Here is a 127934-nt window from a genome sequence, read left to right as displayed (position 1 = left end):
TCTCTTCTATTTATTTTTATTATCATAACATTGTACTTAAGGACAATAAGCGTGAACGTTTGAAAATGAACTGTCCAGCCACAATAAGTAATAATATTTACCAATAGTAAATACCTAATAATTATTATTATTATAATACTTAAATTAATTTTATGATCAACCACTTGTATGAAAGTTTGAATACAGTCTTTTCTCAAAATATAAAATGTACATATTTATCAAAATTTTAAACTGAAAATTAAAAAAAAAGATATGAAATTATTTTACCGAGTTTTATTCAATTATGACCCAAATATTATTTACCCAATTATTATTTACCCAATACACGACATGACAAATATTATTTACCCAATATCCCCTTATCTGTAAATCAATACAAGCGTTGTTACAGAAGTACTAACTGATGTCAAATAAAATAGCATGTAGAGTTAAGATCTAACACATAATGTCATAGACCCACAATAGTGTCCAGCATAGTATTCACAAAGTACGACCGGTGCCGTAGGACAAAACGTAGGACCGGTGTCGTAGGAGAAAAAGGAGGCCATTTTACTGGTTTAATGCTTATGGTAGGTACCTACATAGAGTTGACTGAATTTAATATGTTTGACAAAAAAAAATCGGTGTGTGTACTTACGTACGCGCGTTAGAAGTTTTTGGGATAACAAAATAAAATAATCGCACACCGCGTTAGCCAAAACCAAATATTCAAACAATTAGAAAATAGTTTTCACATAAACTAAATATGTAATACCAAACAAAAGTAACGTACCTATCACACTTAAAAATATTAAGCTTAGTTTTGACAGCTAATCACATATAAAAAGGAGTAAGTACATTTATTCACAACGCGAAAGAATATTTTTCACCAAGCAAAATAATCCATACTCCGTATTCTATGGTCACTATGGTCGGTTATGATCACATCATCGCGCGAGACGTCATGTTTCAGATCTGTCAAATAATAAAGTATGATATAAGATAAAATTGACGTTTTAAGCCCCATTGGGTCTATTCTATACTTATCGAACACTAAAGTGATAAATGGTATCAAACTTAGGGTTGGTTTGTATCAAAATATTAGCACTTATTGTAACAATTACACGAAGTTGGTTTTTATTGTTGCAATAAGTGCGATATTTTAACAGCAGCAAGATAGGTGCTGTTAAAATATAGAACTTATTGCAACAATAAAAACCAACTTCGTGTAATTGTTACAATAAGTGCTAATATTTTGATACAAACCTACCCTAAGTTTGATAATATTTATCACTTTATCACTTTAGCGGTCGATAAGTATAGAATAGACCCACATATCAATAAAAACTAGAATAAAGGAGGGCCGCTTATTGGAGTGCCGCTGGTTTATTTCTAGACACTTTAGCTCATATCACTAAATAAATTATTTAATTATTTCTCGTTGTTTTTATTTTATTTTGGCCAACAATAATAAATTCGTTTCCTAGGCAACGGAACAATTCTAAACTATAATATTATACTGTATAATCGTCACGATTGCATTATCATACTGTGGCGTAAAGGCAGTGCGTTCGGCTGATAACCGAACAATCGTGGTTCGAATCTAATCAAGTGCGATTTTTTTCGTGTGAAAAAATAAATGATGTGTACATGTCACACGCCAAAAATATACTCTGATCTGATTTTCCAAACGCGCCTAAAGAAGTGTAACTTCAAAAATACATTTGCAAAAAAGAGTGAAAAGTTCAACAGGTTTCAATGAAAATTATATGATAAATTACTACAACATGGATTTGTAATATATTTTTATACTCTCTGTCTGAAGAATAAGTCTTAAAGAAGTGTGGTTGGTTTTTACTTAATTGTATTTGAAACAAAGCCGTAGCAAAGATTCCTTGCTATGCAATCATTTAGAGCAGTGGTCGGCAAACCGCGGCTCGTGAGCCACATGTGGCTCTTTGGCCTCTTTAGTGTGGCTCTGCCACAAATGACTACGTCCGAGCTAAAACAGTAAAATATAGAACAGTCAAAATGTCTTCGAATATAACCAACCAGTAAGTCGAAGATCTTAAATTGGTTTCAGCTTTATCAATAGCAGTTGACGAGTCTTGAGACATAAATGATACAGCAAAAATTTGTACAATAAAATTTATTTCATCTACGGGTCCTAAAGAAGAACTTTAGGATTATTGTCACTCAAAGAGCAAACACGCGGAGAGGATATTGCAAATGCTGTAATTGAGTGCATGGAAAAACACCATATTTCACTCGATAAAATCATGTTAATTTCAACAAACAGCGTGAAAAGTATGACCGGCGTAAGAAAGGGGTTTGTTACTATTTTGAAAAAAAGAAATAATCACGAGAGACTTGCTTACCATTGCATTATTCGTCAAAGGCGCTTTGTGCGCAGACATATCCAGAATAAATTTGCAAAATTATGGAATTTGTGTTAAAACTTTATTAAAGTTTATTAAGTTAATAAGCAGTGTACCTACATGTATAGTTTAAGTTTAAGAAATTTGGCTCTCAAAAGAAATCACAATAGTTGTACTGTTGATATTTAGCTCTGTTGACTAATGAGTTTGCCGACCACTGATTTAAAGCAATGGTGGCCAAACCGTGGCGCATTTGATGATTAAAAGTGGTGCATTGCATCTTTGCGCCTACTTATTCTTTTGAAGTAGGCGCCATAACTGAATCCATATTCATATTTTCAACACCTGCGTGCTCTCAGTTGAAGTCATACAGCCTTCTTACTCATAAACAAACTTACAAAATGCTTGACATAATTAATTTCTGGCGCTTATTACCATCTGAACATTTCCCAGAGCTAAGAAAATTTGCAAAAAGTTATATATGTCGCTTTGGATCGACATACAGATGTGAACAAGCATTTCCATCCATGAAATTGATTAAAAGCAAAACAAGGTCGTGAATAACTGATTAACTTGAATAACTGACTGATGGCTGTGATGATTCAACTCATCACATCCAACAACTGTGGTCCAGAGTTATCTTCACCAATCGAGACTCTCCAGCAGCTGTAGCAGCGCGGTCCACGACAGCGATCACCCTCTCGTCTAAGAGATCATTTCTGACTATTGTAGATTGGTGCTCCAATAAACATGTGTTTTTTGAACTGGCATAAATTAATTTAATTAATTGCGTGATTCAGTTATTCCTTCTCCTCCCCTAAGCGAAGCAGATCCTACCGCATATCCCTATTTTACAACCCCAACCGTGAACGTAGGGTAGAAAAGGTGATTGAGTTGTATGGGGCATATGAACTTATCTGTGAAAAACTAAATAAAGAGAAATAAGTGGTAGGAATTAGGCATAGAAATTTTGATTTTAGCAACCTTTCCACGCATTCAAAGCCTACATCAAATACACCGATGACATCTATAATATAAAAAATAATATTTCTTTGTTTGTTCGTGTTTTATGCGCTGCCATACCGTTCATCCGATTGCGATAAAACTTTGACAACTTATTGCTTGCACTTGCGCGAAGAGTATAGGCTATACCTTATATATAAAAATGAATGTCTGTCTGTCTATCTGTTTGTCTGTCTGTCTGTCTGTCCCGTACGCGTTCCTATACCATTCATCCGATTGCGATGAAATTTTGATATGTGGTTGTATGCATACCCGCGAAGGTTTCTGAATTAGAAAAATCATCTTCTTCTTCATTCTATTTTCTTTTATTCGTATGGTTCCTATACCATTCAACCGATTGCGACAAAACTTTCGTCAGTTGTTGTACGCATACCCGCAAAGGTTTCTGTATTAGAAAAACTATATTATTCTTCTTCTCCTTCATTATATCTTCTTTTATTCGTATGGTTCCTGTACCATTCATCCGATTGCGATGAAACCTTCGTCAGTTGTTGTGGCAACAACCGCGAAGGTTTCTGAAATAGTACAACCAACTTCTTCTTCTTCTTCATCTTCTTCATTCTATCTTTTTTATTCGTATGGTCCCTATACCATTCATCCGATTGTGATGAAACCTTCGTCAGTTGTTGTGGTAACACCCGCAAAGGTTTCTGAATTAGTACAACTATATTTAGTACAAATATAGTTCTATTCTACATTCTTCTATTCGTATGCTTCTTATTCCATTCATCCGATTGCAATAAAATTTTCGTCAGTAATTGTGCCAACACCCGCGAAGGTTTCTGAATTAGTACAACCATCTTCTTCTTCTTCTTTTATTCTATCTTCTTCTATTCGTATGCGTTCCTATACCATTCATCCGATTGTAATGAAATTTTGATCAAGTGTTGTGCTCACTCCCGCAAAGGTTTCTGAATTGAAACAACTATTTTCTTCTGTTCTATCTTCTTCTATTCGTATGCGTTCTAATACCATTCATCTGATTGCGATGAAATTTTGACCAGTTGTTGTGCGCACGGCCGCGAAGGTTTCTGAATTTGTACAACCATATTCTTCTTCTTCTATTCGTATGCGTTCCTATACCATTCATCCGATTGCAATGAAATTTTGATCAAGTGTTGTGCTCACGCCCGCAAAGGTTTCTGAATTGATACAACCATTTTCTTCTTCTTATTCTTCTATTCTATCTTCTTCTATTCGTATGCGTTCCTATACCATTCTTCCGATTGCGATGAAATTTTGACCAGATGTTGTGCACACGCCCGTGAAGGTTTCTGAATTAGTACAACCATCTTCTTCTTCTTCTATTCGTATGCGTTCCTATACCATTCATCCGATTGCGATGAAACTTTTGTCAGTTGTTATGCGCACACCCGCGAAGGTTTCTAAATTAGTATTATACAAAATACAAAGTTTGTTGTTTGTTTGTTCCATCCAATTTTGATTTCTGTTTTACTACATATTAATAACATTAAAACGTGTTCATATTTTGGATACGATTTTAATTTAGTGTTCTTTTGTTTGACCTTTACTCCTAAAATTATTTTCATATTGCCATATTGCATTACACATATATTTTAAGATAAATATCTTATATAATAAATCTAAGATAAATATAACCACGAAGCGACCCTGTGCGAAGCCGGGTACTTCAGCTAGTATATAATAAATATACAATCCAATTGCCCAATTCTAATTTGTTAAACGATCAATTATATTTTGTGTCTTCTCCGTTATTATATGTACCCTATTTAATGTTTGGGATTGTTATATTGTTGTAACTTAACTTTTTATATTGTGCATTATTTATTATTTTAATTGTTATTTAATTGACTCATAATATATTGGTTGTGTTTGTATTCGATTTTACTTCAAGTGATAATATTGGTTATTCTACTTTAGATATTTTTTATTGTAAATTTTGACTAATCATAAATATTTGTTGATATTAATGTTATTGTAAGTGTTGATTGTTTCATATTTTGTGTTTTGTTAATATTTTAGAATAATTTGTTTAGTGCCCCGCATGAAATATTAATGTCCAACCTCATTAATTTTAAATTAATTTGTTATTGGGAAGGTATTATTGGGCGGATAATTTATGTACTTACCTATTGTTATATTATTTCTGTCGCTCGTGATTTTGTTTCATAAATACTGTTTTTAAAATGTCCCTCTGAGTCGGACAAAACCGGTCCAAATTTAATTATTAAAGTGGAATAAGTACTACAACAAAAAAATTTGCATTTTATTAAATCAAACAACAATAAAAATTGAACAACTCAAAAATGCTCAAGTGAAAATCTACTTAAATGCGACTTAGTCCAGTCAAATTAGACCGAAAAATACGTTATGGTTGCAAAAGGTCGGGTAGAAGATTTTTTTTTCTATTTGTATATTTGGTAATGAGTGACAAGAAAACGAGTTTTGCCAATTCGGATGACTTCGGCACAACTTTTGGCGGGCAAAAAACCGCAAAATTTTGGGTGTTTTTTTGGTTTTTCGGTTATATCTCAAAAACGGTTGGTCGTAGCAAAAATATTGTTATATACAAAATTAAAGCTTATTAAATTTCCTAAATTTATTTACGTTTTTTTTCTATCTCTGACCGTTTATGAGATACTTGCTGTTGAAAACAGTATATCGTCGCTCGAGGATTATATTGTCCAAAGCGACAATATGTGAAATGTTCAGGAGACGAAAAACAATGTTTATTACCTTATATTTCAATATTATTATATTATTTTTACATTTAATAAATAGGTCGGGTAGGTAATGGTGGGTTTATTACATTCATGGAATTTGGGCCACAGGTAATGGACTGACTAGTTAGATAAAGACCATTAATTTCGCTGGGTTTTTTCAGTTAATATGCTATTGATATTAAATATTTTGTTATTGTTATTTGAAATTATCCTATCTAGGTCCATAAAACATGGACTGGTGACAAACCATTTAAACTTAAACCAAATGCTTCTTCATATTATCACAAGTCTACTACTGTCAAGTCGACTCAAGCGCAATATTGAAAGTGTGAGGAAGAATAGCCAATATTTTCTGGTAAAAAATGAAAATTTATTTTATAAAATTGATTTCACCTAAGATTCTTTCGCTTTCCAGTAAAATTACCACACGTGCCACGTGTGCCATAGATTTGCCACCGCTGGTATAGGCGAAAGGAAAGTCTTTAATAACTAAAATAAGATATTTTTATGTTCAGTAAATAATCGTAAGTAAAATACTGATAAAATTAAATTAAACTAAAAGTCCCCATTACCCATACCCTACCACCAACAGGCATTCTTTGCCAGTGTCAAAATTTTCATCAATATTGCAGTGAGTAGGTAATATCTTTTTGAATATGGTGTGAATGTGTCCGCCCTGTTGATTTTCCAGGTAACTCAAAAGCATAATAAAATAGCTTAACAAAGTCATAGATAAAATTAAATTATTATGATGCTTGTTGTACTTGCACTTAAAATGCATTGGATTTCACTTATAGAAACCGTGATAAACATAATCATATAAGTACATAATAATAAGGCTACATTTTGTGCACGCGTTCAATGCATAAATTGAACATACAAAGTTAATATTTACTGTAAACTAATGGCTTTATGTCAACGTATTAAAACATAGATGATCGAGCGAGATTTCTTTGAGTACAAGTTTACATTATAGGCAGCGTTGTCAACTTAGCGTTTTTCTTACCAGATCTAACATTTATGAATATGTATCTAGCTTGCAAAATTCGCATCTGGCGTATGGCGTCAATTCTAGTGTTTTTAGACATAGCTTAAAACTTCTCATAAAATCTAGCATATTATAGAAGTTTTGCTTGAAAATCAACATGCTGATCTTTTATCATTATCTTATAAATTTAATAAAGTAAATACTACAGACAAAATGATGACTAAACTTCACTTAACCGTGTCGAAACGCCGCGCAGTTAACACATACATAGTGTTGTCTCACTAAGTTTTTGTTTTGTTTTATTATTTCTTTGAAACAAAATGGCTGAAATAACTGAATTAACCAATATTATAGTCAAACAAAGTGCCCTTATAAAGTGGAGAGAATTGAGGAATTCCTCAAAATAAATTCATTTAAATTAAATAATGCAACTCCCAGTGACTCGAATACAGTGTGTACTTCGCCAGTAATTAAGTCCGTCGTAATTAGTGACAATACGGTAAAACCAATTACCACGGCAAGTTCAAAATCGACGATTGAAACGCGCGCGCAAACGAAGCGCCGAGCATCGACCAAACAACAAATCGATGCAAATTCAAAAAATGCCGCGTTAGAACGATCGCGTCCTGGAAAGGAAAATTATCTTGCACTCGGGGTTATCCCAGCAGTCGCCCCAGAAGAGGATTCCTCATCGTCACCCGAGGCCTCACAACCGAAACCACCAGCTGAAGGTTTACCTACGCCTGTGGGTCTATTCTATACTTATCGAACACTAAATTGATAAATAGTATCAAACTTAGGGTAGGTTTGTATCAAAATATTAGCACTTATTGTAACAATTACACGAAGCTGGTTTTTATTGTTGCAATAAGTGCGATATTTTAACAGCAGCAAGATAGGTGCTGTTAAAATATCGCACTTATTGCAACAATAAAAACCAGCTTCGTGTAATTGTTACAATAAGTGCTAATATTTTGATACAAACCTAGCCTAAGTTTGATAATATTTATCACTTTAGCGGTCGATAAGCATAGAATAGACCCACTGGGATTGTTGATTGATGGGCCACCGTTGCACGGAAGCGGCGTGTCACGGTTCGGGGAAACCTCGCTGGACGAGCGAAAACTGTTGTGAAGCAGTATCACATCTGCCCGCTTCACAGAGATACAACAACGGCTGATGTTTTAACCTATTTAAATAAGTTGTGTACCGCTGATTTCACAGTCGTGAAAATTAAATCAAGGGGGGACTACGCATCCTTCAAGGTAGGTATCCCTTCTGATGTCACGGACACTGTTTTGAGGGCGGATAACTGGCCACGCCACTCATTCATAAAAGAATGGGTGTCGAGAGTGGAAACTCCACGGTTGCCGGTTAGCTGACTTTGGAACAGTCACCGTTCAGATAAACTGTTATTTTGTTATTTTACTATCAGAATGTTCGCGGCTTGAAGACAAAATCTGTGGAATTTTTGAACGGCGTATTAGCTGACGACTATGACGTCATAGCGTTAACTGAAACGTGTTATAATGACAGTGTTTTCAGTCGTGAATATTTTGGTGGTGATTATGCTGTCTTTAGAAGGGATCGAGACTCCGGAACAGGCCTCAGGCAGGGAGGAGGCTGCCTCCTGGGAGTTAGAAATATGGAAGGGTTGCAGGCCGAACGTTTTCGTGTTTTGGAGACGTCTAACGAGGACCTTTGGGTTAAACTAACCTGTAACGGAGAAACTGTCTACGTGTATTTTCCTCCAGCAAGTGAAGTGGAGGCGTATAAACTTTTTGTTGAAAAAATGTTATCTAGTATCGTCTTGGGGATAAGGGGGTTATTGTGATGGGAGATTTTAACCTAAACTCAGCGCGCAGCGGTGAAAGGGTCAAGAGTGAACTGGAATTTCTGTGTGCTGTTTTTGGATTTTCACATTACAATGATATTCTTAACTCTAAAGGTGGACTTCTGGATAGGATTTTCAGTAACGCTATTTTATCAATTTCGCGATGTACATTACCTTTGATACGAGAGGATGTGTATCACCCTACATTGGTTTTTTTACACGTATTTCATGCGATTCGCCCGCTGCGAACAGAAATTCCCTCACACGAAGCTAATTGGTGTGGGGGATGGAAGTTTGATGGTGGAAATTTCAAGCTGCTTTACTCTTTAATGAGTGAAGTAGATTGGAGTGAGTTGCGTGAGATTTTTGATGTGAATGAGGCGGTACAATACTTTTATAATGTTGTATATAATGTGTTTAATAAATGTTTTTCAAGGAAGTCACTATGTCGAGGTGGAAGACGATATCCGAAGTGGTTTTCTCGGGAGATTATTAGAGACATTAGAGTCAAACAATACTATCATACAGCCTGGAAGGCTAAGCATGGTCAGCATGACTATGAAATGTTTGGCCTTTATCGTATGAGAGTGAGACAAGCTGTTCGGCTGGCCTATCGAACATGTATGGAATCGGTAAAGGATTGCATTCGCGAAAATCCTAAATCGTTTTGGGATTATATAAAATCATTAAGAAAGGATGGTGGATTTGCCAATTTGATGACTTCGATTCGAAGGGCGAAGAGGTGACTGGACATAGAATGGCAGAAGCATTTGCTGGTCATTTCAGGTCCATCTACGCAAGTAGTACTCCGAATCTGGATGTCGCCTCAACGTCAAGAAAACGATCGTGCGGTGCCCAATCCGTTGACATCTTCCCAATTGATGAAGGTGACGTGTTGCGATTTATTAAAAAACTTAAGAATACTCGCTCTTTGGGACCGGATAACGTCCCTACATTTTTTTTAAAGGGGTGTGTTGATTTTGTCAAAGGCCCACTTGCATATATATATAATCTTACAATGGAGACAGGTATCTTTCCGGAAGTATGGAAGATGTCGAAGGTGACTCCAATTTATAAGAGTGGTATAGAGTCGTCAGTAGAAAACTACAGGCCGGTAGCTGTTCTCTCTGCACCAGCAAAAGTTCTGGAGATGATCATGCACAGCATGATTTCTCCAAAAATTGAGTCATTTATAATGAATGAACAGCATGGATTTAGAGCAGGCCGATCAACGGAAACCAACCTGATGGTATTCACTGATTATGTGTCGTCAGTACTAGATAGAGGCAGCCAGGTTGACTGTTCTTACAATGATTTCTCGAAGGCATTTGACAAAGTCGATCACGATATTCTAATGGAAAAACTCCAACTTATTGGATTGTCGGATCGATTTTTGAAGCTATTCGGGAGCTATTTTAGGAACCGTCAACAATACGTTTCGTACGGCCTTTATCAGTCACAGACCTTTTACACATTTTCTGGTGTCTCCCAGGGCTCAAACTTAGGGCCATTGCTGTTCACGATTTTCATAAATGACATAGCATTGGTAATTAAAAATGCTATGTTTTTGTTGTTTGCTGACGACTTGAAACTCTTCATGGAAGTTGTCACTTTGGACGATTGTCGTCAACTCCAACTTGATATAGATAATATATTAGATTGGGGCAGGCGTAACAAACTGGACTTCAATATTGATAAATGCAATGTTTTATCGTTTACTAAAGCCTCACGAGTATTGTTTTTCCAGTACTCGATGCATGGCAGAGTTCTCTCGCGAATATCATCTGTAAGAGATCTTGGAAATACGTTTGACGGTAAACTGACGTTTAGTGGTCATATAGATACCATTTGTAAAAAGGCGCTAAAGATGTTGGGCTTTGTCTTGCGTACTTCCCGGGTCTTTTCGGATGTTACGGTACTAAAAATTCTCTATAACTCCTTAGTTAGAAGCAGACTTGAGAGTGGGTCTGTCGTTTGGGCCCCGCATCAGTTGAAGTACGGCCTTATGGTGGAGAGTCCAAAACAAATTTTTGAGACTCCTTTACTTTCGGCTGTATGGATATTATCCATGGCTCTCTCCGACTGATTTTCTCTTAGGGATGCTTACATACTGTAGCTTAAAATTTAGAAGGGATCTTTATTTAGCTACATATTTTTTCAGACTTATACGCGGCGTAAATGTGAACTCTGCCATTCTTGGTGGTGTTGGCTTGTGTGTCTCTGATAATTACCTTAGGAATCGGTTGTTTGTTCTCCCACGGTGCAGAACTAACCTGCCATTAGTAATGCCAATTGGGAGGGCAATAACCATGTTTAATGAAATCGCTTCGGATATTGATATATTCCACTTACGTGAGGGTGAATTAGGTGGACGTTGTTTTCTAAATTCTTAAAATAGGGTCTGCTTAACTCATCTTCCCTCATCACGTTTTAATAATATTTCTTTGTTTCTAAATGTCATGTTGTGAACGTCTTAAACTTATAATTTGTAATGTCCACAATATGTAAAATAAATAAATTGAAATTGAAAAAAAAATCTGATTAATTTGACTTATTTCATTAGTTATAATTTTTTTCTTCTAAAAACAATGTTAATAATAAAATAATGAGATATTTTTTAGAAATGCTAGTTTCAAGACAGTTTTTGAATTTTGAGAAAATCTAGCATTTTATTCTGCCATCTAGCCAATTTTATTACCCTATCTGGCATACTTTTGTTAATGACAACACAAACACGCCCTCCAAACCAATCCCGCTCCGCACCACACTCGGTATTAATCAAGTGTATCACGAGTCACTACATTTGATGTGAAGCATCTGTACAGTTGTTTATGCTTAGTAATGTCCCAGAAGCAGTTACCCGAAACTGAGGTCGCCATGCTCTCAAGTGAGCTTTGACTACTAATTTACTAATTTTACTCTAATGCAAAGTGCCGGGGAGAGAAAAGGCACAAGGAATTAACAAAAAAGAAAGGAATTTAACAAATATAACAAAAAACGAAATCGAAGAAGAATCGAAGAATCGAAAAACGAAGCTAATCATACGGACAGCAAAAATTATGTGAAGAGATTTTCATGGCGTTGGCAACAGTAGTTATGATTTGATAATCAAGTCGCTGTATGAATCCATGCTCTACTCTCGACTTACTGAAAAGAGGTCTCTTCCCAGGTAGAGACTCGTCAATGAGCAACTGTTACTCCATCTATATAGTAATATTTTTTATGAGTTTTCTCCCAAAAGGACGGGAATTTTATTTTGAAATGAATAAAATTAAACTTGGTCTGTTTAGGTGAAACACTTCTTTAGACCGTAATATTGCATCAAAATATTACAATGATAACTGTAGGTAACTAGGTAATTTAGGGTTCCAGAAATAATACACAAAAATTTTGTAATAAATTTTATTATTGAAAAAAAAAAATTTTTTACCTCTGTTACTCCCAGTAATCGTTATTGGGAAGTATCATGATTCATAAAAATGTTTGAAAAGTCTTAATGTAAATAAATAAATACAGTCCTTATTAAATAGAAAATAGTTTCACCTGATTAACATTGTTAATAACTAAAATGAACAAAAATTTAAAAATTCAGAGATCCTTTAAACCGAGTAAAAAAATCTTCCTAACTAAACCATAATAATTATAAAACATGACAAAATAAATTGCTGTAAAAAAATATACAACAATAGTTTGCAAAATAACATATTGTGTGAAAAAAGTAATATGTATTATGTATGAATGATGATTGTAAAAAGTCTTATATTAGAGGAATGTATAAAATTTATAAAAAGATTATTGCCAACCTTTTAAAGGCCTCGAATGGAAGAAAATTAAATTTTACATCAAATAAATATATCACTAAGTAAATAATTTTTATATCGCGACAATTCAAGAGAGAGTATTTATACATAATAGGATAACCTCATACCAACAAAGAATTGAAACGTAAATGTAAGTTAATATGTTTGTGGATTTTTAGTTATTATAAGTAGATGCGGAAACATCTCCTCCATGACCGGTCCAATTTGTGTGAACGTATTTGCCTTCCTTGCCGAGCACTTCATATGTATGGGCACCAAAGTAATCCCTCTGAGCCTGTAAAAACATAAATAATTAATTACATAATAGTCCATAAATCGTTGGCTGGAATTGGATTATTCAGTTACCTGACAGTGAGTTACTGGTGGAAAAGATAAAAAATAGTACTAAACATGACTAATGTTTAACACTAAAAAATGTAACCAAATGCAACATTTGCTAAGTTAAAGAAAAACCCAGTGCAAACTATTAATTATTCAAAAATCTCACCAGAACACCTGAGAGAACTCATTAAACTAAATTTAAATGATAAGAATAACCAAAAAATTGTTCAAAAAAACTTTTTTTTAAATTGAATGCTGTATTTCAAAAACGTTCCAAGTCGCATTTTCACCAAAAATGAGTTAACCTTTCTTACACGGCAACTGACTTTAGTCAGTCTATACGCGCGAGTCATCCGCGCGTCAGCTGACTAAAGTCATTTCGATTTTCGTTTGCCTAGTACTGCTAGCAAATATCTTTTTATTGGCATTATATTAATACTATATCATAATATAGACTTACCAAATTAATACACGATGTGTATTAATAGCACAACAAACTTTTGACTAATTCATAGTTAAATAATGTTTCTATATTTATTTAAAAAACATCAATTTTGAAGCCAATCATAAAAACCTTCAGGCACATTTTAGGACTAGAAATAGTTAATCAGAAAAAGTGTGAAATATTGTACGAAAAATAAAACAACCTAAAAGTCATTCAAATTATTAAAAACCATGTTTAAAGTTGGTGGAATAATCATGGTAGGTACTATTTGCAAACATGTTCATTCCAATATTCTATAAAAATTAACCTTGAATCTCATTAGGTAAAGAAAAATACATTTTAAAAGAATGTTTAGATAGCAACCTCAAACCTAGCTTATATACAAAATATCAAATTAAAATAATGCGAAACTTTAAAATGTGGGTTATTTCACAATCATTTAGATTCAAAGAAGGCTCGTTTCACGTTCGTTAACCAATAGTAGCTCGACTTTTGGGTCATGCCGCTAAAACATTTTAACGGTATGTAATTTGGTTGCAATAAAATTAATGACTTATTTAATAAAATAACATTTTATTGAAATTATAGTCATGAAATGGACAAAATATACTTAATTAACCAGAATCAAGAGGAATATATAAAAGTAAAATAGAGGTAACCAACTTTAAAACCTGAAATAACCTGAATTGTAAAGTTTATCTTTGAAATCAATTTTTTTCTCTCGTTTTATGTACATATTAATTAATCATGTAAAACATCGTAAAATATAAATGATCAGACAAATGTATTAAATTACAGAATCCGCATTTTATGCTACATGTACCTATTGCATTATACACTCCTACTTAAATCATATTCGAAATATTGTTTTATATCACCAAAACTATAAATATGGCAAGAAATAATCGACAATGTCCTGTCGCTCAATAGATTTATGTGGTTAGTTACTAACGTAAGTTTTTATTTAGTGGCATAAGAACCAGTATGAGTAATGTCAACATATCATTGCTCCGTTTCTAACTTGTTGTAAGAGAACAAACAATTTTTTTTTAAATACCACCAGTCTTTATAAATATGCGTAGTTTTGATCTGTTCAGTACGCATTGCAATATTTTATCAAAGATTTCGATACCTGTCATTATTCCTTGCCGTATATACTATCACCTATATTTGGTTTGATTAACCAGAAATTAATAAAACTTGCTTACAATAAGTTAGAACTGTGATGATAAGTCTTCTAGAATTGTTATACAAATATTCCCCACCACATACTATCAAATAATATGTGTATATTATTTTGGATTCAGATAGGTTACTGCGATGTTATCACTTTCTTCCTTCTCCCCATTGCCATACAGTTATTGTAGTGAATTATAGTAGTGAAAATTCATTATATCAATTTACCTGCAGTAGGTTAGCTGGCAGAACGTCCGAACGGTAGCCATCATAAAACGCCAATGCGGAACTAAAGGCAGGAACTGGTACTCCGAGAAGAACTGCTTGAGAGACAACCTCCCTCCACGACTGCTGACTGCCAATGATGGCCTTTGAGAAGAAATCGTCCAAGAGCAAGTTGGAGAGGTTTGGATTACGGGAGTACGCCTCTTTGATATTGCCCAAGAATACACTGCGGATAATGCAGCCTCCACGCCACATCAGAGCGATACCACCGTAGTTCAACTGCCAATCAAAAGACTTGGCCGCTTCTCGTAAGAGCATAAAGCCTTGGGCATAAGATACAATTTTGCTGGCATATAATGCCTGTCGGATCTTTTCCAGGAAGACTTTTTGCGGGTAATGCTTAATGATTGACTTGTCTACGTTCTTTGAAAGTGTTTTGCTCGCCACGACTCTCTCATCTATAAAAGTAATTGGATAATCAATTAATTAATCTATTCAGTATTATATGGGCAAGAATGTATGAAATGACATGGTGTTAAATAACTATTTTTCATCTGCGAAATCCAAACTAAACAGAAATTTTCATCATTATTTGGCAATTGCATCTATAACTATTAAATTAAATAAAACACATTATGTAGTACTTGTTCCACATATCGTCGTTGAAACTAGAAAATGTGTAACTCCGTTTTAATCAAAAATTGACTTTGAATACCATCTAGTGGCCGTTGTTAATATCCACCCGTTTTGCAAATGATATAATTCCAAAAAAATTGTAACATTTATGATATACATGATTTAACTCCATAATCATATATTTGTATAAGAAACCATAATGTTTTTTTGTCTCTCCTGTAAAGTAGCGTTTTTGGAGTTACACAATTTTCTAGTTTCAACGACGATATGTAATTTAATAATATTCACAACCAATTTTGTCTGTTTCAATGGGACATTGTTAACTGATACAAAAAATACAATATTATGAGGATGTTCTAATATTATATATTTTGTATCAATTGACAATGTCCGCCTGATTGAACCGAACGAAACCAATTCTAATTATTATTAAATTATGTGGAATAAGTACTGCATGCTATGTTTCATTTTATTTAATACAATGTCTTTCCACCAAGAATTCAGAGGTAAAACCATTGATATACTACTAGATGAGCAGTTCCCATACAAGTGTCATTTTAAAAATGTACCACAAACGAATATCGTCTTATAATATTTCCTTGTAGGTATAATGCGTTAAGACCGTTAACATGGATTCCCGAATTTCACCCGTATTGCCCTGGCTGTAAAACTAAATTTGCGTTCTTCGAATAGTGAACCTAAGGGTGGCTGCAACGCAAAACAGACAGAGCAAGTCGTCATGCGCTGACTATTAGTTAGAGTAAGATGCAAGCTAGACCGGGCTTACTCAGTAAGTTTTAACAAAGGCCGACTCGCTGAAAATCGGGCGTCATTTTAAGAAGCATATGATTCATCCAGTAGTATATCAATGGGTAAAACCATTAAAGTTATCTATAACTCATCGAAACATTAGACAACGACTTTTGCGTCCTGCCGCTAAACTGGGTATACTGTCACTGTGACATCTCATATAATCAACAATGTTTAGTCAACTATGTGTGTTTTATGAATCTCATTTAATTTACATAGATATAGTTGACAGTCGTGATGTGTTCCATCACACACCTACTCGAGTCTCATCAGATATTGGTGCATTATAAACATGAACACTCTTATTTGGTCTAACCTTTCAAGGCACTAAGACAACGAGCGAATACAGCCTCTCCGATGAGCGTGACAGGAGTTCCATACTCGAGGGCCGAAATAGCTGTCCATTTTCCTGTGCCTTTTTGACCGGCAGAATCACGGATTTTTTCCAAAAGATATTTTCCTGTAATTCAAAGTAATTAATCTATTAGCTTTAAATCAACGATATTGCATTTTTTTAAATATCTCTCGCCCAATACAATTATACAATTACATACTTAATTAAATACTTGAAGTAAGTAAAAATTTAAATAACACCTAGATGTCAAAAGCTGAGTGGCTTTGGGCAAGGTGATGCAGTGGCACGTGTACTTTTCAATACATATTGCACTGACATGACCTCAGTTTCCTAGAAACAACAGCTAGGGAACTGACATCATAAGTTTAACAGATGGCCCGCTTTTTTTTCGCCACACACCAAAGAAGAGAACCAAGAGTCATTACAATTTTTAAATATATATTAGTGCATCAGTTCTCAAACCATCAAGTCAACAACGCGTGTGTCCAAAATATGCCAGTAGAAGTTTCATTAGAAAATAAAATTCTTTGGGACTGTCCCAAAAATCTTAGCAGAAAAGCTTTCTCGAATGGGAAAAACACGGACGACCAATTTTTAGCTGAAAAAATGTAGTAGAAGTTTCTGTCTCCCTTCTTCTTCCGTGACTTTTGATAGTGCAATTTTTTCAGGAGAGACAAAAAAACATTTTTTTATCTTTCTTAATTATTTTTTGGGATTTCAACCCAAACCCATCCTAAGCTTGCCGGCAACAACGAGTTTATTTGAGGCTTTCTAGCGATTAGTAATGCAGAAATTAGGTATATAATTTGATTTATTATGGCGTATTGAAAATCTCTGCTATGAAAAATCTATCAACTTAATAGAGATAGGACAATTTCAATATTAAATTTATATTTTTCCGAAAATGTCATAGTTATATTTATCGTTGTTCTGTTTTGTCACTGTTCTGTTTTGTCATGTTCTGTTTTGTCGTGTTCTGTTTTGTCGTGTTCTGTTTTGTCTTTTTCTGTTTTGTCATGTTCTGTTTTGTCGTGTTCTGTTTTGTCATGTTCTGTTTTGTCGTGTTCTGTTTTGTCATGTTCTGTTTTGTCGTGTTCTGTTTTGTCTTTTTCTGTTTTGTCATGTTCTGTTTTGTCGTAACAAAATATAAACAAAATATATGTCTGTCTCTGTCATACCATACGAAATTGCATCTAAATAAGAGAGTACAAGTTTAATATAGATGAAGACAGTTTGTACAGGTATGATATGAATATATAACATTCCCAGTTTTGGGCAGACCAACGGATGAGTTGGTGTGCCAAGGCAATAATAAGTATATTTTGATTATTCTAGTCACAAATTTAATAACTGTCCATACGTAGACAACAAAGTATGTTTAGGATAATTGATTGAAATCCATAATTTTCATACCATCATTATCCTTGAAGCGAAGAATATCTTTTGTGATATCGATCAGGAATGAATCTAGTTCGCCCTTATTCCATTCTTCAAACACATCAGCAATTTCGTCCTGGTTCATTCCTGAAAATAAAATACAACATGAAAATCAATATCATTTAAAAAGGAATACGGGACACAAACAAAAACTCCTTTACTGTCTATGGTGTTCTGTAAAAAAAGAAATAAAACACAAGCTTCTGATTAGATTGTATAAAAATCTTGGGAATTAATCGCCTTTTCCGTTAGTCAATCGCACTTTAAGTGCAATACTTTTCTCAACAATTCTTTTTCTTTCAGTTTTGGATGCCCAAAGTCTTCAAATTCAACTTGGCACTGTCCCTTCATCTTGTACTAGGTCGATCAGGTCTTTATTTGCCTCCTAGCTTCCGAATGTCAGATTCTGGTACATTCTGTGTACATAGACCAGATGCCAATTGTTTCCATTTTATTTACTGTGGTGTATTTCTCTCGGGTTTGTGCGACTTTCCATGGACGAGAAGTTAACCGGGAGCTGAAAGACGTCACCTAAAGCCGCTATTGCCATTTCCGACATCTTATATGTGTGTAAATTTGAAGTGACCCGATGAGTGATATTTTTTTAACCGAGACACACTCTCGAAAAATATTTATTTAAATTAGTTAGAACAAAAGTTTAGGCTATACACCGACAGATGTCAGGAGGAAGATGATTTTTGAATAAATTAAATCAATATTTGAATTTTTGCGCCTGGGCGAAAGCAGTACTAGGCAAACGAAAATCGAAATGACTTTAGTCATCCGCCACGCGGATGATCCGAGCGTATAGGCTGACTAAAGTTAGTTGCCGCGTAAGAAGGGTTAACAGCCTACCTCCATCCTTCGTCACTGATAGGTACAGTGAAAGGTAATATAGAGGTTATGATCGAGATTTCTTGTCTCGAGGGCAAGAAAAACTAATTCAGTGGCAGAAAATTAGGGTTGAAGGAGTTGAAAAAAAGAGAGATATATCTCGAGAAATCAATAAACCAGATGTCGAGAAATGATCAGCTCTACACAGGATCGTTTTTCAAGTCTATTAAATATTTTCCACTATTAATGTCCGGTGTGTACCATCGTATCTTGTGAAAGGATTACCGACACACTTATATATTACCACGTTTTTATTAGCTCGTATTCTTGTTTGTCCGGTACAGACTTTTTCTTGTGCAGTACAAATTTTTTCTTGTTTGTCCAAGATTTTTACTTCCCGACTAGCTAGACATTTCAAACTTTTAGAATATATCAGAACACGACGACAATGCATTCTTTTAATACTTTTGGCCATTTTTAAGCAGTATTGAATTCATTTTCAGTTAATTCTGTTTTGTATGTTTCGGAAAAAATTCGTTAAAAGTAATATTTACTACTCACTATTATTGGTTGCTAAGTGGGTCCTAGCAACTAAATTATTAATATATATGTGCGTTACTATGGAAATCAATATGAAATGTCAAATTGACATTTCTGTATTCTATAATATTTATTCAGTATTTCTATCAAGTACAATAAAAAGTTTTTATTAACACATAGAATTGTCAAGTTTATATGATTCAACAGAAAATTTTAAAACGTGGTATATAAAAAGTTCTTTTTATCTTGTAATTATTTGATAATCAAGTGATGGATAATACTTAGAAAATGATGCAAATTATGTTTTCTACTGTCTTCTGCACTGACAAGATTTTAAATTTATATGAGAAAGCAATGAACCTGTGATTCACAAACTTTTTTCATGGCACACCAAAAACCTCTCGCAGCACACAGTTTGGCAGACACTGCTCTAGAGTCGTAAAGAGAGCATTATTTGTAAAACACCACAATCTTCATTTCGATGACATATTTCATTTGGTACTTCTAAATTGTGTAACAAAAATTGAATTGAGTACATACCTAAACCACTTTTCATGATATGGTACGCCTCACAAATCAGTTGCATGTCACCGTATTCGATTCCATTGTGAACCATCTTCACAAAATGACCAGCGCCATCTTGACCCACCCAATCACAGCACGGCTCTGATCCAGATTTTGCGCAGATACCCTGAAGCAAAATGAAACACAAATTACTTTAACAATATATTAATGGATATTATAATATCGGGTGCTAAGTCAAATGAGTCTTAGGGACATTGTGGCGGAAATGATTTGTTTATCCGGATAGATTATTTAGAATGTCATCTAGTGTCACAAACGCGTCAACAAGAGTTATTCCGTGACAAAGTACTCTTCTGCAACATCTTCTTGGCTACGTGAAGGAAGCGCTATTGTCGGCTAAATGAAAGGAGCTTGTTAGTTTATAATGGAAGTGCAGTTAAAAATGGGAGGAGCATGTTAGTTCACAGTTTTAACAGGTAGCCAAAAAGATGTTGTCGTTCAATGACAACTACTTTTTGACAAAGTAGTTCGTGGGAAATATAACGAAACCAATAAAATAAATTTTCAAACTAGTCCCATGTAATGTTGCAAATTGTCACCGATGGCCTGCCCTTTTGGCTTAATGTCGATATGTACTCTAATTATTTTAATGTTTAAAAATATGATTATTTGGTAAAATTAACACAAGTGTCTTTCATAATTTATCTAGAGCTGTGTCATTACAAATAACACACTTACAGTGTAACAATCCCATGAAAAGATCGTTTCTAAAAAGAATATGTCCGTGTTAGTCCGAATATGTTAATTACATAGTTTACTAGCTGGTTGCAGTCGACAGTCACATCACGGTACCCAAAAAAATATATCTATTTGTGAGATGGGTGAAGTTGTTCACCATGCAGGTTTTTAAATCTTGAATAAACTAGACACAACACAGTAGGACGAATGTGAAGTCATATTCGATTTAGTTTCCGTATCTGATTTATATAATAAGGGAAGAGTAGTATGCTTCTTGAAAATTAGTGATTGACTTATGAAAATATGCCACCAAAGTGTAATGAACCTATCATTCTGACCATGCATCAGCGCAATGGACTTAGATTTCTATTATTAAAATTTTTAAATAACCTGCGGCGTTCTAGGACTGAGACGGACACTTTGAAAACCTCTGGCCTATTAGTATATGATGAACTTTTCAAAAAAAGTGAGACCTTTTCAAAAAAAATTTAGTTTACTTTGTGATCGATATTTCACGATCAAAAATGTATAACGTAAAAATTAATTAAACATTCATGACGTGAATACAAAGTGATTTGAAAATATTACATAATTAAGTGAGAGCTCTTCTTCGAATTAACAATAATTTGACTGGTCTCTTCCTCTAATATCTGAGTCACATGATATTAAGACATACATAGCTTTTTACATAACTTCTACATAATATCGTAACGGTGGTAATTAAGATCCTACAGCTGTACATTAATTTAAATCTGTATAAAATCGGTAGTAATCTGGACATCCAAGGTTATCCACAGTTTTCAAACTGCTTCTCCAACTTGAAAACAAAGGTCACCTCTTTTATTAATTTTATACACATGTATGAAATGTAATGTATGTTATGCATATAAATTATTATAAACAATACAATTAAAATGTTTTATACTTTCATGGATATTAGTAAAAATCTTCAAATAATGAAATTATATAATAATATAAAAGTATTCACATAATATCATTGATTCAAATATAAAACGTAAGATAGAATTAATATGGAAAGCAGGGTAATTGTAAGTACTTGAAATCTCAGGAATGGTAAATTTTTAAGTGTCAGTACCTGCATATTTCACTCCGATTGATCTTTAACAATTGACAAACTATTATTTAAGTTATAATGGTTTTGCAGTGATAAACTTATGTTTCACTCTTCTATTTTATCTCTCTCTATGGGTAAAACTCTCTAACCCACAAGTGACATTACGAAGATAATGAAAAGTTTTACAATTACCTGCATGACTTTGGCAGGCTCTAAATCAGAAAACTACCACCACATAACTAATTAAGAAGGATTAAATAAATTAGAAAAATTACTCGTATGAAACATAACCCTAAAAGTCAACTATCTCCGAAACTGAATACACTTGTATACTACATAATAATATATTTCTATATCTTTAAAATAAAACAAATGTCAAATTGTCTTTAACTATTACACAATTGTATTTTTTTCTATTTAATAATAATGACATGGGATAACAGGTAATAGTATGTACCTATATAATATTTTCACGTTAAATCTATATTTAATTGTATGTTAGTTTTTGTCAAAAAGTGCATTATTTTCTATTGAAAAACATATTGGCGATCGTCACTTTCTGTCCAATCTCGAATGCGTCCGCGACCACAAAATTGTTGAGAACCCTTGCTTTCGATGATGAAAAAAATATTTAAGTGAGGAAGGAGGCTTGCGCGTTCGAGGATTCTTAGGGCTATGCACCACATTAAAATCCCATGAAAACTACATCAAATGCAACATGAAAAAACCAACTGAATTTCAAAGTAGTCACCACGATGATATAGATTGTATTCCACTTATGTCACAAAATATGCAATAACTAAAAATGGTGTGTTCATACTTCCATTACTCATTCAAAAGAAACTTGATAGAAAAAAATATATATTACCTGGAAGATTGGTTTGATGTGCTGCCAGGCTTCTTTATGTCCTCCTGGCATCAAGGATGGTCCATATCTGGCTCCATCTTCTCCGCCACTTACCTATGTGGAAAAAATTACAATTGTTGAATACGGATGCACCAAATTTATTTATTGGAGATTTATAACTAATGTTGTCACCATGAGAGAATTGGGTTAGTGTGACGTGTTAGCAATATAGTGAGACTAGATTCGAGTCCAAAAGTCGACACAAAGATAGTGATGTCTAGCAATCCAATAGGAACGTAGAAGAGGGAGGCCAAAGATTCGGTGGTTGGATGGAGCTGCCAGTGACTGCCGTATTCTGGGGGTACCAAATTGGAAAGCGGCCACACTGGATAGGGACATGTGGAGGGAGCTGTTGGAGGAGGCCAGGACCCACACCGGGTTGTCGCGCCCCTGATGATGATGAGATTCGAGTCCACTAGCAAATAATTTTTCATACGTTTTCTTCACTTTTTTTTTTCTTTCACATTTGTAGTTGAATTCAGAAAATGATTGTTGGTGATATTCTTCCCGCCCATAATAGATGTTAATAAATCAATCCTCATAAATAAATCTATTGGATACTACTGCATGTGTAGGTCCCTTTGTGTTGTTTGGAATTTTATTTGTATTGTAATTGGTATTTTATTCCAGTGATTTAAAGAAATAATGGATTTCTTTTTTATCCGAGTGATATTATAATGCGAAATAAAACAAATTATTTTTGTGCAAGAAGGCATAAGTATAATGCCAACATTAGTCATAATTTAAAGAGCCTTCAAGCTATATGAGTTCATTTGAAAGTGACCTACTTTGGTGAATATTTATTACACACAATCAATGGCTTTTTAAAGTTTGACCTATGAAGGTCATTAATAGAGGCAAACTTATATATTATTATTATTATTTACCTAAGTTATTTAAAACAAATTTATCTTGAGAAATAATTGGTTAGATATGCAGAAATTAACCATCCCACACATCATTTAATAACAAGTTAAAAGAAGTGTTTGTTTTTATTGCAAACAAAATTAACTCTATGTGTGTCATGAATAATTCAGTAATTCTTACTACAAAGTAAATTACCTACTTGTATATGCCAATCGTTTTTTTAAACAAACATACATCCTAATTTAAAACTCATATTTGTACCAGAATAAAATGGATAAATATCAAATTCATTATGTGAATGTTTTGCCTTATGGGTTGTTTCCTTTCTGCATTACTGTCCAAAGCAGATAAAAAATTTAAATTACCCCAGCACCGACAAAAAGTAGCCCTTTGGATGATAATTCCTTGCATCTTCTCTGTGTGTCGGTATATTCTGAATTTCCTCCGTCAATGATTATGTCTCCCTTTGACAGAAGAGGAACTAATTGCTTTATGAAGTCATCTACGGCAGGTCCAGCTATAACAAAAATTCTCTAGTTATTTTTCATCTAGAGTACACTTTCATACTAGCATATTAAAACAGTTATTTAGTATGTCAGTATATTTGATTCAATTCATTACTTAGTCGTCAAAATTGATAACATCATATAAATGAAACATAATGCGAATTAATATTATAATCACGGTAATCAGTTAAGTGATTATTTTTGTCACAATCAAAACTAAGATTGAAAGATTATAGACATTTATTCTTCATTTTACAACATTCATAAACACAACACGGAAGTTCGTTTATGAAGCTATAGGTTGCGGGTTCGATTCCGTGGCAGGGCATAAAATCACATACTATTTTTTGTGCAAAGACCCGATGAAAAGTTTGTAGGTCTGTAGGTAATTACTTGGTTGTGAACATAGAATGGATTAATAAAATAGAAACAAAATAATCAGTCGCCAAGATTAAAACTTCAAAGCCAGTTTTGGTTTATGACAAATTAATGACATTCAGGCCATTGAGCACAAGAAATACAAAATCCGTTGAGTGTTATCAAATTACCAATATTCAATGCATGTTTTGTTTATGTGACAAACTTTAATGCGTATTATGACACAGACGTCAATATATATTGAAAATAGCATATTTATCCCATATTTCTCTCCAGTCGAGAATTGTACCTTCTTACAGCCACACACAGAAAGTAAACCATTTCCCTTATTTTTGTGTTGCCTGAATGTGACGTAATTATGAAATGATTTGGTTACTTTTGCTCAGTATCATTTATATGTTCGCTTCTTTCCTACATGGCACTACATCCCAGGACGGTATTTGGCCTTCCCCACGAGTAACCTCCAATGACACTTTAGCCAATCTTCTCCAGTTTCCATTGTTTATATTGATGCGCCTAATTCATTTAATTATAAAGGGATTTTTTAAGTAGGTACTTTAAATGTTAGCATTTCTTCTATTATGAATAGTATCTTCTAGAAAGGGAAGTGATAATCAATAATTGAGAATTCACTTTAATGGACTTGACTTATTATTTTATTAACGAGCTTGTTATAAGTATGATAAAACTTTATTTAAAGAATGTGTACAATGAACTCTATAAAGTATAAGCACTAAAGAATTATAAATATAAATTCATTTATCTCACTTAACAATATTATTTCATCTTCATAGTTCATTGGCTGTTTATATGATTTATCGAGCACTTGTTTGCGAAATAACGAATGACTTGTTACATTGTATTTTCTCTCACTATGTTGATATATTTTTTCTATATTAGTATCTCAGTCTATTAAATGATAATAAATTAAATTGTTCATTATTGTTGTTGGGTCAGTTATCAAAACGATTAATACATATTTTTAGAAATACATAAAATGCTTTAAAAAAACTGCAACATTAAATTTAAACCAATAAAGAAAATAATATAAGGAATTCAGTTCTAGAAAACATTTTGAGTTTATTTCATTGTAATAAACCTTTATTGAATTCATATTTAATTAGTGTTAAGCTATTTATTATAAGTAACACCATAAATTCATAGCGAAAATATACCTTTTACTAAAAGCATGACCCTTCGAGGAGTTTTCAGTTTGCTGACCATATCTTCGAGGGATGTTGCTCCAATTATATTTGTTCCTTTAGCTTCATTATTCAAAAAATGTGTAACCTATAACAGAAATTCAGGGTAACATTAATACATATACAAATAATTGATACTGGGGCCATTGTTGAAAATGTGTCTATGAAAACATTTTGACATTCTGATGAAAAAATTACAGTTCAGTAGTAATATTTGCACCATATTAAAACCGTATATTAATACACCATGTATTATTACATCCTTTTTAAGACTATCCTAATATTATGATCTTTTACATCTAAACATTTAAGTTGACGTTTACATTTCTTGACTTGTTTATTTTTCACAGTTACTGTATGCATGTGGACGAACCGGGCATTTTTAGTTAAGTAATCACGATTGATATAAACTATATTGTACCACTATCGACCATTACAAATAATTATCAAGGGAGTTGCTGTGCTGCCAAGATATATAATATATATTTAAAATTGTGTCATATAATGTATCACACAAACATTTGAGAGCTTGTTTTACAGTTTTTAGATTTTCATGTTTTTTCATTGGGCTGATGGACAACTTACATTGGTTTATCTATAGCAGCATTCCCCAATTGAACGTAGTTATGCAGAATGTAGGCAGTCCACAATAATGTCGAGCTGAGATAATGGCGCTATAGCAATAACATGATAAATAGTATTTTATTTCAAGAATAATTTTTTTGCGGCTTGGCTATTTTCAGCAGAACGTAGAGAAAACCTTCTCGCATCTGATCTGTATCATATTTAATTTTTTTATTTTTTGTGGACTGGCTACTTTCTGCATAACTATGACCAATTAAGGTTCTGTGACATAAAATATAGGGTACTGCGAGAATCGATAGTTTTTGTAAGATATACTTTTGACAAATGGTTTAAAAAAAAATATATCACAATTAAAACTATGAAAGACGAACAGATCCAGATTATTTAATTTGACTAATAGTCAACGAGTACAGCAATAAGATATGGGCAACATAAGGAAGTCACAATGGTTGTCACAAGATAAAAATCTCATTAGAATGTTTGAATTGCAGCAAGAGTTGTTGGTCTGTATCATAAATTTTGATTATGAAACATTTCTTGGTCATTAAAAATTACAAATATCTTACTGACATATTAATGAATTAAACATAAACATAGGATTTAAGCTGTGAAGTAAAATAATTTGAACTTCTAACAAAGAAAAGAAAATATTCGTGAAGAATCTGAAGATAAACTTGAACAAATTCATTGCAAGAAATAAAATTCGACCACAGCAACATTTTCTATATATTTATGGGTTCCATTACGTTGTACAAAATATAAAAGGATTGGTAAATAAAATTAATTGAGAAATTCTGACCTATGGTATTAAATCACCATTTTTTTATTGTTGTTATATTCAGTCAGTTGCTGTTGCCGTTTTTTTTTTTTTTTGTTTCTACAGCGTGTGTGTATTGACTTAAGTGAGTTTTAATTGACCAATTCTAGTCAAGGAATATAGAGATATATCATATTTGAAGGGTGATTTAATAATCAAATTGACCATCAATATTACCTTTTCTACGGTTCTATTGAAGGCGCAAACTTTGAATCCCTTGGAATCCATATTCAAAATAAGGTTTTGACCCATAACGGCCAAACCAATAAGTGCGATGTCAGCTTTCCTAAAAAAAAAATACAATTTAAAAATAATAAATTAATTAATCGCAATACAGAAGAAAATATTTGAGAGATGGGAAATAAGCAAATATTTTTTTTTATATTGGCTCTACAATTCAATGTGGATCTTGGCGATCTTACGAGCAATGAATTTTAGTCACTTTTCTCAGGATTTACTCAACATATTAGGTCCATGCCCTAGTTACAATTAATACACATTGAAAAAAAACATGTGTATTTATTTGCCAGACACAATAATAGTAGTTATTGCAAACTTCGCTTTTTGACATTAGTGAAACCCTGATTCTACGTTTTTGATTGCCGTATTGAAATGAATAGGCTAGTTAAAAATATAAACTCTGGATTAAATAGAGGCCAGACTCATAAAGATTCCGTGAAAACATTAAAATACGCAGTTATATATCAAGTTCTGTCATAATATCCTTAAGGAATACGTGTATATACTCGCTGCGCCGAAAAGGCGCCTGCAGATTGTCATATCTATCACCATAGATCAAGCAATTATTATTAACACTCGAACATTCCAGGTTTACGATTAGAAAAAAAGCGACGCGACTGAAAGTTCTGTATGTATCATAAACAATTCTACGAAAGCGAAATGAAAAATATTCAACAAAAACGGTCAATCGGGATAATATTTTTGACGGGACCATAATGTTGATAGATCGAGGAAAACAATAAATCGGGAAACGGTTAATGAAGGATTATTTAACATTGTTCTTATGGGTGTTTGGCGGGACTTTCAAAAATAAACGATCCATGCAGGAAAACTATTTATGCGAGAACGGTAAATCGAGGTTCCACTGTACAGTTACTTCAAATTATTCATAATCATTATACGCTTACCAACAACTATGTTGGTTATGTCCTGTAACCACATCAATGTTAATCTTATCTTTGATAACACAAGAAAAAACTATTAATAAATATGATAATTATAATGACTTATGGTTAGATTCGATGTTTCTAAAATAACATTGAATAAATTTCCATTATAATCTTGTCACTGCCATCAAACTAGGCAGACCAACTATTTTTGGAATCAAATAAATTACTTTAAAATTAATATGAAATACACATTAGAATGATGAAAATTAGTATAATTTACTAATTAGTGTGGTTTCCCACGTCTTTCATGTACATTTTCACGCAAATATAATAAATATTGTTTTGAAAATATACATGAATAGACGGATATACATTACGTTGATAGTTGATTCACACGAGACACTGATGTCTGGACACCGGTATCTCTGGACACTGCATATACATATAAATGAACGCGACACACGTCTGAATGCACCCCCTTTAAGTGTAAATGCAGCCACTCGAGCCTCTCAGTGTCTGGACACCGGTGTCTCGTGTGAAACGGATCTTACGGTATGTGGCTTGGCAAATTAACTTGCGTGTGGTACTTTCCAGATTAAGAGTAAATAAATAATAATATCAGCGTTGTATGTGTAGAATAGATTCATGCACCAAGTGAGATTAGGTATTAATGACAACTTTACTTTCATTAGAAAAATATAGATGTCATTATCTACAAAGATTACAGCGCAGTTCAATTAGGAGACTGCATTGAATAAGTCATATGCATAATGACAATAAACCAGCAACGAGAATAATGTCGAGCATTCATTGACTAGATACCTTTGATTATTGTATGCTTGGGGTAGCGAATTGGAAAGTAGTCACATTTCAAGAGTTGTTGGCAGGACCTACCCTGTGTCATCACGGTTATATCACCACCGATAATCAATTTTATTAATTAGGGTGTATTAGAAATGAATAATGTCAACTTAATAGACATTCGAACACAAATTTATTATTTCTCGATATTTTTGAGAGTTTTAGATTATGAATTATCATACTAGGGCATTGGACGTTATAAATTTGAATATAATGTAATAATATTATAAAATACCTAACACAAAGGGATTCATATTTTTGGTGGTTAAATATGCTGGACCACAAAGGTACAAATTTTTCCAATACTATAATGGCATAATAACCAAGATCAAAATCAAGCGAAAATTGGGTCATAAGACTCATAATATGTTAGTACCTATATCTAAGTAGGTATTAAAATGTGTTATATTTTAGGATACAATATATTACAGTAATAATATATTTACTGGTGAACATTCATCAGTTTAAAGTGAATTTAAATTTCTTAATCTAAAATAATTTAAGTACAATAAACTTCGTCCTCAAAATAAAATTATCTTCAATGTCAAAAGAGTCAAGTGGTTATTTACAATATAAATATAATTTGTATAAAGATAAGTTTACGTATTTACAGACTGAAACAATTTGATTTATTCAATATGATCTACTACCATATTTTTAATTTCATTATAAATTAATAGAATTGGTTATGTTCTGATGATTACGTATAAAATGACATTGCAAGAGCGTTTCTTGAAAGCTAAACAAATAAATGAAATGTTATAAATTTTCTCAACGTGTTATGCTTAAAACTATTCAAACTTTGCCCTAATTAAACAGTGCATGGATTTTGCAATAAAAACTGTTATATTTGTTCATTATTTGTTTTTAAAAAGTTAACAACATCGACAAATGGATGCCGAAAAGTTTGCTGTCAGTGCGCAACTTTGACAGCTGAAATAGTTTCACATTTAAATGAAATGTAGTAAAATTTCTTGATGTAAACATAATGAAAGTACTTACTCAGACATTTCGGTGTTATTTTATTGTTTTTAAGTATACAAATATGTGACAGTGGAGCAATATCAATCGTCGGACGTTAGCACAGTGAAGATCGGACCACTAATAAACGTCACCGGCAGCGCGTTTCAGTTTCTACATTCAAGCCAGTGTTGCCATCTTTTAAAAGTGGAATTATAGTACAAAGCCTCAAAAATTATAGTACTATAGTACGAATATAGTACGTGTTGTCATATTCTGTTGAAAATGTATAGGTTTTTTGTTTCTCAGAGACCCCTTTTTATTTAGGTACCTACTTCTTGCCACCATAATTGCTTACCGAAGAATTCAAGAAATTTTATTTTAAGCCTAAGTCAAGAGATTTTTTTAGGTTTTTCGAGCAATTTTTTTCCAAGTTCTCGAAATCTTCTTATATTGTGAAATTATAGTACTATTTACATATTTTTTCCGATATTCAAAATTATAGTAGTTTGGGCGTACTATAACTGTTTTATAATATAGTACCTACATAGTACGTGGACCAAAATTATAGTACAAATACTATAATTATAGTACGGTTGGCAACAATGATTCGAGCCAGTGTTGTCAACTTTTTCTATCTAGATTATAGTACAAAATGGTAAAAATTATAGTATTTTCTGAAAAAACTATAGTGCATGACCATTTTTCGTCTCGAATCCTACAAAATTATAGTATTTTTGACATGTTTGTGTAAAATTGTAATGTGTAAGAACTTTACATTTTTCACGGATTCAAAATCATAGTATTGTACTATAATTATAGTGCAGTTGGCAGCACTGGTTCGAGCGCTGCGATACAATAGGGCTGAGTGAGAAACTCAATTCGTTTGACTTCGACGTGTTTCACTGACCAAGTGACCATTCACTTGTCATGGTTTTTCTGCAAGGTCATTGTGAATCCAATGACTTTCAAAATGTACTTCATAAAATAGGTAGGTAGGTAGGTACACAAATAAATTATTAATTATTGATGAGTAATTAAAACCCAATATTAATTTTGTTTGGATAGATTTTTCTTCTTCTATTCATGCCGTTTCTGAAGGTTGGTGAGTAAATTTTGCAGTACTAACACCTCCCTATCCAGGACCATGCCAAGCGGGGGTGTAAGTTGGGCATGAGAAACACCCGGGTGGCGGATTTTTTTTAGTAGGTACCTACCTACCTATTACAGTTCAATTATAAAAGGTACAAGTCGTTTAACAGGAAGCCAGGCGGGAACCGCGCTAATTTTCATGGCCGATTTTGGCTAAATTCATGAATTCAAGAATGATAATCTAACCGAACCTAACCTTAGAAATAATCCAGTATCTACGATATATTATTTTTACGGCTATTTTAAAAATTTGTTTGCCGCTGGCTTCCACTAAACAGACAAGGACCAAATCCAATTAGATCTTATTTTGAAACATATTATGAACTATCAAATATTACCAGGTGGTGGTACCACCTGTCAACATTCTTATACGTCTTCGTCAGGGGTCAAGGGTCTTCCTGTCTCTTTCTCTCTGGCGTTACAGACTCATTAATTATTTGCCTATGAGTTGCTGCATCAGTTTGGCGGAGCTTTGTAGACTTGTTGCCAACTGTCGTTGACAAAATATTACCCTTCAGTGATAAGCAGATCATGCGTTGCATAGGGGCGGCACATTATAAAGTGCGGCGAATTTATTTATTTAGGAAAGAGTATTATGGCATTACATCGATTGGCCAATGCGCCATAATACATAATAAATACAAATTATAAAAATGGCTTAATTACAAATAACAATGAAGGAACTAATATTACAACTTTTGAAAGATGTTTCGGTTTGCATATGATGAGCTCGCTTTATTAGAAAGTATTGACTCCTTAGTTTAAAAAAATTATCGAAACACAAAAAATCCTGATAACATTGTTATTGTCGTATTGTAATGGTTGGCACCAAATACCTCCACGTCCCTAAAACCACCACTCTTTGAGAGGAAATGCTTTAATTCTCAATAAATGGCGTGTGTTATTATTTTGTGTGTTTAAGACCCAAGACACAGTGTGTGAGTGTGATAATGCAGGCGGCGTTGCCGTGTGTGTTGGCCGAAATAGATAATCAAATAGGTAAATATGTAGGTACCAACCTAACGAATTTTTATAAAATTTTAAACCACTATAAATGAAATGGAGCGGCACTTTTCTCTGCTTAAGGGTGGCACTGCTGAAATCTCTTGGATAACACACTACCTAATAATTTCTCGTTACTCAAATTTATTATCAGTATTATCACTATTACCGCACTGTAAACAAAACTATTATGATAGTATCGCCTGTTTTTTTACGACACGATCAAAATAAACATTCCTCCAATTTCTCAAATTTAAAATTTGCGTTTATACGTGTATGTTTAATATGTACTCTAATTGTCTCGCTCTTTATATATGTTAATAGATTTTCTCTCATGCATTACAAAATATAAGTGTAAGAAAATTACATGCATAGCTTATTCATCATAGGTATCGTCGAAGACGGTAAATCGAAGAATTAAAGCAACCATAGTCTTCAAAAATTCATAATAATATATCTATCACAGGTGCAGGTATCTATAAAAAATACCGAATAGCATTTTCTCAGTCTCAAAGAAAATAATGGGTTAGGTTAGATTGGGTTAGGTTAGATTAGGTTAGGTTAGGTTAGGCTACATAATAAGTGTATAACGTGTCTGCGAAAATGTAATTCTTTGTAGTACATAGGGCACTAAATAAATTAAACTAAATTTGATCCCACTTTTATTAAGCACATTTTTGAATATTTCTATAAAAAATCGTAACACCAATTTATTAATTGAGTTAGCATTTACTTGGTAGAATTCCATTTTACAAGAAATAAAAATATAATTAGATAATATTAAATTCTACAGGTTTTTAAAAGGTTTTGTCGAATTAATAATATTACAATAAATTAATAAGTAAGTATGCAGAATCATAATATTGTTGGAACAAATAATAAAATGTATTCTGTTTCTATCTATACGTATAGTATTTAAGCAAAGGCAAACAGCCTATCTGAATAGTCTTGATAATGGTGTTACAACCGAAATAGCTATCGACAAAACCTTTTAAAAACCTGTAGAATTTAATATTAATTATATTTTCATTTCTCGTAACACCAATGTCGATACAAAAAATCTAATTTCACGCACCAATAAAAAAACGCAATATCCCATAATCACTTTGGAATTGGACTGACTAATCGCTCTTTTCGCATAGGTACCTACCTAAATTCTCGATTTTTTTTAAAAAATAACAACATTTTTTTCTATTTTCGTGTGATTAAAAATTGTGTTGTTTTACATTTACATAATACTGAAGTACTGGAGCGCGCTCCGTCCTGGAACAATGCTCTTCCGGCGCGCTATGTTCCACTGCTGACTACATCAGATCACTGACCAAATGCCACGAAAATCATTACCCACATTTTGGGGTTGATAGGCACGGTCGGTCCCAGCAAGTGCGAGACCCGAATGGAATATGTGCCCGAGGCCGTTAGATATGGGCCTCGATTGTTAGTTCCTACATAGATTTATTAGAATCACGTCGTACTCGATTTTTCCTGAGAATTCTATAATGGCATAAGGGCCTCGCGTTTTAAAAGTGTAGTCAAATAATATTATCGATGACTATTAAAAAGCAACTTTAATGTGTAACATTCTTTATATTTAATACACATATTTTGAAAACACCTCAGATAATAATATTATTATACCTACACGATTTTTTTTTAAATATGACGCCGACGGGACTTGAACCTGTAACCACACATTGGTGCGAATCCAATGGTTACAGGTTCAAGTCCCGTCAGACGTCGTTTAAAAATACTAATTCTAGTACATATGTATGAGGTGGTTTCAAATTATATTGTATCGTTTATTTTACTTGCTGCGCCCAAGTCACAAAGGGTGTGAGGCTCCCCAGAGCGCGAGGCCCGATTAGGCCCAGTCGGTCCAATCACGGAATCGTCGGACCTGTTGATAGGTACTGTTATAGAATATACATTTTCAATTTGATTTTTTTGCTAAAAATTCAATCGGTGAAAGTGTTGCCAGAGAAGCAAAATTTACATGAAAATCGCCGCTCATAATCATTGAAATTTATTCTCAACAGCGTACGCAAGCAAAATCTCATAAATCTGAAGCAAACACAGAATAGCAATGATTGGCAGTATACCCATGAAATAATCTAGATAAAATAACGAATACAATGTATTTTGTAATTTTAAATTTATCTAGTGAGTGTAAATTGCCTAGATTTACTCTAGTAAGGGTTACCGATAACACATAAGAAAATAAACGATAATTATTTATCATCATGAGAATATCATATTAGGTACCTACCTACGCCATAGATTAAAAAATAACAGGTATAAAGTACGCACACCCTATGCGTGCGGTAAAGCTACTTTAGTAGACAGGTAATAAAACTACCGCATCCGCATTAGAGTTACGTTACATAGATTCCTAAACTTTTCATGCGATGAAACACTTCGCAAATCCTGAAATTTTAACGGAATTTCTTGTCTATTTTGTAGGATAGGTAAATACAATACAATAAATTTAAAAGAACAATAATTATTTATTTAGTACTTAATTATTTTTAAAACATAACAAATAAATAATTACAAGATAAAAAGAACTTTTTATATACCTACTTACAACGTTTTTAAATTTTCTGTTGAATCATATAAACTTGAGTAACTTAAACGATCAAAAAAAAATTGGATTTGATAGAAATAATACTGAAATGTCATTTTGACACTCGTGTTGATTTCCATAGTAACGCACGTATATATTAATAATTTAGTTGCTAGGACCCTAGCAACCATAATAGTGGATTGGATTACGGATTTCTTCCGAAATAACTTTTCATACAAAACAGAATTAACTGAAAATGAATTTAATTCTACTTAAATATGGCTAAAAGTATTACAAAATGCATTGGCATCGTGTTCTGATATATTCTAAAAGTTTCAAATGTCTAGCTAGTCGGGAAGTTAGTTAAAAATCGATTGCAAGATTTGTACTGGATAAACAACCACCGGACAAACAAGAATACGAGCTAAGAAAAACGTGATACAAATTAGTTTATACCTACATTGAATTAATTTAGACACGTATTAATAAGTAGATCTGATATATATTATATGTAAAATAATTGCAGAATTGAAGTAGGCAAATAATAAATGTAACATTTTGTTTTATTAAGAGCGTTGTAACAGGGTTCATTATTATTTATGCAAAATCAATTATCTTCTAGGTAACATTTTTATTTGTAAATGGTAATAATTTGTTATGGTTCATATATTATTATATTTTACCGTCAACTTCGTCCGCATGAAATAATGAGATATGTGAAAAAATAGACTAGGTAATTCGATTCCGCGGAACGTGAATAGGTGTTCTGTAAATTTATCAGAACAGTATCTTAGTATGTCAAAACAATTTATTATTGTTTTACTTCCGTTCAGGGCTTTTTTTATAAAACAAAGGTACCGGAACTCACTTCTTGCCAAACTTCTTACGTACAAAAGAAAATTATATTCAATTATCATTTGAAACAACTTTTCCTATGCCACGAAGCGCATAAAAATTAAAAAAACAAACTAATACAAATAAACGACTAAAATAAAATTGTAAAAACATCATAATATATTTGAATAAAATAAAAAAATAATCTGGTTAATCGGGATCCAGGACGGTGACTTATTTCCTTGAACAATTCTGGTTAAACGTGGACGATTGGTAACCATAAACACAGAGGACTAGACTGAGAAGTGAAAAATAACTACCTAATTCTACAGATTGGTTTATTAGTCATTACTGTTGATAGCTATTTCGGTTGTCACAAAATTATAATATCGTTAATAATAGTATCACGTAGCAACTGAAATAGCTATCAACGATAAAATCAATCTATATAATATCCTTTCTGTAAAATAGTATTCTAGAAAATACTAATTCAAGTGATGTATTTTATAGGCTTTTCAATCTGAATCTTAGCAGCGATGTTAGATTAGGTAAGGTAAGATAATAATATAAAACAATACGTCATATTACATTATATACCTATATATTATTTAAAAGGTAGGTTTGTATTTTGAATAGTAAATATCCAGACATGGGCGAAGTCCACTTTATGAATCCATCAGATAGTCAAGATTCAATGGAAAAAATGTTACTATGCAATATACCTTCTATTATATTGTCGAATTCCTCAGATATTGAAATGGAAGTGAATATTACAGAGTTCGACAATATGGAAAATAATATTATGTACTTACATATGAAAATAGAATATTGTCAAAAAAGATAAATATTTTCATGTATTATGCAATTAATATTAACAAAAATAGATGATTCCTGTAAAGTACTATTCAGATACTATTAGGTAAATTTTACATGTTGTTTTTCAATGTGTGTTTGAACCCACGGCATGCTTAATAGGTTTAGCAAATGGCTCACACCCATTTCTCGTACGAAAATGTTACGAAACTTGTGAGGCGACCAAGACACAGTATTGCAGAGCTAATGAATATAATTGTTTCTCTGATTTTCTGAACTGATTACTTGTAATTTTTATTCTAAATGTTATTTATTGTGAACGTTCTGAATTAATAATTTGTTATGTACTCAACGTGTCTTTTTCAAATAAATAAATAATAATAAGCGCTGCATACTCAATGGTGTAGCACTATAGACCAATGGTGCACAACTATTTGAAAAAAAGGCCAATTTATCCATCTATTTCTATTTTTTCACGAGCCGCAGTGGGTAAAAGTGTTGAAAAATAATTATATATACTAAATGAGTCATACATTTTATTATGTTAAATATAATATATACATAATATATTATCAGCTACTCCAATCAATCAATCTACATTCCATTGCGTAATAATTATTATATATTTGCACGATATAACTAGTATATGGGAAATTATAATTTTGTTGTATTCAATGAAAAATTTGGTGATGAATTATTAGTACTTGTTATTTTGCGCCGCATGCGGCCCACGGACCACGGTTTGCGCATCGCTGCTGTAGACTGTTTGTTAAGTATAAGTTTTATTCAGTACATCTGGCAAGGGTTTGGTGGGAAGAGATTATATATAAATCAAACCTCATTGACCCAAATTTTTTAACTTAATTTTATAATGAAAATTGTATACTTCCCTACTTATATATTTTTAGTATGTATTTGGGTTTTAGTTTGTACATAGGTATTGCTTATTACCACGTTTTTTTACCACGATTTTATTAGCTCGTATTCTTGTTTGTCCAAGATTTGTATTGGACGGTTGAAATTTTTTAACTAACTTCCCGACTAGCTAGACATTTGAAACTTTTAGAATATATCAAAATACGACGACAATGCATTATTTTAATATTTTTAGCCATCTTTAAGCAGAATTGAATTCATTTTTAGTTAATTCTGTTTTGTATGGAAAGTTATTTCGGAAAAAAATCGTGAAAAGTAAAACACTATTATTGGTTGCTAAGGGGATCCTAGCAACTGAATTATTGATATTTTATACGTGCGTTCCTATGGAAATCAATATGAAATGTCAAAATGACATTTCAGTACCTATTCTATATTTATTCAGTATTTCTATCAAGTACAAAAAAAGTATATATTAATACTTAAATAAAAAGTTCTTTTTATCTTGTAATTATTTTATTAATAGTTACGGAATGAAGCAATAAAATAATTTTAAATCAGCGGCGCTAAAATAAGCGGCGCTTTTTCTGAGTGTGTAACAAGATAATTAAAATAGTCATATTAAATAATATTAATTATTACGAAATGAAGCAATATAATAATTTTAAACCAGCGGTGCTCCAATAAGCGGCTCTTTTTCTGAGTGTGTAATTTAACAAGATAATTGAAGTAGTCATATTAAAACATATTAATAATTACGGAATGAAGCAATAAAATAAGGTTAAACCAGCGGCGCTCCAATAAGCGGCCCTTTTTCTGAGTGTGTAATTTAACAAGATAATTGAAGTAGTAATATTAATAATGACGGAATGAAGCAATAAAATAATTTTAAACCAGCGGCGCTCAAACAAGAGGCCCTTTACTGACTGTGAAATTTAACAAGATAAGTAATTAAAATAGTAATATTAAATAATATTAATAATTACGGAATGAAGCAATAAAATAAATTTAAAACAGCGGAGCTCCAATAAGCGGCCCTTATTCTTAAGGTGTAATTTAAAAAGATAATTAAAATAGTAATAGTAAATAATATTAATAGATACGGAATTCAGCAACAAGATAATTTTAAACCAGCGGCACTCCATTCCAACTTCCTACCAATAAGAAAAACAAATAATTTGGATAGTTCGATGAACCAAAGAAACACTTTTATTTATTTTGTGAACCTGATTCTACATCACCACACCAGAGCTAGTCGAAGAATCTAGGTTATTATAAGTTTTGTTTTTGTTTTGTTACGCCAAAGAAGTATAACTTCTAACGCGCGTACATAAGTACACACATCGATTTTTTTCTTTTAGACGGCATTGTAAACAATCTATTTTTAAATTTCCTACAACTCTTTTTTTACACTTATTTGGAGTGGGCTACGTAGAAAACAAATAAAATGAGTTTAAAAAAAGCTCGAATTGCCATAAATAACACTAATAGTATGATGATAATAATAAAATTAAGAAATATGAAAATATTACTCGAAATGTGCCTTTTCTATATTATGATTTTCTACGAAGCATTGAAATAAATACGATTATACCTCAGTTTTAGGGACCATAGCCACGCCACATAGATATAGCCAAAAATATACAGTTATTCTAAGTCTGTTGTCTATTATTTATGACGTTTAATAATACTTACTAAAGGTGACACCACTGTTTACAAAACAATGAAAATGATTATTAGTAAACAATGTTTACCTAAGTATCTAATCTTCGCCAATAGATCAGCACGTTTCTATGTGCGTTTTGTGTAAGTCATAGGTTATTGCTTATTAGTAATCATATGAAGACCACAAGCAAAACTATCATTCTATGTCACATCTGTATCATTTTGAGTAAATCGATTTTTAAGGTTTCTAATTCTGAATAATTGTTAACTACAATTATTCTTTCACTATATTTTTTAAGAGATTTTTATGTGTTATTATATCGCATAATACAGCGATACTCAACCTGCGGCCCTTTAAGCTTTTATGTGCGGCCCGAAACACATTTTATTATCAGGAATTTCGTATATCTTGAGATTCGTTTCGACTTTGATGCACAGATAGTGACACCCGAAGAGGATTGTCATTATGGTCCACATCAGACCTGGTATAAGAGTGTTGCTATTGCACACGATTAATTTAAAAAACACGCATAATTTTTAAAATCTCAAAAATGTTTTGTAAAAAAGGGGGGATTTCATGATTTTTTTCGTCACACCAGTAGTGATGCGGCCCGCGTTACTTTACAAATATATGTATTTGGCCCGAAGAAAAAAAAGGTTGAGTATCATTGGCATAATAGGACATTCACTTAAAAATATTATATTATATTTCATGTTTCTGAAAAAAAATCTTTTTCCAGTCAAGTCATTTTTTTGTGGGAAAAAACATTCCATGTGCTGTTGTGGTCAGAACACTAAAAGTAAATTTATTATTATAAATCCTAGACTTCTCCATTTGCACATCAAAATAATGGACAATCATGTCTAGATGTACTTTATTCCAAAAGTGTAATTATGTACCTATGTATATAATATATGAAAATCTATTTATTATGTAAAGTAAAAAAGTTGACATCGGTCAAAAAATGCTATATTTCAATATTGTTTATTAGGTATTCAACTATATTTTATTGAGACATAATATTATTATTATGATTCATTAATCTTCATCAATTATTAGGTAACATAAAAATAATATGATTTATAATAAACAATACCTTTTTTATAATCTAAGACAATACCATTTATTTACAATTACAAGGTTCTCCACTTAGATTATAGAAAAGGTTCTCGAATAGTGTGTGACATGGCTCGATTTTTTTTTATTGCATCCATCATCCTCCATTTTTTATAGCGTTTTATTGATGTCTTGAAAGCATCAGAGTCGTTACTTTTCATATTGTATTGGATATTGTTAATAATTTATTGTTTAAGTCAGCGCTCGAAATGGAAAAGTTTACGAACCGGAGCGCTCGACAGTTTTCTGAAGATATTTAAATAGTTATCAAATAGTATGTGTATTTCATAAAAATATTAAATGTTTTGGATTTTCTATTATTTATGACCTATCTAGCTCAGACGGTCAAATTATTTTTTCCACGAGACGGAGCGATAATTTTACCGATTTCACGAACAGGAACAGCGCTCCGGTGCGCTCCGGTCCATTTCGAGCCCTGGTTTAATTACTTAAATGATGCTTATACATCTTTAGACTGGTATAACATAACCTCGAATATCAATAGTTCCGAAAACAACCGCCAAGGGGCAACAGTATTTTTTCCCCTAGTAAAATGTAACATGGTTTTTTTTTACCCAGTATTCATGCAGATGGAATTATCTTTCCATGACCACCTACCTGTATTAGAAACACGTTTTTATATGACAAAGGTGTATTATTCCGAAAATGTTTATACATAGAAAAATACGTTAGGAAATTCTCCACAAAATGGCATTGACAGTTCATTTTATTAAAAAAATGGACTTGGAATCATATTTGCTTGTAGTCTTCATATCTTTTTATTATAATTTGGATACATTCATAAATCGAAATAGAAAATTATCAGTTCTAAAACTACGAGCTTATTAAAAATACAAATACCGGTAGTCCCAGAAGAACCCGACCTGATGTATAGATAGCAGTTGTTGTTTGAAAATAATGACCATGATAGAAAGTACCAACCTTATAAAGCAAGACGTAATAAAATAGGTTCAAACCAGCGGCGCTCCAATAAGTGGCTCTTTTTCCGAGTCTGTGATTTAACAAGATAATTGAAATAGTAATATTAAATAATATCAATTATTACGAAATGAAGCAATAAAATAATTTTAAACCAGCGACGCTCCAATAAGCGGCCCTTATTCTGAGATGTAATTTAACAAGATAATTAAAATACTTAGTAATAGTAAATAATATTAATACATACGGAATGAAGCAACAAGATAATTTTAAACCAGCGGCACTCCATTTCAACTTCCTACCAATAAGAAAAACAAAGAATTTGGATAGTTCGATGTCCAAATAAACACTTTTATTTATTTTGTGAACCTGATTCTAAATTACCACACCAGAGCTAGTCGAAGAATCTAGGTTATCACAAGTTTTGTTTTTGTTTTGTTACGCAAGTATAACTTCTAACGCGCGTACATAAGTACACACACCAATTTTTTTATAGAAAAATGGGCTTTTGTCTCTCCTGTACTAATTTATGCAATCTTAATACTTATCTTGGATTACGCAAATTTTACAGGACAGAGAAGAAACCATTTTTTTGTGGAAAAAATGGAATCTAGGATATCAATAATGCTAAATTATAACAACCGCAAGAGAGGTGCTATTAAAATATAGCATTTATTGCAACAATTACAAACATTTTATTGTATTGTGATAATAGTTTGATACAAACCTACCCTAAGTTTGATAATATTTATCACTTTATCACTTTAGCGGTCGATAAGTATAGAATAGACCCAGTGATCCATTATTGACAAGTGAGACAGCTAGCTAAAGAAACTATGTAATACATGCCTATATACTGTTTAAAATTAGTCACCTCCGATAATTAAATTTGAAGATGATGGCAGTGACATCCCTAGCCAAAATGCCGCCCCTAGGCAGCGCCAAAATGCCACCCCATTTTTTATACAGTATTTTTTATCATCCTTCCATGTCTCCAATATGTAAGAAATGTGTTGTATGGATACATTACCAACAAAATATATACCACTAAATCTAATTTAAATGCCATCTCTACTTCAATAGACAATATTGGGAGTCCACGATTTTCAGATACATTTAAATATACACCTGACAACTTTCAAAACTCGTGAGTGACTGGCAAAAATATTTGGATAAATTAATTAGGTAAATATGTAGGTACCTACCGATAATTCATATATAATTCTCAAATCTGCACGTGTCATTGCTGGTCATCAAGGATGTGACGTCCAAGGACAACGGAAGTAAACGAGACATCGCAAACCCGACAAAGAAACACTCCGGTTAAACACTATGTTAATTAATACATTTTGTTTCCAACCAGTGAGCTGATTTTTTTATTTGAGAGATATTTCCGCGATTACTAAGTTTAGGTACCTATTTCTATATTTACCTAATGATTCTTCTCGATTTGCCGTCCTTCGAGTAACTGCCGCCCCCAAGCGACGTTCAATCTGCCTACCCCCACGGGACGTCACTGGATGATGGTCTTATGCTTTTGATTGTCAGGATTTGAATATCAACTGAATACTTACCAAAGTTCAGGATTAAAATACCCCAAGTGAAGTATAATAAAAGTCTTAAAAAGGAATAGTAATAGCCAATTAAAAAATATTTTTCGTAAGAAGGTACGCGTTAAATAATCATTATTGTATGAAGTTTTCGCCAGTGGTATAGGGCAGTGCTCCGCAACCTTTTCTCACCCACGGCACACCAAAGGTCTTCTCAGAATTCCACTGCATACCACACGTAAAACACCAAAAAATGGACCTTATCATCCTGAAGGTGGACCCCAAGCCAGGATATTTGGCGGGCCCCCTACCTGTCGCTAAGGTTAAAGGCAGCGTGATACTTTAAAATAGCGTTTTTCAAATGGTGTTCGAGGTAACATTAATGGTATTGATTGTATGTTTAGCGATTTTTTGTATTTATTAATACATCCACTTGAATTATGGATAGTTGTCGGGTGAAGAATAATTTTATTATTTGTCGAGTATTGCCATAATAATAATAAATTTTATCCTACAATCACATGTTGTAAAATATTAATACTAGCGTAGTAAAATAGCCCCGCATGCGACTTTTTTTTACTATTAATGCAAATTTTAAATGTGTGTTTATCTCACTTATCTGGTTGACCTGCCACGCTGGCCCCACTGAGCCTAGGCTTACAGGCTAGAACCCTGTCAGCTCCCCCCTTGTGGGGGCCATGCACCAAAATATGTTTTTTTATTTGATAAATAATTAAATATAAAAACATTATAACACATGACGAAGAACTAAAAATGTACATATGTATTTGAATTATCAATAGAATAATACTAATTTATTAATGTTTAAATCTAAATTTATTAAAGTTTTATATACTTATTTTGACTTGATATTTGAAAGAGCAACCCGAAGTTCTCGGTCAAGACCCTTTAAACAAGACTGCTTATTATTTTCAATTATAACTTAATTTGAAAAACTTGTCCACCTAGATATGTCGTAGGAAATCGGAGCTGAACTGCGATAGCTTTGTCGGAAATCCGATGATATTCTTTATTAACCGAAATCCAGAAAATAGCCAATGGAACATCGGCAAAGGCTAGTTTTAGCATCCCGTCGTTTCTGATTCCAACCAATTCCTCTCAAATTTATAGGGAAAGCGCTTCTATAGAATTTTCAGCATTCGTTGCAAAAGGGTTTCGAATCCAGTCATATTGATTGTATGAAAGTAATGATGAAATTTATTTTGTAGCAAAGTTAAATGTTTTTGAGTCCAAAGGTCCAAAATTAATTGTTTGTTTTCAATGGTGGTCTGGTAGGTCCTTTGGTACATTTGTAGAGATGCTTGTCATAAAACCCATTCTACTTTATCAGAGCACGTCAATATATTTTCATTCTGACCCTGCATTGTTCTATAAAATTAATACAGGTACTCAAATATATTACCAGCCATTTACGAAAATTTGGCTATTAAGTATTGGAAAATATACAAAATAATTGTATTTTTATATAAATAATGTATTTTTTTGGAGCAATGCGCCGCGGCACACTTAGCATCGTCCCACCGCACACCGGTTGCGGAGCATTGGTATACGGTATGCAAGTTGGTTGCCAACCCTCGATGGAAAGTGGCTCCAAAAGAAAAAGATTCGGTATTATTACTGATCACCGGCCTTCTTCGCGCTTAGGCGGAGATGGAAGACCGTGATAATTTCATGGCCAAAGAAGCGGGGGTGTGAGACAGAAACGTACGGTGTATGCTGTTGAGGCTGGTTTATTTTATCGTAGTTAGTTATTTGCAGGGTATTTTAATATTCGGTCATGGGTAATGTCGATTTGGCGGGCTGCAGACGCGGCGTCGCTGGCTGGAGATGCTGGCTGTTCCGCGTCCGAGGAAAGAGAGTCAGGGCTTGCGGCTTGGCGTGCTGCCGATGTGGTCTTTTGTTTGCTGGGCTGGAGACGCTTGATGCTTCGCGTCCGAGGCGAGAGAGTCAGGGCTTGCGGCTTGGCGTGCGCCGATGCGATCTTTTGTTTTGTGGAGATGGTTGATGCTTGTGACGTCCGAGGCAAGAGAGTTTTTTTTTGGCGGTAGATGCTGTTCGTTCGGCGTCAGGGGCCAGAGAGAGCTTTTTCGCGCGCATCCAACTGACAGATCGGCGGCGTCCTCGCGCTGTCGGTCGAGAACCTCTGGTTTACCGATGGATTGACTAGTGGCGGCGCGAGCGGCCGTTTTCGACAGACCGCGTCTGTGTTTTGGCGGTAGCGTGGACGAATTAGAATTTTGAGGAGGCGGGCTCCGCTCGGCCGAGGGTTGCGAGAACTGCGAAGAGTGGACGTAGGCTGTGGTGTTTTGGGAAAGATGATGGTTCGTTCCGTCCTTTGAGGTGGTCTCCTGTGGGAGACTTTCATCTGGTATCATACTTACCTTACTTACATTACACTTATTACAGTAGGACTGGGTCTTGCATACCTCTATAATATACCAGATAACTGTCAATTTACCTACGTGTATGGAAAAAATGCATGGGAATATTTGGTTAAATTATTTGGTTACATCTTGTTTTCCTTTGATTTCAGGTTTTTTGACTTTCATGAATGGTTACGATGTAAGAGCCACTACCAAAGCTCAGAATGTATTTATGTTTACTAAGATATCAGCACTTCTAGTCATTATATTTTCTGGTATTGTTTGGATGGCTAAAGGTGAGCTATGTTGTTTTATAGTTTAAATTATTAGCAATGTCATGTTAAATATAATTTATTGATACCGGTAGTCCCAGAAGTATCCGACCTGACTTATAGATAGCAGTTGTTGTTTGAAAATAATGACTATGTTAGAAAGTACCGATCTTATAAAGCCTAAGTTTGAAGTTTGACGACGCTACGTTGTTCAGTAATTATTTGTCAGCCATCAACAGTGAACGCTCTCAGTGAATTTATAATCATGGAAAAAATTGGTCATAGTTATGTTATACAATACTTTCATTTGAAAAGCTTCAGTCCAACCAATATCAAAGCTGCGCTAGATTCTACTCTGGAGGAGTCTGCTCCTTTGTTTACAACACTAACATATTGGGTGGCTGAGTTTAAACCAGCTCGGACGAGCTGCCAAGACGAACATCTCAGTGGACGACCAAATGAGGTGACCACGCCAGAAATGGTGACGAAAATCCACAAAATGGTATTGGATGAACGTCGACGTCGTCGACTGAAATTGCGCGAGCTAGCAGACATGGTGGGCATTTCAAAAAGTCCTGTACATCACATATTGACTGAAAATTTGGATATGAGAAAGCTGTGCGCAAGGTGGGTGCCGCGATTGCTCACAATGGAACAAAAACAGCATTGTGAGGATGTTTCAATCGAGTGTTTGGCGAAGTTTCACGACAATAAAGCATAGTTTTTGCATCTATTCATAACCATGGATGAAACATGGGTCCATCACTTCACACCTGAGACGAAGGAACAGTCGAAACAATCGACTAGAAGGGGAGAATCGGCTCCAAAGAAGGCGAAGACAGTTCCATCTGCAGGCAAGGTCATGGCATCAGTTTTTTTGGGATGCGCGTGGGGTAATTTTCATTGATTATCTTCAGAAAGGAAAATCAGTCAATGGCGTGTATTATGCAAACTTATTGCCCCGTTTGAGTGATGAAATCAAGAAAAAACAACCGTATTCGGCGAAAAAGAAAGTTTCGTTTCATCAGGACAATTCATCAGTTCATACATCCGTTATCGTGATGGCCAAAATCAATGAGTTAAAGTTAGAATAATTGCTTCCTCACGCACCTTATTCGCCAGATTTAGCCCCCTCGGATTATTTTCTGTTTCCAAACTTGAAAATTTAAAAAAAAAAAACAGATTTGCCAACAGTGAAGAGGCGGAGTCTGCGGTAGATGGCTATTCTGAGGAGCTCGACGATTCTCACTATAAACAGGGTATCGAAGCTATTGAACATCGCTGGGAAAAGTGTATTGACCTTAAAGAAGACAACGTAGAGAAATAAAAATATTTTTTCCCAAAATTTTTGTGTTTTCTTTGCTAGGTCGGGTACTTCTGGGACTACCCTCGTACGACATACTTCTGCACACTTTTTCATTTATTCTTATTTATTTTCATTGAATTAGGAATACATATTACACATACTGTTGGTTCGTTTTTTTAAATTCTTTAAGCCCTGCCCAAACCAAACTATAATAGATAAAGAATATTATTCTATCTATAAAATATTCAAAGTTATGTATGATTTAATTGCATAATTTTATATATTTTATTGATAGACAAGTATTTTTGACTATTATCTATTATGGTTTGTTTTTCGCAGGGTTTAATTGAATTTTAAACACTAATCAACACCATCTGTAAATTGTTGTCTTATTTCAATGAAAACAAATACATATGACTGACAGAGTTTAGTGTATTTTGAGTGTAGTTGAAGTATTTATGGCGGATCTTGACAGGCTATCTCCACCCTTCGCCACTGGTATATATGACGTGTGAACTTGTTTGTATATTTATTATTATATATATTATTAATAATTGTTATCAAGTGATATATTAATATTTTGCTACAGTTAATTATTTTACATAAAATAATCATGGTTTGAATCGCGAGGTCTAATTGAGCGTAGTTATGCACAAAGCAGCCGAGCCACACAAACCTCAAACAGAGATAGAAGCACTTTTATGTAAATTGTGTTTCTTTAAATCAGCAAAGCCTCTGTATACTGTGTATACTTTTTGAATGATAGATATTATATCTATATATATAAAACAAAGTCGGGTTAGTTACACCATTTATACGAGAACGGCTGGACCGATTTTTATGATCTTTGATTTGTTCGATATGTCTCCGTCCCGAATAGCAGAATAACTATTAAAACATCGGATAAATCACGGAAAAAATAAATTATGAAGGAAATTCATTTTCTCATATATTTTGTATGGAACGGCTTTTGACTGATATCGATGAATTATTTGAAGGATGGAGCTCGCGCATTCGAAAATAAAAGAAAATCACAAAAATTAAAATCAGAATACAAAGCCATCTCTGATACATGACAGAAACAATAAACAAACAAACAAAAGAAAGAATAATAGTCAAAATGTCTAACTATCAATGGTGTAGTGTGCCCAACATTTCGTGCTTCATGTCAACAGCTCAATTTGCTTGAAAACGATACGAGTTACACCATTTATAACTCAAGAACGGCTGGACCGATTTTTATGATCATTGATTTGTTGGATTTGTCTCCACCCCAAATAGCAGAATAACTATTAAAACATAGAAAAAGTCACGGAAAAAAAATTGTGAAGAAAATTCATTTTCTCATACATTTCGTATGGAGCGGCTTTTTTGATGATATCTCGAGAATTGATTGACTGATTTCGATGATTTTTTTTGTTCGTCATCTGTTCGTCGTTTGTTGTTCGTTTTGTACGTCAAAATCGAGACGGAGCGCTTCACTTTCATTCGGTTGAACCAAGCCAAACTGCGTTCGGAGGAGTATAATATTCATTTACGCGATGCAATCAGCACCGAAGGAGATGCAGCTAATGTCGGTCGATTGACTATTCTACTGGCGATGTACATTGGCAGCCCGCGTCATATGCATGAATATGCGCAATATGCAATGACATAATATTATTATGTTCGTCATTACGGTCGTCCAGATCTATCACCTTTACGTGCAATCCGAAATGGATAGAAATTGTTCAATTGCTGCCCCCGGACAAACATCAAATGATCAGCACGACATCACCGCACGTGTCTTCAAACAAAAAATCCTGTCGCTGATGAACTACATTGTTAATCATCGCGTCTTTGGGGATACTCGATGCTGGATGTATTCGATTGAATGGCAAAAACGAGGCTTACCGCATGCACACATTCTTATTTGGTTAGTTGAAAGAATTCGACCAGACCAAATAGATGACATCATAATATATGTGACGAGATTCCTGATCTCGAAATCGATCCAGACCTGCATGATGTTGTAATTACTAACATGATTCACGGACCGTGTGGCGCCATCAACCCCCAATCAGCGTGCATGGTCGACGGCAAGTGTTACAAGCGTTATCCACAAAATTTGACGGCGGAGACTATCACTGCGAACGATGGTTATCCACTATATCGGCGTCGATCACCCGATGATAACGGTAGAACTATCACAACGAAAGTGAAAGGAAACGATATCGTGGTCGACAGCACTTGGATTGTTCCGTATTTGCCACTTCTTTCCAAAACATTCAAGGCGCATTGCAACGTGGAGCATTGCAATTCAGTGAAGTCCATCAAATACATCTGCAAATATGTCACCAAAGGCAGCGATATGGCGGTTTTTGGTGTTCAAACTCCCAATACCAACGATAAAATCACGCACTATCAAGGTGTCTCAGGTACCTACTCCACTTATATTTTATCTTTTTTTTATAATATTAAATATTCAGATTATTTTAGTTTTTTTTTAAATTTCTAAATGATAAAATGATATATGAATGGTCGCTTGACATCGAATCTTTCGTATGTGAGCTGCAATGAAGCGATTTGGCGTATTTTCTCATTCCCCATTCATAAACGTCATCACACCGTTGTACATTTGGCGGTGCATCTGGAGAATGGTTAACGAATTTATGTCAACGCATAGAATGTTGTTGAACGTGCTGAAACACCTCCAGCGACAACATTGACCAGTTTCTTTTCGATTTGCCAAAACGATCCGTTTGCACGAACGTTGCTCTACTCTGAGATGCCACGTTATTACACTTGGAACGCTTGATCGAAGAAATTTCAATGTCGGAAGCAAGGCGATGCAGTTCCTGATCATACGGATGTGCGTTTTTCTGATGCTCTTGGTCGCATTTACACAGTTCATCCGAAGAATGACGAATGCGTCTACTTGCGGTTGTTGCCGGTGAATGTTCGTGGGCCGACATCATTTGAATCACTTCAAACTGTCAATGGTGTAGTGTGCCCAATATGTCGTACTGCATGTCAACGGCTCAATTTACTTGAAAACGATACTCATTGGGACATGACAATCGCTGAAGTAATTATTGTTTCTGCATCTCCAAGTCAGACACGCACATTATTTGCTCTCATTATTTCGACATGCTTCCCATCGAATCCACCTGAACTGTGAAACAAGTACAAGGATTATGTCAGAAGACATTTTACATTGAATTCGTGTCAGTTCAGGGAATCCCGATCTCATGCTTTGCTTTTGATCCTCATGTACGGCAGTTTGTTAGTCAAGTTAGAAATTCCATCGCCACATCGTGGAATGAACGACTCTTTCAATCTAGAATTGGAACGTGAATATGATTGAGATAATTGAACCAATCAGTTCGAACGAATGTACCTTGTGTTGAACCCCCAACAGAAGGAAGTGTACGATACGTTAATGAAGGCAATTAATGATGAATATGATGGCTTATTTTTCCTCGATGCGCCCGGTAGAACTGGAAAGACATTCCTCATGTTCATGATTTTGCCACTGTTCGTGCGAGATCCGAAATTGATGTAGCAGTTGCTTCTTCCGGGATAGCGGCCACGTTGCTAGAAGGATACTGAACGGCTCATTCAGCGTTGAAATTACCTTTAAACCTTCAAACGACTGAAAAACCGACATGAAACATTACAACACACTCAGCAATGGCTAAATGTTTGGAAGCAAGTAAAATCATCACCTGGCATGAATGCACAATGGCGCACAAGCCCGTATTAGAAGCACTCAATCGAACTATGAAAGATCTGCGATCAAGATGTTTTGGAGGCGCAATGTTTCTACTATCTGGCGATTTCCGCCAAACACTACCAGTCATTCCAAGATCGACCGCTGCCGATGAAATAAACGCTTGCCTCAAATCATCGACTCTGTGGCGCTATGTGAAGAAACTTCAGCTGACGACAAACATGCGTTGCATTGCTAAACGATTCATCTGCCGAAGATTTCTCCAAGCAATTGCTGACTATCGGTAACGGCCGTGTTCCTGTCGACGAATCGAACGGATTGATTTCGTTTCCGTTGAATTTTCAAATTCGTCTCAACGAAGGACGACCTCATCAACAAATCACAAGGCCAATCTTTGAGTGTTTGTAGCCAGAATCTAGAAAATGAATGTTTCTCTCACGGTCAATTGTACGTAGCATGATCACGTGTCGGCAAACCATCCACTTTGTTCGTTCTCGCACTTGACAACAAAACGAAAAATGTCGTATAGCACAAGTTACTTCAATGAAGGGAATCGACCTGAGTGCAACCTATCCACCAAATAGTTTAACTGAAAGTAGTGCAACAATGCTACGCGAATCCTATCTATTCCCTTCAATAAAGCAAATGCCTTGCTGCCACGCGAATTACATTCATTTGGTGCATAAGTCAGCCATAGCCACATTTTGCAAACCGATTATCATTGTAGATATCAGCATCAACGTGGTAGTACAACACAATAATATGTTACAGGCAATTTCGGTACATAAAACGAAACCCGTCAAACCACCGGTTTGGGATCCAGGACGAGTGGTAGATCATCTTAGGAAAACAACACCGGTGGAGTACAACCTATTCGAAACCTCTCGCAGGACAGCCACCTACTCGGCTGCTTCTCGCATCGGGACGAAGGGTTCATGACCTCACACTACTCAGTAATAGTAGACAATGGATTAGTGGAAAAAAAGTGACCACACAATTAATTGTATAGCCAATGTTTGGCTCAAATACAGATACCGCCAAGCATCGTCAATCGGAATGGAAGCTAAGCGCTTCCACGTGTCAAAACATCGACCCAGTATTCTGGTTACGGAAACTCGTCTGCATGTTGAACCCAAGGAGAGGGGAAGGTGGGGATATTTCGGAATTATTTATATCTTCAAGAGGATCACCAAAACCAACTACCAGGACAGTTATAGAGAATTGGATAAGGTCAGTACTGTTGGACGCAGGGGTACAAGAACCACCAGGCAGTGTCGCGTTTTTTTTTTAAACAGTGTTCGATATAAAATTAAGGGTATTCAGTGTATCAAAAAACATTAACCAAAAAATGCAACTACACAACCACATATTTTGGAATGTTAATACGCTTGAAGGAAATTAGCGCTGCAGGCTATATTTTTACGATTAGAGCAAATTTTTGATGTTCGTTTATCTCACTTATCTGGTCGATCCCCCAGGCTAGAGCCCTGTCAGTCCCCCCTTTGTGTGGGCCACGTTGATTTCCAAAGTTCTGTCCAATTTTCGTCTGCCAAATCATCTCTTTTCCTTTTCTTAGTGTTGGAGTCTATGGCCGAATGTCTTCCACTGAGTAACCACCGATCAACGTATTTTGAAGAATCGAAAAGTGTCGAAAGGTGGTTTAAAGAGTTTGATGAACAAAAGTGCCGGAACTGTTTTGGTCTTCAACGAAGCTCTTATTGGGGTAATAATTAGATTCATTTGCGAAAATTCGCGTTCACATTCACTGCAGAAATGGTAATAGAATTCAATGCATATATCAAACGCGATAGTTTTCAGGATATGTCTTTTCATATGAGATGATTCAGAAAAATTAACTTGTACTATGTAAGGGCGAACATTATTTCATCTAATTGCTTTTGAAACATTAAAAATACCGTGAAAAAAGGTGTCGGAACGCCGTTCCACTGCGTTACATGATGACAAAAAAGCCCTTATCTTAATAATCACCATAATAACACCTATTGATACACTCCTGGGACGTTGGTCTTCTACTGACGTCCACTCTAACATTTGAACGGCCTAAGCATGCCACCTGATCTCGAATAGTCACTTGGGTAAACGAACCGTATGCCCAAATTACTTGATTAATTAAAATGATGATTCTATGTAAAATCAACATGAATTTTATGTCTAGATAATAAAATGTTAGTCATAATTTGCAAAGTGTGTGTGATTGATTGTGTGGGGGTAAATGAATAAATAATACTTAATACATAATAATATATTATTTACTCGATATTAGAATAAGGAATCTTTATATGTAATACTCGTAAGGTTTAAATACTAAGAAAATATTTTTGAATGCAATGCGTACATGTAAATCTTACAGATAGAGTCGTAAGCGTTGTCGCGTGATTTAAAAAGAAAAATAAATAAATAAAACCAAGCAAACAGTCGTTTGCGGGCGGTCGAGTCGTCAATAGCCCTCCATCAGGAGAAGTCGGAAAGTTTCAATAGCCAAGAACGTACGTCTGGCATCGTACACAAAATCTAATGCCTGGTCCACACCGGCAACAAGTCGCGCGACAACTCGTTAAATTTTACGATAATTATCATGCTTATCGTAAAATTTAACGAGTTGTCGGGCGAATTGTTTTCCGTGTGGACCCGGCATAAGAATAACATTTGTACTTGACTCTCTCCGTATTAATTTAAAAAAAATGATAACAATAATACATACTCTAATGCCTGGTCCACACCGAAAACAATTCGCGCGACAACTCGTTAAATTTTACGATAAGCATGATAATTATCGTAAAATTTCTTAAGCAATTATGATAATTATCGTAAAATTTAACGAGTTGTCGCGCGACTTGTTTTCGGTGTGGACCAGGCATAATAATACAATTGTAAACAAAACAAGAAGTATGTAATAGGAACTAGTGCTTTAATCCGTCTTTAATTTACTCTTGATTATTGTGTTACCCGTCCCGAAAACAATCTTAATAATCAGACACTTACATTTAACTGTAATATTTGATGACCACACTACTGAGCTAGCGACCACTTTACCAATTTAGCCACCTGCACCTACCTAATTACGACGAAATCAACTAATAGTTATGCAACTGAAGATTTTCTAAGATGAATCTCGTGATGCTTACTTTGTAGGAGTGGATAATTTCAGTGATGGATGGGAGGGTACTTCAACCGATGTGAGCAAATGGTCCGTTGCAGTGGCGCACCCAGGAGTGGGGGGGGGGGCAAGGGGCCCTGGTACCCCCCAAACATGAAAATTATCAGAATGATTTTAAACATTGAAATTGAAAGCCAATAAACTATACCTTTGGGCTTAGACAAATAAAAACACGGCAAAAAAATGATTTGAAATTCTCCAGCACCCTTTTCAGAAAAATTTCTTAGATTTTAATTTCTAACACAAAAATTTCGAAACACTAATGTCAGCTTTTTTAGTAACCTAATCCCTAATGGAACTGTCAAAAAATTCTCGGTGTCCACCCGAATTCCGGAGTGGTGTAGGTCATGGCTGGGGAGGGCTGACAGGGCTCTAGCCTGGGGGCCCGACGTGTCGGGTTGACCAGATAAGTGAGATAAACACACATCATAAATTAGCTTTAACAGTAAAAAAAAAATCGCCTGCGACGCTATTATACTTCATGGCCATAAACATTTTCAATTATATAATTGTGCAATATATTTTTTGATTATTATGTGTCACGTTAATGTAGTGTTTCACACTGCCTTTAATCTTAACGGTAGGTAGGGGGCCCGCCAAATATCCTAGCCTGAGGGCCCGTTTCAGGATGTGGAGACCATGGTGTAGGTATACTGAGTGCAATAGACAAAAGACCGATAAACGAGAAATTAAGCTGTGAAGAAGAAAAAGAGCCTATGGGACTAATTTACATTCTCCTCCTTGCCCCCCCCCCAATATTAAATTCTGGGTGCGCCACTGGTCCGTTGCATTCTATTCAGGAATATTGTCCTACTCTGGCTGGTAAGATTAAAATTTTTTCTCCTTATTCATCAAGCCTATTAGATCCAGTAAATGTTATAAAAAATTAATCCAACTTGGCTCATTAGAACCATTTCGTGTTTGAAGAAATATTATATACCAACCTCTTTAAACCAAACATAAAAATGATCATATCTTCAAATACATTAATAAAGCAATGGAACAAGATATTTTGCAGGGGGTCCCCACAGTTACGAATTTGCAACTGTTACTTTCAATCCCACACTCCTACGTTATTTCTATCTTGCTCACGTGTCATTTTCTTTTCTAAACATGTTCCAATTAAACCCATTTACTAAATAATCATGCTCCCTGTTTTAAGTGGATTCGCTTCGATTCACATAAGGTAATAATAATCATGACCGTACTAATCAAAAATTAACTGCATTTTCAGGAGCTAGGTGCCTCAGTATTGTGACGGAAGAATTGCGAGATCCTTTTGTCAATTTGCCAAGGGCCATTTACTTATCTCTGCCACTGGTGACGATAATTTATGTCTTGGCCAATGTTGCTTATCTGGCTGTGTTGGGACCACAAGGAGTTCTGGCATTCTAATTGTGGATTCGTAATTACATGTTTATTATTACTCCTATATCTCACACATTTTTATGGTTACATATTTGTATACTTCCAGATGTTTGCTGAGCGAGCTTTGGGTTGGATGTCATGGGGGATGCCTGCATTGGTGGCCATCGCCGCATTTGGTGGCCTCAGCGTTCACATAATGACATCATCGAGAATGTGTTTCGCCGGCACCCGTAATGGTCACATCCCTGCTCTTTTGAGTCATTTAAATATCAAGTGCCCTAACCCCTTTGCCATCATTAGTTTTTTTGGTAAATCCTTCTTGTCTATCAATATGTTTCTTAACCAGTTTTTAGCTACAAACAGAACATAAGAACCTCGGATTCTAGAAATATCTATCTTAAGCATTTTTAAAAAAATGGTTGTGAACCGTCATAATTATTTTAGAGCATCATTACCTATCCAAACTATTTCGTTTTCTATTCTTGAAATATGTTGTAAAATCTTAGGCCACCTAGCCATGTTATATCGTTATAAAAAATAAATTTTTCACTTTTGGTTTGGCTCACAAGGGACAAACAAGCATTGGGTACAGGGCTCGAAATGGAACGGAACGCACCGGAGCGCCGTTCCGGCTCGGGAAATTTGTAAAACTATCGCTCCGTCTCGTGGAAAAAATATGTTGACAGTCTGAGCTAGATAGGCCATAGAATAGAAAATTTGACACACTCATTTTTATAAAATACACATACGATTTGATGACTACGTAAATATCCTCAGAAAATTTGTCGAGCGCTCCGGTTCGTAAACTTTTCCATTTCGAGCGCTGATTGGGTATAATATAATATGTTGCATACTGTAGGTTCTAGTTTCAAAGTTGGTAACTTCCATAATATTCCATCATTTTACATCACATCACACTGCAATATTTTCTTTTTGCAAACATAATTAGAAAGTTAAGTATTAGAAAAATCGAATAGATAAATAAAATGTCCGTAACGTCATTAAAATTAATAAACTGTGTTTAAAGTTAGTCATGAAATATAAAAAAATGGCATATAATGAATATAAATGACTGCAATCAACCTCCGGTTTAATTCTATTAAGATAAATGTAGGTACCTACTTACAGAACCAGAATCAAGAAAAACAAGCAAAACTCACCGCATGCCCCAGATACATACATACAAAAGACAACTATATTTAACTGGTTCATTTTGTTTCACAGATGCTGATGTCTTTAATCATGCTCATAAGCGGTGATATTTACACTTTGATCACATATTGTACAATCGTTGAATCTTTCTTCACAACTTTGAGTGCTGCCGCTGTTCTTTGGTTACGATACAAACAACCTCATCTTGTTCGATCAATCAAGGTATAGTAAAACATAAACATCTCTGTACATTTTAAATGTATATATATATCGGTCATGGCCCCTACAAGGGGGAGCTGACTTACTCATGAATACTGTCTCTCTTTGGACCACCTCAGTTAAGGCACCTACCATCCTTTATTGAATCCCTCTATCGTCTTACATGCCCAACTTATGCATATGAGACAATGGAAGGATTACTATATAATGCATACAGTTAGTTCATGGTTGTACCTTCCTCGAAATCCTCGACATGCGCCATATTCATGTTTCCAAAAACCTTTTTCGATATCTTTCTTTCAAGGATGTCCAGCATCCTCTTTATAGTTTATAAGGTTAACTATTTGAGAGGACTGTTAACATCATTTTGTTTGCGTTGTAATTCTACTACTAAATTTTTAGGAACGATGCGAAATCCCAGATATATGATACCATAAAGTTTCTGAAGCCTTACTCGCAGGTATGTAAAGGGTTATCCTAGTTCTGGATGAATTTGTTTTTTTAAATAAAACACAAACATCATTAACTTTTTGTAAACATTTATTTCAATCGATAATTTGATCTTTGCAATTACATATAGTACACAATATTAAATTCAAATGACACCCCGCATCTTGCAGCTCACGATCCGGTTATTTAAATTTTCAATGATTTTTTCACACATTTTGACCATAACGTCCTTAAGTGTGTCAAGAGTTTGCCGATTGTGGGCATAGCCATATAAGTACACATTATTTCGTGTGACATCACAAAAAAAAATCCAAATGTGTCATATCTTGATAGCCAATTAGTCGCTATGTCTTAAAATCTAACTTTCTAAGCCATTAAACCCAGTGTTTCACGAGGTGTATGTTGCATCCCCATCCTGTTGAAACCACATGTTTTCCAATTCAAATTCTGTATTCTTATAATTCCAGCCACAAAAAGTCATTGATATTAAATTAACATTATGTGAGAACATTCAGAATTATCCACCATATTTATTAATCCTATGCCGCAATAGGTCAGTATTCACTGCATGTTCACATATGATTCAACGTACATATTCAACAGGTTGCATAAAAAATTAATCCTATGTGATATACGATTTTCCTGAGTTAAACCACCACACAGGTATGGATGATATAATATCATTGATAAAATAAAATAATAGGGGCAAACACAATTCTATACGTCATGAGTATATTAATTAGGGAACGAACATCTAACATCGCGAATAATCTGTATATTTTGTAGGGTATATAATATAATAATTATTTTAATACAATTATAGAGTATTATTGTAAACATTGTCATTAGAAAATTGATAATAAAGCCATTTTTAGTAGTTTAGATGTTCGTGGTTGCACTTTTTCTAATTATTCTTTTGGCGACACATGCATTACATCTTTAATTTGATTATGTAGGTATTTGGTAAGCTTTCCATTTATTTGTTATAATGCATATATTTATGATGAGTTTACCATTTATAAATGCTAAAGTAAGTGGTCGAATTGCACACAGACAATTTCTTGTTACAGGTGCCGTTAGCAGTGCCAATAATTTTCGTTGGAGTATGTTTAGTGTTGATTGTGCCGTGCACAGAGGCGCCAAAGGCAGTCAGAGCGGGCGCATTAATAATATTGGCTGGAACACCTGTCTATTTATTACCTATGCATTAAGAAACAGCCTGTCTTATTAGCGAGAATGTCTCGTAAGTAGTACATTATATGACGTGTATTATAATATGTAAAATATGAGTACGAAGTTAGATTTTACACCAACATTTCCGACAATTGAAATTCTGGTTTGAACATGATTTATTTTAATTGCGAATGTATTTTAATCAATCTTAGGTGAATATAATATTAATAAAACTGTAATGTGTCAAAAGCATAACTTTTTTAACGTAAAAAAATAGTATATGATTTTAAAGAAACTCAGAAATATACGTCCTCGCACTGGTCATAATTAAAATTTTAGATTACGCTCTTCTTGGCCGTACCTTCATGGTTTAGGATCGTGACCACCTTTGAGCAACCAAGACTTTCCATCCCTCTCGATCTTCCGCTTTTCTCATGGCAGAATGAATGGTGGCTCCAGCGCGCCAACGCTTTTCCACTGATTCGCCTTCCCTGGAGGCCACCCAAAACCAATATGTCCAAAAAACTGCAGAATGCATCTCAGACATAGTCTGTAGCCATTCCTATATCCAGTCATTTGTGTCATGTGCATTTTTGTTTATTATTTGGTCACAATTCTTTTTTTATTTAAATTAAACTGTATATTTGTGTGTGTGCGTGCATGTTTTATAATAATTCATTCAATTAAAATTTTTAGAAGACACTAAAATTATTTTGTTAATAAGTAAGTGTCTATTATAAGTTAGTTAGTAAGTAGCGCACTAAAGATATTTGGGTTCATTCTTTGAAATTCATTATTTTTTGGGATAGATTCAGCATAAGCTGGATTGTGTCTTTGAATTGTATATAATATAAATGTCCTTTCTTTAGTCATCAATATGCGACCGTGGTCTCAAAATGTCATAGAACCTAATTATGCTAAACTATCCACAAACAGCTTGTACCATTTTAGTTGAATATTATTAATAAAACAAATTCTTATGTATTGTTTTTCTTTCCCATTTATTTTCATTCTACCGATTTTTTAATATGTTTGTTTCTTAGGTTGATCCAAATTACACATTATGTTCAATGAATAATGTTGCCTCCTGTTAAGCCCTGTGAATTATTGATGAAATTAAAAAAATATTAGCAAATGTGTGCACTGTAAAACTAAAATTTGGACAGTTCCGGGCGCCGTCCAAGCATCAATGATAATATTGATTTAAACTTACAAAAGATTGTCACTTATATTTACAGAATTTGAAATAACATCTCGATACATAGTTTTTGGGAAATTTTCGCATAGTTAGCATTTGTATCAGTAACTTTTATCGATAAAACTCACAGCGATGGATGTAGGTTCGAGTCTCATGTGGTATAAAAAATATTGACTTTTTTGCAACAGGCATGTTCCTGGAGATGTTTATATTAGGAATTTAATGTTAGGTCGGCAAACACAAAGCAATATGCAATCAACTGTTATGAAGAGATTTTCATATTCATTTTATTGAAAAAAATAGTACCTTGTCACAATCATTCAAATTCTGACAATATCATAGCTTTTTACGTATATTGTAAGACATTAGATAAAATCAATAAGGCATTGAATGTGACTTAACATAATCAAATATAAAATCTAGCAATAAGTAAAACAGTGTTAGATCAAAATTATCTGCAGCATTATAAGTGTCAATTGACAATGGCACCTATCCAACAGCCATAATTCCTGTTTAACATTAGCCTTATGATGTTGGCAGCTTTTGTCTCCTTCAATTCAACCAATATATCCATTAACCTTTGAGCGGACAATTCACAGTGAATCTGAAACAACAAACAGATACAATATTATGAACTGTCATTAATCAAAACATAATTGTTATCTCTAGCGCTATCCAAATAGACTGTACAAGTATTATCCTTCCAATCCGTATTTCGTCGTTGAACTGTTAAAATCTCCGATGTGACAAAATTTTAATTCATGCGGGATACAAAAAACTATTAAATTAAAATAGAGGTCTGTATTCACCGACTATTCAGTTTGATTTGTCTAACTAAATCAACAGGTAGTGGGGGCTCGTCATCATTGAGGGTTTGTAATAGCTCCGATATGATGAAGATTATTACATATCTTCTTATTAAAATGAGACATGAAATTGCACTAATAAATTATATTTTAATTTTTTTAGTAGGTACTTATATACAACAGTGTATAAATGCACATAAAATAAAAACATTTTGACAAAATTGTCACTTCAAAGTTTCCAAACAGTTCAATGACGATAGGTTGGATTTTACACACAACAATGTTACAAAAAATGTTAACCGGATGGCCGCCAATGACGTCTTAAGACGCAAACTTTTCCGTGAACGGAACGCTGCTCATACAAAAATTACGTCTTTGGACGTCCTGTTTCAAACGGGAAACGGTGGTTATATGGGGGGGGGGGGGGGGAAATCAATTGTTTTAAACATACAAATATGTTGAACACACAACGATGTATATTGGGAATGTCGTCACGTACTCAGAATTGAAACAGAATTTGTTTTTACCACTTGAAACATAAATTGATTTTATTTTTGCAATAAAATTCGCTGCGTGCAAGGTACCGCCATAAATACACCTACCGGCAGTGAGAAGGTTGATGAAACCCTTGTATAGAAATGGTACATACCACTATGTATATATTATGAAAGTGATGCTGATATTATGGCTAATGATTAAATTAGTCATATAGGATATATAGGATAGTTAGTAAAAAATACATGACAAAATCAATAGAATTCTTATTTCAAATTGTTCTCTAACCATTAAGGCTATACTTCAGCTGAGTCATGGTCTAAAAAGATCGTGACTACGCGATGCGCAGATTGTGCAAACGACGCATGCTAAACAAAACATAACTTGTCATAAAAATTCAACATACGTCCATATAATGTTATGTTTATTGTAGTAATAATAATAATATATTCATTGACATGTTTTCTTTTTCGAGTAAATGCGTAACGTTTTTTAGTCATCTTTACACGATTTAAGAATATATTCCTCCGACGCCATCACAAAACAAATTGACGTGCTCACGGCTCGGCTATCGCTCTCCGATTGGCAACGAGTGCGAAATTTCGTCCCACCTATTGTTGAAAATTATTTGCCATTTCACTGATGTATGCTCTTAAGGGGGGGCTGAAGAGCTAAACATTCAAATATGATTTAGTATAAAAAGGACCTCGGCGTCGTAAGTACGTTAATTTAAATCGATCTTTTCGCAAAAATCACTAATCATCGGAGATTTTATTTCAATAAACATTATTATTATTATTGATATTGTCTGCCGCTGAACATTATTATTATTTTATAAACACCTGCAAGATGTACGCCGATCAGAAAACAGGGCTGTCAAAATAATATTATGAATTAATAATTTTAAAATGTTAATTTCATCATAGTTTTCAATCAAACCTGTGCAAGTACGTACTGATAACTTGGGTGGATTTTGTAGCAAACATACTATTGATATATATACGGGTATATTATTATTATAACCCAATTCAAATTGAACATAGGTTGATACTCAAATACTATTATAGTATGTTTATGATTTCGAGAAAATAATAAGATGGTATAATTAATCCATATCAATTATTTGAAAACATTACATTCGCACTTTGCAAGATAACATCAAAATGTGTATATACTTATCTAAATGACGAATGACATTCATGAGTGAGCACGGCTGAAAACTTGGAAATGTGTTTTTTTTTATTTCAAAATCTTTTAATTGTGTATTATTTTATTACAGATTCAAGGCCAACTTCATATAACTAATAAAAAATACTGTTTGTTTCTACGAATAAAAAAAGACAGGAAGGAAGATGTGTACAAATCACAGCAATCAGAAATGCCAGCAAATATGGCCGACAATGCGTGATACACAAAATTACAAACACATTCGAAGTTTGCCGCACACGTACAGACCACGTGATATTTGTTTACGCAAAATAGTCGCTTTTCAAAATGGCGAATTTGATTGCCAGATTTTACTGCGATGAATCAGTATGTCCCTTCTTGTCTTTTTTTATTCGAAGGTTTGTTTACTATGTACACCGAGAAATTTCCATTTATAAAATCGGAAACGATTTTTATAGAAGAGTTTTGGAATATAATGCAACCAAAACTGGAAAAAATTCTATCATGGGTGTTGACTTCCTGAATTAGTTAACCCCAGGTCCATGCCACTACGTGAACCACAGTGGATATTAAGCCATTTCCACACTGGCAACAAGTTGCTGGCAACCTCATTAAATTTTACGATACTTACCATAATTGCTTAGGAAATTTTACGATAATCATCATAATTATCGTAAAATCTAACGAGGTTGCCAGCAACTTAACTTGTTGCCAGTGTGGACCCGGCATTAGATGCACAAAACTTAAATATTATATATTATAAATAAAAATTTAAATTATAAATATTTATGATTTATGTCTTCGACAGCCCTGATGAAATATGAGTCGGATCGAGTCATAGAGCAAATTTATTGACACAAACAACTTTGACACGACCTTTTTATATTAACTAGTAGACCAGATATTATGGACCTCATGTTAAAAAATCATATTTTCAATTCTCAAGGCCAATTCTGTAGACCGTCCCCTTAAGTGAACAACCATAACAGGCCGCAATTTCATTTACAAACAGTGCATTCACTGCCTCCAACGCATCACATATTATAATTGTATCTATGTATCCAAAAAGTTTCCGATACTCCCTCTATTATAATATAGTAGTGCAATCTGTTTGGATCGAACACTTACCTCAATAAGAGTCAACAACATCCGTGAAGGGCTGTCAAAGCTCTCGCAAGTTTCGATCATGACTTGTAGGTCGAGTTTGCGAGCAAGCGCTTTCCAATATCCTGTCTCATTGAGGATAACTGCTACGGCATCCAAGGTATCAGCGTCCAGGAAACTATTGCTTACCTCTGTTTTGATATAACATAGATACATTTCAATTAGTTTCAGTGATCAAAAAGCAGCAGACAAAACTGAGATGGGTTTAACTGTAATGTGCCTTTAGAATATTTAATTACAAGTACATTGCATTAATGCCAAAATATTGTCATTTTTACGACAAGTAAGTAAGATAAATTTGGTTGATTTAAATGTTTTGAAAATAATAAAAGCTAAAATAGCTACATAGTGACTACTACTAAGATAATAAAAGAAACCTTGTGACCGCTCACCTCTTCTAGCAGAACGATTTCTTCCTCTTTGGTGGACTTCTGCTTCTCCAAATGCTTATCAATAAGAGTCCCAATCTGGAAAGCAAGATGGACGAAAATTAGGCATTGTAAATTTCACAAGTTAGTAATCCGTCTCCTCAATGGTCACTGACCTATTCCACATTCATATATTTCAGAGATATTGAAGTTCAAAAATTCTATGACTTACATACAATTTCAACATAATAGTGAGTAAATTTGAGACAGAGATGGCAGCTCTAACAGGGCTGGGTGCATCAGCACCAGTGGTGAAGGGTATAGGTATGCTGTTACGATCCAACATAAATAGTACACACTGAACTTTGTCAGTTAATAAACGTATTTGTTTTCAATTCTAATGGATTTACGGTTTTCATTGAACTAAAACTACAATGTGTTTGTAGTTAATTTAAGTTTTAATTGTTTGTAGTTAACTTGTTAATTTTTAAACTTCAATTAAACCCTGCCTAATCGTAATCCAAGCCATGGTAGATAGTCAAAAAATATTCATATAGGTATCTATAGAATATCTAAAATTACACCTATCATTTTAGATATTTAACAGGTTTGCTGCTGTCCTATATAATATATAATGCTAAATGATAAAAGCAGCTGATATTAAATTTGATACTTTTCATAACATGTGAGCACCAAACCCCATAAGACCGATTTTATTGGTCAGGCACTAATACGTGACAATAAACCTTGTAAATTATTATATTTTGGAGCATTTTTTCAATGGCAACATTCACAAACCGCACTTGTATGTTATCAATGTGTAGGTACTGTGAAATGTTTTATAATTTATTACATATAACTTATAAGCATAACAAATACCTTTCACATTCATGTTCAAGTGATGTTGCAACTGGCTCAGCACGATGACATAATATTTGACTCACTTATTTACATGTTATTGAGTTATAAAAAATGTTATGAAAAATAAATAAGGCAAACAATTAATTTACTCCTCAAGTAAAATATAAAATACATGAGTGAAACATGAATTACAGTCAAATTATGAGAGTACCGCATCACTCATACGTTTTATAAATCTACAAACCAATGCATATTTTTTGTTTTATATTATTTTTGTAAGAACGAAAAAATATGCTATACATACATACAGATCTATAGTCTAAGACAGTGGTCGGCAAACTACAGCTCGCGAGCCGCATGTGACTCTTTGGCCCCTTGAGTGTTGCTCTACCACAAATGACCACGTACGGACTAAAATAGTGAAAGATAGAAGGGTCAAAATAAAATGTCTTCGAATATAACCAAACAGCAAGTCAAAGATCTTAAATTGGTTTCAGCTTTATCAATGGCAGTTGATGAGTCTTGTGACATAAATGATACAGCCAGCGATGTCCCGTGGGGGTAGGCAGATTGAGCATCGCTTGGGGGCGGCAGTTACTCGAAGGGCGGGCGGCAAATCGAGAAGAATCATTAGGTATATATAGAAATAGGTACCTAAACTTAGTAATCGCGGAAATATCTCTCCAATAAAAAAATCAGCTCACTGGTTGGAAACAAAATGTATTAATTAACATAGTATGTTTAACCGGAGTGTTTCTTTGTCGGGTTTGCGATGTCTCGTTAACTTCAGTTGTCCTTGGACGTCACATCCTTGATGACCAGCAATGACATGTGCAGATTTGAGAATTATATATGAATTATCGGTAGGTACCTACATATTTACCTAATTAATTTATCCAAATATTTTTGCCAGTCACTCGCGAGTTTTGAAAGTTGTCAGGTGTATATTTAAATGTATCTGAAAATCGTGGACTCCCAATATTGTCTATTGAAGTAGAGATGGCATTTAAATTAGATTTAGTGGTATATATTTTGTTGGTAATGTATCCATACAACACATTTCTTATATATTGGAGACATGGAAGGATGATAAAAAATGGGGTGGCATTTTGGCGCTGCCTAGGGGCGGCATTTTGGCTAGGGACGTCACTGGATACAGCACAAATTTGTACGATTCATTTCATCTACTGGTCTTAAAGTAGAACATTTATAATTATTGCCACTCAGACGACAAGCACGTGGAGAGGATATTGCAAATGCTGTAATTTAGTGCATGGAAAAACCTCATATTCCACTCGATAAACTTATGTCGTGGATACTTTTTTATTATTGTCAGCGAAACACCAATTAGGTAGGTACTTAGACACTTAACTACTGTCATAAACGTTCTCCGACCCCGGCGGCATCCTGTCCGATCAGATTTTATTGCTTAGGGTCGAAATGTTTTTAAACGATCGACACATTAACAGTATTTTAGCTCTGTATATCCGATAAGTTGCTCGTTATAAGTGAATAAACTACATGTATGGCGAAAATCATAAACCAAATGTCAACGAATGTTTCCTCATTACATCCGAGATCTCGCTATGTCCGAAATCGTAATAACCGAGTTCGATTAATTATTTTCGTAAAAATTTAATACTCCGTGACACGCTAGGAACTCGCGTCCGAATCCCTTGCTTATTTCATTTTTTTTCAATATTGTTAATTTGCTTAGAGTTACAAATAATATAAAGGCCAAATAAAAGTTATGGTAATTTATAGTGTGTCAAAATGATTACCTACCTTATTTTACTAATATTGTGAAATTGAAATTGGTGTATGGTTTTTTTAATTTAATAGAGCTCCTTTAACCTTTTCGTCGCGCCAATGGTCGCCCCAATGTATATCATTTGTCAGCGGCGTGATTTTTACGAATCATAAATCATATCATAACTCGTTAAAAACTGTCATTAAAAATCCGAGAAGCAGTAGAACCGATAAATATACATTCCTAATAATTTTACGACATCTAAAAATAAACAAATACGACTTAAATGGGGCGATATAGCTTGAACAAACACGTCCCATAGTAAAAAAACCATGCATAGGTACATACCAGGCGGCCACTGTCGTACTTCAAGTGGCATGGACACTTGCGCCGATGACAAGTTTATTAGGGCACGATACGATACGTGGGAACCCCACTTCAAACACAGAACACATTAATATTTTACAGAGCACATAAAAAATATTACGAAATCACTTTATTTATTATTGAGGGGTTATTTCAAAACACTTAACATAAAATTTTATCGGACAAGAATTTAAAATTTAATAGTTTCATGGTAATCGTAAAAACAGGGCTGAGGGCACAAAGCTACATCACATTCTCGACACATAATATTTGTCATTTTTCTTTTTGTATTTTTAATGGTAGATTGGGAACATACCCGACACCGCCTAAATGCTTTGACTTTTTTCTCAGTTGGGGGAACTTGACGTGGCAAATGTTTTAAAAGTTCGGTTTTTAACATTCTTTTTGGATTATTACTGGAAGAAGGTATATTTAATGATGTTGAAGGTTTTGAGGCACTACCATATTTTTCTATTAATTGACGAATTACTTTAATCTGAAAATCGGCCAAAGAAGTTTTTTTACCGGTTATGACTGTGTAAATAATACTAGCATTTAATAAAAATAAATCAATGATGTGGAAACCAACTTTTTTGTACCACTTAATTGTTTTTCGCATGCACGACAGACTACTCAACATCATGTCAACTTTATCGACAGAGCCCATGTTTTTGTTGTAATCAACAACGCACTTCGGTTTTATAATGGGTAGTCCCGTGGCTCTATTGGTTTTATGTGTGGGCACCATTGAGTCGTCGTGCATGGTAGTTATCATGTGTACCTCCCTTTTGTCATGCCATTTCAACACAAGCAAAGGGTGTCGGTTTAAAGATTTTATTTCACCCTTTTTTAATTTTTGAATTTTCGGCATTTGCTTCCGATTGCTGCGAACTGTCCCGCACGCATTTGTTTTTTGTTTAAACAAATGTTCAAATAATTCTGGGCTGCTGTACCAATTGTCGCAAAAAAGTTTATGGCCTTTGCCAAAATAATCCCTCATCAATGTGGTCACAACAGCCCCAGACACACCCAACTTTTCACTATCGGTAATTTCAGTTCCGTCGCCACAATAAATTATAAAATCTAAAATATATCCAGTTTCAACATCACAAATAACAAATAACTTAATCCCAAACCTATGTCTTTTTGAAGGTATAAACTGCTTAAATATAAGTCGTCCTTTAAATACTATAATACTTTCATCTATACAGAGGTTTTCATTCGGCAACATCGAGTCTTTGAACAAATTTCTGCAGTGGTCGAGAAGTGTTCTAATTTTGTAAAGTCTATCACCGGCAGGGGTTTCACTGTCAGAGTAGTGAAGCATTTGCAAAATTAGCTCATAACGATCTCTGACCATTGTTTGGCTAAAAATTTTTGCATTTAACAAAGGGTCGGTACTCCAGTGTTCCTCTATTGTAAGACGGCGGTTTCTCGTCATCAATAGGGTAACAGCGTAAAATATGTACAATTCGCTTATGGAAGTATCATACCAGTTATGAATTCGGGCGTTAGGTGTGTGGACTTGTGTGTTGGTCAGATGATCGTGATAGCCGTTGGTAAAGTTCACTATTTTACCCATTATATCTTCATTTAAAAAGTGTGTGAAAAACTCCATTTCACTTGAATTCTCATTCAAGCCTACACTTGGATTAACACCAGTGTTAAAACTGTCAAAGTCATACACAATTGGCACAAATGGTCCCGCGGTCCACGGTTGACGTGGAGCCTCTGGTGCTTCATGTCCAGAGGTGGAAGTGGAAACCTCTGGTGCTTCATGTCCAGAGGTGGAAGTGGAAGCCTCTCCCACATTATGGTCAACATCAGAAGGGTCGTCAATATTGTGTGGTTCTGCCAGCCCTGTTTCTCCTTCATCATCAGTTTCCATTTCATAATCGGAATCCAAGTATTCAATGGATTCTTGGGCTTCCTCATCGGATACACTATCACGCGCAGACATTTTGATCGCAATGTACAAAAATTAACTTTAAATATTTCACTACACAATGTACCTACACGAACTTATTGTCACTATTACAAATGTATATAAAAATATATATGAAGAATCTGTGAACTCGAAATTATATTATTGAAATTTAAAATACTACTTTTACACACATTTTCCACTAATTTCAATGGGTAAAATGTATGAAATCTCCAATATTATGATTAAAATAATTACACTTAATCACAGAATCGCGTATTCAAAGTAATTTTATAAAAGCCGAAACTGAATGGTATCGATAACCGTACGAAACCAGACACACACTGTTGAAATAGTATCACCGCACTATTCCAAACAAAGCCGAAGTCGGAAATGACATCACACGCCTGCGCATATTGCGCAACCAACTAGCGGAGATATTTGAATCGACAAAACTGATTATTTGTATTTTGAAGGAAGTCGATATGGGTCGAGTCTTTGCTATATTACGAACTATTTCATAATGTTTGGATGACAAAAATCAACAGATGTCAGTAGAATAATAATGAAGCAAGTTCGTAAAACAAATTTCGTCTCTGTTGCTTACCAAATAACGAAAATACAGCAGTAGAAACTTACTGTCACCTCTAGGCGACGCTCGCGGCTCACATATACGGCGATCACCGGCATCTCTACATGACGCGCGCGAGGAATAGGTTAAGTGATAAAAAGTCTCATTCATGTTTAATAAGCTTAGTTTCGTGGTCACGGAATGGAAAATTATTATGCCTAATTTAATAACAAAAATGATATAAATATTGTATTAATCAATATTTTGCTGTCACTAATCCAGCAATAGAACAAGGAATCTGCTAGCTATATAAAAATGGTTAATTTGAGTGAAAAAATAATATTACCCAAATTTAAAACATATACAAACTTTGGCGAAAATGCCCTTATATCTCTTCAAACCAAAAATGTAAGGATTAGAATAAAATAATGTTATGTGAATGAGAAATGAGTCTGTTGAAAAATGTGCAAAATTTGGTGGATGTAATAAAATGTTGGTCATTGTTCAGTCTATTTAGGCCAACCAAAATTAGGTATTACATAATAATACTTTCTACGGTTGGAGACATACAAACAAATTTTTACAAGCTTTTTACTTGTGAGTGAAATTAGAAAAATTCAATTTTTGCCCAACAACCGATGCCAATAATTGGCTCAAAGGCATTTGGCTTCACCTCCTGCCGCATGTGGCTCGTCTTTACAATGCTGTCACGTTGACATTCACCTTATAGTAAGTCGCCAATTATATGTACGAAACAAAAATTATAAATCAGTAAATACAATCAGCAACAAGTGACTAGTTCAAATACAATCTCTAATTATTTCCAGTGATATTTGAAGCTATAAATAATATGAGGAAAGACTGTTTAGTATGACCACAAGGTTCACAAAAGATTTTCATGGTTTGGTTATATGTTTAAACACTAGCAACTTAATGTGTGTTGTTATTCACAATAAGCATTGACACAATCGAATTAGTGGCTGAATCGTTGCATGTAATTACTATTTAAGGTCGACAATTGATCGCCTTTAGTTATCGATCTGTGAGTCTATTAAACCCAAAAATACCAACATTCCCAGGGTTCAGTAGATATTTGACACACTGCGTGTGGCCACTCTCGACAGCATAATGTAAAGCACTCCGGCAGTCTTTCCGACAAGTCAAATTACAGTCGGCTCCCCCCATCAGCAGATTGAAACGGATTTAACGGAGCCATGAAGTGCTGCCAATAGAAGTGGTGTTTGACCGTCTGTAACAAAATACCAATCATTTTACTTCAAAACAAAAATAAAATATAATCTATAACTTGTAAACTACATAGGTCTAGGTAGAAATCAAATCATTAATGGTTCAATTAATGCATCGTCGTCATACAAGAGAAAGTGACCAAGTGCATTTTTTACGAAATTGGTTTTATTGACTATTTGACATCTTACTAATATAATGGTTGTCTGGAAAAAATGACCAACTGAATTTCAGCCTGGAAACATACTATCTCGAATTTATCAAAATGGCTATCTGCATTAAGGGGGGACATGCTCGTCGAAGGTAAAAATTGAGTTTTTATTGTATTTTCAAACCATGATCCTGGACACTCCTTAAACGTTGTAGATAATCTATTTATATAATTTTGAAGCCTTATTATCCTTTATAGTTATTTTAACCATTTGATGACTGCATGAAGTATTTTTGTTACATAAAATAGTATTCTTTTAAACCTCTCGCTCTAATGTTTTAGAATATAGTCATATTTCAGTACATAACTGTGGAGTGGTGTTAAGATTTTTTACATTTATTAATTTTTAAACGCATTTATAAAACCATTATTATAATTTATTACGAGATAATTTTTGTAAAATATTCACGATAAAAAATTATTTTGATAATCTCTGTGCTCCCAAATTTGACAAGAATTAAGCATTTTATTATTCAAAAAATCGGCAAGATTAACACATTTGAAGATAATTCTAAAGATACTTATTATAAGCTATGTCTTTGACCATTCAAGTGTGATAAACATCTTATGAATAATAATTGCTTTATAATAATTATTGACCTAATAATAAGGTAGTGTTTTTTTGAAATACGCTATTTCTTTTGTCATTCCCCAGTGGTTAAGCTACAACATACGGCCGTAGCCATAAATTGACAAACTATAATTGAAGTAGGGAGTAAAATGATATTGACGCGCGTGTTTGAACATGTACCGTTTAAAAAAAAAATTAAAAAAAAATCGGTTAGGTACATGTTCAAATACGCGCGTTAACATAATTTTACTTCCTACTTTAATTATAGTTTGTCATTTTATGGCTACGGCCGTATGTTGTAGCTTAACCACTGGGGAATGACAAAAGAAATGGCGTATTTCAAAAAAACACTACCTTATTCTTAGGTCAATAATTATTATAAAGCAATCATTATTCATAAGATGTTTATCACACTTGAATGGTCAAAGACATAGTTTATAATAAATATCTTTAGAATCATCTTCAAATGTGTTAATCTTGCCGATTTTTTGAATAATAAAATGCCTAATTCTTGTCAAATTTGGGATCACAGAGATTAGCAATATAATTTTTTATCGTGAATATTTTACAAAAATTATCTCGTAATAAATTATGCTAATGGTTTATTAAATGCGTTTAAAAATTAATAAATGTAAAAAATCTTAACACCACTGCACAGTTATGTACCGAAATATGACTATATTCTAAAATATTAGAGCGAGAGGTTTAAAAGAATACTATTTTATGTAACAAAAATACTTTATGCAGTCATCAAATGTTTAAAATAACTATAAAGGATAATAAGGCTTCAAAATTCTATAAATAGATCATCTACAACGTTTAAGGAGTGTCCAGGATCATGGTTTGAAAATACAATAAAAACTCAATTTTGACCTTCGACGAGCATGTCCCCCCTTAAGGCATATTTTTTGCCAAGCAAAATTGACTATTAGACACATGGTCATTTCTTTTTGTAATCATTTACAATAAAAATAACCAAGTGACAGTTTTCCTTGTAGTAGTTATTCTGTAGTAGTGAAGTTAGTCATTTATTTCATGCGAAACGTTTGACGTATCAATTTTCTCTCATTGTAAAGTGATAGAATTCGATCATAAATTGATCTGTAGAAGTAAATTAATGGTGGAAATGTGTCAAAACCAATTCAGAGGAGAGTTGGAATCTATTTGTTTATCCGTTGTATAAACATAAACATTTTCAGAGCAGCTCAATCCCAACAAAATAAAAATAGTGATACCATATGCAGTGAATCAGTTAAGAACCAAATTTAATGCCGCCTATTTGACGCTTGCATTCTGACGGTGCTGTTTTAGCGAATCATGGCACCTTACGAAGGCTCAGAGCAACCGTATACTGAACTTAGAAAACAGATGTTTGCAACAGATACTGGGTGTACAGTGGTATGACTTTATGAGCAACGAGGAGATAAAGGATCGCACTAAGTAGCCTCTCATCACGCTGAGAGTGAAGAGGCAACGTTGGACCAGAATTTCAACCTGGCTTGCCCGTTCTTTAAGCCAACCGGATCTATAAAGTGTATACGATAGAGCTTCGGGATGCTGCTTTGACCTGGAACAATGCAAAAAGACTGGCGAGCGACAGGGATTCTTGGAGACGCCTGGTGTCCATATGCTCTAACTAAAGGGCTGATATGGTCGAAGAAGATCTTAAATTACTTGCTGCCAAAATAATGAAAAATCGGTATGAGCGTGTCAAACCAGGACACATTCTCCATAAAATATTCTTATAATGACGACGTTCAAACCCTGTCAGTGTTTGGGTGAGGTCGGCCACCACTTGTTCCCCCATTAAAATACTTATTCAAAGAAGAACTCAATATAACCAGGCTAAAAAAGAGAGATTTTGTAAAGCTGTGTGATACTGGAGCAATTCCTCGTGATTATCATGGATGATACAGATAACTTGCTGAAAATAACATGCCAGACAGGGCACCAGGACCAAACATGGATTCTCAATCTGAAGCAGAGTATTTTTTTACATTAATTTATTTTAATGTACTTATATTTTTGTGACTTTTGTACTTTTTCATGTAAAGCAACTGGGTATATTTTCCATAGAAAATTAAAAAAATGTATTCTATTTTCGCCATTCTATTCAGAATGCACTCAAAATAAAGTCAATTTAAAGAAAAATACCTATACTTCATTTTTGTTTTACCTGTATTCCAAGAATGAAAAGTGATTTTTAAAAGCTAGAACAAAAGTGATTTTTTCAAATATTATAATTTCATTTTAAAAGTAAATATATCTACACCCACAAAAATAATCAGAAATGGGAATGCAATATAAGGATTTTTTAGATTGATTACAAATGTTAAAATGGCTCTCCTGAACAATTTACTATTTTGCACTTGGTCACTTTCTCTTCTATGACGACGGCATGTTTTAAATCAATCATGATAATGTCTGTCATGTTTAAGTCTGTGACAGTGATACATAGGGAGACAGAAAAAAATTCTGGATGAACTACACATTTTATCTGATGATGAAATTCTGCCGCCGTCAGCAAATAAATGTGTATGCCTTTCTGCGATATGGATTAATTCAATTCATATTTTACAATTTTCAAAAAGTTATCTCCTGGCCGTTTGCATTACAATGGGTTTAGGACCAACGACGAGGTATGCTAGGTTGTCAGGTGGTGAGGGACCCTTGAGACTAAAGGCAATCCAATGGGCTAACTTCCAAGTGACCCCCGACAGAGAGCAATATCTAACATTCAATAACATGTAACATGTGTGTAACATTAATGATAATTAGTGTTTATGAATGTGTATGAAGTAATGGCAATGTAACTCGATTGTAAATTGATTGGAATTGGTCTAAATATCTTGCAAATACTGTGACAACGACCGTTTCAGATCTCGTGGTTGATTCATCAGATCATAATAATTAATAAAATAAACAATCGCAGCAAGCAAGAAACACTTTATACGTGGTGCACACACCAACTTGTTGACCTACACAAAACGAGGTATACACTACGATACACACCTACAGTCGGTACATGTATAAATACTCATGCCAGAATGTATGTAGATGGAATGCGAGACAGACTCGCTTCACACAATCAGACTTACAATCCAGCATTGGAGGAGTAGGGAGCGTATGATGTTTTGTGATTTTGAATCGCAGGCCAATTTTTGTTCCACAAGCAAAAGTTGTTTGTTTGTTTTAACAAATGCACGCAAATCATTAGCATTGTACTGCTGTTCTCTCACTAAATCGCGACCATAAAGGTCAAGTGCAGAACGTTGTGGGAAATTGAATGAGTTATTTGTTGTTGATGGTTAAGCATATGTCTTAGATTTCGATCAGAGCTTGATTGAAAATATTGTCCGAAACTCAAGTCAACTGTACTATATGCCTATAACCTCCGCGCAAGTGCAAGTAATAAATTGACAAAATGAACGGTATGGCAGCGCATAAAATATGAACAAACATACAAACATTTTTATATATAAGACCTACTGTAAGTTACTATGTCTATAACCTTCGCGCAAGTGCAAGCAATAAGTAGACAAAGTTTTATCGCAATCAGATAAACAGTATGGCAGCGCATAAAATATGAACAAACATGCAAACATTGATTTTTATACATAAGAAGATTGTAATAAAGCGTTTTCTGTTTGTGAATAAATAATAAATTAAACTGTTGAAATACATATGATTTATTGTAATACTTACTTAAATTTTTAGCACCTATTTTTGTTTTTTAGCACATAATTATGAAATTTTAATAACATATTTTCCAATTATATCTACATATTTTAGGTACCTATTATTAATTTTTTAGCACCTAAAAATCCTAAGCCTAGTCATGAGTATCAAAGTGGGACATAAGCCATCTACGAAAATTTACAGGAGAGGTAATTTTTCATTTCATAATAATCATGAAAAAACTGTGAATAATGTTCGGAGGCACAGAATCACATTAAATATGTTAAATCGAAGATATCAATTTTGTAAATTCAAATATAATCGTTCAAAAACACTCATGTTCGCTTTTGATAGAAACTTTGGTGTTTGTCCGTTAATGATACGAACAGGCCTGTAAGTGTCCACTTTTGTAAGTTTCATTTTTTTATTAATATTTTAGGGTAGTTTAAAAATCGTTTTTTATTGAAGAAATATGAAAACATGGAAACTTTAAAAAATAATAAGTAACAGAGTTCATTTCATGTAATTAAAAATATGTAATACTTTTCCTTGAAAACAATTAGAATACACCTTTATAAAAAAAAATTGACAGACATCCTCTATTTTAGAATGACATTAGCACACTGCCGTAAGGTCGGTAGCATAATATTGTAAGTAGATTCTAGCTCAGCGATCGGTCAACGTGCACATGTCCACTGCCTTCTGTCAAGTTTCCGTATACAACTTTAAACTCAAAAATCTTTATGAAAACTACCATTTTTCATACTTTAGGTAGATTTTTGGTGGTGGCGAGCATCACTTGCAATACAATAATCAATTAAAACATGATTTTAGTGGCGAATAGGAAGGTGGCGTTTGTCCAACTTTGATACCATGCTACTCATATTATTCAGATTATAGTATATTCTTTTTAACCATCTCACCTGTCACCATGTGATAATTTCTGTGAGAATAGATCATTCAGCCTCTTGCTGACGTTGCTGTGGGACTGAGACGTCTTCACAATACTGTTAATGATCGTGATGGCCTAATGAAACAACAATAATAAAAATGAATACAACTGAATATTTAAGTGAAATATTGCAATGTAAATAATATGTAATGCTTCATATATTTTTCCAGATCTTTACAGATTTCACATTTACTTAAAATTAATATTATAAATAGTTGAATATACACGGCATGGGCCTCCGCAGAGTGGACTTTATCCCGATAAGACTGGTTTGCAAATGTTCAACCTGTCGGGTCCTCGATCTGGATATAATGCACGTGAATTTTCCACACAGGATTCGAACCCGTGACCTATCGGAAGCGGATGCTCGGTCACTACAATATTCCCCAAAATTAATGTTCAGTACAAAATCACACTTTCTTATATAATATGTATACTTATAATAAAAATATATTTCTACCCTCAATTAGTAATACTTTAGTAAAGATAATAATATATTTGTATGAGGATGGAAGGTTAAATAAAATAAATGTGAAAGGATGAGAGGAAAATGAAAAAAAGACTACATAATAAAACTGATGAGATCAATAAATTTGTGACGAAGCTGTACTAGTTACTAGTATCTTCGCATTGATTACTTTTTGTAATTATCGTCCGTATCAAGAAATATACAATGTAAAAAAAGTACTTATAATTTGTGAGCAGTTGAATTTAAATAGGTCGTATGTAGTTAATCGCACTTTCCTTAACCAGAATTAAATGAAAATTGCTTGCACCGGGAAATAGGGAAATGTACACATGAGATTTGTGAGTCATTCATTGTTCCAATTAAAATTAGTAGTCGCACTCGCTTTTTGGTAAAAGAAATGTCCCTTTGACATGTCTCGCAAGTTTTACATAAATTCAATCAATTCGATTAACATCTTTGCAATAAAATAGGCAATATGTACATACGTATGTATTCTCAGAAATAATTAATTAGTAGAGCTCACCGATGAACTAATCAACACCCATCGCATGTACATGTAATCGAAAAACAAAGTAGATTGATAACAATAACAAGAATACATCAACAGTTGAAACTCACTAAATCAGTTAAGGTTGCTGAAGTTTTTCTTTTATATCGCAGTGCAAAACATACCTATTTATAATTTACAAATAAAAACGATGCTATCAATTCCTATCTCCATTTGGCTCACACCCTTTGGAAGCACAAAAGTTCCAGAACTCTCGTAAAACTGGATTCATCAAAACATTCCATCGGTACAGACGGTTGGTTTCGTTTTGAAATGTGTTTTCATATTAAATATTATATATTGTAATTTCATGAGGAACTCACGTGTATGAAGTCCTCGGATCTGGCTCGTTGGTGTATGTGAGTAAGAGATTGGTGGCTTTGATATCGTACATAGTATTAACAAAAAAAATCTTTGAATTAAATAACACCAGACTTTCGATCTGTTATCTCCGCGCGGAGGTAGATTTATTGTAGATTATAAAGACATCGATTTTTATTACGTTGATTCTTGGAGGGTTTTAGATTTCGCTCAGCACTAATCACTGACGGTTATATTTACTTTGGGTATATTACCGGATCGCACTGCACTGCACTTGGCATTTTATTACAAACTAGCGCGGTAGGGGTCACATAATTATATCGTTTGTTAAGAAGAGGATTTTATTTAAGCTTTGCGGTAGGTAAACGGAAGTTATCATTTTGGAGGATCGCTGCCCGAGACAGTCAACGTGACCTTACTTTACAGGGGTGTTTTTTCTACTGCATTCTTCTACAAAACGCATCAACACCATTGGTGAGGGATGATGTGGGCGAGGGGCGAAGGGCAAATTAACAAATTGTAAGCTACTCGGCGAACTAACGGGACTCATTAGGGATCTGGGGCGACCTTGTGAGCTAGCAGGTACGGTATGCGTTTGGTTTGAATGGGCACTGAGGAAGCCTGTTCGTTTCGCAAAGTATTTATTTTTTTGTTGTAAGGCAGCGCTGGTAAACTTTTGTCAGGAATATTGAGATAAGATTTTTGATATGAAATTATGGACGTTTTTGTATAGTTTTTTTTTTATTTGGTGATAATATCTACAATGATATGTAATATCCCAGCTGTTTCATCAATGGACATTGAGATATTTACAATCATTCAATGAATACAGATTTTTAAAAATTATTAATCAAAGCTTTAATGTACACTATGTAGACATCTATAACTAATATCCCCATGGGACCAAATTAGAATTGATGAAACGAGTAGAAGACGGCCATAAGTGCTAAACTATAGTTTTCAAAAGAATGTATTGAACCATTCTGATACATATTATACAGTGCATGTGTATGTTAACATTTTAATTTCAGGAGGTGGTACGATAACAGCTGAGACACTGCGATAGCACGGTCACCATCGCAGAGGACTGCCTCAATTTTACTCAGGATCATCTTCTATCTAGCTCATCAATAATGCACAAATAAAAGCAGAACTGAACACTTCATAGCTTCGCATTCATTATCAACATTTTACCTATACATGTGAGTCTATATTTTTCTCTCAGTAGTTTGCACATTGCATTGAAAGAAGTCTTTTATTTTACTGATGATCAAAATATATGAAAGGACCGAGAAGAATAAAAATAATGAAATGGTTAATTGGGACTCGTACAGTAAGTATGCAATAATCCATCACCATCCTTATTTACATTTTTTAATTCCTATCTTTCAAATATAACAATAAACCGGGTCCAACACCAGACAAGGCAAAATATTCCAAAACATAATACAGTAAAACCTCATTAATAATTCCATGAGACCGAAAATAAAAAAAAATCGAATTACGAAATATGAAATGTATGGGGGAAAATATTAAAATTTTGAAAAAAATTTTTTTTATTGATTTTCATTGATTTTGTTTACGATCATAGATGTGCCTACGAAATTTCCGATTCCGTGAGAGTTAATGGGTCATAAAATGTCAGGATTATTTATATTACCTTCTTAAAATAAGTAATTTATGATAAATCTGTCATAATTTTCAATGACTGGCTCATGAAATACTGTACTTTATTACGATTTATTGAATATTTTTGTATGCCAGGACTCATTTCAGAAATCATTTTGAATTACGAAATTCGAATTAAAGGTATGGTTTTATATGAAAATAATGTTCAAGGGACATTTTTTTGCGAAAATTTCGAATTACGGTGAATTTTGAATTATCCATGTTCTTATTAATGAGGTTTTACTGTATTATAATACTTATCACAGTAGTGACTTTTTATAACAGCTTCATAAAATGAGAACAATATTAGGATAACTTCTTATTAAACTATCTGTATCAAAATAAAACTAAATTTTATATCAATAATAATAGGACAAATAAAAAGCTACAACTGGACGCCGCACTGTCATAGACACGTATACAGAACGTAGACAAGGTATTTTAATCAGTTTCTATCTACTACTTAGTAGTTATAATTCGATGCGGATTGAGAATTACCCTGCCTCAGGCTTTATATAAAATAAAAAACTCTTTTTTCGTTGGAACTTATATCCACGATTAAATCATTATTTACGTCTGCATATTTACATTCTCACCAACTATTAAATCATAATATAATCATTTAAATATAAATAATTTTAAATATTATTACCTATAAGTACGTCTATTTATTTTCGAATTCTGTGGCGTCCAGTTGTCCCGGTGCCAAATCTTCCTAGACCCAATAAAAGAATATAGTAACATTACCCTACAGATAAAATATATTTAAAGAATAAACCTATCGGTTAAAAAGTTTTTTGCAATCATACTTTCCATTAATCAGAATAATAGTTAATTACTCTACTCTTGACATCTTCTAACATCATTAGAAATTTTAAATACAAAATAGAAATTTAAAATCGATTTGAATAAGTACAAAAAAAAAAATACATTTCTACCACAGCTAGAAAGGAGGAAGTTAGTTACTTCAGGGCATAATAGTAACGCAATAATTGCAATCTCTTGATTTGAAACACCACACAGTAGATAACTTATATGTATGCCTTATACTGTACAATGTACAGTAAGTAGTAATTCCCAACCAGGATTCCGCAAACTCCACAAGAATTTGCAAAAGCTTGAGTAAGTGCAACTTACCTCATTATTGTAATATTGAGTAAAAAAATAACATAATTAATAATAAAGCATTTTGAATGTTATTACAGTAGTACTTAATTGCTGAAAAATTCTTTAAAAAAAACACACACCATGTTTGCTGGTAACCAGTAAGCCAGGCGTAATGTGACAATGTTTGTCATTTCGTTTTTACCTTCATATAACCTATGTGTAAATCAGGTAGGGGTATATGAACTTAGGTGATAATCTCTTCATCCTGCGATTTCCTACAGTTTTAGCAGAGTGGATGTCTCGGGCGGTGTAGAGATCTTCCCTATCCATGTCTCCGTCTTTGTCTAAAGTGGGCGTGGCGTGGCGACTTCTTCATTTTCTTTTTTATCTTCATTTACCACCTAAAATTACCAAATCAAGTTAAAGCATAATAAAATACATTTCAAATCATCGTACATATTACAGGAAACATATTGCTGAAGATATGCTACATCTAAAATTTCATACAAAGATATAATATCATCGTTCTATCTATCTTGTAAATGGTATAAATCTCATAAATCCAAAACAACTTTTTTCTCAGGAAACCAGTAAAAACTGTTTAATTTTCATTTTTTAGAAATATACAAATATTAGACAAATAATTTTAAAAATTTAAAACAAACTTTACAAAATGATGATTCTGTGTAGGAGGTTTGAAATTTTTTTCCTTTATATGGAGATGAAGAGTTTTTTGTGGATTGATATTTTAAACGATTAAGAGGGAACGTGCGCTGCGTAGGTCAAAATGGAGCTTTTATGCTATTTTCAAAGCATGATCCTGGACATTCCTTAAACGTTGTAGATAATCTCTATATATATAAAAATCTCGTGTCACAATGTTTGTGGTCGCACTTCTCCGAAATGGCTGGATCGATTTTTATGATTTTTTTAATGTATATTTGTTAGGTATGAGAATAGGTCAACAAGTATATTTCATACCGCTAGGTGATTAGGGTATCTCTATCCAGAAAAATTTTTCTTTTATTTTTTTGACAATTTTTTTTTGTATTTTTTTTATTATTTGGCATCAAAAAATACGTATAACCCCAAATTTTTACCTCCTACCCCCACCTTCCCATTTTTGAATTACGATTTTATTATTTTTGTATGAACAAATTTAACCGTCGTTCGTATTTCAAACAGAACGAAATTATTTATGTTGTTGAATGACAGATGGCGCTACGTCCGAGAAGAATTCAAGAGAATCGTCACTCATTTTCACATTTTGACAATTCATTCGGCATATCACAACGCAGTGCGTGCAAAATTTTGTACGATTTATTTTAATTTATCTATTTTTGTGTGCGTTTATTACAGTGCACAATGCCAGCGAGACGCAAGGGGGGCCATTTGGGCCGTCGAACGAATAGAGCAACAAACATGCGAAATAGTAGAGCAGAAAGAACAGACGAACAAATCCAACAAGATAACAAAAACGTGCGTGTGAGCATGTCGGAATTGCGTGCATCTCAATCACAAGAGGCACGAGCTGAACGAAATCAACAACGACAATTGGAACGGAACGTAGTTAACACACGCAGAGCAAATGACCGACAACGCCAACAAGTACATCGAGCATTTACATCCGCTTCGTTCCTTCACCTCGCATTCGAGTACGAGCCTGATATTGACTATTCCGCTCATCCGAAAGTGCTGATTGGTGCTATGGACAAAGAATATCCCCATTGTCATGCGCTCAAATTCAAACATGAGTCAGCCGGGATGTGTTGCGCATCAGGAAAAGTGCAACTACCAGAAATTGAGATACCACCAGAACCATTGAACGGCTTGCTCATCGGCACAGTTCCAGATTCAAACCTGTTCCTGAAGTCCATTCGCACATTCAATTCATGCTTCCAAATGACTTCGTTCGGAGCAACAGAAATAGTTCACAATACTGCGGCAAATGGTCAACAATTCCATTCTACGTTCAAAATCAAAGGCCAAGTATACCACAAAGTAGGCTCATTGGTGCCAATGCCAAACGAACCACATAAATTTTTACAAATCTTCTTCATGGGCGGTGAGGACATCAATCGAGTGGATGCAGGTTGCGGCTATAATAACCTTAATTCGCCTAATGCCAGGCGCATCGTCGGCGAACTGGACGCCCTATTGGATGAGCACAATGAATTATTGAAATTCTTCAAAGCACACATGCACGAATTGCCAAGTGGCAATCACACTATTGTCATAAATCCTGATAAACACCAGCTGGAGAGCACGTGCGTCGATTCAATGCGCCTGTTGTTGACGATATTGCTGGAATCATGGTTGGCGACCGCACATTGACGCGAGAAATCGTGATTCGAAGAAGAAACAATAATCTGGAGTTCATCGCTGACACACAGCGTTCATACGACGCTCTCCAATATCCGCTAATTTTCTGGAAGGGACAAGACGGATAATGCATAAACATTAAGCAACGAGATCCTGTCACAGGTAATTCATTCATTATGAACATCATTACTCATTTTCAATTGAGAAAATGAATGGTTGGTGTTTTTTTGTTTTTATCGGCGGTCATCGTCTACAGCGCTCCATTCCCCTTTCTGTCATAGATCCCATCCCCACACACTTACGATACATTCGTTATTTTTTATTTAACAGCCAAAATATTCACTAGATATAATTTATATGGCAGAACAATGTTTAACGGGTCAGCTAGTCTATTTATATAATTTTAAAGCCTTATTATCCTTTATATTTATTTTAAACATTTGATGACTGCATAAAGTATTTTTATTACATAAAATAGTATTCTTTTAAACCTCTCGCTCTAATGTTTTAGAATATAGTCATATTTCGGTACATCCATGTGCAGTGGTGTTAATATTTTTTCGATTTAATAATTTTTAAACGAATTTACAAAACCATTAATAAAATTAATGTTAACATTATATAGTGACATATTTACGATAACAAATTATATTTAATAATCTTTGTGATCCCAAATTTGACAAAAATTAGGCATTTTAATATTAAAAAATGGGCACGATAATTCTGGATTCTGGGAAGATAATTCTAAAGATACTAATTATAAGCTATGTCTTTGACCATTCAAATGTGATAACCATCCTACGAATAATGATTGCTTTATAATAATTATTGACCTAAGAATAAGGTAGTATTTTTTTGAAATACGCCATTTCTATTGGCATTTCCCAGTGGCTAAGCTACAACATACGGCCGTAGCCATAAATTTACAAATGATAAATGAAGTAGGGAATAAGACCGTGTTAACGCGCGTATTTGAACATGTATCTAACCGAAAAAAAAATATTTTTTAAAAAACGATACATGTTTAAACACGCGCGTTACTATGATCTTACTCCCTACTTCATTTATCGTTTGTCAATTTATGGCTACGGCCGTATGTTGTAGTTTAACCACTGGGAAATTGCAAATAGAAATGGCGTATTTCAAAAAAATACTACTTATTCTTATGTCAATAATTATTATAAAGCAATTATTATTCGTAGGATGTTTATCACATTTGAATGGTCAAAGACATAGCTTATAATCAGTATCTTTAGAATTATCTTCAAATGTGTTAATCGTGCCAATTTTTTGAATAATAAAATGCCTAATTCTTGTCAAATTTCAGATCACAAAGATTATAAAATATAATTTTTTATCGTAAATATGCCACTATATAATGTTAACATTAATTTTACTAATAGTTTTGTAAATGCGTTTAAAAATTAATAAATCTAAAAAATCTTAACACCACTGCATATGGATGTACTGAAATATGACTATATTCTAAAACATTAGAATGAGAGGTTTAAAAGAATACTATTTTATGCAATAAAAATAATTTATGCAGTCATCAAATGTTTAAAATAAATATAAAGGATAATAAGGCTTCAAAATTATATAAATAGATTATCTAAAATGTTTAAGGAATGTTCAAGGATATGCTCTGAATATACCATAAAGCTCCATTTTGACCTACGCTGAGCATGTAGGCCGTTAAGACGTGTTACACAGAGGTAGATATTCGATAATACAAGTGTATTAGTGTAGTCAAAAGAAATCTTATTTTTAACCAGAGTTTTACAAGATAGAAAAATGTAATACATATTGTGCTGACTCAAGATTGGCATAAACACAAATTTCATATGGAGTATTTTATAGCAAAGCAGTGGTGAAAACTCCTTATTAGCCATTAGTGTAAATTAGTCAGTTTGCACAATATGTATATTTTAAATCAACACGATACCTAGCAACATCTATACTATGGATTTCCAGCCCATGGGTATCGCAGTGTTTTCTATAAAGTCGCCGAATACAAAAAAATATTCAATATAATGCAAAATTTAATATCAAACATTACTTTAAATTAAAGTTAAAAATATGCCCATCAAACCAGTAAAAACAAACATACAGAAGAAAATGTGTAAATTTACAGATAATAAAAAAACATTCGATCACGTATAAGATTAGTGGTGACGTGATACGCGTGAAATGACTTCAATACGGTTCTGATGCGTATATTAAGTAAAATGACATTACACACTTTTGCATGCGACTCGAGCTTACTTGAACTTGCGTGATATGTTATTAACAATCTGTTTCTGGGTAGCGCGAAAGAGAATGTGATAATTGTGTATTCACGAGTAAGGTTTTATTTTATAATTACTTATTTAAATGGGGATTTTGACGCTCACGATGGTTAAACCGTTGCTGCGTCAGTTTATATGTCGCGGGTCTCGGGTCCGAATTATTTAGACAATAGTAAAAACATGCTGCCAAAAATCCCCTACTAGCTTCAAAACTTGGACTTCATTTTCATCTACTTAAGATGCAATACCTATGTGCCTGTTCTACTTATGTGACATTTTTTTATACATACCGTTTCAACAGCAGGTTTTTTTACATTTCTAAGTCCAGTCTTGCTGCAATCTGCCTGGAGTCCTGTAAAAATTATTAAACAATCAGCTATAAATAAATAACTAAGTATGTAAATTAATAATACAATCAACAAATTCCGTAGATAGGAGTACATATTATATTACAATACAACCCAGTTAATTCGAACGTATCAAATTCAAAATTCAGTGTATTTAGAAATTATTGTCAATTTAAGCCACCATGAATATTATTGTTGGTACAAAAAGTTATAATAAATTGAAAAATCAATTATTTCTCAATTTCATATGAATTTTAGTCCCCTAACTTTAACTCATAAATTATAAATGAATATTGTAATATTGAGAACGTAATAAATATTAAGGCTGCGGCTGCAATCAACAGTTGCAAATTTGTTGATGGAAAAACTCTACTATTATTTGTAGGTATATATTAGAATTGGCAACTGGATGTCTGATTAATTACATATTGGCAGGGAAAGCGTTAAATAGCAATAAAGTTTAAGGGGGGACATGCTCAGCGTAGGTCAAAATGGAGATTTTGTTCTATTTTCAAAGCATGGTCCTGGACATACCTTAAACGTTGTAGATAATCTATTTATATAATTTTGAAGCCTTATTATCTGTTAAATTTATTTTAAACATTTCATGACTGCATAAAGTATTTTTATTACATAAAATAGTTTTCTTTTAAACCTCTCGCTCTAATGTTTTAGAATATAGTCATATTTCAGTACATAAATGTGCAGTGGTGTTAAGATTTTTACATTTATTAATTTTTAAACGCATTTATAAAACCATCAGTATAATTTATATCGACATTATTATAGTGAAATATTTACGATAAAAAATTATATTGATAATCTCTGTGATCCCAAATTTCACAAGAATTAGGCATTTTATTATTCAAAAAATGGGCAATATTAACACATTTGAAGATAATTCTAAAGATACTAATTATAAGCCATGTCTTTGACCATTCAAGTGTGATAAACATCCTACGAATAATGATTGCTTTATAATAATTATTGACCTAAGAATAAGGTAGTGTTTTTTTGAAATACGCCATTTCTTTTGGTATTCCCCAGTGGTTAAGCTAAAACATACGGCCGTAGCCATAAATTGACAAACTATAATTGAAGTAGGGAGTAAAATGATGTTAACGCGCGTGTTTGAACATGTACTTAACCGATTTTTTTTTTTAAACAGTAGAGCGAGAGGTTTAAAAGAATACTATTTTATGTAATAAAAATACTTTATGCAGTCATCAAATATTTAAAATAAATATAACAGATAATAAGGCTTCAAAATTATATAAATAGATTATCTACAACGTTTAAGGTATGTCCAGGATCATGCTTTGAAAATAGAAAAAAAGCTCCATTTTGACCCACGCTGAGCACGTCCGCCCTTAAGTGTTAAAACTAAACCATACCATTCGGTTCCATATTTTTCAACATGTCACTGGAGGACGTGAGAGAGGACAACAACCTCGGAGCGGCTTGCCTCATTCTCGGCGCCACCTGAACACATTTGACAAATTAATGAAAGATCCAGAGTATCAGAAAATGAGGCAACAATCGAACAATCTGCACGTGTGGTTGTACTAAGTTTATTACTTTCTACTTCTATTGGCAGCCCCTCCCACAACAAAATGACAGCTCGCTCTCTGGTAGTCTGTTGCTTTACATTTAGTGGACTTAAGTGTTTGACGTGACTATTCATGTCATGGTCAATGAATTGCTTTTGTATGCCTCCATAAAATTGATGAAATATCTTTCCACGGGTATGTATACTAAATTTTATATTCAAATGTCTGCTTTGAAATGGCATTGTAGCTAAATTAATATGTAGACCAGGGTTTTTTTAATTTCAATTTCATATGTACATTTAGGCCTTTGCTACGGCCAAATTTTCCAAAGTGGAAAATGTGATTTACTCCAATTCATGATACAAGGAAAGGTAGAGGGGCAGCAGAGGAGTAGGCACAAGGAAATTCTCTTGGATATGCAAGCTCAGTCAATGGCTGGATGTCCAAGGCGTAAGTGATGTGATAGGCTTTAGTGAAAACAATGTTTAGCTTAGGTTAGGTTAATTAGCTTAGGTTATTGGTACCATAATTTACATAGGTCAAGCTAGCACATTGTCATCAGACATGTAAAATTACATTTTTCGTGTATTGAAAGTAGAAAGCGGGACACGTGAAAATACGTGTTTTTATACTGTTGGTTGTTTGCGGCATACATAAAAATACGGCATAGCATATCGGTGTGAAATACCAAACAGCAATGATTGAAAAAAAAAGATGGGATTTGAGATATATTTTTTCTAATAAAGAATCTCTATTCTGTTTTGAATAAAAAAATGTTTATAATTGTTTACCTACATAATTGTAGTTATAAGCATATATGTAGCATTATAAATTTGTAAGATAGGAGTACTTATATTATATAATAAAGAACGAAAGGATGATAACAAATATTTTGTGTTGATTGATTCATTAGTTTTATTTTTATATTATAATATAATGTTTTGAATATTTGCATAAATTCAGACTGAGAACATTCAGAATCCATTAAATAAATAACTAGATATTATGCAGATATAGGTATTTATATTTAGTTCAAAAATATAATAAAATTACGAAGTATTTTTTTAACTTTTTAGAATAAAGTTAGTGAGTACCTACCATATTTTTATGCAAATCATTAAAGAATGCCCGCCACAAGCGAAGGTCTATTATTTGAAGTGCCTGACTACAAAGTGCTAGGATAGAGAGATGTACTAAAATTCAGTTGCCAAACTGCCATAGAAGACAGCACGTCAAAGACACATCAATGCTTCATAATATGAATATTATGTTTCCAATATTTAAAATTAGTGACTTGAATAATTGATAGTGACTTTTTACATTGCGACTTCTGGGAGATTCGGTGGAAAACCCTATTGTACGGGGATAAATGACTCGGTTATCTTGAAATTAGAGTTGTATCTTGCGGAGAATGTTCACTGGGGAAAGATGAAGCACAAGCAATATGAGGTCAGAGTAGTTATAGAAGAGAGTAGTGTGCAAGATGTGGAATCAAGAGTCATCGCAAGCAACTGAATTTGCTAACCGCCCACCGGTTCCACAGTAATGGTGATTTATAAAGTAGGGAAGTAACTTTCCTTCATACAATTTATAAAGCAGAGTAACAGCAAGTTAAAGCATATAATAATAATTACTTACCAAATACTTTGTCAGACTTTCACTAAGTTTTTAAATCTTTATAAAACACTTACTGTAGTTAAATAAATCTTTTTATTTATACTTTGCATACATAGAAGCATGAAGTCTGATGAAATTACATTCAATTAATTAAATTATTAATGAGATCCCTGAAGCTGATGCTGCAAAACTAAATACTGAATACCTGGCTCAATTTTTGTGATGAACAAACGAAGGTCACCTCTTTCGGAAACATTCAGGCAGTTCGCCTCACACAAGATCACGCAACTCTACAAAGAATGCATGAGTAGTGGCATATTCCCCGACTGCTGGAAGAAGGGCCACCTCACGGTGATCCCCAAGCCGGCAGTCGCCCTCCTTGTGACCCGAAAGCGTATAGACCGATTACGCTATTTCCCGTCTTCGGGAAGATATTGGAAAGATTGATAAACAGCAGGATTGAGTCCCACCTGTCGGAAAACTGTCCAATCTCGCAAAGACAATTTGGGTTTGGGGCCCGGAAAGTCCACCGAGGATGCGATTCGCTTTGTGATCGGTTCTGTGCAGAGCTCTGGCAAGGACCTCGTTGCTGGGATTTTTCTCGACATCGCGGGCGCGTTTGATACTGTGTGGTGGCCCTTGGTTCTGGCAAAGCTTCGGCTGAGACAGATCCCCGGGGACCTCTTTGCCTTGGTTCAAAGCTACTTCAGCAATAGGGAGATAACCTACGACTCCGGCCCCAGGAGGATCACCATGGGGTGTTCTCAGGGCTCCGTCCTGGGTCCCCTTTTGTGGAACATACTGTTTGACGACTTTCTGTCCCTGCCACTGCCTCCGGGCTGCACGCTTGTTGCGTACGCCGACTTGCTCCTGCTTGTTGGGGCGACGAGCCGACCGGCCCTTGAGCGTGCAGCCACGGACGCCTTGGGCAGAATTCCTTAATTGGGGGTTGCTGAACAAGCTGACCTTTGCCCCGTGCAAGACAGAAACTGTCCTCCTCAGGGGTAGTTCTCGGGTCAACATAACTCGACGGCCACCCACGGTTCCTTTTGGTCAGACCTCAGTGCATTTCTTCGAAAGGGTATGTATCTGGGAGTAATTCTTGATGACAAGCTGTCTTTCGTTCACCACGCCAAGACGGCTGTCTCTAAGGCCAATTTGGCCTATCAGAGAATGGCCCGAATGGCGGGCAGCAATTGGGGACTTAAACCTAGAGCCCTTAAGGTTGTATACGGCGCAATTTTCATGGGAATTGCCGGTTTCGCCTCCAGCATTTGGCATTCCCGAGTAAACTCCTTCACTCACGTGAAACGTGCACTACTAAGCGGGCAGTGACTTGCGCTGATCTCGCTTACCAAAGCCTACCGCACAACTTCTACTGACGCGCTTGCCGTACTCGTGGGGGGGCTACCCCTCGATCTGCACGTCTAAGTCAGAGGATCGATCACCCTTCTCTTGAGGGGGATCAGCACAACACTCGCCGGTGTCCATCTGACACCACCGCAGAGATCCGAGGACGTTCGTTATAGAAAGACTGTAAGTGACATTGTGTACAAGACCGCATTTGCGGCATGGCAGGCGAGGTGGACTGCCTCCCCCAAGGGGCGGCACACTTACCGTTTTTTTCCAGACGTATTCTGCAGGCACCAAACTAGAAGACTCCAACCTTTGCACTGGATTAGCCAGTTCCTCACCGGCCATGGCAACTTCACCGCCAGACTCCACGAGTTTGGCTTGATAGTAGATGGGCCGGGTTGTACCTGCGGGCATGACACATCCTCTGGGATTGCCCGCTTATCGAACGAGCGGAGCTGTTTGCCAGGGTCCGTCCTCACATGGGCCCAATTGGTCATGGAGATCTGATAGCAACTGAGGCCAAATTTGCGGCATTCGAGAAATTTGCAGTGTCGTATGGGGAGCGGGATAGTCCCGACTCCTCTGTAGACTCATAGACTCATCCATTTCAATTCGTACACTCAGTATACGGGTACACAGGGCGCTTAACGTCAGCGGACAGCAGTCAATCCAAAAGACAAAAAAATTCTTTCTTAACTTTCTTCTTTAAGCACTACGGTGCATGGTTGCAGCAACAGTCCCGTGCGGCTCCGTCTAGGGATGGAATGAGCACTTAAATTTCCAAACGAATTTAAAAACTCGATTGGATAATTTACAACTTCGTCCGCATTCATGATGCTGTCAATTGATTTGTAGGCAACAGAATGGCCTGCAATTTGTTCTTGAATTGCGTGGTTGATTGCATTGACGTCAGTGTTTTTTGCTGCCAAAATAGCATGTCCGCAACGCCCTTCACCAATGTCCAATAGCTGTTTTGAAAATGTGGCTGACCACGCATCGCGTTGCAAATGTACGCGCATTTTCATCTTGAGTGAGTTTTCGTATAGGTGGTGGATGCAATGACGGCAATTTAACTTTGCCATTCGCGCAGCACATTCCTGGTGTTTCGTTGTTGAACTTAAGTGAACCGCAACGCCCACACCTTATCCATTTTGCCGATATTTACACTGGGATGCGAACTGTAATCGTAGCTAACATCATATTGAAATGCAGCAAGATTCAAATCAACATGTACTGTTCGTCGAGATCAAATAGCTCGTGAACGTTCTCTTTCAATTCTCGTTGCATGTTGGTCGTCTAATTCTGATGTACGCAATTGGGTAGCACGTAAACGTACTCTTTCGATTCTTGCGGCATGTCGTTATTCTGAAGTTGATGCACGTGAATAAGCGATTCGTAAACGATCTGCTTCATAGCTCGCTTGTCGTTCCTCGTTTGTTTGAGAAACTCGAATTCGCTTATTTCTACGTGCTGCGCTGGTAGATCTACTAAGTGATGAACTATTGGAAGCATATTTTTTAACGAAGCAATTAAAAAAAATAGCGCTTGACTCACATTGATCGGCATCGATGATAATAATGTACGATAAACTGCGAATGACATGTGCCATTTGACGTTTGCTGTTTGTCTTTTGCTGATTGTCTATGGTACGACACACGCGCTACTAATTATACTATGCCTATAACCTTCGCGCAAGTGCAAGCAATAAGTTGACAAAATAAACGGTATGGCAGTGCATAAAATATGAACAAACATACAAACATTGATTATATATGTTACGCCGAATGTGCGAAATTGACTATTACATGAAATGGGCTAAATTTTGCCTAAATCATGAAAAATGCAAGCCCGTTGCCTTATTTACGAATTAGACAAAATATCTGGTGAGTGCGTGAATTCGCCAGTAATTTTTCTGCCTTGTTCATGCATTGGACAAATTAGATAGTAGGGCTACGGTGGTATTTTTTGCAACTAAACTAAATGTGTGAAATGCTCGTGGATTGATCAAAATGTACATATATTATCTATGGTCAAAATAGATTGTCGCGCTACGGTGGTGTTTTTTGCAACTAATCAAACTATCCTTATCTAACCACTTAAGTTGAGTGGATGAAGACTTTCGCGTTTATTTAAAACTTATGTCGCCCACCAACCTTTATTATTAAAAATTAGCGCATAACAAGTCAAATTTGGAGGGACACTTTACAACTAAACTAGCACTAAATATCCTGTCAGTGATGAAGGAAGAAAACAGTTGAGGAACTTTAGAAGAGTCAAGAACAATCAAGTTCTGTATTAAATCACTGAATACAATCTTCCAACAATGTTAATATTGCATGTTTTGTGGTTAGTAAAGAGACTTCTTAGAGAAGAAATCAAAGAAATCAAGAGTAAACTAAGAAGTCGTCTTATTGATGAGCACGTGGAATCATCAATAAGACTTAAAATTAAAAACATCAACAAACAAACCTGACTTACCCAAACTTCCCACGGAGATGCATTCACATTGAGTGTTTGCCAGTCATTGCCATGATCTAATTTTATGGATACTGACACGTTCCTACATTAGCCTATTGCTAGTGCCTACACTGTAACTTCAAAAAAAAGGCTGAAACATGTTACCTAATCTCAAAAATCGTCAGCTTAACAAAACATGCAAACAAGCTCCATGATAATCCATCAATATATTCTAGTTAATAAATAATTGTTTAGTAGATAAGGTTTTAATGTTGTATTACCCTAATTGTTGTAGTAAATGTCTAAAGTTGTAAATTAAATTGTATGAACAATAATAAATTCGAGGGTATACTGACAGAAAGCATTAACTCATTAAAACAAGTTCTGAGATAATCGCAAAAAGGACTTTAATTTTTTTTTTTAAAGTGTTCTCCCACGTAGATTTTTTTTATGATTTAAAACATTTTTTCTACATTATAAAGACTAACCTTTATGGCAAACACAATATACGACATGTTACAAGTCCTGTATTTTGTATATGCAGAACGCATTAGGTCATTATCATGCTTTCTATCAGAATAAAAAAAATAACAATATGATTTAATAATGTTTCTATTTTCGTACCATTATATCCTAAGCCTTTGTGCGTTTTACCAGGACATAGAGCGTAAAATTGTATACATTTTCGCATTTAAAACAGAAAAACAGCAAAAACTGAGTTAATGCATTCTGTTAGTATACCCTCAATATGTAAACAGTGTGAAAGATGTAGTGTGTGAGTTGTACCGGACGAATGAGATGTTAAATAATAGTATAATTAATATTAAGATTATGCAAATGTATAAAATGTATGGAAAAATGATCAATTTGAGAGAAAGCAATTTGAACTCCGCGCGTTTTAAATAATTCAAACCCGCCGCATAGTAACCGGAAGTGCTGCGTATTGGCATTGGGAACCCCATGGCAGATCCGTTAGATTCTTCGTTGATTACTGGCCAGAGAACCCCATGGAAGAGTCAGTTGGCATTCCTGTCTCAAACAAGAAACACGTATAAAAAAGTTTCTTTTTCTGTATTACCTGAACAAACTAACGTCATGTGAATAAATAATACAGTATCAAATAAACTCTCGCGTGTTATAAGAGCTTTTGTAAACAATTAGAATATCCACAGAATTAAAACATGTTTAACAAAGTACTAGTAAATAACTTATAATTAAGATTGTTGTTTTTATTTAATAAAACGCAATTTTTTTATAGTACTTATTCATTCCACTTTAAAGTTATTAAAGTGGAATAAGTACTATAAAAAAATTGCGTTTTATTAAATAAAAACAACAATACAATGCAGTTCCACCATGAATTGACAGTTAACAAAAAAAAAAAAAGAAATTATAATTAAGAAATCAAACTTCGAATGTAAACCTTGTATAAACAACAACTGTGAAGAAAATATAAATACCATACCTGCTAAATAGTGCATTTTATTATAGATATATATATCATTTACAGACCATTTGAACTTAAACAAATAAAATTTAAACTACAAATAAAATCTTTGACACCTCGGGTTGCCACGACTGAGCTAAGCCATAAAGACCCTGAGGATATGTCAATACCGTACTTACAATTTAATTTTTATCAATAAATAGGATCATTTTTAAGTATAATACATATCAAGTTTTATTCAGTGTACCCAGTGGTCGGCAAACCGCGGCTCGCGAGCCACATGCGGCTCTTTGGCCCCTTGAGTGCGGCTCTGCCACAGATGCTCTCTCCCATATTTGACATGGCTACAAAGAAGAAGCAAAGAAAATGGAAGAGGATAACCGTAAATGTAATGTTGAATAGACCGAGACTTCGCGTTTGTTCAAAACTTAAATGGCTTACCGACCTGTATTTATGTATCGGGAAAAATTGGCGCATTCAAATTTAGAGAGATACTACAACTAAAAACTCATAATTTTGCACTAAATATTTTGTCGATGATGCAAGGAAGAAAGCAGCTGAGGAGAAGAGTCAAGAAAAATCAAGTTCTGTATTTAATTAGGTACTGAATAAAATCTTTCAACAATGTTAATATTGCAAGTTTTGTGGTTACTAAAAAGATTTCCAAGAGAGGAAATCAAGAGTCAATTGAGAAATCGATTTATCGATGAGAACCTGGAATCGTGCTTAAAATTAAATTAACAAGATATGAACCTGACTTACCCAAACTTTACAAGGAGATGCAAGGCCATTATTCACATTGAGTTTGTCAGTCATTGTCATGATTCAATTTTATGGATACCTAACTTACAATTTAATTTTTATTAATAAAATAAGATCATTATTACGTATGATTTTTATTCAGTGTACCTACCTATAATTTAATTAGGACTTAAAACTATAACTAAAGTTTATTAAGTAAATTAGCAGTGTAGCTACTTACTACCTACGTATATAATAATTTAAGTTTAAGAAATTTGGCTCTCAAAAGAAATCTCAATCGTTGTACTGTTGATATTTGGCTCTATTGACTAATGAGTTTGCCGACCACTGAGTGTACCTATAGTTTAAATAAGACCTAAATCTTTAACTAAAGTTTATTAAGTTAATGAACTGTGTAGGTACCTACATAGGTATATAATTTCATTTTAAGAAATTTTGCTCTCAAGAGAAACCCAATTATTGAACTGTTGATATTTGGCTCTGTTGACTGAGTTTGCCGACCACTGACCTAGGCAATTATTTAAATTAATAAGCAATTAATAAGTAGGTGTGCAGCTGTAATACTAAAAGTTACCTTGTATCGAAATTTTCTAGGAATTGAAACAGCCCCATCTTTCGGCCTGTACAATTCGACATACACATAGACGTCTCTTGTGATGGTGATGTCTTTATAAGCCGGAGTTCTGTAAATGAATGACAGTAATGATCATCATATGAGTATATATCTATGTTTATAGACATTAAAATGATTCAGTAAATTAAAGCAGTTCACACAGAGTGAATTGATGCAACATTTCAAAATATCTAAAACTGACAACCCTAACAATCGCGCCAATTTTACCAAACGTCACGATGAAGTTAATTTTGTTGGGAGCCACAAAGAATTTTTATATGGACAATGCAGCAGATGTCATGTCAGTTAACTAAATTGCATGGATAAAATGAACTAGATAGTTAAAAAAAGTTCTCTTTGTGCACGCTTGCAAAATACATAACACTTATTTACAATAATACAATTTTCAGCATTCTAAAATCTTTGTCATTAACAATAAAATAGAACCTCGATCATCCAAACTTATCAATATTTATTTTTCGGTATTACATTGGTTAAAAGCATGTCAAGATAATTTCTTCACAGAACCCAAATTCTTTTCTCAGTGCCGTTCTTCCTTTTCCGCACATAATGAAATAAAATCCACCCAACCAAAATCGGTAGATTCATTTAGTTCTTCCTGCCAAAAAACCAAAGTCGACAGTTTTTCCGCTCAAAATAAATTTGTGGTGAACTTTTGGTCAATTCGATTGTATCGCGTAAGTACAGTACTCTCTCAGTAATCCACCACCCCAAAAACCAGACAAGTGTCAAATCAGTGAAAGTGGCAGATTATAGTGCATACATACAAAATATAGTAAAAATTAAAGCAGGAAATTCGTAAAAATAGTTTTTTTTTTTGTGAGAAATTTGTACTAGCTATTATTTACTAAATTATACATATTAATAAACTAAATATTAAACAGTAAATCACTTGACACTAGTTGTTTAGTGAGGCAGATATCCTTGAATGGCTTAGGACTCCTGGTTTTCCCTATGACCAAAAGCTTCAGTTTGTGTGTCCCGGTCGCATAGGAACACGGCATAGTTGTGATGCGGTCCTTGGGCACTTTCCTCCTTGGTATATTCTTCGCGATGAACGTACGTTTTCCGAAGGAGAATTTGCAAAATAAACCCGTCTCATCTGCGTTGTATACTTGTACATGGCAGACTACTGAATTTGACAATCGAATACAGTGAAACCCCGATTCTACGATTTTCAAGGGACCCTATAAAAATAATGATAATTGCGGGATATATATTTTTTTTTACAAAAAAACTCGTTTTTTTCTGGATTTCTTCGACGTCTTGATTTCTTTTCAGTTTCTCAACAGAGTTCTAGTTATCTTCATGGGGGCCATTTTATTTGTGATACGAGATGCGAAGCAAGCCTGAGCGTCGACTGACCTGTGCAAACATAGTGACGCAACTGAAAGGTCTGTAATAGTATGTATCATAAACAATTCTACGAAAGCGAAATAAAAAATATTCAACAAAAACGGTCAATCGGGATAATATTTGTGACGGGACCATAATATTTAGACCATAGATCGAGGAAAACGATAAATCGGGGAACAGTTAATGCGGGATTATTTAACATTGTTCTTATGGGTGTTTGGCGGGACTATCAAAACTGAACGATCGGTACGGGAAAACAATTTATGCGAGAACGGTAGATCATGGTTCCACTGTACCGGCGAATTATAGAGCTTGGATTTGTGCTTTTAACTAGTGAAAATAATTGTCGGATAATCGAGCGGCAGATTACTGAGAGTGTACTGTATAGTATTTTTAATTTCTTTCTTAATGCCATTAACTGATATTTTAGATTTTCAAAAACAGTTTTTCGGTATCGATGAAAAGTGGGATCCCGGTATTGCAATCCTTATCCGGACTAATTGGAGTCCTAGTCAGGGGAGAAAAGTCAAAACCTCATTGTTAGCTCTGCTGGTGAAAAATTTACATTGAAATCCAATCTGTTCTTTTTACAATAGGTCAACATAACGAAAACTTAAGGATTTCCTCTCTACATGAGAATCGAGGGCATTTAATGATTTTTGTTCTTTTCCTGTCATCCCCTATCTGAGGTGTGGCCTCCCTCAGTACAATATTTGATTTATCATCTGCTACCCAACACAGTTCGGTGGACTGGCACACGTACCAATCAAGTTCTTTACCTACTCTGTTACCTTTATCGTTGACCAATTTCATTGATTACAGTAAAACCTCGTTAATATTAATTCCACGGGACCGAAAATCAAAAAAAAAATTCGAATTACAAAATATGAAATGTACGGTGGAAAATATTAAAATTTTGAAAAATTTTTTTGATGTTCATTAATTTCGTTTTCAATAGATATGTGCCCATGAAATTTCTGATTCCGTTTGTGTTAGTGAGTCATAAAATGTAAGGATTATTCATATTATTTTCTTAAAATAAGTAATTAATGATGTTTTAAGCAAAATCTGTCACAATTTTCAATAACTGGCTCATGACATAGTGTACTTTATTACGATATATTGAATATTTCTGTATGCCAGGACTCCGAAATCATTTTGAATAACGAAATTCGAATTAAAGGTATGGTTTTATATGAAAATAATGTTCAAGGGACTTTTTTTGCAAAAATTTCGAATTACGGTGAATTTCGAGTTATCCGTATTCTTATTAATGAGGTTTTACTGTAATAATTAATAATTGGTCTGCCAAAAAAACCATTACTCAATTTTTTCATGACATTCTTTAAAAAATCAAAGATTCATCCCCGCTTTTTCTGATGGTCATGGTCATTCAAAGGTGTCATAATCAATGTTTCCTCCAATTTTACATTGCAAGTGTGTGGCAAAAATTCTGCATGTGGACTGTGAATTGTGCATCAATACATAACAGAAATGAAATAGGCAGAAATTGAGAACGCATAGACTAATCTATTTTTCAATACCTACATAAATGTTATATGACTTATTGACTTGATTGAGCTATGTGCACATTGCATGTAAAAACTCAAGAGAGAACACACGTCATAATTTAAACTGGACTATCGAGGTCCCATTTCGTTAAAAGAGGAATATTCCTAAGAATGAAAGTTAATGATGTTATTTTCACAATATGTAGAAAAACTTACTTGAACACAATACCATATTGGTGATGGACATCGAGCTCTGAAAAGATGGCATATGATTCCCACGTTCTATTGCCGTATTCATCCGTCTCGAAAAAACGAATTTTGATATTTTCTGAAAAGAATATTATTTTTATTAGTGTGGAGAATAACATTACAATACAACAGTGGCAAGATTCCATGAATTGAGCAATTATATTATATTATATGGAGTGCAATGAAGTGCACATAAAATCAGACAAAAATGACATAAGTATGTAAAAAATAGTTTTTACAGGTAGTACCTAAATATATTGCATGTAAATAAAATTATCCCACATATTATTTAAGACATGCAAGAAAGTTTTTGTATGGCTGAATTGTGAAATCACACCTATAATATAAATATTAACTATAAATCAATGGAATGCATGCACTTGACATGCTGTTTCTATCATTGTAATACCTAACCCAACCTAACCCTCATTATTACAATGACAAATAGTAATATTTTCCATTAAACCACAACTAAATTTAAGATGTCTCAACAAATTCTTCATATTTTTGATTTGTCTGAACCTAAGTCAAATGAGTTTATTTTAGGTGTCATTATTAAAAGAAATCATTAAAAAAAAAAAGTAATTTTGCTCTGACTATTTTACTATTTTTTATTTGTAATAATGAATATTTCCATAGTTAGTTAGTGTGACGAAATCTCAACTAGGACAATCATGGAAGCATTTGAGAAATCCAGCTGCGTGGAAGTATAACCTGTTACGCCAAGAAACGTATTTAAAAATTGACAGTATTTTGCTGTATTGTTATGAATAATCCAGTGGTATCTTATATTTTGTAGTTTGACATGTTTTTTTTTGTTGTCATTTATATTTAATATTCTGTGTGGTATAATAAACTATCATAAGAATCTCAAGTACACGTTTTCAACACTATTTGATTTGACGTGTCAAAAATATAATTAAAGGAAAACTATTTTGTCGGGAGATGCTTTTTGTTTGATAATTTTTACTATACAAATGATAGATTTAGTAGGTAGGTTATGTTACGTTAGGTAATTTTTTTTCATCTCCCCTGACAAATTATTATATATAATATATATCGTCTCTGTTCTGGCCGAACACACTAACTGGAGAATACTAGTTTAGAAGTTGTTAAAATGTTTGAAATGGTCTATCATGTGAGTTTATTAAGTAATCATAAAAAGGATGACTTTAAAATAAAGACTGTTTATTTATTAAGAAGGTTTCCAGACGGTAAAGTTTGAAATAAGGAATATTTTGGTATAACTAACTCAATATGTAATTTTTTCAAATTAGTGTCTTCTGCCAGAATAGTGACGATATATACATTATATCATTATCTACACGGGAGAAGTTGTTTTCGTCATAAAATTGTATCATTCGTTAATAGGAATGATAATGAATTTTAATTCAATTACCTATGTTTATTAATATATCGTACTTGTAGATTAGCTTAGTTGTAATAACGATACATAGTTAACAATGCTGTGCTATCTTGTAAAAATGCCGTTATTTTTATAACACGTTTTTGCAATAAATTTCAGAAATCCCACATTTACTACCTATTTGTATATAAAAAGTAGACTTTTATTTGTCGGTTTTGGTTTCCTGAATCACTATAAAATATCTAATATACCTAAGTAGATTAAAAATAATATTGCTTAAAAATATAATCATTTCATGTTTACATTTAATAAATAGGTTGGTAGGCAACGGTGGGTTTCCCACATTCACGGAATTTGAGTCACAGGTAATGGGGTGATTATTTAGTTAAAGGCCGGTACTTAATTCCGCTGGCTTTTTTCATTTATGCTTTTGATATTATTAAATGTGTTATTGTTATTCTAATTCTATTGCTAAATACAATCTACAGAGTGTATACGGCGGAGCTATGGGATGCTGGTTTGACCTGGAACGAAGCAAGAAGACTGGCGAGCGACAGGGATTCTTGGAGGTGCCGCGTGGTGTCCATATGCTCCAGTTAAGGGGCGGATATGGACAAAGAAGAAGAAGAAATAAATATTAATGCTTTGTACAAACAAAAAGCATTTTATTTTCAAGACAAGTACATACTATTTTTAAAAAATATTACATACCAATAAAACAGCTAAATAATATGTAGGTGCAATGCGAAAATTATACAGCTGCCAGTAGGTAAGAATGGCTACAAAATATTTTCTAGACAAAGTAAATTCGAAAATATATTACATAATTAAAATAAATACGGACCGATACTGAACTACATCTCCTGTCGACAATGTACCACTATGCACCAAACACCGCTCTTTTTAAAAAATTCCGCGTCGAATTCTGCTCTGTCAGGTAGTGACTGACAAAGACCGCTCTTGGGATAATTAAAATGCATTTATTTGAATAAATACGGCTTATACATCAGATTTGACATTTTATTATACTTTTCCGTATGTAACGGAACAAATAAAACATCTAAAATTACACTTAAATCATCATAATATGCTCAAAACAGTTCGTGATTTACTCAAAACTCAAAAGTCTCTAGAGCGGGTTTAGTAACTCTACGCCTCAATTCACACTGCACACATCACCAATGTGATAACTAGAATATAGAAGTCACACTGTACAATATTCTGCCATTCCACAACTTACTTTGCGACACTTTTTCGATCATGAAGAAGACTTCCACACCACCAGTGCAGCAGCTCGCCGACAGACTCATTCGGACGATATTCAATTCACCCTTCTCTACACTATCTGTAAAATAAAACAATTAAATAGATATATAAAAAAATTTAATATCACTCATGGAAAAAACCCACAGGAGGCACCGCCATGGCGAGGGGTATACGAGGCATCATCACTAGGCATACACCGCTCACCACACTGCCCATGTAAATAGTAGCAATTAGTGAAATGTTTGCCTTTCGTTAAAAAAGGATTGACAGCACATTTTTTTAGCTATTCCTTTTTTGATTTCTTTAACGGCCCACATGCTCAGCGTAGGTCAAAATGGAGCTTTTATTGTATTTTCAGAGCATAACCCTGGACATTCCTTAAACGTTGTAATCTATTTATATAATTTTGAAGCCTTATCCTTTATATTTATTTTAAACATTTGATGACTGCATAAACACTTTACGGTCCGGCAACGCCACATTGGCGTCTTTTGCGAGCTGAACGTTACGATCCGAACAAACGTGGCGTTTTTACTTATGCATATCTTTACTGTAAAAAATAAATATGAAATTTAATATTTGCTTGCAATGTGCAAGAAGTAAAAGCACGATGGAAAAAAAATATTTCGGGGTTTTTACAGAGATGGCAGACATAACACCATTCAGTTTTTTTTTTGTACCTATACCATTTTTTTAATTAGTCACAAGACCATTTATGAACCTGCATTCTTTGTTTTTTTTTTTAATGAACGCGATTTTTGGCTATGAAATTGCGTGTTATTTGATATTTTATCTTTAATGGTTTACTACCCATGAAACGTTAACCATGCTTCATCATCCAAGATAGAAATTTTATCTTGAAAATGAGAACAGTTATAAATGTGAACTTGTTGTATCGCGTTGTCATTTTCGTTCGCTTTTTTCGGGAGATTATTGGTTGTGTAACTGCATAAATAATAGCTATTATTATTTATATTTATTGCACTAATTTCATTGAAAAAATAATTAATCTAAGTATATTTTAGCTAGGATATATATTTTTTATTAGTTTTATCTCAAAAAAAAACTTTTTAAAACTGAGGACCAATCGTTTTTAGAGGAAAACTATGGGGATTGTATGTCAGATATTCCCAGTGACTGTGAAGATATCGGAGATTTTAGTGATATTGAAACAGACTCATTTGCTCCTTTGAGAATACGCCCACGTACAACATATTTCGGGAGTGATTCTGAGGATTCAGAAACTGAGGCCGACATGACACTTGATTGGAACGATGATGATCCGCCGAGAGACAACAAGCCATTTCAAGGATTGTCAGGAGTGACATTTGACACTGATAAGTTTTGAAGCTATATCAAAAAAATGAGTGGACATAACCATGTCGGAGTTAAAGTGGTTCAGGTTGGTGATAATAATGGGAATTGTCAAAAAAGCGACTCTACAGTCTTATTGGCCGACAAATCCACTTATAGACTCCCATTTTTTTGAAAACTATGCCACGTAATCGGTTTTTAAAATATTGCGTTATTTACAGTTCACTAATAATGAAAAATGAAATTTTACGATTTTTTGTTGAACATAAAGTTTGGATCGAGGATATACAACACATCTTAATCAAGTGATGTTGCGGAAACGCATGCACCTTCTACATCTTTTGATACACATTCAACCCATAGAACCAGTTCACCTAATTCATTATAAATACTCTCTGGCAGTATAAAACAACATGAAATAATTAGGATTTCCGCAACTAATAAACGTTTAAGAAGAAAGTGTAAAGTGTGTTCCTCCCATAAACTTCGAAAAGAAGCTATTTACAAGTTCAAAGAATGTAAAGTACCTCTACATCTACATATCGGTAATTGCTTTTCTTCGTATCATTTAAAAAAAAGTGTATTAGTTGTTGGTTCATTTTACATTCATAGTTTTATAAACTATTTCAAATAATTTCAGTTTTAGTGTTTAATTTGTTTTAAATCTACTCGTACACTATATTATTATGTGACAATAATTATTTCGTGCCTAGCCAGTTATCTATCTAAAGGTTATTTATTATCCATAAGGTTGAGTGTTGATTCAAATATTTTTGTAGAATGTAGATGTTTGTTTTACAATTTATTACTCATAGATTTTGTTATATGATTTTTTACGCACGCCTCTGCACTGTTATTGGCTTGTCCCGATACCTACAAAAATACCAAATTGTAATAAGCGGTGGGAAAAATGGATTGATACGTATTCTATAGAGCGGTATAAAACATTTCGTATTTGAATATTTTTTATATTTTATAATTAAAATATAATATATTGAGATTGCTTTATATCAATAAGCTATTTCCTTTAAAGTATATTTAACAAATTGAACTAATCTAATAATATATAATAAATAATTTACGAAAATTTACAAATTATATACTTTACCTTTATGGAACGCGGGCCAGAGGTTGACAAGTGTTGAATAAATGACACAATTTGATGCATTGATATATTTAAAGTATTTTCTGAAAATTTTATTGAAATATATCAATAGGTTCAAAAGTTTTATCATTTTTAACTTCGTGATCGAAATTTGCTGATTTTCATTTAAAAATACCGGATATTGGTGTAGGTACTTTGCGAAAATTCACGGACCGTATAGTGTTAAGTATTTTTATTACATTAAATAGTTCCCATTTACACTGAGACGTATTTTGTCCTTACCATACTTTCTCTTTGCACAGTGGGAGGATAGTTAGACAATGAGTGGCCAAGAAAAGACCAAAATTTATAATTGCACATTGAATATTTCTTTATGATGGTTGAAAGCAATGGCGAAGGGTGACTTTTGGAAAGATTTAGGCTGCGCACAAAGCACACTTGTCATGTATACTTACGAGAAATAAGAAGATAATCCGATATTACTACTGATGAATAAGTACACACTAATGCCAACGACACACTAAATCGATGAAATTTCAAAGCATATAAAATTATGCAATGAGATTGAATTACGTATTTTCTTCAACATTTATAAATGGAACATACGCTCAAAATAAATTGTCATCTTTGAAAAAATCCATTGTTTGTATCGGTTCCATTACAATCTATAATTTCTCTCATAAAACTAGACATCTTAAAATACTTTTTTAAAAACATTGACGAATGACTTAGGTACAATATCAGATCTCAACTGACATAACTGACTGAATAAATTATCATAGTCTATGACTGATCTAACTGATAAATAAAAAACACGAGATAAATTATTATTATTATTATTAAATCAATATTACAACTTACAACATTACATATGGCAATTTCCGTTTATACGCGCGTTTTTGAATATACATTTTTATAGTGGCATCTATTTATTTTTACAAAAAACATCGAACAATAAAATTCTTGCTTGGTAGATACATAAATGCAAAGTCGATTACCTGAACCAAAATGTCATTTTCGGTCTTTAATTTTATCGATACGAAAACTTCGGAAATAACGAATCGACGAAATGTTAGGCCCCCCATAAGACTCTCATATAAACCACGTAATTTAATAGGATTGATGTCCTTCACTTTTAAAATATAAAATGTTGCGTGCTCAGCCCAGTAAGGTCTTCCATATATTTACAAATATGGAGTGACACAATAAGTACAACTATCATTTATTGGAATGCACACTATAGCATTGCAATAAATGATAAATGTTTTAATTTATAAAGTTGTGAGAAGTGTGGTGGTATTAGAGCAGTCACCGGCCACCGCTGACCCGCATATATTTATATTCACTGATGTTACTATCAATAAAAATATGGAACAAACATAATAATAGTTGTGTTATTATTTCATTAAACTGAAATACAAAATCATGTAAATCTATTTCTTTAATTAATTAAATAAAAATATTTTAATTTGATAGTCGGTCATGTTGGTCCAGTAAAGTTGTATTACATTTTATGATTCATAAAAAATAATATCTTGAAGTTCAACTTTAATTACAAACTTGTGTACACTATTTATTTGCGTTTCATGGAATTGTTTATAGAAATAATGATGGTTCAGTACATACCAGAACTAGATTCTAGATTATTTTTAGTCTATGCACTACGACCATTGACTTATCTGTCGATATAACAAACAGCAGCGGGTTTTGACATTTTTTTCAGTTACTTATATAATAAATATTAATATGTACATAAGTGTTATTTGAATTTTATTTGTGATTGTATAAAAAAAATAAGCTTGTAGCAAAACTGAGAATAGTTCGCAGTTATAGTTCAACTTTACTAGTACCGATTATCAAAAATAATTTAAGATGCTGATCTGTCAAATTGGATTAGTAGAATCTATTTTCGTACACGTAAGTGTGCCAAATAATACAGAAAATAATTCTTCAGTGCAGACCTGAGCACACTAACGTGGCGTCTTACGTGGGCGAAGCCGATGCGAACGCAATCGCGATGCGGTTTGAAGCGATATAAAGCAGTACAATGCGAAGCGGCAACGTCATCCTACGTTGCCAGTACCTGTCACCAGTCGGCCGGTCGGCATCGCACATTCATCATCATGAACAGATGCAATGGCTTTTTATTTAAAAACTCAAATATATTAAATACAATTAATTTTTATGTTTTAAATATTTTCGATATAATATGGGTTAATTATGCATCTATAGATATAATGCTTCATGAGAGCCGCGCAAGTGAGGGAAATTTTTTAGAACATTCTATACAACGAAATTTAATTTACATTTCGTTAAATGTAAATTAAATAATAAAAGTAATTACTTGTAGAACCACTTATTTGCGCAACTGTCTCCCATTCACATTGAGATAATAGATGATTATGATATCTTTTGTTTCTTTTATCCCACAATGCAGGACGTTCTTGAATGGAACTGATTAAAATTTCTACATCTAACATGATGAATGTATGATAAATGTCACTTTCGTCGCATCCACTTCGGGCAAAAATATCAAACCAACTGATCGCGTAGCTGAAGCCCCGCCCCACTTCGCAACGCTCGCCGGGTATTATCTGCATGTAGGCCAATACAAGTGGCCTTGATTGTTCATACTATAGATAAATCTGAAATGCAAAATGACTAGGAGCTAATCCAATCATTAGCCTTATTAACTGATTTCTCAGTTTCACATTCATATTTAGGCCTTGTCTAGATGGTGCAATTTGACTCGCGTGCATTCCAAGTACATATGACCTCAATGAGCAGTCCACATGCAGTTGTGACGTGTCACCTCTCGCGCCTGGTCGAGGTACAGGTGACTTTATTGAGCTGTCGACATGCACTCGCGGCGAGATACGCGTCATCTGGCTCTCCGGCTCCATCTTCACAGAAGGTTTTCTACAACATCTATATCTATGCTAACTCGAGGAAAATAAAATAATGTTCCTATTTTCATTTCCGAAACTCCGTAAAAGAAAAACGTTCAGAATGTGAAACAACATGTTAACTGAATAGATAAAATAGTTTGTAAAACACTATATTATTAACAAGGTGGTATAAATCATAATAGGTGAATGCTCTTTTAATTGGAAAATCAATTGATTGACGATAGATCAAATCACTGTTATCAGTCATACAGTGCTAAAATTTTGGTCAATGTTACTTCACGAGAGTTATCAATCCAGCACCTTCACGAATTGAGGACATATTTAATAAAAGATAAAGCCGACATGCATAGAATATAAACAATCACTAAACACAAATTAGCCATTATTTGGCGTTTAATATTTAGAGTGTGCATCTTGCATACAACGATATCCGCACACAAACGGTACAGTGAAAAAAATCTGAAACCTAATATGTCATAATTTATCCTCTCTATTAACCTAACACTCTCAATATATCGACCCTTAATCGGCAGAACAACGTAAGCGACAATTTATAAATTTTACAGGAGAAGGTTTTTTTTAATTATTTCCGTAATTAGTTCCAAAAATGAATTCTGTTAATGTGGTTAATAATAGTTGATTGCTGTCTATACGGAAATTATAAAACAATTGCATTAGTGCTTTTAGTTTTCGAGATAGTGGCGGTAACGCTGTTTTGCTTATGTCTATGACGCGATATTTTTTCCAGGCATGTCGCTTACGCTATTTGGCGTAGTTGTTTTTATTTTAATAAATTTCTTACTAATTATCATGACAGGCTATTAATAATTAAGTATTAAAATAAATAACATAAGTACCCATTTATTTTACGAAAGGGGGGGGTTGTTAAATAAATTAACAATACTTTGACTTTTTAAATTAATATTTTTGCTTGTAGATACTTTAACCACATAGGTAAATTAACACATTAGGTAAAATAAAAATAAATGATTGGTATTTTTGAGATTTCGCTTATATTATTAATATTATTAGGTATTGTTATTTTTCAAAATGAAATAGGTACGTATCTACTCGTACATAATTAAATATGGGGACCTACTAATTATGATAAAATAAAATTGTAATCAACTATTCAGTTTAACAAAAAAATTATTGTCCCACATTTTTAAGCAGTAATCGCTGTATTATCCTCATTCACATCTTCCTGATCGGATTCCGGTAAAGTTTCTTCCACTGATAATTCATGTGGCAGTTTCATAAACTCATCCGTCATCTCTGAGGGATATTACATTTAACACAGAGACTTTTAAGATCGTTATACTCGATCTCCGATATTGGTGATTTAGTACTATACAGCAAGGGTGGCTGAGCTTAAAGCATCACAGCACTTGATCGGGATCTGATGACATTTTCTAGGTCTAACAGTTTAGTCCTACTGTCACCAGAGTAGGTACAATATTTGGTTTTTAGTATAGTTTTTTAAATTATGCCTTTCGTAATTCACCAAATTTAATTTTGAACTTTGAAGGAATGCAAGTAGCAGCGAAAGATTTCCGGTCACGGAATTCTGCATATGACAAGATGACCTAGCGTTGAAAATGATGGTGGGTCATTCTGATAGTGCCCAAACAACTCTGAATATAAATGACTCAATTGTCGCATGAGTGGAATCGACCGGCATCGTAGTACAACCAGTGGGTCTATTCTATACTTACCGACCACTAAATTGATAGATATTATCAAACTTAGGGTAGGTTTGTATAAAAGTATTAGTACTTATTGCAACAATTATAACCAACGTATTGTAATTGTTGCAATAAGTGCTGTATTTTAACAGCAGCAAGAGAGGTGCAGTGAAAATGTAGCGCTTATTGCAACAATTACAATCAACGTATTGTAATTGTTACAATAAGTGCTAATTCTATAATACAAACCTACTCTAAGTTTGATAATATTTATCACTTTATCACTTTAGCGGTCGATAAATACAGAATAGACCCACTGGTAATAGAAAATGTATTTCTATTAATTCAATGAAAGTTGAATTTTTCATAAAATAAGATGGCATAGCCAGTGTTGCCCGGTTCTTATTCTGACCAATCACAGTATAATAAATCCTTGGTTTTTTCCCGCTTTGTCAGTCCTATCCAAAGATTTGTGCATGATTGCGGAGATCTCATTACTGCCACGCTTACCATCAGCTTCACCCCATAAAAAGCAGTATCCATTATTTGTTCCACTTTCATCAATACTTTCATTATAGTATGCGTATTTTCGACTATAATATAAATTTACGGTTTCATCGTGGGGATTGTTTAGCATCTTCTCGAGGTCAAAACTTGCGCACAAAACGTCATTGTGATTTTTACTTTTAGCTAGATCATTAAAGAACATCTCATTGCATTTATCCTCTACGGTAAGGGGACATTTCTAAGTATCCGTTTCAATTAGCCGAAGTCTCTCGTCACCAGACATATTTGTTACTTTCTCGCAAAAAGAACACTATTATCTTTTTTGGTAGATGAAAACCCAAGTTGAACTTACTGTCTATTAAATACGTTTCTGAAAACATTCCGAATTACGACATTAGTGGATTCATTCAAAGAATCCAAATTTTCAGTATACATTTTATATACATTTTCAACATTTCAAAAATCTACAGGAAGATACTATTCTTCGTAGATTATTCCGACAGTAGTGAGATGGAACGGCGGGTAATTATTGTTTAATAAACTCTATTACCAGGATTATTTTATCTTAGCCAGTTTTACTGGACGGCGCGAGCTTTCCTCCCAAATTGGTTTTCGCACAACTCACTACCAGACGGACCACTAAATAAACCGTACCGTAGCTTACACTATCAAATAACGTTGGTTATGTTGTTTTACTCTACTTTATAATGCGATACAAGTTAAAACACTAAAAGGCACAGACCCTAAAAAAATGTCACGCGAATGAGATCGGGCTGTAATATTTTTGTCACTTATGCCAGCGCTCCATTGGCACGCAAGTCAGACGATTTACAGTCTTCGGACTTTTTTTTCGCGTGGAGCACCCCAGGTCTGCGGACTTTTTAATCCGCAGACCAGGCTCGTTGGATTTCAAACATGTTTGATATTTTACCTCCGAGTTGCCAGACTTCGTCCGTCGATCGCAATGCAAATTCGATTTGACATTAATACGCAATCATTCGGACCGCAAAAAAAACTGTAATTGTTTTAAACATTTTCATTGATTTATTTGTTAATTTACACATTATAAAATGAGAGATTTACCAATTATTTTTTTATTTGTATTTATGAAATTCATAAAAGAAAACGTAAATCTTGTGTTGTTTTCACTGCTATATTATTTTACGCAAGTCTACATATAAATAACACAAAATTATAGGGTTATCAGAAGACATTACGATAATCGCAATTTTCGACTTTTGACAGCTCGACTTTTTTATTCGTTCATTGATCAGTAAATCGGACGATTTATTGTCCTCGGACTTTTGGCTCGCCAATGGAGCGCTGGCATTACGCGCTAGGTGAAATTGAACAGTTCTCCGTTCAAAACGCAATTTATCAAAAAGTGTCGCTTACATTGTTCTGCCGATTAAGGGTCGATATACTGTCAACTATTATATAGACAGACGCCATCTTAATAATATATTAATTTCATGTATGTTGATTGTTGATGATATTGATATTATTCACATGGTCCTAGGTCCCAGGTCCCACAACTAGAAGCAACCCCTATCTGCTGTAAATATGGGACGAACTAAAGGGGAACAACCGAAAGCAAAACAAAATATATGCCGCTGAATCTACATATTAAAATAGTTGCAGCCTTATACCTTATCGTTATTGACAATGCAATGCTTCCACAACAATAATCATTTGCCTTTCTCGGGTCAATGAAAATTGGTTGCAGTTCCATAAATACCAATTCAACCATGGTAACAATTCAAGTCGGTCTGGAACCGTTGTCAAGGATTGAAATACGCCCTCTATTATAATACATAATACAATCTCTTTACATTAATACATTTATCACAAACACGTTTTATGTAAAATGGTTATTTTTTTCCAAGTATTATTTGTTTTTTTTTTTGATAGGATGATTTCTCACATCGCGCCGGGCCCACCATATTGCCGTGCACATGTCTCACTCTAGCGAAAGCAGGCGACTTTTGTGAGGTAGTTTTCGTTTTGATTTCTGATTAATCAATTAGTCACATACATAACAGTTAGGCATAAAGCCCACCAACGCGGCGCTCGGTGCGCTCTCTACGAAATAGGCCCCCTCCCACCCGCGCATTACCCTTCACCTATGTAAGGGGCTCAAGGAGCACAAAATAATTATTATTATCAGCGTCTCTCATAACAAAGCAATAAAAATATTATTAAATTTCTCGGGGCTTGTAATTAATATTCACGATGACAAAATTATACCAGCAAAATATCGGACACGCAATAACTAAACAAAGAGTTCACTGTTATTATATAATGGCTTCTCGCCCGTCTATCGACGACGCTGCCAGGAGCGTAATGTTGTTTGCCGTGTTCAATGAATGGACTACGTTGTATATTTGTTAATTCGTATCGCTGAGAAGCCAAAAAACGATGAATCATGGGGCAGGCGGGCACAATGCGTCGTCAAATCCAGTGTGCGCTGGCGTATTTGATTACGTTGTATTTTCGATGATTTACATGCCACTTGTGAAATTTTGCGCGAGAACCCCACTCGCTCCGTTAAGTGGGTTTTACGCCTTAGTCAGACAATGTCATCATATTAGCAAGGTCGCGTGTTATGTGACAGTGCATACTTTAACTTTTACTATGTGAGTCTATCTTTAGATAGGTACTTAGAAGGAATAATATCAGGCCAAACTGTGCAAAGTGCATCAGTGTACAAAAGGGCTACGTCGGTCACCCCATATAGGAAAATACATAGACATGGCCGCTGTCAATGTGTTATCCAAATAAAATAATAACCAATTACGCTACTGCACATTATATAATTACGGACAATTTTGTTTAAACAAATGCAAACGGCACTAAGTAGAACCAGGTAAAATACCATTATGCAGTAGGTAGACAATTAAAGAGATTTGGTGAAACTCACTCGGATTGTCTATGGGAGATGAATAGACAGGAGCACATATCTTTTCTTTTTTAGAGTTGTAGGCAGTGAAGCACAAACAGACAGTGTTCAGTTTCATATTTGACACTTCCTCTTTACACAACTGTAGAAGCTGTAAACAAAAAAAAAACAATTATTCTACATGTTGAAAAATCACAGGGTTGGAATTAGGTTTATAAGCCCAGCATTTCAGGATTAGTACATAATATATCTAATTCCAATCCTACCAGCCATTCACTGACTATATACCCTTAATGCTATAGTAATATAGATTTTTAATATTACAGTAACATTCTTAAAATAATTAACTGATTGAAGACGGGTTTAAAAGGAGAACAAAATGGACCAACAGCCAGATTAAATTTTGTAGTAAATTTGACAAGAGTATACTAATAGGGTGTTCATCCAAAATTTTCGAATGCGATTTTACGCCAGATATATAATACGCCCGTATAATTGCGTTCATCCAAATTTAGTACATAAGCATCTCGCCGAACCCGAACACCTAATGCCCCTCTACCATAAGTTTAGCGAACCGATTGCTAAATTCGGCAGAGTCCATTTTTGACAGATCGCAACTGACAGCCCGCGTTTGTTGATAATTGTCATAGGTACTTGTTTTCTTCCGTATTTCATTATGATTCAGTGTATTATTTTGATTATTGTCTAATGGTACTATGTATTTTACAATTGATTCTATAATTGATGCTTCATTTTATTCAATCATGAATGCTTTATTTATAGGTAGTAAACTTTGCTTTCGTAGATAAAGCTAATCTACAATGCCGCAAATTTCGTAAAAGCGGCGACGCTTTCAAATTTAAGAGTCTCGTTAGTAAATACACATCAGACGCAGATTCATGAAATCAAATAAATACAAGTAATATAATATTTTGAACAACTCAATTCACATGATTATGCTGGAATCGATTTATGCATAATAATTATATGGTAGGTAGGTATATTATCACGATAACCATTTACTTTCATTTGTTTATATTGTAATGATTATTTATTCAATAACGTTTATTCGGCATTCGGATTATCCGGCCATAATGTAGTATTAATCAAAAAATAAAAGAAATAATATGAAAGTAAATGTAATAGCGAGTTCAAAATATATGGACCACTAGGGATATCTAGCAGCAAAATGTGAGAAATTGTCATTTATTTGACAGTTAAGTGCCCATAGACATCAAAAACTGACCATAGAGAAAAAATATTTTTCTGTTTTAATATAAGGAATACTTGTTTCAAATAGACGCGCATGTACAAACACCGTTATTTGAATGGAGCATAATGGAACACGGCGGCGCCCGTATATACAAATCCGAAGATAAGTGGGTGAACACTCGACAAGTTTTATTACGGCAATAAACGGTTTCGGCGTAAGGTGAGACCGTCATAAACCATTCGGTTCGGCTTATTTCCATGGAAACCCTATAAAACTGCTACAACTTTTGTATTATATGTTTAATCTGTGTCGAACGGTGTCAACTTAAGTTCATTGACATTTATTTTGAGAGGACGTACTACAAAAGCAAGTGTAGTCTTATTTGCTCTTAACTGGTGAAAACGTTCACCAAAACTGTTCTTCATTTTTCTTAATACGCTGCTGAAATAAATTGCATCAAAACAAGTGCTATTTTCATCACGATACACACAACACGAGTGAGCATGCAGGTAAAGAATATGAGTAGAGTAAATAGTGGTAGAGAGTATGCCGTACGAGTCTACGTTTGTTCGGCGGCTCTATCTCATAAACTCATAAGTTATAAGGCTACTTGAGATGAGGTGAAATTGGAGTTTATGTCTGAAGAGCCGCAAACGTATATGCAAAGAGCCGCTTTTGCCGATCCCTGGGTTAGGTGAATGGATTACAATCATCCATCATAAAAAAAAACCTTCAATTAATTAAACCTCCACATATTCTCACATGACCATACATAGTAATTTACCCTTTGCATTCAAGCAGCCGCCCGCTGACATAACCAAAAGACATTGCATTTTATTTCTTATCGAGAAAGTGTTCGCGGAGGTAAGGTTATAATGGTGCAAGCCGTTAAAGGAATAAAATCTATAAAAAGAGTATACCCTTACCTGTAGTTTCTTTTGATTATCGTCTTCATTGTCAATGTTGTATTTCTGGCGCAATTCGTACATTATTTTTTTTAATGGAGTGTGTATAATTGTCATTCCGTAAAACCTATAAACAGAAAAAGATTGCAATGAGAGATACAAAAAAACTGTTGGAAGTAGTTCTGCAGGAGGTGAAGACCCATTCTGGGTTATATTGCTAAGAGAAAGGAGACATGGGGGAAAAATCAAGTAATTCATAGTGCCATCACTGCGGACTTACGAATACATTCCATATTCTTACCCCTTTCTGTTTAAAGTTAGTATATGGCGGCTCTCATATCAAAACTCACCTCGTTTGACGCGACCGAGTTCCGAGCCGCGCTAAACATTGTTGCATGTGACGAATGCGCACATCTACTAGTGTCACTATCGACACTCACGTCTAGAAACGTCAAAATAATAAGTACTCTGGCCAGCACCATTACGCAAATATGTCATCGGACACTGAAACAGCGATTAATATATATTGGTACCCCAGAATTTTAAGCAGAAGGCGAAAATATTGGATTCATCCGTCAATTATTAGGCATAATATCCATGCACAGTGGATCATTTATCGCAGCAGAACCCATTAAGCACCCAGTGAACGGCGTGCGCACACGTCAGTCTAGATAAAAAAATGGCAGCATAGAGCGCTTTGCGCAGGCGCGGTCTGGCATGTTCTCGCTGCTCGGGACATCCAACATGTTAGAAGAGTTGATAGTCGACCTGTCGCATTTGTTGTTCAGTTGCATTTGACCAATCTGCGAAGCTCCATTTGACAGCATGCGTTATGACAATAATGATGACGTCACATCGACAATTTCGACATGCGGCGAATTCTGATGTGCGAGCTGACTTAAAGCTATCAATCCATAGTACTTGTTGAAATAATATTTCATTCTCTTCCGTCATCTGTGTGGAACCTTCACTGCGTCGTTCACATTGATAACATTGAAACAAGTCGAAATTAATTAGTGTTCACTAAAAACCTCCCGACTAAATTGCGCAACTATTCTTCCTAAATAGAACATATCCAAAAAATGTAATCATTAGCAAACAGGTGAACTATAATATCTGACCTTGATTTTTTTAAATTTTAAACAACTACACATAAGTTGCCACAATTATTAGCGTCTAAAATAAATTATTATAACATCTCTAAAGTAAACACTCGGCCTCACATTTTTCACCAACATCTAATCACGCATACAAAATCAATATTGAATACCATCACAGAACTGATTAATAAGATAAAAATGTGAAAGTTAATCGCCATGACCAAAACTTTGAAGTCAGATTCTGTTTATTATTTTATGATGGTCAGGATATAAAATGCAAGATACACAAATAGTAGAGTGTTCTCAAATATCACGAATATTGAAAGCGTGTTTCATTTATGTGACAAACTTGAATGCATATTATTATGATAGAGATGTAAATATTAAAATAACGTATTGTTAAACATATGTTTAAATTTATCCCATATTTCTCCAGCCCCAAACAACTTTTTATTATTATTGTGTTCCCTGGATACTATAGTCCAGTGACCTGACTCTGCAGAACTGTTTTGTTCATTTGCCGTTCATAACAAGTTGCTCGGAAACTACTTACCATTTTATAGCAACTGGATAACTGTTTTTTTTAAATATTATTTTTAAATGCTTAATTATAGCTACCACCTAATGTTTTGCACTCACATTAATTTCAGCATCTACTATCCTATCCTAACTTAATAACCTAATAACCTGATAACCTAATGATCATTATATTACTATGATTACTTTGCATTGCATCCTGGCTGCGGGCCGACATTCTGGTAGATTAACTCAGCATCAGGTTGTGTGTAGCACATCAAACGATGTGGGTGAGGGAGGTGCAAATCGTTGCTCTGCACCAATGAACAAACAATCGAGGCGCAGTCACCATAGTTCTTCAACTGCAGAGTTTCAAAATCGAAAATTATTATAACAATATTAAGAGATTCAATCTACTTATTATATTATTCAATCTCTCCAGGTATGTCTCAATATATGGATGACCCCTAACTTGGTTGTATTTAAAAACAAAACTCCTAATTCATAAAACAAATAATTACTAGATAAAAAGAACTTTTTATATACGTTTTTCAATTTTCTGTTGAATCATATAAACTTGACTTGACTAGCTTAAACGATCAAAAAAATTTGTACTTGATAGAAATAATACTGAAATGTCATTTTGACATGTCATATTGATTTCCATAGTAACGCACGTAGGTATATATTAATAATTTAGTTGCTAGGACCCCAGACCCCTAACAACCAATAATGGTAAAGAAATAACTTTTCATTCAAAACAGAATTAACTGAAAATGAATACAATTCTACTTAAAGATGGCTAAAAGTATTAAAAAAATGCATTGGCATCGTGTTCTGATATATTCTAAAAGTTTCAAATGTCTAGCTAGTCAGGAAGTTAGTTAAAAATCGATTGCAAGATTTGTACCGGACAAAGAACCACCGAACAAATAAGAATACGAGCTAAGAAAAACGTAGTAAAAAACGTTTTGCAAAAGTATCTACCTACCTAATTTGAATATTCAGAATCCTAAAATAAATAAATTGAAACCTGTATACAGAATGCTATTTTAAGAGTTGAATTAATTCTCTGTTTGTAAATATGAATTTCCATTCTCCAATAATTTTGAAAAAAAACCTGTAAGGCTATTTTTATAGCCTGTGAAACAATGGGTTGTGCAATATTGTGTTTCAATTTATTTATGACTACAAATCTCCATGTGGCTAATGGTGACTGGTATGCAAACTTTACTATTGAATTTCAAACAACAAAAAAAAACCGTGTGTGTACTTATGTACGCACGTTTGAAGTTATACTTCTTTGGCGTAACAAAACAAAATATTAATGCAGAATGTACCTACTTTGGAAAAAAAAATCTCAAAACTTGTTCGAAAAATTTAGTAAACCACTATTTCACCATCTTTGCTTTAACGGATGACTGTACAACAATTTTCGTTAACAATATGATAACCAATGATATAGACTTTTGTAATGAAACATAATAATTATTATTGTCTTCAATTATTATAAACCGTTAATAAATAAATTAACATGGGATATACAACAAATATTATCCTAAACTGTAAAAATATGTATTTTTGTGTATGAAATGTCTAAATATTGTAAATTTACAACATACCATTGTTTGAATTATTTAACAACTCAACATTCACGAAGTTTATTTATTTATTGAGATAATAGTTTTACTCATAAACAATACTTACATAAATATAGCCTCAAATCTTGATACACAACTTATCCATATCATAAATACATATCTGCCTATTAGCCCAGAAATATATAATAATACCCGTGACTCACCGGGTTATTTGTGGGAGCTACAAAATGATCGCACGGCATGAGAAAACACAATAATAATGGAAACAACTCACCTCGACGATCGGTCCTGAGGTTTTTGACCGTCTCTTCGAAACATCGAACCTGGCTCCGATGGATCCATGCTTGCTATTCATTTCGCTTTCATAGCGAAAACGGAATTTTTCCGAAGGCTGTTGGGTCACCACCAAATACGGAGCCAGGCGATATCCTGCAACAAAGCCGAAACAAATTAAAACATAGTATAAATAAGGTAGTCGGAGAGTGATTTACTGTTTCCACTTGTGTCAGCTCCTTTGTATTTATTGGAAAACTGTTCGGCAACATAGTAAAAAAAAATTACGGTGGCGATAATTGCTATTGCGGTTTACGAAGACAATTCCACTTGAGAAAAATAAAGAGCTCTATAAAATTTTTATGAGGCCCATATTAACCTTATCAATATGGATGGGCCGGAGTGCTGGGCCAAAAAAAAGATGAGGAAAGTGGATATTTTTGAAAGTAAGATGATTAATACAGTCTTCGGAGTTGTGTGTTGAGATGGCAACGTACGACCACTACAGTAGACATGCATCGTACAGTAAACACTCTATTGTCTCAGCTGGAAGCTCAAATGGAAGACGCCCGAGCACCTGAGAGGCTCTTATTCATTAGACCAGTGGTTCCCAAAGTTGAATGGGTTCCGACCCATCTAACAAAAATTTCCAATCTTGGGACCCACCTCTTAGCTGTCTTAGATAAAAGAGGGCATACATATTGGTAATGCTCAGATTCCCTAGTGGCGAGTCGTGGAACTACTTAATGCTGTCTTATTTGTTCTAATTGAAATAAAAAAAATATTTTTTATAAGTGTTACCAATATGAATGAGAGACTGTTGAAATAAGAAACACAACTTAAATAAAAAAAAAATATTACTTAAATACCTACACCTGCAAGGTTTTTTACAAAGTTATTTCAATGGGAAGGATGTATTTGTTTCTTATTTTTCTTCATTACAGTTTTAGCATCAACTTTAACTTTAGTTACTTTTAATCGCAGTGAGTTTGATATATCCAATTTATTTCGGTATTTAGTTTTAATGTTAACCATATCCGAAAATCCGACCTCACAGATATGAGGTAGTAAAGAGGAGGAGGACTTTCATAGCTTCATCGAACAGGCAAGGATAATTATCAGCAACTGAGAGCCAGAATTTTGTTAACTGTTTACGATTGAAACTATTTTTCAGTGACGTATATTCTGATAAATCAATGAGTTCTTCACTTGCTTTTGTTGACATACTAGTTGGTAAGTCGACTTGAAATTATTATTTTTATAATAATAAATATTGTGATAAAATATTATTATTTGATGGATTGAGGCATCTGATGGATTTTCCAAGACAGCTTTAATATTCTGCAGCGTTTCAAGTCCAATAGTATCATTATTTAACCCTTTGGCTGCTACGATGTTGTGCAAAATCCGGTCGAAGATTGCTACCAATAATTGTCGATAAATTAAAGTATTGTATTATTTTTAGACACCTTACCACTCTAATTGATTCTGCGAAATCGGAATATTTTGAAAACACGTTTTGTAATTAGTTTATCGTTTTGAATAGATAATGAGGCTATTAGATATCCCCCGTTTCGTCTGCCTTTAAAATTAATTGAAATTCTCTTTCTCGCTCTATCATACTGACGACCACGTGTGCGAGCGAAACGAACTATCGAGTTTTTATTTTTAACAGCTAATGGAAACAATCGGTTACTTCAAAATATTATTTTAATTCCATTCGATTGCGTTAGCTAACGACACGTACTCCCCATAACATCTTATTGAGAAAATAATTCCTCATTTGGATTATAATTTGAATTCCTGCAAAATGATTACGGACAGCGAAAGTGATAGCGAAATGATTTTTATTTCATTATTTTTTTTTATAAATGAAATTGTTTTTATATAGTATAAATCCACTTTAATTTAATAGAAAATCTACGGTCCCTTCAGGGAGTCACGATCCGTGTATTTTACTTTAGTAAATTAGAAATAAGTAAGTTAGTATTAATTAAGTTAGTATAATCTTTAGTATTTTAAGGGAAACACTGTTCTAAAATACTTTTCCCACTGTTTCAAATGTATAATATTAAATAAAAAATTGTCATTCCACCCAGAATTTGACTGTAAACAAATAAAAAACGAAATTTGTTTATATTGTAAACTGAAATTTGTATTTGAAATTAATGCTTTTATTATAAAAATGCTGATGCGATGAAAAAAAATACAATAGTTATAAGTTCTAACCCTACCCAGTCACAAAACATATATAAATCAAGTTATATTACACAACAATAAAACTAAATATATCAAAAATGTTTCATACCGCTGAAGCAGTAGTATGTTCCAAAATTAACTTAACATTTCAGGCATCAAATGCAAAACGACGATCGTTGTGGCCAATATCAAAAACAACGATATATCGTTGCGTAGCATTCTAAGGGTTGAAACACTTTTGTACTTATTTCGATTTCAATTGGTCCAGGAACATTTTCTTATTTTAGCTGCAATATTAATTGTTTAAAATATTAATTTGCTCCACTAGTGACTTTTTAGATGATTCTAACGTTTCAATTGTACTATTTCTTGTACAATTGTACTTCAATTGTACTTGTCTAACACTAATAGTGTTATTGTGTTAATTAATTTTGAGTTTATGTGAAAATAAGTGCTTAAAGCTAAAATATGTAAAAATATTTAATTATCCAAAAATATTTAAAAACAGGTGCCAACAAATAGGGCTTAAATGTTTCAAAATAGTCTAAAACAGATAGATATTTTTGATATTATGTTGTGGGGCCACTCAAAAAAAATATTTAAATACCGAAGAATCCTAAGCCTATTTATCATTAATTCATGATGGCAAAGACCTCCTCATTTCTTTCACTATGTCGTGTCTTTTGGAAACAATCCTTTAAGATAAATTTCCATCGCAAACAGGCTTAAGTCATTTCGCCGCTTTCAGAATGCCTAATTATTTCCATCTTCGTCTCGATCATATAAAGATTTTTTTGTCGGTATCAACACTGCAGTTTCTCCGTTTCTCACTCATGTTCATCATGCAGTTTTGTATTATCGACAAAAATCTAAATTTTAAGAAATGTACGAAAGAGCAAATTGTACGAAAGTTGAGTACCTACTGCCTGTATTTAATTTCTGATTAAAAAATGACAGATTCCCCAGATAGCCAGGAGAAAGTAAATGTCATTAGTCTAATATGAAGCATTTAGTGTGCTAAGTGTATGATAACATATTTTAAATTTTTAAATACGTGAAAAAAGTTTTCTCCGCTGTCTTTGGATTACAAAACATAATACTCACCATTCCCTTCTATGATTGTTTGGTCGTATTCCAATTGTAGCACTTGCTGAGAAGGCAGTGACATGGTGTAGTCGGGACAGCCAGAGCTCGGATAAAGGCAGGGCGAACTGGAATTGGCCTGGTTGGGGCTGTCATCTGACCCATCCAGGGGATAGTGGTTCTGCATGTCGTGGTCTTTTAACGCCTCAGCGAATATGTTGTCAGGCTCGTCCAAATTTACGCCTGCAACCAAACCAATACCTAATTAATTGTATAGTCTGCTGTGTTTGTGTATGCAAACTGTCAAGTTTGTTTATTTGACAAATGTATTCAAACAGAGCATACTTATCAGCTTTTCACATATATGCTAAATAAGCATGCATTGAGCAGAGATAAGCAACAATTTTCAGCATCACAGAGCATGTATTGAAAACAATTTGTTACCACATTTGGGTAGATCGACAGCCAAAACATAATGTCATGGAGGGAAGAGAATATTGCAAATGTCAGTATCGGGGACAAAGGCTCCAAAGAGAAATTTGGGAATGCGATCTGAGTAGAATTGGTTAATCAGATGCCATACCAGGTTGTGTAGGTGTAACTGTTTCCACAATACATTATTTCTACTCCATGAAATAATATTGATAATATATCTGTGTCGCTGAGTTTCAAAACCTGCTATAACACTATTTCATTATGTTGAGAAAATCAATAAAAACTTTTTGAACTAAAAAGGTTTTTGAATGTTTCAGTAGTGTTATAGCAGGAATTGATAGACGCCTTGATTTTGTTTCATAAGTGACAGTTAATCGTAGCGGATTTTGAAAGAGGCGATAAAATTTTCATGTAGAGATTTTAATAACGAATCCATCGATATATATATCTTAATTATTTCAAAAAAGTGTTATAGCGGGTTTTGAAACTCAGCGACACATCTCTATGCTTAGCGTTTTGAAGGGTTACATGTCAGACCAAAATATTCAAAATACATACATTGCTATGAAAACAATAAGTTTATCTCTAAGAGTTCATGGAAAGTGATTCAATGTAGGGAAATAAAATGCTTATAACTTTTCATTCAAAGTAATTACACGGCTGAATTGTTATTCATGCATAAATAAGTATAAGCTAATATAAAAAAACTAGTGAATTAATAAAATGTGGAGGGAAAGCCTGCTCTATTACTTAACTTTGAAAAAAATTGATATTTACTTAACCTGTGCAGCTGCTGGCGTATGCCGATGATATCGACATCATTGCCATATCAGAATTGGCGCTAAAAAGGCATTCACAGCACTAGAAGCCTCTGCCAAAATAATGGGCTTACAAATAAACGAGGCAAAAACTAAATACATGCCTGTCTATGTCACACCACGAGAAGGCGCACCAAAGTTAGATATTGGTGCATACAAGTTTGATACGGTCGACAGTTTCATATACCTTGGATCTCTTGTAACTCGACATAATGATATTACAAAAGAAATCAACAAGAAAATCATGTCTGCGAATAAATGATACTTTGGCCAGTTAAGACATTTTAAGTCCCGCATACTATCTCGCCGAACTAAAAGCACTCTTTACAAGACACTTTTAAAGCCAGTGTTCACCTACGCATCGGAAACCTGGACATTAACTCTGCGAAATCAACGAGCCCTGAACATCTTTGAAAGAAAAATTCTCCGCCGTATATATAGACCGATCAGGGACGGCACCAATTGGAGAGAAGATATAATGCTGAGCTATACGGGCTGTGAGAAGATTGTAGGGCAGTTCAATCAATTAAGATTGGGAGACTGCGATGGCTAGGACATGTGCACCGTATGAATGACAATGAACCGGCAAAGAAAGTGATGTCCAGCAATCCAATAGAAGTAGAAGTAGAAGAAGAGGCAGGCCAAAGATTCGCTGGTTCGATGGAGCTGCCAGTGACTGCCGTTTTCTGGGGATACCGAATTGGAAAGCGGCCACACTGGATAGGTACAGGTGGAGGGAGCTGTTGGAAGAGGCCAGGACCCACACCGGGTTGTCGCGCCCCTGATGATGATGATGATGAATATAAAAAACTACTCATAATTACTAATTTTACTTATATGCAACCTGTACCCCTTTAACCCTCAGTCGTCAATTATTTGGATCCGTAGCATGCGTAGGGGGCATGTGCGCCCTCTCACCTCATTCTTTAAGACAGTTGAAAGAGTGCAACTCTACGATTTACTGATAGTCTGAGCGCAGGAGTAGAGCACCCCAAAGTTCACATTTTCAAATGATGGAATGAAAATGAACAAATACCTGTTTACACATGCATGGATTTACTGTTGACAGTATGTATTATGATGCGATAACAAAAATATGCATGTATAAACACATATTAACATGCAAATTGCAAGATTCTTTCCATGCATGGATCAAAAAAGTTCAGAAGCATCTGAATTTTCTCGTGACAATGGGACTGTGCGATATCTGCACCTACGCAGTAGAACGATAGTAGCGAACTTTCCGGTAAAAAAATGAACACATCTTGCAACTTGCACGATAATACATGTTTACACATGCATTTTCTTGTTATGGCCGCGATAATACGTATTGTCAGCAGTAAATCCATGCACGTGTAAACGGGGTATCATGTCGAAACTACAATTTAGTAGGTACACAATTAACTTTGCAGCGCAATAAAGTTTTTCAGTTGATCCAATCATTCTACTTCTTTCTTCAGGCCATATTATGATATTCATTATTGAGAATATCCTTTTAACAGGTGCAGATTGGGAGACTGAAAATATATTGCAATTTAACAACATACTGAAAACAAACACTGACTTGCGTAAATTACCTACGCAATCTGACAGAACTCTACTAAGATTGCACATGTGCGGCAGCTGTGTAATTGACTTGCGAAGCTGTGTACCACGCCATTGTTAAAGTCGGGTATCGTGTTGCCTAATTGCCATTTTCCAAGGAAGCACATTTTGACTTTTGTGTTTATTCAGTAGGTACTTATTTTTTCCTAATAACCGGGACAAAATGACAAACTGGCAGTACCTCCGAAACCATAAAATCAAAGCGGGTCGTTTGGTAAGCCTACTTACAGTAAGTTGTGAAGGTTTATTATATTAGAATAGGTACCTAGTTCCACGATCATCTAATATATAAAAAATAATATTTGTTTGTGGGTTTGTTTGTTTGTTTGTTTGTTCGTTTTGAATGTACTGCTATACCGTTCATCTGATTGCGATAAAACTTTGTCAACTTATTGCTTGCACTTTCGCGAAGAGTATAGGCTATACTAATATATAAAAATGAATGTCTGTCTGTCTGTCTGTATGTCTGTGTGTCTGTCCCGTATGCGTTCCTATACCGTTCATCCGATTGCGATAAAACTTTGTCAACTTATTGCTTGCACTTTCGCGAAGAGTATAGGCTATACTAATATATAAAAATGAATGTCTGTCTGTCTGTATGTCTGTGTGTCTGTGTGTCTGTCCCGTATGCGTTCCTATACCGTTCATCCGATTGCGATAAAACTTTGTCAACTTATTGCTTGCACTTTCGCGAAGAGTATAGGCTATACTAATATATAAAAATGAATGTCTGTCTGTCTGTATGTCTGTCTGTCTGTGTGTCTGTCCCGTATGCGTTCCTATACCATTCATCCGATTGCGATGAAATTTTGGTAAGTGGTTGTATGCACACCCATGAAGGTTTCTAAATTAGAAAAATCATTATTTTGTTCTTCTTCTTCATTCTATCTTCTTTTATTCGTATTGTTCCTATACCATTCATCCGATTGCTATGAAACCTTCATAAGTTGTTGTGGTAACACCCGTAAAGGTTTCTGAATTAGTACAACCATCTTCTTCTTCTTCTTCTTCTTCATTATATCTTCTTTTATTCGTATGGTCCCTATATCAATCATCCGATTCCGATCGTCAGTGATTGTGCCAACACCCGCGAAGGTTTCTGAATTTGTACAACCATCTTTTTCTTCTTCTTTATTATATATGTATTCTTTTATTCGTATGGTTCCTATATCATTCATCCGATTGCGATGAAACCTTCATCAGTTTTTGTGGTAACACCCGTAAAGGTTTCTGAATTAGTACAACCATCTTCTTCTTCTTCTTCTTCTTCTTCTTCTTCATTATTTCTTCTTTTATTCGTATGGTCCCTATATCATTCATCCGATTGCGATGAAACTTTCGTCAGTGGTTGTGCCAACACCCGCAAAGGTTTATGAATTTGTACAAACATTTTCTTCGTCTTCTTCATTATATCTTCTTTTATTCGTATAGTTCCTATACCATTCATCCGATTGCGATGAAACCTTCGTCAGTTGTTGTGATAACACCCGCAAAGGTTTCTGAATTAGTACGACCATCTTCTTCTTCTATTCTATATTCTTCTATTTGTATGAGTTCCTATTCCATTCATCCGATTGCGATGAAACCTTCATCAGTTTTTGTGGTAACACCCGCAAAGGTTTCTGAATTAGTACAACCATCTTCTTCTTATATTCTATCTTCTTCTATTCGTATGCGTTCCTATACCATTCATCTGATTGCAATGAAATTTTGATCAAGTGTTGTGCTCACGCCCGCAAAGGTTAATGAATTGATAAAACTATTTTCTTCATCTTTTTCTTCAATTCTATCTTCTTCTATTCGTATGCGTTCTTATACCATTCATCTGATTGCGATGAAATTTTTGTAAGTTGTTGTGCGCACACCTGCAAAGGTTTCTAAATTAGTATTATATAAAATACAAAGTTCGTTTAATCCAATTTTGGTTTGTTAGTGCATATTAATAACATTAATAACGTTTGCGTATTTTGGATTCGATTTTAATTTAGTGTTCTTTTGTTTGACCTTTACTCCTATTAGAATTATTTTCATATTGATATATTGTATTACACAGATATTTTAATATTAAAAAAATAATTACCTCTTATTATTTTTTAAATATCTAAGATAAATATAACCACGAAGCGACCCTGTGCGAAGCCGGGTACTTCAGCTAGTATTATAATAAAAATAGCCAACATACAATATTATAATGTTCACATAGGAACTAACCTAACTTTTACACATGTACTAAAGGTGATACATCAGTGAAACGGCAAATAATTTTCAACTATAGGTGCGGCGAAATTTTGGACTCGCTGCCATTCGGAGAGAGAACGTCGAGCTGGAAACACGTCAATTTGTTTCATGATGGCAACGGGCGTATTAATTCTTAAATCGTGTAAAGATGACTAAAAACGTTGGGTCTTTTTACTGGTTCTCCGCCACCGCTCGCTGTCATCTGTCAGTGAGCGCAGTGCTGCCAACCGAACTGTAATTATATAACATTTTGGTTCGTGTACTATTACAAAAGTATAGTATGTCAAAAATACCTAGACATGCGTCGTTCTCGAACGTACGAATCTTTTTAAACTAATCTATAGCCAGCGAACGAATCGGTCCCGTGTCATCTGGCGCTTATGCAGTTCGTCTACTTCGCGCATTATAGGAAAAAACGAGGGTGAGAGGACGCGCTCCCAGGCAAACTGAATATGTCGTTCAGTTGAACTAGATTGGCGAGAGTGCGCGCGCAGTATAGGAAGAAACGTGGATGCGAAGGACACGCTGCCAGACGAACTGAATATGTCGTTCCGTTGAACTAGATTGGCGAGAGTGCGTGCGCAGTATAGGAAGAAACGTGGATGCGAAGGACACCCTGCCAGACGAACTGAATATGTTGTTCCGTTGAACTAGATTGGCGAGAGTGCGCACGCAGTATAGGAAGAAACGTGGGTGCGAAGGACACGCTGCCAGACGAACTGAATATGTTGTTCCGTTGAACTAGATTGGCGAGAGTGCGCGCGCAGTATAGGAAGAAACGTGGGTGCGAAGGACACGCTGCAAGGCGAACTGAATATGTCGTTCGGCTGAACTAGTTTGGCGAGAGTGTGCGCGCAGTATAGGAAGAAACGTGGGTGGGAAGGACACGCTGCCAGGCTAGTGCTATACATTTTATTACGGCAACAAAAGACACAATTGACCTAATCTGTCCGAACAAATCACTATCCGTAATTGACCTATTCAGTCGGAGTCCTTATTAAGTGACTCATTTCCCATATCTAAAAATACCACAATTTTGAAAAATGGAATTAATTGAATTCACCGGTTGTGCGAATATTACCCATTGCTTATTTCATTGCGTTTAAAAGTTGTCTATATTCTCGATGTTTAAAGTTCCGTAAAATGTTAGTACTTCAATCACTCAAATCGTAATAACGTGAAGCGAGGGACGTGGTAAGTATAATACATATTATAATATAAGATCTCAGTGTGCGATATTAGTCTATGGACGTAGTCTTGCGTTGTATACTCTAAAAACTAACGTGACAGTTAATGACGGCGGCCGGTGTTAGCATTTTTCGGTCGAAAGAGGTGTTTTAATAAAGCTGGGCATCGGAATTTCTCGAATTCTCTGCGACAAACAAAAAACTTACATTTTCAACACATCCTATAATTTTTGCCGAAATACTATAATGTCTTGGACCGCGTACTATAATTCGATGACAAAAAGATAGCTGGATTCCAAAATGGCGACTGACAGATAAAGACGACGGAGAACCAGTAAAAAGCACCGAAACGTTACCCATTTACTTTAAAAATAAAACATGTCAATGAATATATTATTATTGTTATTGATAGAACAGACGTTAAAGTGCCCACCACCACCCGTCATATATGCACAACCGTGGATATGCACGGCCGCTTTCTATGACGCTTTAAACGTGTCTGAAAGAAGTGATTTTAAGTGCTCATTCCGTCCCGAGACGGAGCCGCACGGGACTGATGCTGCAACCATGCACCGTAGTGCTGAAAGAAGAAAGTTAAGAAAGAAAATGTTTGTTTTTGGACTGGCTCTGCTGTCCGCTGACGTTAAGCGCTTTGTGTACCCGCATACTGAGTGTCACGAATTGAAATGGATGAGTCTACAGAAGAGTCGGGACTATCCCGCTCCCCATACGACGCTTCAAATTTCTCAAATGCCGCAAAGTTGGCCTCGGTTGCTACCAGATCTCCATGACCAATTGGGCCCGTGTGAGGACGGACCCTGGCAAACAGCTCCGCTCGTTCGAATTCCATAAGCGGGCAATCCCAGAGGATGTGTTCAACATCTTGGTGGTCATGCCCGCAGGTACAACCCGGCCCATCTACTATCAAGCCAAACTCGTGGAGTCTGGCGGCGAAGTTGCCATGGCCGGTGAGGAACTGGCTAATCCAGTGCGAAGGTTGGAGTCTTCTAGTTTGGTGCCTGCAGAATACGTCTGGAAAAAAACGGTAAGTGTGCCGCCCCTTGGGGGAGGCGGTCCACCTCGCCTGCCATGCCGCAAATGCGGTCTTGTACACAATGTCACTTACAGTCTTCCTGTAAGGAACGTCCTCGGATCTCTGCGGTGGTGTCAGATGGACACCGGCGAGTATTGTGCTGATCCCCCTCAAGAGGAGGGTGATCGATCCTCTGACTTGGACGTGCAGATCGAGGGGTAGCACCCCCGCGAGTACGGCAAGCGCGTCAGTAGAAGTTGTGCGGTAGGCTTTGGTAAGCGAGATCAGCGCAAGTCGCTGCCCGCTTAATAGTGCGCGTCTCACGAGAGTTAAGGAGTTTACTCGAGAATGCCAAATGCTGGAGGCGTAACCGGCAATTCCCATGAAAATTGCGCCGTATGCAACCTTAAGGGCTCTAGGCTTAAGTCCCCAATTGCTGCCCGCCATTCGGGCCATTCTCTGATAGGCCGAATTGGCCTTAGAGACGGCCGTCTTGGCGTGGTGAACGAAAGACAGCTTGTCATCAAGAATTACTCCCAGATACGTAACCCTTTCGGAGAAACGCACTGAGGTCTGGCCAAAACGAACCGTGGGCGGCCGTCGAGTTATGTTGACCCGAGAACTACCCCTGAGGAGGACAGCTTCCGTTTTGCTCGGGGCAAAGGTCAGCTTGTTCAGCAACCCCTAATTAAGGATTCTGCCCAAGGCGTCCGTGGCTGCACGCTCAAGTGCCGGTCGGCTGGTCGCCCCAACAAGCAGGAGCAAGTCGTCGGCGTACGCAACGAGCGTGCAGCCCGGAGGCAGTGGCAGGGACAGAACGTCGTCAAACAGAATGTTCCACAGAAGGGGTCCCAGGACGGAGCCCTGGGGACACCCCATGGTGGTCCTCCTGTGAATCAGGCTGGGGCCGGAGTCGTAGGTTATCTCCCTATTGCTGAAGTAGCTTTGAACTAAGGCAAAGAGGTCCCCGGGGATCTGTTTCAGCCTAAGCTTTGCCAGAACCAAGGGCCACCACCAGAACATTTAGAACAATAAACAGAACATTAAATGGTCACATGTTGGATTTATATGACAAATTATATGTCGTTTGCCATGCTTCATTTGCACCCGCGACCCGCAATCCGCGCATCGCGTAGCCACGATCTTTTTAGACCGTGCCTAAACTGAAGTATAACCATAAGCTGATGCCGTTTAAACAACAAAGAATTTCTATTCCACTGTGTGACAAACTAAACCAAAAACAATATAGTTGATGGGCGATAGCATAACATAACCTGAATCACCCCTAATAGTTCATATATTTCTACATTCCTCTTAATAGTACAACTATCTGCAATAAAAAAGGTGCCCGATATGGTTAAGCGTTCACATTATTTAAAAGCGTGGAAAGTTGAGTTAAGGCTATGAAGTAGGTACCTACTTTCGTTCTTTTGACAGTTCACGAGTCTTAAATATTTAAAAAGTAAATATGATATTACAAACTTACAATGGATTTATAATATGTCACTATATTATATGTTATAGTCAAAGAGATTGGATGATATCTTCGCTGTCAACAA

At 34.5% G+C, this 127934-nt stretch overlaps 2 protein-coding genes, 1 long non-coding RNA gene and 1 pseudogene across 4 annotated transcripts; 1 reads left to right on the top strand and 3 right to left on the bottom strand.

Moving 5' to 3' along the window:
• Positions 1–12298: 12298 nt before the first annotated feature.
• Positions 12299–30204, bottom strand: Pgd (phosphogluconate dehydrogenase). Its single transcript, XM_085941793.1, has 10 exons — positions 30101–30204; positions 27285–27393; positions 25679–25793; positions 23985–24136; positions 22714–22806; positions 20048–20198; positions 18110–18220; positions 16658–16801; positions 14899–15353; positions 12299–13002 (listed from the first exon to the last, which is right to left on the bottom strand). The coding sequence occupies exons 1-10, from the start codon at positions 30106–30108 to the stop codon at positions 12883–12885; spliced, it is 1458 nt and encodes a 485-aa protein (XP_085797919.1). The 5' UTR covers positions 30109–30204; the 3' UTR covers positions 12299–12882.
• Positions 30205–38972: 8768 nt separating this feature from the next.
• On the top strand, positions 38973–57821 carry LOC147079531 (large neutral amino acids transporter small subunit 1-like; annotated as a pseudogene). Its single transcript, XR_015072242.1, has 9 exons — positions 38973–39104; positions 45124–45249; positions 51899–51901; positions 53397–53447; positions 54198–54243; positions 54663–54801; positions 54896–55097; positions 56014–56163; positions 57681–57821. The product of XR_015072242.1 is annotated as a large neutral amino acids transporter small subunit 1-like (transcript).
• Positions 57822–58779: 958 nt separating this feature from the next.
• Positions 58780–69703, bottom strand: LOC147079530 (uncharacterized). The gene is made up of 4 exons (XR_015069501.1): positions 69525–69703; positions 63006–63080; positions 62578–62744; positions 58780–59585 (listed from the first exon to the last, which is right to left on the bottom strand). It is a non-coding gene; the product is annotated as an uncharacterized LOC147079530 (long non-coding RNA).
• A 20295-nt stretch (positions 69704–89998) lies between these two features.
• On the bottom strand, positions 89999–122024 carry LOC147079529 (nuclear factor NF-kappa-B p110 subunit-like). The gene is made up of 8 exons (XM_085960837.1): positions 121949–122024; positions 119081–119302; positions 115779–115933; positions 114111–114265; positions 112309–112414; positions 110191–110320; positions 99725–99829; positions 89999–90201 (listed from the first exon to the last, which is right to left on the bottom strand). The coding sequence occupies exons 1-8, from the start codon at positions 122022–122024 to the stop codon at positions 89999–90001; spliced, it is 1152 nt and encodes a 383-aa protein (XP_085816963.1).
• Between the last annotated feature and the right edge of the window lie 5910 nt (positions 122025–127934).

This window comes from Rhyacophila brunnea, unplaced genomic scaffold, assembly GCF_057557595.1.
Source record: "Rhyacophila brunnea isolate RB1 unplaced genomic scaffold, BYU_Rbru_1.0 scaffold_1, whole genome shotgun sequence".
NCBI lineage: Eukaryota > Metazoa > Arthropoda > Insecta > Trichoptera > Rhyacophilidae > Rhyacophila > Rhyacophila brunnea.
This window is presented reverse-complemented; position numbering and strand designations above follow the sequence as displayed.

Bases quoted from the DNA above. Each gene is read 5' to 3' on its own strand.
- Pgd (XM_085941793.1), bottom strand. The intron at 18,221-20,047 runs GTATGTACTCAA...TTTTATTTTCAG, and splicing joins TATCATGAAAAGTGGTTTAG to GAATGAACCAGGACGAAATT. The intron at 15,354-16,657 runs GTTAGACCAAAT...TTACTTTTATAG, and splicing joins TTGTCTTAGTGCCTTGAAAG to ATGAGAGAGTCGTGGCGAGC.
- LOC147079529 (XM_085960837.1), bottom strand. From the start codon at position 122,024: ATGTGCTTCCTTGGAAAATGGCAATTAGGCAACACGATACCCGACTTT. The intron at 112,415-114,110 runs GTAATCATAGTA...TTCTGTTTATAG, and splicing joins CAGCCAGGATGCAATGCAAA to GTTTTACGGAATGACAATTA. The intron at 90,202-99,724 runs GTAAGTTGTGGA...TGCTTCCAATAG, and splicing joins GATCGAAAAAGTGTCGCAAA to TTCATCACTTAGTAGATCTA.